The 144,179-nt window shown below is 39.1% G+C and overlaps 1 protein-coding gene and 3 non-coding genes across 7 annotated transcripts; all 4 read left to right on the forward strand.

The window, feature by feature from the left end:
• Nucleotides 1–18,403: 18,403 nt before the first annotated feature.
• LOC124551028 lies at nt 18,404–103,132 on the forward strand. 4 transcript variants are annotated; one of them, XM_047125877.1, is made up of 6 exons: nt 18,404–18,554; nt 35,841–36,073; nt 50,284–50,314; nt 53,357–53,748; nt 68,872–69,023; nt 102,841–103,132. In XM_047125877.1, coding segments are annotated over exons 3-5 (543 nt in total). In that variant the 5' UTR covers nt 18,404–18,554; nt 35,841–36,073; nt 50,284–50,313; the 3' UTR covers nt 69,022–69,023; nt 102,841–103,132. The 4 variants fall into 4 exon arrangements, with proteins under 4 accessions (XP_046981833.1, XP_046981836.1, XP_046981832.1 ...); XM_047125880.1 differs by lacking the exon at nt 50,284–50,314; XM_047125876.1 differs by lacking the exon at nt 35,841–36,073.
• A 17,787-nt stretch (nt 103,133–120,919) lies between these two features.
• LOC124551467 lies at nt 120,920–121,082 on the forward strand. Its single transcript, XR_006967839.1, has one exon. It is a non-coding gene; the product is annotated as a U1 spliceosomal RNA (small nuclear RNA).
• Nucleotides 121,083–132,613: 11,531 nt separating this feature from the next.
• On the forward strand, nt 132,614–132,776 carry LOC124551472. Its single transcript, XR_006967843.1, has one exon. It is a non-coding gene; the product is annotated as a U1 spliceosomal RNA (small nuclear RNA).
• Nucleotides 132,777–143,553: 10,777 nt separating this feature from the next.
• Nucleotides 143,554–143,716, forward strand: LOC124551466. The gene has a single exon (XR_006967838.1). It is a non-coding gene; the product is annotated as a U1 spliceosomal RNA (small nuclear RNA).
• The last annotated feature ends 463 nt before the right edge of the window (nt 143,717–144,179 follow it).

A 144,179-nucleotide genomic window follows, 5' to 3' on the forward strand; every position in this document is an offset into this window, starting at 1 on the left:
TAAACAATGGAAAATCCAAGATGGACTGCAACAATGTTATGAAAAGGAATGTTGCTACTCACCATATAGCAGAGATGCTTAGTTGCAGGTAGGCACAATAAAAAGACAGTCACAATATATAATATTGCCGACCGGAGTGTCCGAGCGGTTCTAGGCGCTTCAGTCTGGAACCGCAGGACCGCTATGGTCACGGGTTCAAATCCTGCCTCGGGCATGGATGTGTGTGATGTCCTTATTAGGCTAGTTAGGTTTAAGTAGTTCTAGGGGACTGATGACCTCAGATGTTTAGTCCCATAGTGCTCAGAGCCATTTGAATATATAATATTGATAATTAATAATTTATAATTTGCCATGAAAACCAGAATTTTGAGTGCAACATGTAATTAAAAACAAGACGACGTGCACTGATCATGAAAAATGGTGGTTAAGTATGACTTAACATATATTTGATGAAATTCATATTAAATGGTTTAGGTACTGAAACCAAATAGGAAATTTAAAAAAAGCACCTTATGGTCCTTAATGAGATTTGAACCAATGCCCCACAGAATATTCAATTTACTATCTTTGACGCTATCTATTACACTAACGCATACAATTTGTGTATTAAATTACATTCAGTAAGCTGTGTTTCTTTCGAACTTCAAAGCTGATTTTCTGTGTAATCTTGTGAAAAAACATTAAGAACAACTTGTTTCTCCCCATTACGTTTTTGAACAACTCTTGAGAAGAGAAAATTGATTCCATGCATGTGTTTCATTACAAAGTAGGAAGCAGTGTCATCCAATTTACCAGTATGTATTGACAGTGAGAAAATCGGAGCACAAGTAGTGTGTACATGATGTTGCTAAATAGTTAACGTAGCTAAAGTACGATTAAGAAGAATGTTGGTGGCTGTTAATACATCAAAATGTCTTACAAGTTTTGTACAGTGACATAGAAATACGATACCTATTACAGAAGTTGGACCTCTTTCAAGAACAGAACAACAGTAGTCTACACGATCTATGGCTGCTGACCAGCAGTTGCTTTTGTGTTTGTTTACGTCAAACTTCAGACAGATTTTCACTCTGCAGCGGAGTGTGCACTGATATGAAACTTCCTGGCAGATTGAAACTGTGTGCCGGACCGAGACCCAAACTCAGGATCTTTGCCTTTCGCGGGCAAGTGCTCTACCAACTGAGCTACCCAAGCACAACTCACGCCCCATCCTCACAGCTTTACTTCTGCCAGTACCTCGTCTCCTACCTTCCAAACTTTACAGAAGCTCTCCTGCAGGAGAGGTACTAGCAGAAGTAAAGCTATGAGGATGGGGCGTGAGTCGTACTTGGGGTAGCTCAGTTGGTAGAGCACTTGCCCGCGAAAGGCAAAGGTCCCGAGTTCGAGTCTCGGTCCGGCACACAGTTTTAAGCTGCCAGGAAGTTTTACATCAGACTTACTCTAATAATGAACACAGTACAGTACAGGAGAGTTGTCAGTACTATCTTTTTAATAACAACATATTTACATGAATGGTACACAGTGACATGTTTTTGAACAAGTCATGAGGAGAGGAAGTGGATTACCGAATAACAGAAATAGGGTGCTGTTTAAAAAAGATATACCATTGTCCATACCTTTGTAAAAAAGCAAACATAAAAATAATCAATGTTTGGCAACAAAATGTAATTGGATAGATAAAAAATCTTCTTACCAAGCGGCACCAGGAGAACATAGATATAAAAGTTATTTCTTATGCGTGTTTTCAGAGCCAGTGGCTCCTCCTCCTGGCGGAAGTGTTGAAGGGGAAGGAAGAGGGATGAAGGAAAAGGACTGGTGAGGTTTAAGAATAGGGGTAGAGTTCAGAAAAGTCACCCAGAACCCCAGGTCAGGGAGACTTACTGGACATTATGAGAAGTAAAAACGTCCCTTCTCACCCCATCCAATAAGTCTTCTCTGACCTGGTGTTCCAGGATCAAATACTTGGAAATCAGTTAATACATTGTACTTAAGTTACTGAATTTAATAATGCCGTAATGAAGGCTCTTGAAGATATCAGTATCTGCAGAAAAGAATTGGTGGTTGAAGTTGTTGAACATATACCTAACTCTGAGTTATCTGCATCATCGAGTTGATTGCTGCTGTTGCTGTAGAAAACAGAAAGTAGTTCAAATCCTGGTCTAACATGACAGTCCTAACTTGACAAAATGCTCACATTAATTTTTTTAGTTTCAATGTAATGTTTTGAAGTCATTCAAGCAGTGAAACAATCCGTAATACAGTTGAACTAAATTGGCACAGAGGTCACCTGGAAAGATTGAACAAAACTGGGATGCAACAGAGGACATGCAGTGGCCTTATATATGTTTTGCTGCGATGTCGGTGGTTATTAAAACAGACAATTAATGAAATACAATGAATTTTGACACATATTAGAATAGAAAATTAAATCACAATAAGCGGTACATGAATCTTGCTACGCAACAGTCTCATTCACAACTAAAATGATCGGATATGTAAATATAACAGTACATACAGTACTCCATTTTACTGGATTATGTGAAAGGTATCAAATATAATTTCTTCTTAGCATGTTTCCTAGCTTCAGTAAAAATGACCTTCATTTCAGTAATAACAATCTCTATAAAAACAGTCTGGAAGTTCGTTAAAGTAGTTAGTTTACATTATGTGCTGTTCTTCCCATTAATTACAATAATTACATTTCAGAGACAGGATAATGCTTTGCAGTTAAATAAGAAGACTCATATTTTAATTAAATTGTTTTTGTTTAATAACAGCAGATTTAAAATATGGAACATAGACTTATTGTATTCCGATTTTAGGTAAATAGTGACGTTTGAAACATTGCTACCAATTACAGTGTCTACTTGTTGAGGTGTAAGGAATACTTTGTACAGCTTTATTTCATCAAAACATTTCCCAAAGTGTAGTATTACTTACATTTCTCATATTTGGCTATGCTTAGGGTTGCAGTTACCATGTTATTAGCTTTTCGGTTAATTAATGTGAATGAGAGTCAGGTGTGACGAAACTTAAAAGAAAAGGAAAGGTCCTAGCTGTTACATTTCACTGTACATTGATCAAGATAAACAGGACACAGGATGATGACTGCTGCAGATAAACTCCGATGCATCCATATATCACCTACTCGTACAATATAACAACATTCCAGTTGTCTAAGGAGGCATACTTAGCTCCCTCTTTCTTAGCTATAAACCTAGTGCTGCTGCTGCTGCTGCTAGGATCACAGTGGGCTCTTTGATTAATGCATTGTACAGTAAGAAATGATAGGTTTCACTTTTATCACATGGTTGGAGTAATACCTGTGAGACTGCAGGATTGCAGTGTGGTGAATTATGTGTCGCTTGTGTTGTCCTGAAGACAACGGTTAGCTTGTAATACATGTAGTGAACAGCAGCTCATTAGCTGCATAATTGTTAACGTAGCATCTGACAGTGGGAAGTCTAGGTTGGAATATCAACAATATTGTGAAAGAACACACACACACACACACACACACACACACACACACACACACACACACACAAAAAAAACTGCTACCTCCCACAACTCCGGTCAGAGGCAGAGGCCATATGCTGCTTTTGTAGATGTGTGTGTGCATTTCTCTTCTCTGAAGAAGGCTTTGGTCAGAAGCTTATACAGGGTGTTTCAAAAATGACCGGTATATTTGAAACGGCAATAAAAACTAAACAAGCAGTTATAGAAATACACCGTTCGTTGCAATATGCTTGGGACAACAGTACATTTTCAGGCAGACAAACTTTCGAAATTACAGTAGTTACAATTTTCAACAACAGATGGCGCTGCGGTCTGGGAAACTCTATAGTACGATATTTTCCACACATCCACCATGCGTAGCAATAATATGGCGTAGTCTCTGAATGAAATTACCCGAAACCTTTGACAACGTGTCTGGCGGAATGGCTTCACATGCAGATGAGATGTACTGCTTCAGCTGTTCAATTGTTTCTGGATTCTGGCGGTACACCTGGTCTTCCAAGTGTCCCCACAGAAAGAAGTCACAGGGGTTCATGTCTGGCGAATAGGGAGGCCAATCCACGCCGCCTCCTGTATGTTTCGGATAGCCCAAAGCAATCACACGATCGTCGAAATATTCATTCAGGAAATTAAAGACGTCGGCTGTGCGATGTGGCCGGGCACCATCTTGCATAAACCACGAGGTGTTCGCAGTGTCGTCTAAGGCAGTTTGTACCGCCACAAATTCACGAAGAATGTCCAGATAGCGTGATGCAGTAATCATTTCGGATCTGAAAAATGGGCCAATGATTCCTTTGGAAGAAATGGCGGCCCAGACCAGTACTTTTTGAGGATGCAGGGACGATGGGACTGCAACATGGGGCTTTTCGGTTCCCCATATGCGCCAGTTCTGTTTATTGACGAAGCTGTCCAGGTAAAAATAAGCATCGTCAGTAAACCAAATGCTGCCCACATGCATATCGCTGTCATCAATCCTGTGCACTATATCGTTAGCGAATGTCTCTCGTGCAGCAATGGTAGCGGCGCTGAGGGGTTGCCGCGTTTGAATTTTGTATGGATAGAGGTGTAAACTCTGGCGCATGAGACGATACGTGGACGTTGGCGTCATTTGGACCGCAGCTGCAACACGGCAAACGGAAACCCGAGGCCGCTGTTGGATCACCTGCTGCACTAGCTGCGCGTTGCCCTCTGTGGTTGCCGTACGCGGTCGCCCTACCTTTCCAGCACGTTCATCCGTCATGTTCCCAGTCCGTTGAAATTTTTCAAACAGATCCTTTATTGTATCGCTTTTCGGTCCTTTGGTTACATTAAACCTCCGTTGAAAACTTTGTCTTGTTGCAAGACCACTGTGTTCTAGGCGGTGGAATTCCAACACCAGAAAAATCCTCTGTTCTAAGGAATAAACCATGTTGTCTACAGCACACTTGCACGTTGTGAACAGCACACGCTTACAGCAGAAAGACGACGTACAGAATGGCGCACCCACAGACTGCATTGTCTTCTATATCTTTCACATCACTTGCAGCGCCATCTGTTGTTGAAAATTGTAACTACTGTAATTTCGAAAGTTTGTCTGCCTGAAAATGTACTGTTGTCCCAAGCATATTGCAACAAACGGTGGATTTCTATCGCTGCTCGTTTAGATTTTATTGCCGTTTCAAATATACCGCTCATTTTTGAAACGCCCTGTATGTAACATTCATTTTATTGTACCTGTCTCCAACTCAGTGTATCATCTTTATAGTCTATACGTTTCATAATATTATTAAAGTAGGATCTGGAATTCTTATTAAGGTCATATTTATTCTGTATATTCCTCCACTGCAGTAACACAGTAGCATTTTCATTGCTTATTTACTATTAGGTAAGAACATCGTGTGTACCAATATTACTGATGAGCCATCATTTGTGGCAGTTACCTGACACAAATGTGCTGGTAATGGTGTAGCTTAGTCTCATACCTTGACAGAATACCAACATGTTTAGAAACATTTTCTACCTTGTGAGGAAAATCTGCAATGGTAAGCACATTGGAGAAAAAATTACTCACCCCCAGCGTCATGATGCTATGTGTAACAGCACCTGTAGCACTGATAGTGGAAGAGTGTCCATAAGTGTCCTCAGGTTCACCATACCCAGCTGGGGCCACCCATGGGTGATCCTGCTGACATGTTGATTGATACACTTCACTCGCTGATCCCAGGCATCTTCTATGGAATTAGCATCTCGTGATTTAGTGGGCCAGTTGAGGTACAACAGGAAACCAGATTGTTGCAAATCAGGTACACGTACTGAGGTGACAAGTCGTGGGATACCTCCTAATGTGTCAGACTTCCTTTTGAGTAGCATAGTTCAGCAACCGAGTGTACCAGGGGCTCAACCATTAGAAGTCATCTGTAGAAATACTGAGCCATGCTGCCTCTGTAGGCATCCATAATTGCGAAAGTGTTACCAGTGCAGGATGTGCAAAAACTAACGTCTCAGTTACATCCCATAAATATTCAATGGGGTTCATAGCAGGTGGTCTGGGCAGCTAAATCATTTGCTCAAATTGTCCAGAATGCTCTTCAAACCAGTCACGAACAGTTGTGGTCCGATGACATGGCGCAGTGTCATTCATAAAAATTGCATCATTGTTTGGCAACATGTCATCCATGAATGGCTGCAAGTGGTCTCCAAGCAGCAAACATCCAGAGGACCCAGTCCATTCCATGTAATCACAGTCCACACCATTGTGGAGCCACCACCAGCTTGCTCAGTGCCTTGTTGGCAACCTGGGTCCATGGCTTCATGGGGTCTGCACCACACTCAAACCCTACTATTAGATCTTACCAACTGAAATCTGTTAATTCCCATTGTGAAGCCATTATCATCTCGGAAACCTTTTCACATGAATCATCTGAGTACAAATGACAGCGCCACCAATGCACTGCCCTTATATACTTTGTGTACACGATACTACTACTGTTTGTATATATGCATATCACTATCCCATGCCTTTTGTCACATCAGTGTATGCTTGCAGCCTGGAGGACATGGTTGTTGTCATCTTGGAAGACAGGAGTACCCACAGCATTTGCAGAACAAGGGCATAGAAGGCAGGTCTACACTTGTTCTCAAAGAATGTTGAAATGAACATCCTTATTCCTTACACAGTAATCTAAATGAGTGTGTCCAAGTCAAAGTATGCAAATACTACTTAAACATCAAATAACCACCTGCTAGCTGAACTATAACCTCCACACACTATACGTTAAAGGCCTCATTGTGTCACTAGTGCACTCGATGTCTTTCATCTTTTGCAAAGAGGTGAACTGGTGTCTTGTCGGACCACACTACCCACCCCCACTCAGGTGCTGCTCAGTTTCTTTTGGTTTTGCCCTACTGAAGATGTGCAGCTGAATGTGAGACTGTGAGCTATGATTTTTAGTGAGATACCATTGTATGCTATGCCCTTCAGTGTTCACTTCGAAACTGGTTAAGATGGAAGATGTGTTCACTGACAGCAGCAATTCCAGTCAGTGTTGACCTTTTGAAGGCTGTTTGTAATGTTGTATGGCTGCAAGCAGCACATTATTCCTTGTAGACACATTGAACAGTCTGTGTTGATTTCTTTTACTCTTGAGGTAGCTTCATTCATCATGCTAAATCATTTGTCACATCAACCCATTTTATAGCACTGATGCCATACAACCATCAGGCCGATACGCACCGCTCCACTGACACGATTTGTGTCAGTATCAGAGAGTGACATGACTTCCTGGTACAAGTTTACCTATTCTACATTGGTTTAAAGTGACCATTGTGCTGTTTTAAGGGGGTGTTTAACATTTTTGAGCTCACCTTCTATAACTGCAGGCATCTGCAAATAACTATTGTACCTACATGTCCCAAAAAAAAAAAAAAAAAAAAAAAAAAAAAAAAAAAAAAAAAAAAAAAAAAAAAAAAAAAAACTGAGAATTTCATTGTAATAATCAGAAAACTATACATATGTCCTAATATCCTCTGTCACCATCAAAGTAGTCACCTCAGGCATGTATGCCATGATCCCATTGTGGTTCCCATTTTTGGAAGGACTCGTGGATGTCTGCAGGATGAAGGGTGTTCAGGACCCACTGCAATTCCACTTGGATGTCTTCCATCAAGTCAAAACATTTGCTGTTTCAATGCGATTTTCATGTTTGGGAACACGTAGAAGTCTCACAGGGCAACATCTGGCAAGTAGGGAGGGTGAGGGGTTGTTTCCGTATTGCTTTTGGCCAGGAATTCCTTCAGAACGAGCAAGGTCTGTGTGGGTGTGTTGTTAGGGTGCACGAACCAGTCTTCCTTTTTCCACAACTGTGGTCATTTATGCTGAACTTTTTCCCTGTTACCTCAAAACCTCCCAGTAAAACTGCCCACAGATTGTCTTACCAGTTGGAACAATTAGGCACAACTCCCTGAATGTCGAAAAAAATGATCAGCATTGATTTGATGTTCCTGTGAACTTGTCCAAGATGGAATTTTCCAATGTAATGAATGCTGCTTCATTTCAGGGTCATAGCCATAGACCCAAGATTTATCACCTGTTATGACTCTGGATAAGAAATTGGAACACTCTCAAACCCTTTGTTGCAGTTCATTGCATGTCACTCCTGTGATTTCATTGGTTGATGCTGACAAGGTTCATCGGTTGATGCTGACAAGGTAAGGGACAAACATGCAATTCATCTCATGTTCAGTTTGGCTAGAATTTGTTGACGTGTAACGTGTGACAGCCCAAGTCTGTTACAAACATCATGAATTGTCTGCCTTCAATCTTTGTAAATCATGTCATGCACTTTCATGATCATTTCCAGTGTTGTGCATGTTGACGTTCGACCAGATTAGCGCATCTGAGACTCTCACAAATAAAGCTTTCAGCCATTAAGGCCTTCGTCAGCAATAGATGACACACACACACACACACACACACACGAATGCAGTCTCAGGCAACTGAAACCACACTGCCACTGTGTGTGTGTGTGTGTGTGTGTGTGTGTGTGTGTGTGTTCTAATGTTGACGAAGGCCTTAATGGCCAAAAGCTTTATTTGTGATAATCTTTTTGTTGTGTGTATCTGCAACTCAGCATCTCCACTGTATGGTGAGTAGCGCCTTTCCTTTTCATAATATTGTTGTTCCCGTGAACCATGGACCTTGCCGTTGGTGGGGAGGCTTGCGTGCCTCAGCGATACAGATAGCCGTACCGTAGGTACAACTACAATGGAGGGGTATCTGCTGAGAGGCCAGACAAACGTGTGGTTCCTGAAGAGGGGCAGCAGCCTTTTCAGTAGTTGCAGGGGCAACAGTCTGGATGATTGACTGATCTGGCCTTGTAACACTAACCAAAACGGCCTTGCTGTGCTGGTACTGCGAACGGCTGAAAGCAAGGGGAAACGAAAGCCCTAATTTTTCCTAAGGGCATGCAGCTTTACCGTATGGTTAAATGATGATGGCGTCCTCTTGGGTAAAATATTCCGGATGTAAAGTAGTCACCCATTCGGATCTCCGGGTGGGGACTACTCAAGAGGATGTCGTTATCAGGAGAAAGAAAACTGGCGTTCTACGGATCGGAGCATGGAATGTCAGATCCCTTAATCGGGCAGGTAGGTTAGAAAATTTAAAAATTGAAATGGATAGGTTAAGGTTAGATATAGTGGGTGTTAGTGAAGTTCGGTGGGAGGAGGAACAAGACATCTGGTCAGGTGACTACAGGGTTATAAACACAAAATCAAATAGGGGTAATGCAGGAGTAGGTTTAATAATGAATAGGAATGTGGCTAAGCTACTACAAACAGCATTATTGTGGCCAAGATAGATACGAAGCCCACACCTAATACAGTAGTACAAGTTTATATGCCAACTAGCTCTGCAGATGACGAAGAAATTGAAGAAATGTATGATGAAATAAAAGAAATTATTCAGATAGTGAAGGGAGACGAAAATTTAATAGTCATGGGTGACTGATATTCAGCAGTAGGAAAAGGGAGAGAAGGAAACATAGTAGATGAATATGGATTGGGGGTAAGAAAGGAAAGAGGAAGCCACCTAGTAGAATTCTGCAAAGAGCATAACTTAATCATAGCTAACACTTGGTTCAAGAATCATAAAAGAAGGTTGTATACATGGAAGAAGCCTGGAGATACTGACAGGTTTCAGATAGATTATATAATGGTAAGACAGAGATTTAGGAACCAGGTTTTAAATTGTAAGACATTTCCTGGGGCAGATGTGGACGCTGACCACAATTTATTGGTTATGAACTGTAGATTAAAACTGAAGGAACTGCAAAAAAGTGAGAATTTAAGGAGATGGGACTTGGATAAACTGACTAAACCAGAGGTTGTTCAGATTTTCAGGGAGAGCATAAGGGAACAATTGACAGGAATGGGGGAAAGAAGCACAGTAGAAGTACAATGGGTAGCTTTGAGGGACTAAGTAGCGAAGGCAGCAGAGCATCAAGTAGGTAAAAAGACGAGGGCTAGTAGAAATTCTTGGGTAACAGAAGAAATATTGAATTTAATTGATGAAAGGAGAAAATATAAAAATGCAGTAAATGAAGCTGGTAAAAGGGAGTACAAACGTCTCAAAAATGAGATCGACAGGAAGTGCAAAACGGCTAAGCAGGGGTGGCTAGAGGACAAATGTAAGGATGTAGATGCATATCTCACTAGGGGTCAGATAGATACTGCCTACAGGAAAATTAGAGAGAGCTTTGGAGAAAAGAGAACCACTTGTATGAATAGCAAGAGCTCAGATGGAAACCCAGTTCTAAGCAAAGAAGGGAAAGTAAAAAGGTGGAAGGAGTGTATAGAGGGTCTATACAAGGGCAATGTACTTAAGGACAATATTATGGAAATGGAAGAGGATGCAGATGAAATGGGAGATATGATACTGTGTGAAGAGTTTGACAGAGCACTGAAAGACCTGAGTCGAAACAAGGCCCCAGGAGTAGACAACATTCCATTAGAACTACTGACAGCCTTGGTAGAGCGAGTTCTGACAAAACTCTACCATCTGGTGAGCAAAATGTATGAGACAGGCGAAATACCCTCAGACTTCAAGAAGAATATAATAATTCCAATCCCAACGAAAGCAGGTGTTGACAGATGTGAAAATTACCGAACTATCAGTTTAATAAATCACGGCTGCAAAATACTGACACGAATTCTTTACAGACAAATGGAAAAACCAGTAGAAGCCGACCTCAGGGAAGACCAGTTTGGATTCTGTTCTGCATTGTTTTCCGATAGAACAACTGGTAATGATGTAATGTTGGGAGTTGGTTTCTAAGACTCCGCCAACGCTGTTTTGAATAGGACATTTCCAATGATGTGCTTCACATATATTTGTGTTGTCGGGGGAAATTTTTCTCATTTCATTGGCGACGAATTCTCCATACATTCTCCACTCATCTATGTTGTTAACAGTTTTTAAAATCTGGTAAGCTTCCTCAGCTTGAGCATCACTCTTCATTTCCTGAGCTGTTCTTTTCTTGGGTTTAGTAATAATTAGTAACATCAACAAAAGCAAAATGAGGATAATGGAATGTAGTCGAATTAAGTCAGGTGATGCTGAGGGAATTAGATCAGGAAATGAGACACTTAAAGTAGTAAAGGAGTTTTGATATTTGGGGAGCAAAATAACTGATGATGGTCGCAGTAGAGAGGATATAAAATGTAGACTGGCAATGGCAAGTAAAGCATTTCTGAAGAAGAGAAATTGTTAACATCGAGTATAGATTTAAGTGTCAGGAAGTCGTTTCTGAAAGTATTTGTATGGAGTGTAGCCGTGTATGGAAGTGAAACATGGACGATAAATAGTTTGGACAAGAAGAGAATAGAAGCTTTCGAAATGTGGTGCTAGAGAAGAATGCTGAAGATTAGATGGGTAGATCACATAACTAATGAGGAGGTATTGAATAGGATTGGGGAGAAGAGAAGTTTGTGGCACAACTTGACTAGAAGAGGGGATTGGTTGGTAGGACATGTTCTGAGGCATCAAGGGATCACCAATTTAGTATTGGAGGGAAGTGTGGAGGGTAAAAATCGTAGAGGGAGACCAAGAGCTGAATACACTAAACAGATTCAGAAGGATGTAGGTTGCAGTAGGTACAGGGAGATGAAGAAGCTTTCCCAGGATAGAGTAGCATGGAGAGTTGCATCAAACCAGTCTCAGGACTGAAGACCACAACAAGAACAACAACAACAACATTCCATCCTGGATTTTCCTTTGTATCTTCCCTGTGTTGTACATGGAGCAAACCACTTTCAGTGGCATCATTTTCATGCATTCAGTGTTCTTGATTAGTTCTATCGTCAATGCCCATAGCTTTGCTCTTCTGTAGGTCTTCTAGAGCTTTCTCAGATTCTTCTTGCAGAATGTCATCTCTTTTGTCAGTTTCATTTGTTTCCTCTTCTTTACTTATTACATCCTCTGGTAAAGGTGTTCCATTATCAATTCCTTAATGCATTCTCTCCATCTCTTTACCACATCTTAACCAAACATCTTTTCCCCCTCTTTGTTTTCGACTGTACTAAAGATCACTTCTTTTGCATTTGTTAAAACATTTGCTTGCTGTTATAAATGTGACATATGTCTTTCCACTTCTCTGCACACTTACTCGAGAAAACTTTCTTTTGCTTTCATAGCTTCTTTATTGAAAAAGTTCTTGATGCACATTGTATGACTTAAAGTAGTGAGTTTTCTGGGTAGAGATGTACTTAACTAGCACAGGGGTCACCTTGATCACTAGAGCATGAATTTGCATGTAATATCAACATGCAATTATATACTTTTTTACATAATTAAAATGGCTAAAATATGTAAAAAAATATTTTATTAAATGTGAAATATGAAATTAAGTGGCCATATTTTTCTACACCCAATTTGATGCAGGGAGAAGATAAGTGGTATGATGCTGGCATCAGCCCCAGCACAATCGTAAAGCCTGCCGGTGGACAAAGCCAGTGCATCAGACAACTGAGCAGAGGAATGGCTCCCCGTAGTGTCACTGCATTCTTGCTCGGCCACGGGAGGAGAGTGACGAGAATGCGTCAGTGGTGTACGTAGTGCCCGAGGTCGACCACCGGTTAGTTGCTGAAAATGTACACCACGTGCTCGAGCTCTACGTGCTTAGTGAGGAGGCACCCGGACTGGGACAGGAGGAGTGTTGCCGACCTTTGAATCAATGTGCAAGCTGCCAGAAGGAAGGAGCTGGTGATGCTGAATAGTACTGTGGGCCTGGTCAAGAAGACGGAGCTTCTGTTCTAAAACAGCAGGCTTGTGAGACAGGAGGCATAGTTGAATATTGGATGGAAATTTAAGCAGCCAAAGTGTCCACAGGGCGTTGTCATGTAGCTCCTCAGGTGCAACTTGGGCACAGAGATGACATCACAGTTGAGATGCAGTCCGATCCTTGTGTAAAATGTAGTGAATTGCTTCACCGGTAGGGCATAACAAGCTCTCAATAATGTGGGACTGAGCTGTCACGTATCTACGTTGTGAAGGCAGATTCAGCAGCAGGTCATTAATGAGGTCTGACTCATCACGTAGATGGCTAATGAGGCAGAGTAAATGTGTATCGACACTCAGAATTCCGTGGACGTCCAACAAGTTATCGATCGAGGTGAACCACATTTTGGAGTTCCCTTTCTGCAGGTGAGGTAGCTTAGGAAAATGTGACAGGTACCTGTTGCGGCATTACAGGAAGAGGCTTGTGGCAGTGTGGCAAGAGTGGTGGTACTGCAGTCGCAGGCAGTGGTGCGTAATCTGGTGCCTGCATGGAGGGGCTAGGGGTGTCCGCCAAGGTAGATTGAGAGGTTAGAGTTCACATTTGTGGTTGGATGCAAGACACTATGCACACATGTATACAGAAGTTGCGTAGTTTGAATGATAGGATTGTCACTATCAAAAATCACTGTCTGTGCGCCCAAGTAGGAGGTTAGAGTTCACATTTGTGGTTGGATGCAAGACACTATGCACACATGTATACAGAAGTTGCGTAGTTTGAATGATAGGATTGTCACTATCAAAAATCACTGTCTGTGCGCCCAAGTAGGAGTCCGAGACACACAACTGTTGCCAGTCCATTGCACGGGTTTTGGTGAAATGGAAGATGTCACGGGTCACCAGTACGGCAGTTCCTATTCCCGCTGCTAATTGATGAAAAAAGGAAATCACCAAAGCAAAAGCGAATGTACAGAAAAAAAACTTTTAGCTAAGTTAGCGTAATACAGTAAGATGTGTAACGCACCCAGTGGCAGTTGAAGCCAGACTGAGGCAAAGATAATCATGCAGTCAATCACAGTAGTTCTTATTACAGTTGATATTTACATATTTGATGTTGGTGGTCACCACAAGTTTACTGAGCAGTAGTAAGATGGATATGGTGTGTCTATTCTAGAGTATAGTCCCAGGATATGAGTGCTGCATAATTAACTCTATTTGACCAGTCAAGATTAGGTCAGTTAGTCCTTATTCATGATTAAAAAAGTAAGTAAAATCTTTACAATGTGTTGATTAGAGTATTTAAGGGTACAATGATACTCCAAAGTGGAATGAAACACTTTGTTACTTTAATAGAGGCATAATGTGGAGACAACTGTACTGTGTGGTCACCAACTGTGTTAGAAGCTGATGACTGGCAGTGGGGGATAGACTGATAAATTAACAGTAATTAATGACATCTGTAGGCTGTTGTGATATACTCACTATGTTGAACATTCACGATACATTTAAATTGTATGCTAGAGCAGGACACTGACGTAAAAACACAAGTCATTATACACTGAAATGCCATGCATATTCAAATAGACAGATATGTAAATAGGCAGAATATGATATAGATAATTTTTACTTATGGACCGTCTGACAGCAACTGAATAAAACACAATTTTAGTGCCATACGCGTTTCGCCTTTATTTTCTGCAAGGCATCATCAGTGGCCTGGAATATGTACATATGATAGCTATTTTATTTACATTTTTGTCACTGTGCCTATAGGTTATAAACAGTTCTGGTGGTTGCTATTTCCTATTAAGTAGTAATGTTTTGAACTGTACTTACAGGTTGCATGGACAATTTCTTACATATTACGCTCCTGTTACATTTTTGGTGTTGTTCTTCTTCTTATGAACGCCAATTTGCGGTTATTTCCGCATTCCACAGGCACAGTGACAAAAATGTAAATAAAATAGCTATCATATGTACATATTCCAGGTCACTGATGATGCCTTGCAGAAAATAAAGGCGAAACGCGTATGGCACTAAAATTGTGCTTTAATCAGTTGCTGTCAGACGGCCCATAAGTAAAAATTATCAATATACCGTAATATTACACGCAACTGAGGAAGACAGGACTACAAAAGTTGAAGAGGCAGAATATGGCACTGTGATTGGCAACGCCTGTAGAAGACAACAAGTGTCTGTCGCAGTTGTTAGATTGGTTATTGCCGCTACAATGGTAGGTTATCAAGGTGTAAGTGAATTTGAACATGGTGTTATAGTCGGCACACGAGCAATGGGACACAGCATCTTCTTTCACGAGTATATTGTGAATATCAGGAATCTGGTAAACATCAAATCTCTGACATCATGTGGCTGGAAAAAGATCCTACAAGGATGGGACCAACAATGACTGAAGAGAATTGTTCAACTTTAGCTGAATTAAATCTGAGAAGGTATCTAGTGGGGATCTTTTGTGACCTTGCTAAAGCTTTCGACTGTGTAGATCGTAACACATTGCTAAAAAAGCTTCCACGCTATGGCACCAAAGACAAACCTTTGATGTGGCTAGAATCTTATCCACACAACAGGAAGCAAAGAGTTATCGCAACGGAGGTAGTTGTAACAGTAAACTCTGACTGGGAAAATGTAAAATACGGAGTCCCCCCAGGGCTCGATCATCTGGTCTACAAGTTACAATTAATGAAAGAGCAAAAGTAGTCTAGTTTGCAGATGATGCGAGCACTATGATCAAGGGTCCCAATTCCACAATGCAGGATACAGCCCTGACAGTGACTAATCAAGTACAAAAATGGTTCACAGCAATTAGCGTACCCCTAAATTTCTCAAAACCTAACATTATACAGTTTCAGACTGTAAATAAAAAAACTCCGAGTTCCTGAAATGGAGGTCAACTACCAAAAAGTTATGAAATCACACATACAAAATTCCTATGCATCCAGATAGACAGCCAGCTAAGACGGAAAGAGGAAATTGATCAACTGGTCAAGAAAGTTAGCACAGCACGTTTTGCCGTGGGAACTATTTCTCACCTTGTTGACAGAGAAATATTGCTGTTGTCATGTTTTACATATTTCCATTCTGTACTCTCCTATGTTATTATCTTCTGTGGAAATACTACAGGAGTTGAAAAAGTCTTAAGACTTCAAAAACAAGCAGTGAGTCTAATATGTGAAGTCTCTGAAGAACACCCTGAGGAGGTCTCCTTAAGACTATCAGGATATTTACTGTTACAAATCAGTATATGTACTCACTGATGATGCTGACAGCTAGCAACAAGGAATTATTCCAGAAAAACTGTGACATTCACAAACACAACACAATACAGGAAAAATTTCCACCAAGGCTCTGCAACTCTCTCAGAAGTCCATAGGGGAGTAACTGAGTCAGGAACAAAAATATGTAACAAGCTTCCTGTCAATATAAAAAAGAAAAATAATAACATACACATATTCAAAAGGAAACTAAAAACCATTCCTTAGAGAAAAAAACTTCCCATAAAATTAATGAATTCCTTGGCTAGTACAGTATCCAATTGAGTAAAAATAGAGGAAATCATTTAGATTGGAAAAAACCGTCCTTGAAAGAAAATCTTTATTTATGTCATGAGGATGAAATTGTGTATTTGTAACATCAATTATAATAAGAAAATGTAAATTTATTTATATCATAGGTTAAAATGTGTATTAGTGACACTGGAATTAAAATGTGTACTTCCATTCATTCTACTATTAAGCACTCACTTCCCCTTGTACCAGTAAAATGCAGGTTGTAATATTGTCTGCAACCGATCGTTCATAGAAAAGAAATATTTGTATGATATACAGAATGCTCACATAATTTTGTATTATTTCTCTTCACTTGTCCTATATTAGTAGTGAACCCTTTGTACAGTTCATAATCAACAACACCAAATAAAAAATCAAATCAAACCTCTATCCTATTCTCTAGAAATCCCTATGATCCCTTCTAATCCACCTCAGTCAGTTTATCTCATGGGGTAACAAATGGCCCTTTAGGATTAACTCCTTCACAACCCACGTGATAATTAAAGGATGTCCCACCCACACTTTCCATCTCTATGACTTGTATCTCACCATTTACAACCATCTCATCCGGCTAAATAACACACTAAAATACCTTGGACTACCTTCAACCTGCAACTAACATGAAAACCTCACCTACTAACCATCCAACAAAAAGTTCACTTAGACTATAACTACTAAGTGACTGAACATGGGGACTGCACCTCTCCACTGTCCTTTATACATACAAATACCTGATCTGCCCCATTCTTTGTTATGCAGTTATCGCATGGATATCTGTCCCTCCAAAGTTTTATAAGTCCCTTCAGATCCTCAAACCTTGTGCTTTCCGCCTTGCTTTCTGCATCCAGTTACCTTCCCCCACAAGGATCCTTTACCATCTCACTAAACTTACACCTCCCCTCGATGACACTGAACACCTCCAAATAACCTACACCATCCATTAACTTGAATCCTACACTCCCACTGTCCCCCCCCCCCCTCTCCTTTCCAATCATAATGGGTTGCTGTGACTCTACCTACTCATACCATCGGCCCTCCATCCCTCCATTGCAGACTCTTCATTTCCTCTCTTAAAGAAATTCCAATCGTCTCCCCCTCCTGAACCACGAACTCTGCCCCAACATACACTCATCCTACCATACCTCCCCCCCTCCCCCCCCCCCCCAAGGGCTCCTTCCTCATCATCTCCTCCTTTTCCTCATTTTTCCCTTTCCTGTTGCCCCCCCCCCCCCCTCCCACTCACCCCCTTTTCCTGTCAAATCCATAGATCCCAATATCACCTACCTCTTTCCTTGTCCCCCACAGCCACCCCTATCTCGTCACCGCATCACACCAGCCCTCATTGCCCATCACTACCACTTCCCAATCTTTCCCAGTGTCCATCTTTCTTTCCATATACAATTTGACGTCGCAGGGCAGGTCCTTTTTTCCATTTTAGTGAAAGTGTATGGTGCTCCGTTTTTAATGGTCAGTAAATCTCCTGTCGTGTCCAGTGTTTTTCGAGTTTTCTTAGTACACATCTTTATCACTGTTTTTCAATTCGTGACGACAGCATTATAAGACATGTATTCACCCGTTAACTTCATCTTTTAGAATAAATTCAGAGGTACCGTATGTTTTAGAAGGGCACCCCCACCCTTTTTCCCCCTTACATCGGGCTACCGTGTGAACAGCGGGCCCTTCCCTCCATCCTTGCCCCCACTCACATCCGCCGAGGGGTCATGAAACAACAATAATGAAAGAAAAAGGTTCCTAAGTAAACAGAAACTGTCATTTTTCTAAGCTCGGAATGATCCTATGAGGCAGAAGTTGTGTTCCATTGGTGTTAAAACATTTAATTTCGTGATGTTGGCGGAGAGACATAATACAAGAAACATGTACTTTGAAAGTTTACTCTATCTGAGAACACTGACATTTACAAATCATGTTTGCTATATTAACACATTAAAAATAGAAAAAGAAACAAATGATTACGTATTTTATTGGTGGCTTTAGTTCTAGATGTTCTCAAAAATGCAATGCTGTTGCGCTTGTTCATTTCGCAATGTTGGACAACCTGTCAGGCGTCAGAACCTTGGAGCCTGCGCATTGTTGAATGGTACAAGGTGGTGTAGAGTTAGTATGGTGTCGGTCATTAGAAAGAATATTTTTTGAAGTAACTGTGGTGTAAAAAAGGAGGCGGAACATCGTACTGCTTTTGCGAAGTGATTTGTGTGGCTGAGGTACGTTCTAAAAGTACCAAAACCTTTTCCGTGCTTGTGGTTATGGACTTAGTAACTGCAATCGATACCGTAGCCCGTTATTTGGATGCGTTCGTTGCCCTGTAGTAAGCACGAAGCGCGTAGGTCTGTTATATGTTTATAATTGCGATGGCGGGTGCTTATCGGTATATATAAGTCCGCGGTACCATGTAATGAATGGACTTGCAACAGCAGGGATAAGTTAGGTTTTTTGCAACTTTCTGTGGTTCAGGTAGAATGAATGTTCACACGATTGGTAAAAATTATTGGTTGAAGCTTATGAAAATTCAGTTTTCTGAAAAAACTGATCAGTCTAGTCAGTCAGGAGAGCAGCTTAATAACTTTGCAATAGGTAAACTATGAATACTGAGTAGCCTGTTAGTAACTGCTGAAAGTTTGAGCAACCGAGATCGACTTATGCAATGCTATTGTGTCCAGATAACTAGGGAAACATGCTTCAAGTGGACTTAATGTATTTGCTTCTTTAAAATTTTATAGACTGCCTGTTGTGTATTTAGATACGTATAGTCTTGAAATTTGTGAGAACTTGACTGAATTAACGGTGCAGTTCAGAATGTTTTGTGGTAGATTTATTCAAAAAGCTCAGTAATTACTTAAGTTTAGATTACAAGTTAGAATCGTTTTGTCGAATGAGGCAATTAAATCGTTTTATTTGCCTGAAGATAACATTGCCATTGCATTAGACATCGTCTGGAAAAACTTATTTCTTTACAGAATATTTTAGTACGGAATATAGCTTTACACATCTATATTACACAGCTTATAATGCACATCATTTAATTCACATTATAATTAAATTATTAAATCGTTTACGCTATTGCCTATGAATTCCTCAACATTGTAGGACTTTCATTTTAGCCATGATTCCATAACCCTTTTAAATTTGCGTGGCAATTCTCTAACACTTTGTTGTATCTGGTACAGAAACACCAAGCCGTTGTGTGTAAAATTATTTTTAGTCTTGGATAGGTTACTCCATGGAACATTTATCACGCTTCAGGTCCTGGCTTCATGTGCATGTGCATTCTCTTTGGCATAAACAAGAACTTGGGAGTACGTACAAATTGGGAACTATAAATATTTCCCCATTGTACTAGCCCATAGATAAATTGTTTTTTGACTGTCACAGCTTCTTAAAGTTTCTTATCAGGTACAGTTAGTGATGTGAGCTGGGTAAATACTCAGTTGGCAGTTCTTTTCTAAATGCGCATATGCCCGCGAATTTTCCCAAAGCAGTTTTAAATGCTTTTAATTTGGACATTTATAAAAGTGCTTTTGTAAATTTACCAATTAAAATAGAGGAATGGGACAATACTTCACATATTAAGTCAGTAAATGTTTACACTTGCCTTGATTACTAAGAACAAAATGAAAGAAGCGAGAGTCCTTTTCTACGAGCATTCCAACATGCTGTTAGTAGCGCTGACAGCTGCTTATCGTTTATGTCTTGCTTATTTTTACCAGTTCTACTATTCTCTCTCTCTCTCTCTCTCTCTCTCTCTCTCTCTCTCTCACTCACACACACACAAACACACACGTTGAACAGCTGTGTAGTGATAAGCCAGTATGAAAAACATTGTCAGAGGTAGGAGTTATAAAAAACTTGCATACTTTGTGTCTTTCATTCTATTCTATCATATGGGATCATATTCTGAAGCAACTTGTCAAACCGAGCAAAAGCTTTAGGGTGCAAAAGCGTGTGATAAGAATCATTTGTAGTGTAAATTGAAGAACATCTTGTAGAAGTCTGTTCAAGGAACTTAGTATTCTAACCACTGCTTCTCAGTATATTTATTCCTTACCGGTAATGAACTTTGTTGCAAGTAAGGGTCAATCCAAATGAGGTGGTCCAATAAAAATTATGTTGGTTGCTTGACCATTTCTAACTTTTTAGTTTTTTATATGTGACCACCCTATAATTGAGAAGTTCAAAACAGTTTTTAAAAAAAATTATCCTGCACCTTTACTGAATGGCTGCCATTTTCGTTTGTAAGCACATGACGTTTCAGTTGAGAGAAGTTAGCAAAAATATAATTATCTCTGCACTGGGTTAAGTTACAACATTGCAATTGACATGACTGTTTTTAGAAAAGTGCCCTCTACAACATTGTCTATTAAACAAAATACCCCAAATTAAAAAATAACCAGTCAATATGAAATCCAAAGTTTGGTATACAAATTTTCAAAAATCCACTTTTTAGGCCCAAAATTAACAAACAAGGAGTGATTTATGAGAGTCTATTTTTTCCTATAGTTAGATATCATACACTACTAGCCTCATATAGAGCAAGAACACTTACAAATGTTTCCTTAATTTTTATGAATTTTTGAAATTGGAAAATTCTCACTTTTTGTTAAGTTTGGGGTTAGTTATCTCAGGTGGGACTGAGCATAAAGATATGATTTTTGCACCGTTTGTACACCTATATGATGACAATGTAAAGTAAAAATTTCAACATTGGTATCTGAATGTGAACAAAGATATGAATTTTTGAAAATGAGGGAATAATTTACATTACTCTACAACTGATCTTATTGCTGTTGCCTATTCATGTGTGATATTGGCGGGATACAATCAGTTGTTATTGAAGTAAGGTAGCCTACTGAATTATCTACAAATTTTTGGAAACATCACTGAAATAAACATTTATATTATTCTGACATACTTAAAATAAATATTTGCAATTAACATCCTTAGAGATGCGACTTCCTAAACCTGGTGGTGAATGTTAAGAACACTTTATTTCTTCAGACAGCTTCTGTGATGTAGAATAACACCTCCCAGTTGCTGTAGTAAGTTCAAGAACCTGAAAGTTTCCTTAAAACATTTCTCATTGGTATCTAAACTTTGTCACTAGTAGATTTCTTGAATGGTTTTCTTGGGCCAGCAGGGTGGTAAAAATGCACAAAAACATCATTGTTTTCCAAACTTATTCTTTCAAACTCTGCAAGCCACCACCGTCCATACACACATGCCACTATGTCATTCGACATTAAAGACAGAGATGTAATTTTAATGACTCAATGATCCTGATAAATTTCGGTTTCTGGTGTTACGTAGCATCAAACTAAGTTTTCTGCAAGGAAATACGGAAGCGTCCGATCCCGCCCGTCTGCTTTGACCCACGACGTCACAAATATGGCGGAAACGACCATAAACCACGATTCCAATATGGCGCATATAAAGTCGTTACGTACACATTATGAGGACGAAAATACATCGAAAAACAAAACACACACACGTTCCACAAAAAGCCTAATGACGCTAACTGGACAAGCGCGGGAAATAGGGGGTTTTTGAGAGGGGACAAACTGAATATAAACAAATTTAGACACCCACTCCCATAGAAAACCACGCAAAACGACGAAAAAAACCGACATCACAAAACTCCCTGAGTACCACTTAACACAATATCATCTGGAATCGGACACTTCCCTTGACCTATATAGCTCAACAGCAGCTCCTGATCCTGTAAATTAGGACCTAACACTTCCCTTGACCTATATAGCTAAAAAACATCTCCCGATACCAATACCAACATTCACAGCCACACATTGGGATCGAACACTTCCCTTGACCTGTTATCCTTATGACATCTCCACATACAGCCATCCCTGATCCAAGACACCGGAACTTTAACTAAGCCTCATTTCTTCACGACATACTGAACACTTCATGACTTCATCCAAAAATTTGAATAGTTGAAGAAATTTTATTAGTGACAACGCACTGTCACCTGTCGTAGCCGACAACTGAAAACTGTTGACCCTGTCAGTCATATCCATACCTACCAAAGACATAAAAAAAGCAATTTACCAAAATTCACACACGATGCCACACTCGCAAACTAAACCAAAAACATCACCTAACACCCCACCAGAGAGCACCACCGATCGCATCAAAACGACACCTACAAACACGCCACTCTCACAAACTAAATTCCGCATCGTCGTGACGTCACACACAATAGCCTTAAGTCACGGGTCAAAGCCGACGGGTGGGATCGGATGCTTCGGTCGACCCTTCTGCCAAGGAATTTGTGGAAATGCCTTGTTCCTTTTATTGTTGTACAGTTTTCAAATCTGGTTTGAAGTGTTTTCAAATGCAGAACCACTTCTTCTATCTAGATCAGCAATATTATCCTTGCAAAAGACATACAAATAAATAAATAAAAAATTAAATTATATTGTCATTCAACTGATTACAGCTATAGACAGTGTGAGGATTACAAAAACACGAATAAAGCATCTTACATTAACAGCATTAGAGAAATTATGGTACTCTCTCTCCAACAGTTACTTCTATGTCAACAAACTATCACATTCATAAAATTCATTAATAAGGATTAATCAATAACCAAATGTACAATCTGTGCTTAAATAAGTCAAGTGTAGCTTCTACCCATTCTACAAGCAGTTTGTTGAACATTTTCATACCAATAACTTGATTGCTCTTCAATGTTTTCGATAATTTACAGTAAGGTGTGTCAATATGCCTATTATTTCTAGGGCACTGGGAGTGTAGATCCTGTCTAAGCTGGTATTCTGGTAAGTTATTTTTTGTGTATAAGAGAACAGTGTAAATGTATAAGTTTATTACAGTTAATATTTTTAAGTCAGTAAACAGTGACCTGCAGTGGACGTGATTTTCTGAGTTTGTAGTAATCCTAATAACTTTCTTTTGTAGTACCAAAATATCCTGAATGTGCTACTATTACCCCAAAATAAAAGAACATAGTATATGTTACTATGAAGAAAAGCAAAAAGGCTGTTCTTACATAACCCAAAGGTACACAATTTTTTTAAATTTCTTAAGAACTATACCACTCTAGACAACCTTGCACTAACATACGAATGTGTGGCTCCCAAGACAATTAACTATCAGTGACAATACCTAACACTACCTAGACAGTCTTCTACTGGCAAATCTCTGAAACTAAATACTGTTTGCCGAGTTTTACTCTCAGATTAGCTCAGAATCAGATTGCTGCTTGCGATAGTGTCGCTTTGGTCATAGTTTGAAGGGCATCAAAGTCTGAATCATTATTGAAAAAAGTAGTATCATCAGCATAGAGGATGGAGTGTGTATTTATATAAAAAGGCAAATCATTTATCATTAGAATGAATAACAAAGGTCCCAAAACTGAACCTTGTGGCACACTGCACTTAACGTCAGCTACCTGCAATCTCTCGTTCCCATTATGCACAATTTGTTTACGGTTATTAAGAAATGATTCAGATATGTTATCTACATTATTGTTAATGATGCCATAATGAACTAATTTGTTGAGAAGTTAACTATGCTCTACACAGTCGATGGCTTTGCTAAGGTCATAAAAAGTAGCCTGAGCAAAGTTCTTCCCCTCATAAGCCCTAAGCACCGTTTTCATCAAAGAGTCAGTAGTATGAACAGTAGATTTGGCCCTTCCTAAATCCAAATTGTGCAGCAAAAACCTGAGAAAAAGCTGGTGTCAGAGATACTGGGCGATAACTAGAATGGCAATTTTTCTCTCCCTTCTTATAAATGGGCACAACTCTTGATAATTTTAACACCTCTGGAAATACACCTTCATTTAAACATTTATTTACACAATAAGTGAGATGAAGTACTATACAACTGGCTGTTTTTTAACATATTACTAGAAAGATAATTTATATCTACACTATCAGAAGGCCTAAAATTATTTACAATACTTAAAACAATAGGCCTATCTGGTGTCACCTCTGAGAAAAAAAAAATTGTCTTTCAATGAACAACTTACGTTATTACATTGTTTTTAAATATCAGATGCAATTTCCTGAGGCCTAACAATAGTTCCACAAATTTCATTAACAGATTGCACACAAAAGTTATTAAACTCAGTTGGTGATATGGCTACAACCACTTTTTGTTTGCTTTTGGCCACTGAGTTTATTACATTACATGCTCTCTTACATTTATTTTTGGATGACTCAATACTAAAAAAGTTATGTTGTTTCTTAGCCTCATTGATTGCATGTTTATAATCCTTCCTTGCTCATAAGTATCTCAACTTAGCCTCATCTGTTTTGTGTAGTCTATAAAAATCTAAATACATTTTTAAAAAATTTCATATCGGCTAGTTCAAAAGTGTACCATGCATTCTTATGCCTATGCTTATTTGTGTAACTACATGTGTTGGGATTGACTTTATTTTTGTACCAAGGAAAGCTTGTCTCAAAAATAGTTAAGAAAGCCTGAAAAATCTATGAAAGATTATATTAGCAGAACAATGACTATTATTGCTAAACAAATCTTCCCAATCATAATTCTTGAGTGAAACCTTAAAATTTAAAATTTTGTCCTGTGTTATTGGTCTTGTTATGGCCACTTTAGGCTCTTCAAGCTCTGTAGACTTCATATTAAGTCATCTTATTTCTACCCAAACTGAATCATGATGTGAGAAGGCAAAAACAGCTACATCGGAACATATTAAATCTCTACTAACATTTGTAAGTATATTGTCAAGACAAGCAGTCTCTCTTGTAGGTTTGTAGTTAGTAAAACTAAAATTAAATTGTCTTAAGAGATTTTTAAATTCATTTACACTGTGTGTATCTTTTGTTATATCAAATGCAGCATGTCATGACCAATCATTATACTATACTTTCTCCACTGGGGTCCATGAAAAAAATTTAATAAACTCTCAAGTATCTCTAAAAAGATTAGTGGATCACCATTGGGTGACCTGTAAAGTGATACAATGACAATTTTTAAATTTTCAAGATATATACCTGTAGCTTCAAAGTGCAACTCAGTACAGATGAAGCCCAAATCTAATCTACTACTACTGTGTGTTAAAGTTTTCTTAACATAAATTGACACACCCTCATGAATATATTGTTCTCTGCTAAAACTATTAACTAACTGGAAATCATTTAATACATGAAAAGAAATTTCATTGTCTTTGCACCAGTGGTCACTCAAACACAATGAATCGAACATATTCTCATTTGTAAAATCATTTAAAACTACATGTTTTCCACTTATACCTTCAACATTGAGATAGCCTAGCTTAAATGAGAAAGTTGATGTATAAGTTTTATTACAAGGGCTATCCTTATTACTGCTGTTTTTCTCAAAACAATGACTAACTTCATACTGAACTGTGTGGCAAGGTGAAGAACTATGACATTCAAAATTCTTAATGCTATTTTAGTTCCGACCTTTCATATGTTCCCTGACCATATTCAAGGGCCTAGTACGTATATGTATGAAATCTTGCTTATCTTTAAACTGGTTGTCCATTGTGAATCTGGGCAAACCAACTAGGCCCTGGTCTTCCTTGTTACCTGTAAAAAAAGAATTTTCCTTAAAACTAAGTGGTATTGTCTCCAACCTATTAATTTGTGCTATGCCCAGCTTATCAGCTAGATTGATGATTTCATCACTCACATTTTTTCCATGTTTGTTCAGATGTATGGAATCTTTTACCCAAGTCAGTTACCTTTACAAAAGACACATTTCTAAAGTATGTACTAAGTTTCTTCATTAATCCGTGCCACTTCTACATTCACACACGACCAGAATGGGAGATCATGTCGAAACAGTACTGAGAAGAGGATAATTTTTCTGTTTTGTTGTTGGTGCAATTTTTTTCTTAGTGACAGAAAGACACCTTTTCCCTCATTTTTCGCTACATCGTTTGTTCCAGCAAGAAAAACTGTCATTTCAATAGAATCAGTTGCTGAAGAACTTGCCACATCATCTTCAAATTTGCACCAGTTTTACTGTGGCTGACACATGATGGCTCGAACTGTTTTCAATAATAACTTGTATTTTCCGTCTTTGGCTATCTGCATAGACATGTATTTCACAGGCCTAGGTACGCCTTTAGAGCTTGGTGACTTTGGGCGTTTCGTTTCATTACTTCCATTGGTATTTAATGTAAGAGTTTTACTGCGCTCTTTAATCACTTCACTTTCATTAGGCTAACTTGGGTTAGGCTGCTTAACTTGTGAGCCAACTTCAGCCTTTTTTTCTGTAACATTAAGATGTTCAGGAACACTAAATCTATTTTTCAAGGCCGGAAAATTTACATTATCTTTCCTCAGTGCAGGATTGCGCTTTTTTGTGATAGGAACAATGTCCCACTGTCTTTGTAAACTGCCCTTTGGCCTACATTGATTATTTAATTGTGAGGAACTAACCTTATCTTCAGAAAGTTTTTTGGTGATTTCCAAGTCAATCACTGCATATTCCTTTTTCACTTTCTCGTTTTCTTTAGCCAAAGCTAAGTTCTCTTCCATAACAGCAGATAAAATAACTTGTAGGGTATCATAGTCTGTGTTTACCTGACGTTTATTTTCCTCCAGCAGCGTCATATTGTCTTTACCCTCCACGCAAACTTTGCACCGCCATTCACTATTTTTGTCTGGAAGATCATCGTCTTTTAACTTTGAACATAAAAAATGTATCCAACAATCACACTCGTCGCATAGAATTACCGGTACATTTTTCACATTTGTAGCACACTTTTTTCACTTTATACACATCATAATTTAGCTTTTGTTGGAAGCTGACTCAGTTGTAAAAACACTACTTTCCACTTCTTGGTGTCCTGTACTGTGCGAATTTGGTCTGTGGTTGGTCTTTGTAGGCTGGCTCTACTTATTTCACATTTTGCTGTACCACCTCCTCCATCACATGCATTTTTACCATTGCAAGATGCAAGAAAGTGCCATTCAGCCTCCAACCCAAAGTCTACTTTGTGGTTGCACAGATTTGTAAATTCATTTTGTTCTTATACTGACTACCACTTCCATCTGAAAAGTATATCAGCTTCTCACCCTTGGGAAAATTTTCTTTTATGTAATTTATTATCTACTTTTGGAACACATGTACAGCCAAAGTGTTGTGCTCCAAGTATTCGCTTAGAATGCAAATTGAAGAACTGCCGCAAACTTGATCTTTCTCATATCAAGTGACCACTCACTTGACTAAAAGGTCTATTCCTAAAGACTGGAAAGTAGCACAGGTCACACAAATATTCAGGAAAGGAAATAGGAGTAACCCATTGAAGTACAGACCCATATCACAGACCTCAGTTTGCAGCAGGATTTGCTAGCATATACTGTACTCAAACATTATGAATCACCTTGAAGAAAATGACTTATTGCATCCTGAATCACAATTGTAAAATTTTCTGCAAAATCAGCTAGCACTATGCATTAAGTTTCATCAAGTTGTGCTTTTTTGTCCTTCAAAAACTTACTCTGGATTTTAGAAACATAGTGGTGACTTTTGAATTTTTGTAAGTTATCAATTAAAGATTCCAAATACTCTTCCTGAGATTTAAGCACTGTCATTTCTGCCCTGTGAGTTGTGACCCACTGTTTGAAGGTAATACCGCCGGGCATTTTCTTATCATATTTATTAAAACAATTCAATAACTGCCTCCTTACCAGGGCATTTATTACTCAAACTCATTATGCAGTCATAACTGTTAGTGTCACAGACCATTAAATCTAGTAACCCTTTGTAGTTCTAATATCACTGAGTTTTTCAATCGAAGTAATCAGTTTGACATTTTGATGATAATAAAAAACATACAGAGTGTGTCCCTGAGGATCCAGGCAAAATACACCACTTAGGGTGGAGGTCGCAAAATTTTGACCCTCCAATTATGCATTCAGGATGAGAATTTTTGAAAGCTACTTAAAGTTCATTTAAATTTGACAGCACTCGTCGTTTTTGCTTTGTTATTTTAACTCCATTTATAACAACTCTTTTGCTATCTTTGCAACCTGGGCACATTCTACTATCTTCATCATCTTCAAAAAACGCTGGATCTTTTTAATTGTTTCTTCACTTATACCTACTCCTTTCTTCTTTCCTAAAACTAGACAAATGCCTTCCTCTTTCTCTAATTTTCGTATTAACCAAACAATGAGAAATGTTGAATTCATGAACTATTTTTTCCTCTTGACCATGAGTCAGTGAGCAAAGTTAAAATTTTAACTTTTTCCTCTTTAGATGTCACTGAACATTTGATTTTTAATTTCTCTATTAAGCTCAAATATTCAGTGTCAGACGATGCTGGTGGTAGGTTTTCTTCTTCTTGAGATTAGATTAGATTAATACTTGTTCCATAGATCATGAATACGACACTTCGTAATGATGTGGAACGTGTCGGTTAATAAAAGATGTCTGTACAAGATATTACATTACACAAAATATTGCATGACACTAATGTTTAAGTTCCCCCCCCCCCCCCCCCCCCCTTAATTTATATCAAAAAATTCAGCCAATGAGTAGAAGGAGTTGTCATCTAGAAATTCTTTTAACTTACTTTTAAATGTTAGTTGGCTATCTGTCAGGCTTTTGATGCTGTTTGGTAGGTGACCAAAGACTTTTGTGGCAGCATAATTTACCCCTTTCTGTGTGAAAGTCAGATTTAACCCTGCATAGTGAAGATCATCCTTTCTCCTGGTGTTACAGCTATGCACGCTGCTATTACTTTTGAACTGGGCTGGATTATTAACAACAAATTTCATAAGTGAATATATATACTGTGAGGATCCCTAGATCCTTAAATAGATGTCTGCAGGATGACCGTGGGTGGGCCCCAGCAATTATTCTGATTACACGTTTTTGAGCAATGAATACTTTTCTACTCAACGATGAATTACCCCAGAATATGATGCCATACAAAATCAGTGAATGAAAGTAGGCATAGTAAGCTAATTTACTGAGATTCTTATCACCAAAATTTGCAATAACCCTAATAGCATACGTAGCTGAACTCGGACGTTTCAGCAGACCATCAATGTGTTGCTTCCAGTTTAACCTCTCATCAATGGACACACCTAAAAATTTTGAAAATTCTACCTTAGCTACAGACTTCTGTTCAAAGTCTATATTTATTACTGGAGTTGTGCCATTTACTGTACGGAACTGTATATACTGTGTTTTATCAAAATTTAAAGAGAGTCCGTTTGCTGAGAACCACTTAATGATTTTGTGAAAAACATCATTTACAATTACATCACTTAGTTCTTGGTTTTTGGATGTTATTACTATACTTGTATCATCAGCAAAAAGAACTAACTTTGCATCTTCATCAATGTGGAATGGTAAGTCATTAATGTATATCAAGAACAGTAAAGGACCTAAGACCGAACCCTGTGGGACCCCGTACTTGATAGCCCCCCAGTTTGAGGAAACAGCTGTTGTTTTAACATTACATGAACCACTTATTTCAACTTTCTGCATTCTTCCAGTTAAGTATGAATTAAACCATTTGTGCACTGCCCCCCTCAAACCATAATGATTTAGCTTATCTAAAAGAATTCCATGATTGACACAATCAAAGGCCTTTGAGAGATCACAAAAAATACCAATGGGTGATGTCCAGTTATTCAAAGCATTTAATATTTGATCAGTGAAAGCGTATATAGCATTTTCTGTTGAAAAGCCTTTCTGAAAACCAAACTGACATTTTGTTGGTACTTTATTTTTACAAATATGGGAGGCTACTCTTGAATACATTACTTTCTCAAAAATTTTTGATAGAGCTGTCAGAAGAGAGATTGGGCGGTAGTTGTTCACATCCTACGTATCCCCCTTTTTATGCAATGGTTTTACAATGGCATATTTCAGTCTATCGGGGAAAACACCCTGCTCCAAAGAGCTATTACATACGTGGCTGAGAATCCTACTTATCTGTGGGGAACAAGCTTTAAGTACCTTGCTGGAAATGCCATCCATTCCGTAAGAGCTTTTACTTTTCAGTGAGTTTATTATTTTACTGATTTCAGAGGGAGAGGTTGGTGGAATTACAGTTGTTTCAAACTGCACAGGTATGGCCTCTTCTATTAGTAGCCTTGCCTCTGCTAGTGAAGATCTAGATCCTATTTTCTCCACAACATTTAAAAAATGGTTATTGAAAATACTTTCAATTTCTGATTGTTTGTTAGTACACTTGTCATTCAGTTTTATGGCACTGAAGTCTTCCTGTGCTCTTGGTTGCCCTGTTTCCCTTTCAATAATATTCCAAATTGCTTTAATTTTATTATCAGAGTTACTGATCTCAGACATGATACACATGCTTCTGGACTTTTTAATAACTTTTCTTAGTACCGCACAATAGTTTTTATAATATTGAACAATTTCGGGGTCAGTACTCCCTCTTGCTGTTAGATACAGTTCTCTTTTACGGTTGCAAGATATTCTTATTCCTTTAGTTAGCCATGGTTTTTTATATGTTTTCTTGGAATTATGTTTAACTATTTTCTTGGGAAAACAATTTTCAAATACCCTTAAAAATGTATCGTGAAATAAGTTATATTTCAAGTTTGCATCAGGTTCCTTATACACTTCATCCCAGTCTAGTTGCTGTAGGCTTTCCCTAAAGTTTGCAATATTTATATTGTTAATTGAACGCACTGCTTTGAAAGTCTGATTTGATATACTGCATGGAGCTATGTCATGTACTGTAACTAAATAATGTTGGTATCTGTATTATTAAAGCATGATTCCAAGTCTTTTAATTTTGTCTGAAATTTGTTGTACCTTATTTTCAATAGCCATTTTTCTTTTTCTGCTACTTAATTTTATTATTTTCGAAGCAGGAGAAACATCTAACTTAGAACAAGCAAAATCCAATATTCTAACAGCTTCCTCATTAGGAATATAAATGTCATTAACAAGGTTACATGATTCTGGTTCTGGATTCACAACAAATATTTTTGAGCAACAGTTTGGACACAGGGAATTTCCAGGAATCACTTTATGTTTCACTTGGGAAGCTGTTTCACTCTCACATAACAAGGACAGCTTTCCGAAATTCCTTCAGGAAAGAAGACGAAGTAAATATTCTAGAATTTGAAATCAGAACAGCTGTTGGCATGAGTGGCATAAAAGTAGATATCTTAGGTGTATCGAAACAACTCAAATCACTTAAGAAAGGCAAGTCTTCCGGTCCAGATGGTATACCAATCAGGTTCCTCTCAGAGTATGCAGACACAATAGTGTCTTTCTTAACAATCATATACAACCACTCACTTGGCTAAAGGTCTGTTCCTAAAGACTGGAAAGTAGCACAGGTCACACAAATATTCGGGAAAGAAAATAGGAGTAACACCTTGAAGTACAGACCCATATCACTGACCTCAGTTTGCAGCACGATTTTCTAGCATATACTGTATTCAAACATTATGAATCACCTTGAAGAAAATGACTTATTGATACATAACCAACACGGATTCAGAAAATATCATTCTTGTGCAACACAGCTAGCTCTTTATTCTCATGAAGTAATGATTGCTGTCGAAAGGGGATCTCAGATCGATTCCATATTCCTAGATTTCAATAAGGCTTTTGATACCATTCTTCACAAGTGACTATTAATCAAATTGTGTGAATGCGGAGTATCGTCTTAGTTGTGTGACTGGATTCATGATTTCCTCTCAGAGAGGTCACAGTTCGTAGTGATAGACTGTAAATCATCGAGTAGAACAGAAATGATATCTGACATTCCGCAAGGTAGTGTCATAGGACCTCTGCTAATCCTGATTTATATAAATGGTCTAGGTGATAATCAGAGCAGTCCCCTTGGATTGTTTGCAGATGATGCTGTAATTTACCATCTAGTAAAATCATCAGACGATCAATTCCAATTACAAAATGATCTGGAGAGAATTTCTGTATGGTGCGAAAAGTGACGATTAGCACTAAACAAAGAAAAGTGAGAGGTCACCTACATGAGTACTAAAAGAAATCCGATAAATTTTGGGTATACGATAAATCACACAAATTTAAGGGCTGTCAGTTTGACTAAATAACTAGGAATTACAAATACGAGCAACTTAAATTGGAAAGACCACCTAGATGATATTGTGGGCAAGGCGAAACAAAGAATGCGCTTTGTTGGCAGAACTCTATGGTGCGACAAACCCACTAAAGAGACAGCCTACATTACGCTTGTCTGTCCTCTGGTGGAATATTGCTGCATGGTATGGGATCCTTACCAGGTAGGATTGGCGGAGAACATCGAAAAAGTGCAAGGACGGGCAGCTCTTTTCGTGTTATCGCGCAATATGGGTGAGAGTGTCACTGATATGATACGCGAGTTGGGGTGGCAGTCACTGAATCAGAGGCGGTTTTCTTTGTGGTGAGATCTATTTACGAAATTTCAGTCACCAACTTTCTCTTCTGAATGCGTAAATATTTTGTTGACACCCACCTACGTAGGGAGAAATGATCATCATAATAAAATAAGAGAAATCAGAGCATGAATGGAAAGATTTAGGTGTTCCTTTTTCCCAAGTGCCATTCGAGAGTGGATTGGTAGAGAGGTAGTATGAAAAAGGTTCGATAAACCCTCTGCCAGGCACTTCAGTGTGAATTGCAGAGTAACCATGTAGATGTAGGAGTAGACAAATGTTAAAGTTTTATTTCCCTCCAACCTTCAGTAATGGGCTTCTTATGAACTTTTAGTGGATCACAGCACTTTCTTCCAAAAATGTGGTTATACTTCAGAATATCTCTCTTCTCATGATACTCACACACTGATGTTACAGAAGAACTTACTCAAAATTTAAACAAAGTTTGTCTAACTTCATCAAAGTCATTGACATTTTTCAAGTTTTTTGAAACTGGACCGTAAAGTGTTTTGTGACACACTTAACTTGCTACCTGTCCAACAGAGCACTGTTCATCCATGTTATTGCATCCCGGTTAATCTCTCAAAAGTAATTACAGATTACACACTGAACAAAGCACATAACACATTCTACACTCTCGATGTACACCCACTGTAACAGAGGTTTCAGAATAGACTGACTACAACAATGCCACACCCAGGAATAATGTACTTCTTTATTGACAATAAACCTACCGTAGAACAAAAGCAAAAGCTCCTATTGTTTAATATTGCATTATTAAAAATAAATAAGCTAAATGTATGTTGGGTGATAGTGTTAACTAAATATGTCACAATTAAATTTTATTACAATGAAACAATAAACCATTTAAATAGGCCATCAGATCAGTTGTAGAGTAATGTGAATTATTTCTTAATTTTCAAAAATTCATATATTTGTTCAGTCAGATGTCAATGTTGAGACTTACAGTACGTTGCTATCATATAGGTGTACAAACTGTGCAAAAATCATATTTTTATGTTCAGTCCCACCTGAGATAGTTCACAAAAAATGAAAATTTTCAAATTTCAAAAATTCATAAAAAATTAAGGAAACATTTGTAAGTGTTTTTGGTTTATATGAGGCTAGTAGTGTAAGATATCTAACTATAGGAAAAAACAGACTCTCATAAATCACTCCTTGTTTGTTATTTTTGGTCCTAAAAAGTGGATTTTTGAAAATTTGTATACCAAACTTTGGATTTCATTTTGACTGGTTATTTTTGAATTTGGGGTAGTTTGTTTAATAGACAGTGCTGTAGAGGATACTTTTCTTAAAACAATCATGTCAATTGCAATGTCGTAACTTGTAACCCAGTGCAGAGATATTCAAATTTTCGCCAATGTCTCCAGACTGAAAAATCGTCGCGCACCTACACCTAAAAATGGCCGCCATTGAGTAAAGGTGCAAGATAAATTTTTTAAAACACTTTTTTATATGTCTCAAATATAGGTCAATCACATATAAAAAAATTGAAATATTTAAGAATGGTCAAACAACCATCACTGGACCACTTCATATGGTTTGACCTGTAATACATCTCTGTTTCCAACCAGTAGCTCAATCCATACTATCTATACTAGGAATAAGAGCAGTCTACATAAAGACCTAAAATTACTTACCTTGGTCCAAAAGGGGTCCAATATTCTGGAACACTTATTTTCAATAAATTGGCAGCAACCATTAAAACCTTGGTTTCAGATAAAGCACAGTTTAAACAGAGTTTGAAAGACTTTTTGATAGGCAACTCCTACTACTCCATAGATGAATATCTTAACAGAGACTGTTAAGCCAGCTTAAGTAAAAATATCTGTTAAGATTTCAGTTTTGACAACACTTGGTCACAACAGTGAAATTTATTAATAGTGCGTAACAGTGTTTCCTTCTGACAGTGTGTTAATTCTGTAAATATTAGGTGTTTCAGTTTACTGCATTGTATTAACCTATTTCGACTATCTCTTGACAAATGATCAGGGTAGTAAGTATTATATTCAAATGTTTTGTGGCATGTTCCACACCCATGAGAATCATCTCAGTTGTTGGGTGTATGGAAGGAAAACTGAATCTAATCTAATCTTTGGGTCATTGCTTTATAATCCATGTCATATCTCCTAATATTATTGAAGAATTATTACTGAGTGTATCAAACAGCTGGCATATCTTCCTTGATGATAAATGTATTCTTAAATGTTAAACTGTTTTAGTGAAAAAAAAAACAAAAATAAAATGGATTATTGTCAGATGCAGTGACTTTTGAAACAGACCATTGTTTTCTATTCTGTTCCTTTCTTTATCTACTTTCTTATGACTGCACTGCTGTGAAGGTATAATGAGAACACTAATATAAAAAACTAGTTGCAGTAATTCTGAGTAAATATTAGTGCTATTATTATTGCAAATAGGTAACAGATGAAATTTTGAGTGAACAGCTAGTAATTTCAGGTAATTTATGCAATTTTGTTGGTTGTTAAGTCAACTGCTGTTTTCCCCTCTCACTAATTCATTATTGTTTGAAATGATACCACTTCTTGGAAAGACATGGATTGCCAACAGTTATGTGCAAATACTCACTGCCACCTCTAACAACATTTACTGCCATACATAAGCACATCTCACACACACACACACATGTGTGTCTACATATTTTTATATTTTGTTGTTTTGTGTTCTATTACAAGTCCACTTTATCATGATGACCATTTGTTGGATCGCTCTACCCTGCGGAAGTCAAATCCTGGCTTCGCTTGTGGAGAAATGGATACAATCATTGTATCATATCCTGTGACAATTTACTCTAGCAGAGAAACTAAAATTTACTAATTTATTGATTTGCTTATTTTGCTCTATATATTCTCAAGGACGTCATGTTCTTGCACTTTTTTATTTAGCAATGTTGGAGAATGATGAGTGACAGAATCTTGTAATTTTGACCTCTGCATAGTGGAAAGGGCTTAAGAACTGTCTGTGCTCTCTTGTTATGTGGTTTAGAGTTAGAATATTAAGTATGTAGTTGTAGCAGTTAGTATCCCATTATTTGGAAATATCATTGTCAACTGATACTTGTATTCAATTATTGCATCACAGTTTAGGTATGGAGATGCCTTTAATGGCTTAGCAAACAAATCCTGGCATGAAAGTTTCGTACACATAGATTACACATAATAAGGGTGGAGGCCGTGGCTGGGGCTGGTGGAGTTTACATATCTGATGTTTTCCGTTTTACTGCCTCTTCCATTCTTGCTCAAAATGGAAGACAGCAGTTGAAGTAGCCGTGGGCTACACATTACTCTCTCTGCTGCAGCACACCGGTTATTCAGGTCAGTCTTTAGACTCTATAGATTGTTCTTGAACTGGTCCTTACAGCACTTCAGAGGAGCATTGCAGGGCCTTCTATATGTGCTCACTTCACTATTAAAAAAACTGTTGAGGAAATCTTCCATTTTTCATTGGCTGGACTGCTCAGTCTATCTGAGTTGGTGGCTCTGTACAACACATCTTTGCCTTCCCAATAACAGTAGTATTTGATGCAAAGTCATCCCATTTGATGTTGATAATGTATATTTCTGTTGGCTGAGCATTCTATTCTTAAGTCACGGCAATATATCATCCCAAGTTACGCAACCATAAACCAGAGTAGAAGCAGCTGCTGTTAAATACACCATCAGTTTGGTGCATACCGTGAGATCTTTATTCAGGTAGATACAATGTAGAAGGCATCCAAAAGCAAGATGTGCCGCATGAAGTAATTAACTGATGATATACTTCCTAGATAGAGGAAGAAATCTAATTATTCCACAGATGTTTTGGAAATGGTGATAACCAAATCCTGAAAGGCAGTTCCAGGAACTGACTATTTGAGTAACTTTGTTTTTTGGATATTGATGGTCAGGACAAACTGTTTATTTGCAGTACTTAAACAATTTACAGACAGTTGCAGCTCTGCGGGCATGTGACCTTGAGAAGCGTTGTTGTTTGCATACTGCAGAGTGAGACTTGTGAACTTTTAGGATGCTGTCTGTACTTATCAAATTTCCCTTTGTCAAATCTTTATGCAAGTTCCACTCCTGCAGTGTTAACAGAAAATGTCTCATAAAGCATGGCTGGTAGGTATAGAGCAATAAATATTGCATGAGGATGCATCCTTGTTTGAGCTCATTAGTAATAGGGAATTTGTCAGATGTTTCAATCTAGTATAGCAGTTGCCCAAACATATTATGAAAAGCTTGTATCAGTCAAAGAAAGTATTCAGGGCAAAAAAACATTGTAAGTTCTTCCACATAGCTTCCCTGCATGCTTTGTCAAAGGCCTTTTCTAGGTTATAGAACATAAATAATAAAGGTTATAAAAACAATGGTGAATGATCATATGTAAAGCTACTGTGCAGAGAAAGTATAGCATGGATATGTTGCATTTCTTGTTAACTCTGTGTGGTACAGCTAAAATACTCACACAAATGCAGTTCATTTTGAATGAATTACAGCTTCAAAATCATGAAATTTTGAGTTTCTGATATATTTTACAAGTCCAGCCAGAGTTTATTTGCAACTCATGAATACTTAGTGTACTACTGCAGAAAGTTTGAAGAACATGACTCCAGTGTTCAAATACATAAGGAGCTGAAATCTTCCTATTCTTTGCTTTTTTTAAAATATTAGTGATGAACCAATTGGATCCATTCCGTAGGTTACTCTAGGAAACAAAGTCACCTCGTGAAAACCGTGAAAATTTTATTGAATTAAATCTGCATTTATGCTCGATTTGAAATGTGTTTTACAATTATGATATAAACGCAAAAATACTGATACAAAGCTTTGTCAATACATATAAAAAAAATGTTGTCTCTGGGCTGCTACCACTAAATCTACTGTATGGGGCTAGTGTTAATGTTCTTATGACTTCTTGTAGTAGAGTACATATAATAATTGTGTTGTGTCATAGTGTGTGATAGATTTAAATATCTGTTTTTTGTGTCATTACAACACACATTTTGTTTTAACACACAGAGCAGTGCCTGTGGAATGTGTGAAGTGCAGACTATAAAAATTCAAAGTTAAAAAAAGGGTCCATACAGAAAACTTGCTTCTGCACTTAACAGTAGCAGCAGTGACGTGGAAAATAAATTGAGGTCTCGGCAAACACACTACTGACAAATTGTATCAGTTACACTTTCTGACACAACTGAATTTATTTAAGAGAACAGAGGAATTCATGAACATGGATGTAGATGGAGAATCGACAACAGCTGCAAATTCCCTTTATTTCATTATTACTGTTTTTGACTTCATTGTAGAAGATGTGTGATGTGTTGATATTGAAGAGGATTTGATATATATGTTAGTGTATTACAAGTATTCCAATACAAGAAAGTACAGGAATATTCTAAATGATGGACCCATTTTCAAAACGTCGTATTTATTCAAGTACAAATCCAAAATGATCAAGCTGTATACCAAAGAAAAGAGAAACTTACAAAGTTTTTTTTCATAATGCTTGATATCAATTTAATAATTTGTAATTAATTAGTTTTTAATAATTATTTAATAATTAGAAATGTGATGAATGTTATAAATGTTCAGTGTGGCCACCATTGGCTGCACAGAAAAATATCGCCACGGTAGCCAAACTCGTCCCTCACACGCCAAAGCATATCTGCTGTCACTGAGTGCAAGGCAACAGGGATCCAGTTCCGCAAATCGTTCAGAGTAATCAATAGAGGCAGGATGTAAACATCTTCCCTCACATAACCCGATAAGAAATAGTCGCAGGATGAGATATCAGGAGATCTTGGCGGACAGAAGTGCAGAGCCAGGTCCTCAAGTCCCCTGTGATTGATCCAGTGCTGAGGAAGGGAGTCATTCAAAAAAACCTCGTACATCACAGTGCCAGTGAGGTGGAGCACCATGCTGGAGGAAAATGAAGTCCAGGGAATCTTCCATAAGTCGAGGGAACAGCAATTGTTCCAACATGTCCAAGTAGGTGTCTGTTGACCTTAGTGGAATGTTGCTCGTCGCTAAAAATTACTTGCTGTAGAAATGAGTCGTCCTCCATCTTTGCTAGCACATAACCACAAAATGCGAGACGCTTCTCTTTGTCATTGGGGTTGAGACCTTGCTCAAGTTGTAGTCAGTAGGGCTTGTACAGCGAACGCCATCTCAGAACTTTCCACACAGTTGGATGGGGCACTCAATGTTTTCTATTGGCTGTGTAGGTAGACTTACTGGGACTGCAAACAAAACTTTCTTGAATTCGTCGGACATCACCATCTGACACGCGCGTTCGGCCTGTGCTCTTTCCTGTGCACACACTCCCAGACTGTTTAAATTGCTTTAACCAATGGCTAATGCTTTTGTGAGTTGGTGGTTGAAAACTGAATATTGGTACAAAATTCTCGTTGCACTGCAATTTGCGATTCACTTTTTGTGAACTCAAGAACGCAGAAAACCTACTGCTCTACAGTCACCATCTCACTCACAACTGAGAGTGAAACAGAATGACTCCCCTATTACCTTGCTAACTACCAGCCGCTTTGGAGAAACCATCACCGCCTGCCCACCGCCGCCCGCCCAAACTTTGAAACTTCCTCTTTTCATTGGTATAAAGCTGGTTTGTTTTGGATTTGTACTTGAATATGTAAAAATTTTTGAAAGTGAGTCCATCATATAGAATAACCCTGCTTACTTCAGTATCATTTCCATAACTGGATTGCCTTTGAATAATTCTTTGACCAAAACTTCACAAAATGCAAAGACTATTTGAGATATAGGTGGCTTCGAAATGTGGAATAAGTATATAAGGCTTTGAAAAGAATCTCTGTCTGCCAAAAATCAAAGGATAACAGCAAATACTATATGTGCAAAGTAAGTTGACACCTGGTGCTGTAACTGTAAATAGGGAATGCCTTTGTGTTCACTCCCATCAGCAGGTGCACTAAATATCTACTTAGTTTTTGTATATAGTACCTAATTCACAGGAATTGCTTTCTTGGGGAGTGAAATTACCAGCCAGTATGAAAAGCAATGCTTTCTTCCATGTTCTGCCTGCACAATGAACACCATTCTTGCCACGACTGGGGTTGCCAAGTCCAAAAATAGGAAAGGTGGACTCAGCATTATATGTAGGTGTACAATTTTCCCTAAAAGCTAGATTATCTGTTTTCACTGCAAATAGGATCAGTAGGATATTTAGCTGGAAAAAAAATAAATAAATAAAAAAAAATAAAAAAATAAAAAAAATAAATAAAAAAAATTGCCATTCAGTGCAAGAATGAAAGGAATGTTATAACATGAAATTATTCGTATGTCTATCGGATTGATTGATTGTAACAATGCTTGAATCAGAAACAGTTTTGGTCAGTAAACTGTCCAAAACAATGAGTTATTTTAGATGTCCTCAGCGTGATATCGCCTCAAAACAGCATGTTTACGTAGATCATTAATTACCACTGTATGTTTGCAATGTAAATGCTGTATTAGCTGTATAACGTGTAATGCTAAAATTTAATTTGTAGTACTGGTAACCAATTTGCAATCAATAACATACTAATATCATTTTTCACATGAAAAATGTGATGATTTCTTCTAAATCGAAAATCTTTCGTTAGGTGAAATGCACAAATTTTTAGTAGATGTTGGTGACTTCAATTTTTATTCCAAATGTTTGTTTATACATTCACCAAGCACACTATTTTAATTGCAGGAAGGCAATAACAGGTTGAAATTAGTTTTTGAATGTTTTAGTTTTAGGCAGAGTTTCAAAGCTACTGCTGTCGTGTGGAACATGCTTACAGCACAGTCTAATAATGCTTAGATCTTGTTATGCTCTTTACATCTTGTGAATAGTTGGTGCCATTCACAATCATTACATGGAAGTAGATATGCCAGTGGTGCTCTTCAGTTTGTATTATTGTGTGTTTTCACTTTCAAGGCCAGTTCGACAATACTTTTCCACACAAGGGACATTACGTTTGCACCACCCACATCTCCCTTTTTCTCAGACATTAGTTTTCTTTACTTAGGCTCTTGGTAATACCTTCAAAACTGATCTAAATCTAGTGATAGTAGAAATAAGTTGGGTTGTTTTTTCTTTTAAAACAAATAGGGGAGGGGGGAGACTACTTTCTTCCTTAATAATGAATTACACCAAAATATGATTCCATGTGAAAGCAGTGAATAAAAATAGGCATTGTAATTTAGTTAATTTATATGTTAGTAACCAAAGTCTGCAATAACCCTTATAGTATATTGTCTTTCATAGTCTATCTGTTACATTGATATTCTACTGGACACAAATAATCAGTAAGTGAAATAAAATCAAGCAGAAGTTTTATAAAAAATCCGGTTACAAGTTAAAACATTTTGAAATGGAACTTATTGGAAACTAATACAAATCTCCATTTCACATTCTGTGGTAAAAGCCCTTCTGTTTCAAAATACAAGATGGTGGTTGACTGACAAAGTAAGGCTGAACTTCCAACATGTTATAAATAGTTTTAAAACAATGGAAAATCGAGGATGGAATAAAGACAGTATAATGAAAAGGATAGATTGTTGCTCACCATATAGTGGAGATGAGTCACAGACAGGGAAAAGAAAAATACTGCTAAAAAAGTGAGCTGTCAACCAAAGGCCTTCCTTCTGAATTATGCGACATACACTGATCAACCGAACATTATGACCACCTATCTAATAGCCATTATGTCCACCTTCGGCACAGATAACAGTGGCGACACATTGTGGCACGGAAGCAGTGAGGCCTTGGTATGTCGCTGGAGGGAGTTGGCACAACATCTGCACACACAACTTACGTAATTCCCGTACTTTGGGGGGGGGGGGGGGGGGGGGCAATGAGCTCTGACGCCATGTTCAATCACATTCCAGATGTGTTAGATTGGATTCAGATAAGGTGACTTGTGGGGCCAGCACATCAATTGGAACTCACTACTGTGTTCATTGAACTGCTCCATGACACTCTTGGCCTTGTGACGTCTTGCTTTGTTGTTGTTGAAAAATGCCATTGTCGTCGGGAAAGATGATAGTCATGAAGGGGTATATGTGGTCTGGAACCAGTGTACAATACTGCTCGGTCATCATGGTACCTTGCACGAGCTCCACTGGACCCATGGATACCGATGTGAATGTTCCCTAGAGCATAATGGAGCCGCTGCCAGCTTGTCTCTGTCCTGCAGTATAGGTGTCAAGAAGCAGTTGCCCTGGAAGATTACAGATTAGCTCCTTCCCATCAGCATGATGAAGAAGGTATCTGGATTCATCAAACCATACAGCACTCCATTGCTGTGTCAATGCCCAGTGCCAATGGTCACTTGCCCATTTCAGTCATATTTGCCAATGTCATTTGTTAACATTGGTTCATGCATGAGTCATTGGCAGCAGAGGTCTATTTTTAGGAGTATTTGGTGCACTGTGTGTTCAGACACCCTCGTACACTGCCCAGCATTAAAGTCTGATGTTGGTCTCACCATAATTTTCCACCTGTCCTGTTTTACCCGTCTGCCTGGCATACGTCATCAGAGAACCGGAAATGCTTCAGGAACTCGGGTGGGAGTCTCTAGAGGAAAGGAGGCGTTCTTTTCGTGAATCGCTGCTGAGGAAATTTAGAGAACCAGCATTTGAGGCTGACTGCAGTACAATTTTACTGCCACCAACTCGCATTTCGCGGAAAGGCCACAAAGATAAGATAAGAGAGATTAGGGCTCGTACAGAGGCATATAGGCAATCATTTTTCCCTCATTCTGTTTGGGAGTGGAACAGGAAGAGAAGATGCTAGTTGTGGTACGAGGTACCCTCCGCCACGCACCCTATGGTGGATTGAGGAGTATGTATGCAGATGTAGATGTAGAACCGTAATTGGGGGTGGCCACCCAACTTCACAGTTTCTGGACATGGTTTCACCTTGGTTTTGCCATGCCACTCCTTGAGCAATCCATGAGTCGTGCAGTTTCCAAAATGCTCATGCCGAGCCTCTAGGACATTACAGTGTGTCATCGGTCAAACTCGGGTAGACTGCGCTCTCCATATGGCCTGTATGCTCACTTATACTACATGCGCCATGTGTGTGTCTGACTAGCAGTCATTATGAAACGCCCCGCTTAACCCTCAGGACAGGACAGATAGAGTAAATTGTGGAAAGGCACCAAAATAAGGGCTGTCAGTTACATTCGAACATACAACTTTATTATTTGATCAAACATTACAAGAGCCCAATATTTTTTTTTTTTTTTAATACACAGCTTTAATCTTTGGGACTTAATTACCGGCTGAAAGCCACTTTAATTTAAAAACGACTGAAGGCCAATAACTTAGAACGCAAGTAATCAGAAATTTAAAAGGCAAGCCTTATCTTAAAACAGTTATTTAGTTAGGCTGAAGTAAACAAATTAAATTCAAATCGGCTGAAGGCTGAAGACTTCAAAATTAAAAAAAAAAAAATTTTTTTTTTTAATGCCAAAGGGCTTATGTGAAACAGCACTTTAAACTAGGCTGAAGGCCTTAAGAATAAAACAACTCTAATTTAAAACACAAAACTAGCTAGAAGCCATACAAGTACCGACAACAAGAACAAATTAAAAGAAATAAGGCAGTTCACACAAGGGTGCCCAGATGTTTGAGGGTCGGCCTACAATTCAAACACTAGTGTTCACTTAGGTGAGACAAGCATTCACGATCTGACAACAACCCGACAGACCGACAGTAAGCGGACCCACCGACAAGATAGCTTCCATTTCACCCGAGCAGGGCACAACATGGAGTTGAACGGAACAACATAGAAGATATTGGTGCCCACAACCAATCATACACGGAGCTGTCAAACTACACACCATGCTCAGCAACAACACTGAGGAAACCACACTGCCTGAAATTTACGTCAACGGCCAGGGCAGGTAATCGGAACATTAATGGCCACAAGGCAGAAGATTCCACTTGTGCACTTCAATTCAAATAACCAAATACAGTGAAACTGCACCAGAAGGTGGCTAGAATTTTGCAACTTGAAAACCATGTTGTTGCTCGCGGGAATATCCCAACAACCAAGAACGAGCTCCGAACAACACATTGTGAGCAGTCTTGACTTGCTGGTAAGTTAAATCAAAACTAAACTTTCGTGTCCAGAGTCGGTGACCCCCGGACCTCGTAGCAATGGGAACATTGCCACACACACAGGCACCGCGTAGAGACCGCCAGCGGGCCCCAGCCAAACTACGCCCCGCCGAGAATTCCTCGCTGCTCCTCGCCAACCGACCAACTTGACAGAGCCAGTACGCTGACAACATTTGACTTGTCAGTCAAAATCGCACAAACTATACACAGTTTCACGAACACTTGCACAAAGAACTAGACAATGCAACGGCAGTGCCTGTACAATAACAGGGACGAATCACGAGTCGGCACATTCAGCCAACCCATAAGTGAACGCCGGCCAAATGCACGTCGTCTGGCAAGACAATCAACTGACGACCAACCAAAGTCGTCCTCACTCCAATCATGTGTGTTGACAACCGTCATGCGAGTCATGGAGGTCCAGACCTCAACTGCTGCAGCTCCCAACTGATCTTGTGCCACATGCCAACTGAAACACTAGCAGTCCAGCAAAGAAAATACGGCAGGGCCTACACTGATAAGCGCTGCGGCTGCCGCTCACAGGCAGGCAAGGCAGCAACTCAGTGACACCAGTAATTGAAAATTAACATAACGAGGTGGCAGTATGGTAAAAACAAGATGTAAAATAAGTGTGTCGTGTGTGTGTGTGTGTGTGTGTGTGTGTGTGTGTATGTGTGTGTGTGTGTGTGTGTTTGAGAGAGACAGGGAGAGACAGAGAGAGAGAGAGAGAGAGAGAGAGAGAGAGAGAGAGAGAGCTGTGTTCTGTGAATTTGTGTGTGTATGAGGGGCATTTGAAAAGTCAGTACAAAAATAAAAACTACTTACATGTTTGGGGTAAACCTTTATTTTTTATTTTTTGACATGGTCTCCTTTTAGACTTACACACTTCATCCAGTGCTGTTCTAATTTGTTTTTCCCTTCTGAATAATAGGAATTGTGTCTGCAAAATAGCTATTAGTTGCTGCAGTCACCTCCTCCTTTGAATAAAATCTTTGTCCCACCAGCCATTTCTTCAAATTGGGGAACAAATAGTAGTCCGAGGGAGCCAAGTCTGGAGAACAGGGGGATGTGAAACGAGTTGGAATCCTATTTCTATTAATTTTGCGACCACAACTGCTGAGGTGTGTGCTGTTGCATTGTCGTGACGGAAAAGGACTTTTTTTGTGGTTCAATTGCCGCTGTTTTTCTTGCAGCTCGGTTTTCAAATGGTCCAATAAGAATGAATAATATGCACCTGTAATAGTTCTACCTTTTTCCAGATTGTTGACGAGGATTATCCCTTGCGAATCCCAAAAGACATCACCATAACCTTTCAGTCACCATAACCTTTCCGGCCGAAGGAATGGTCTTCACCTTTTTTGGTGCAGATTCTCCCTTGGTAACCCATTGTTTAGATTGTTGTTAGGTCTCAGGAGTATATTAATGTATCCATGTTTCATCCACAGTGACGAAACGACACTTAAAGTCCTGTGGATTCTTCCTGAGCAGCAGCAAACCATCCTTGCAACACTTCACACGATTCCATTTTTGGTCAAGCATGAGCAATCGCGGAAGCCCTCTTGTGACTAGCTTTCTCACATCCAAATGTTTACGCAAAATATTATGTACCCGTTCATTTGAGATGCCCACAGTACTAGCAATCTCACGCTCCTTAACCCCTATGTCATCCATCACCATATCGTGGATTTTATCAATGATGTCCGGAGTTGTAACCTTCACAGGGCGTCCAGAACGTTTAGCACCACTTGTGCCCATATGGCCATTCTGAAAATTTTGAAACCACTTATAAACTGTTCAAATTGAAGGTGCAGAGTCACCGTAAAGTTTATCAAGCTCCTCTTTAGTCTCCTGAGGCATTTTGCCCTTCGTAAAGTAATATTTATTTACCACACGAAATTCTTTTTTCGTCCATTTTTTGACAATCACTCGACTTCCTTGATTCACACAAATGCCAAACACAAAGAAATAGACCAATATGGCTGAAACTTGGTGTGCATTCTTTCTAAAGATGCTACTAACTAAATATGACCTCGATACGTGCCGGTGGTGCCATCTCTTTGGCTTTGCATGGAATTTTCAAATGCCCCTTGTATGTTGTCTAATTCAGAAGAAGGCATTTTGGTTGAAAGCTTACTTGTTTAGAAGTATTTTTGTTGTGCATGTCTGTGCCTCAGCATCTCCACTACATAGTGAGTAACAGTCTATCCTTTTCATTATAAACAGTTGTAAAATACACACCATTTTACTGACCATATAATTCTTTACCTGGAGAATCAGCTATATATTCCAAATAGAGGTAATATATCATACAGCACTTGTAAGTGTGCAGGACGCAAAATATTGACAAATGCTGTGGAAAACACACCCACATAACTAACAACAAAAAGCCGTAAAAAATGCCCATTGTTGTCTGTAGTTTGCATTCTTTCATTTGATTTTGAAATCGGCCTGTAGACTGAGTACTGACCATGAAATATTGTCTTCCTAGGTACTCTATCCTCTAGGTACAACATCACTTCATACACAATCCTCTGAAAAAGTAAATAAATATCTTTATCTTATTTCAATGTTAAATATTAAAATAAGGAACAATTTCCATCTAAATCGAGATCTTTAAAAACATACAGAGAAAGCAGGGAGAACTCACCTTTTGTATTATTCTAGCTATATATTTTATCTACTGAATTGAGTGGAAGTAATGAGTATAAAGAGTGTTATCTAATATTTGGGGAACCTCTGGGGAATGGACAGAGGACTTAAAAAAAACTCTTCAGGTGTACATTTGGCTGATTTTATGTTTTATATTTTATATTTTCTTTGTTACAGACAGTTTTTTGTTGTTACATTTTTGCTTTGTTTGTGGCTTTTTGTTTTTAAATTTCCTGTGTGGTTCTGCACGTACTTTTTCTGTACAAATGTCGTCTTGTGATGGCTAAATCAATAGCTCAAAATGTCTTCTCTTAGCTTTAATACAAGCTTCTAAACATTGATTCATGGACTGTCTTAATCGCTCCGATGTTCCAGGTATCTGCTGTCTCTGCTAAAATACTTCACGTACAAGCTTAACATTCGCAGTAGGTCCTGAATACTCTAAATCTTTTAATTTAACCCAACTAGACAGAAAAAAAGAAAACACGTAACAACAAAAAAATTGTCTGTAACTAAGAAAATAAAAATAAAAGAAGCTCTTCCAGGTTATCACATCCAAAACACAAGGTAGGAGTACATCACTTGTCACTCAGTATTATCCTGGTCTTGAAAATATTAATCAGCTACTTCAACAACGCCATGACTTCCTAAAGTCGTGCCCTGAAATAGGGTCCATTGTGTCTGACACCTAGACGACACCTAGAATAGCTTTCATCGCCCTTCCAAATCTCCGCAATATCCTCGTCAGACCCTATGCCCCTTCAGCGCTCATCTCCCTACTCTATGTCTCGTATTACTGTGACCAGCCCTTCTGCAAGACTTGCCCTGTGTCCTCCTGCGCCACCGTTAGTTAGGATGAATGGGCATTGACAGAGAGTGTATCCCAGCAACACACAATATCCTGTTGCTGAGCATGCTATATGACATGACAGTAATGACCTCGGTGCCTATTTCATCACATGTACCATATGGATTCTTCCCCCAGACACCAGTTCCTCAGAACTGTGTTGGTGGGAACTGGCACTGCAACACACCCTTGGTTGTTGCCACCCACCTGGCCTTAATTTACATTAATTTCTTCAGTCTCGGCATTTCTTCATAGTATCTATTCCTTTCTTCACACTGTTTCAGTTTTCTACATTTTTCATTTTATGATCTGTCTATATTGCGCCATTTCCCTCCCACCTCTATCACATACAATGCACTTAGCTTTTCATGCTTATTAACTTCTGCATAATGTTTTAGCAGTAATCTCTCTCTTGCATGTAACCCTGTCTTACACCTTTTAAACTTTCGTGTTTTCAAATCTTGTCCGATGCAGTCCCCAACAATCGGTCTTTCCTTCTTATCCCTTCCAGTAAGTCTCCACTGACTCAGGGTTGTGGGTGACTTTTCTGAACTCTACTCATTTTCCTAAACCTCACCTATCCTTTTCCTTCACCCCTCTTCCTTCCCCTTCAATCCATCTGCCATAAGGAGCAGCTACTGGCTACAAAAGGTCGCATTCGTAATACCTTTTATATTTGTGTTCTCCTGCTGCAGCTTAGTGAGTAACTTTTTTATCTAACCAATACATTATATTAAGAAAATAAAAAAAGTGACCATATGTATAACTGAACTTTTTTGCTTCTTTTTAAGTCCTGTGTCCATTCCCCAGGAGTTTCCCCCTTATTAGTCAACACCCCAAGTTAACACACTGTATAAAATTTCTGATATCTTTCTGTTTAATATTGGAACTTTGTAATTCTAGAAATTACAAATTATAGTTGGGATAGGAATATGAAAAACATCATCCAATTTTATATTGACAAGTTAAAAATGAGGTACTGTTGTGTGTTACAAGAGACGAAATAACTCACCGGTTAGTAGATAAATTCTTGAAAATTTACAATGGAGGTAGTTGTGAATTGATTAACATGGTCAATTTTTTTTATTGAAGTAAAAAGGAAAACACAAATTAGTGTCTCATATGGAAGAGGAAGATTCTACTAATAAAGTCACCTGTGGATGACATGTGGAACACAAACTGCAGCTTGTAATGTGGTGAAGTAAAAAGAACTGTATTTATTTATTTGTTGTGGGTGAAATTTGAGCTCAATTAAATGGGGACTAAATGAAAAAGTTTACATTTTGAATACATGTAAATTAACGAGGACAATATTTGATACTGAAGTCAGTTGTGGCTCATAACCTCACATTTGCAGTTATCTCATAAACAGCTCGTTTGTTGACATGTGTGTACTGGAATCTTTTCTGTATTTTAAAGTACTTTCACCCATGTCAGATTTGGTACTGCAATGACATAATTATTAATGGAGGCATGCCTGGAGAAATCCCCATTAATGATAGAATTGTAGAGAAGAAAACTGTCACATTATTGTTCTATGGGAAAGAGGAACAGAAAGATCTCACTATTCCATAATATAAAGTTGATGAGATGAAGAACACAAATTATTGTCAGTAGTTCAGAAATCAATGTTAGTGGTTGCAGAATCAACTCATTTCAAATCTTCCAGATTGATGACTTATTGTGCTTTACAGTGCTCCCAATAGCACATATCTAGAAAGCAAATTAAAACATATCATTATAACTGAGAAAGAGGATCTGTTTCAAGTACATCAGAGTAATGGAAATTTGATGGCCACAACCATCACTAGTATTACTTTCCAAGGTTTCATTCTTCTTCTGGCTCTCTATCAAGGCCACCTCACATCCCTTCCAAACACACTTCCATGGCAGCAAGTGATATCAATGAGTGATTGTCAAATAAGTCTCTCTTTGTATCTGCATAAATAAAGGCCAGTTTCTTGCATGTTCTCTGCAAATATGAGCTTGTTCTTCATCTCCAAAGCTCTTGTCATCAACACTATGTTAAACTGTAATCTTTGTCTCCTTGTTTTCATGCATAGGATGGTGTATGTTGTGGAGAGTATCACTGAGAGTGATTGATTACAATCCATGGCAAAAGAATGAATGTCCCTTGCCTGTTTCTCCTGCCCACACTAACCCTGCAGCTTACAACTTCAGTACAGTATCTGCTATATGTAAGTGTGCTGCTTCTCCATCGTGTGTCATAGTCAAACAATGGAAAATCCAGGATGAAATAATGATAATTTTATGAAAAGGATAGATTGCTACTCGACGTAACCATATAGCAGAGATGTTGAGTTGCAGACAGGACAACAAAAAGACAGCCAAACAAGTGAGCTTTAGGCTAGAAAGGCATTCATCCGAATTAACCCCCCCCCCCCCCCCCCACACACACACCCTCTGGCTGCTGAGGTCAGACTCTGAGCAGCAGGTACAATCGTAGGTACAGTGCGGGGGTAAGGAGGACGATGGTGTCAGTGGGGGGAGGGACGGTAAAGTGCTTCTTGTGGGAGTATAGGGACGAGATGAGGAGAGAGGGTAGGCTGGTTGGAGGGGGGGGGGTGCAGTAGAAAAGCAGAGAAGTAAAAAAGGAGTGTGGGCGCATTGGTGGAATAGAGGGCTACGTAGTGCTGGAGTGGGATCAGGGCATGGGATAGGTGGGAGTAGGACAATGACTAACAAAGGTTGAGGCCAGGAAAGTTGCTGGTACGTAGGATATATTGCAGGGAGAGTTCGACCATCTTTTTGTTGTGCCTATATGCAACTCAGTGTGTCCGTCATAGTCACTTAAATCCATTGGTATTGCCTTGCAGTGTGTTCTAAAAGTGATCTAGTTAAACATATATTTAATGCTTTAATTGCGTTACTGAATGTGATATTGCTTTTGTTCCAGGTAAAAGTTGTATAGCTGCTGTTGATCACCAGTAAGTATCATTTGTTAATTATTTTTTCCAGAAATCTGTTTAAAGTGTTGGGATTTCTGTCTGCACCACATTGAGTATATTTACCAATCCATTACAGACATTACAAAAAATATTACTAACTATAGTCTACCAGCCTCATCTGTGATCATGTGAGCAAAGCTAAGCATAGTTTACTGTTACCAAGGTGGAAATAAACTCAAAGCAGAATTTTGCAGTAGGGGATCAAACCATACTGCAAACTGCACAAAGGCAGTAAAGAGAGATGAAAACATATAAGCAAAAAGCATACTTCTTAAATAACGAGACACTGACCTGCCAAGACATTATACCCACCTTTTTACTTTTGATATAAACCAGTCCAGGCAATAGCAGTATCACCTGGCATGGAATGACTGTTAGTCACACATGCATGGTGCATGTAGAATTAGTGAATGTGCTGTCTGTGCATAGAATGGAGAAGGCACATGATCTGTCAGAGTTTGATTGAGGGCAGACTGTGATGGCCCATAGGCTTGACATGAGCATTTCAAAAATTGGTTGGCTTGGTGGGTGTTTGTGGAGTGCTGTGGTGAGTATCTTCAACACATGGCAAAACCAAGGTGAAACAATGTCCAGATTTGGTGGCCACCCTTCATTGCAGAAGTAGGACATCATAGGCTGGGATAACCAGTAAAACAGGACAGGCAATGAACTGTGTCAAAACTAACATCAGACTTTAAAGCTGGGGAGAGTACTGGTGTGTCCGAACACACAGTGCACCAAATTCTCCTGATGATGGGCCTCTGCAGCCCGTGACTCATGCACGAGCCAGTGTTAACACCACAACACTGGAAATTAAGACTGTAATGGGCACGGCACTGTGCCAGAACATTGCATGGTCTGATGAGTCCTTATACCTTCTTCATCATGCTGATGGGAGGGCACAAATTCGTTGTCTTCCAGGTGAGCAGCTCCTTGATACCTGTACTGTTGGGCAGAGACAAGCTGGCAGTGGCTCCATGTCCTTGGAGTCTTTCGCGATGGCATACATGAATAAAACGTTCTCAGTTTTCAAGCCATATCAATTCGAATAAAATCCTCGAGCTTTCGATGACCAACTCCACCATCGTCGGGGGTTCACTGACTGCCGGGGCTGCTACAGTTTCTCGCTTATATAGGCACAATGACATCATCAGCAGCCAATCAGATGGACCCAGTGTGGCGGGTAAGTCGACCCGGGCAGCTAGCAGACCTATTGCCCATGGCAGCACTGGTGACATCAGGTGGCGCCAGGGGCAGGCACCACATTCGAAACTGCCGCATCGTGCATCTATCTTTGCTTTCTTTCGATGTCCAGAGCCCGACCCCATGCCCTGCTGAGTGTGTACCCCAGGTCTCTATTGAAATTATTGTTGTTTAAACGAATCTCGGCCGCTTCCTTTACAACAGAGTCCCAATATGTAGATGCACAAGCCACCACTTGGTGTATTTTCGAACTTTCTAGGCAATGCTCCGCTATGGCAGACTTGTCAAGCTCCCTTTGTTTTATATGACGCTTGTGCTCAGCACAATGCTCCGCAACCGTGCAAATTGTTTGTCCGATATACATGCTGCCACATGGGGGCAGGCGTTGGACATCGAAAGAAAGCAAAGACAGATGCATGATGCGGGAGCAGCAGTTTCAAATGTGGCGCCTGCCCCTGGCGCCACCTGATGTCACCGGTGCTGCCACGGGCAATAGGTCCGCTAGCTGCCTGGGTCGACTTATCCGTGCCACATTGGGTGTATCTGATTGGCTGCTGATGATGTCATCATGCCTATATAAACAAGAAACCATAGCTGCCCTGGCAGTCAGTGAACTCCTGACAATAATGGCGGAGTTGTTCATCGAAAGCTTGACGATTTTACTCGAATGGAAACGGATTGAAAACCGAGAATGTTTTATTGTGGCAGTGGCTCCATTATGCTCTGAGGAACATTCACATTAACATGCATGGGTCTAGTGAAGCTCGTGTAAGGCACCATGGCGGCCAAGGAGTATCGTACACTGGCTGCAGACTACATACACCGCTTCATGATGGTCATTTTTCCTGACAGCGGTGTCATTTTTCAACGAGATAATGCACCAGGTCACAAGGCTTGGAGTGTGATGGAGCAGTTCAAGAAACACAGTGGCAAGTGACTGATGTACTGATCCCACAACTCACCAGATATGAACACGATCAAACACATCTGAGATATGATTGAATATGGCATCAGAGCTCATCACCTCCCACCCCAGAATTTAAGGTAATAACGTGACTTGTGTGTGCAGGTGTTGTGCCAGCTCCCTTCAGTGACCTACAAGGCCTCATTGCTTCCATGTTGCCACTGTTATCTGTGCCAAAAGTGGACATATCCACTATTAGGTAGGTGGTCATTATGTTCTGGCTGATCCGTTTAAGAACGATGTGGTGAAGCTGCCATCAGCCTGCAAGTAGTTTTGAATGCTGCAGTGCTTTACTGGGCAGGGGCCTAGTGAAGGTGATGTACCCTTGCCCAGTTCTGATCTCTGAGCTGACTTATCGTGCCAATTACAGGGGAACCTTGAGTTTAGTAAGAACTCTGAGCCATAGTGCATCACTAGAGAATGACCTAGTTGTGAATTAAGGCCACATGTATCAGCGAGAGCTTCTAGGTGTACAAAGTCTGTTACTTTCCGTATATAAATGGCAAATTTTTGGATAGAAGTATTCTTCAAATTTTCACATTTTGTACAGCACGAAGCTCTCGCTATCACTACAGGTTGAAGTCGGGCTGCTTTTTGTGTGTGTGTGTGTGTGTGTGTGTGTGTGTGTGTGTGTGTGTGTGTGAGAGAGAGAGAGAGAGAGAGAGAGAGAGAGAGAGAGAGAGAGAGAGAGAGAGAATGTGGTGGAACTTTCTTTCCTTGTCTCTTTGTGGAACCTTTATGTACCTTAGTGTAATCAGTTCATTGAGGGTATTGGCCTGTTTCTAGCTTCAGGTCATCAGAAAAGAAGACCTTTGCATTCCTCTATTCCTGTTATTTGATTTTCTCTCTTCCAGTGTCAGACTCAAAGCCAGAGCAAAGTTGCCCTGACGCAGACGAGCTGATGCTGGCCGGGTATACGAGAGTGGAGAGTATGAGGTCCCACTTAGACACACGAATGCAAACGATAGACACCTCGCTTGCCACAACATCTACAAAGCTGCAAGACATAAAGGCATGGCTCATCAGGGAGAACAAGGAGCAGCGGAAGAAGGCAGCCCAGATTAACAGGGAGCTGCAAAACTTGCAGGAAAATTTCATGTGGGCTGATGAGTCACTGTCAACAGATGACTCCAGACTGCAGAACGAGATTACCCTGCTGACCAGAGAGAAGAAGGAGTTGCTGAAGAGGATGGGCGTTTTCATGATCGTGAAAAAAGAGCTGCTGAAGATGCTGGCCCTCCACAAGGTACGCACCCAGATGCCAGGCAGTGCCATGTCCATAGTCTCACGACGTTAGGTCACCTGTACTTTTTGAAAAGTCTTGAACAGTTCTGACTAATTTTTTGATGAATTTTGTATTATACTGTTTGCAACGGAAGAAGTGAAAGTAATCACCCACTGCATAGCTGCGACAGTGAGAGGTCAACTGGCACGTATATCTGCAGCTGCACAATTACTCAGCAATTCACACATAGGTGTTTGCAGTGGGGTCATAAAACCATTTTCAGATTACTTCTTTGCTGTTCCACACTCAAAAATGGACACACAAACTCTTCCACGTGAGCAATGGTTTCGCTTATTTTATGACGTTAATGATTTTGTGTATGCAGATGAGAATGGACAAAATATTTTGGCATTTGAAATATGAAGTTGTAGATTAAAATGTTATGAAAATATCTCACTACAATTAAAGAAGATGCCCCCCCCCTTTTTTTTTGCCACCCCAACTTGCTTATCATATCCATCACTCTCTGTCACTTATTTCGTGATAATATGAAATGAGCTGCCATTCTTTAACTTTTTCAGTGCCCTCTGTCAGTCCTATCAGGTAATGATCCGACACTGTGAAGAAGTACTGCATAAGATGTTGGACAGGGGAAGTGTCTGTAAACAGTGTCTTCAGTAGATTTGTTGCATTTTCTGGGTGTTTGCGAAAACGTAATTTTCTCTGTGATGGTTACAATTTAAGCTTTTTATTGAAATCCCTAGAAATTTTGATGAATTGACAGCTTTTAAATTTGTAATTTGTCTAGCAACCAAAGTTCAATGGCATGGTTTTAATACTAATCATTTTGTAAATTTTTTTGTTTTTAAAATTCAGTTTTAATCACACCACGTATGTTACAAGAACATAGTTGACCTGGTTGACATCACAGCAGCTGAGAAGAGTGCTCCACCTACCATCTTCGAAGGATGCCATGGGTCTGATGATGGTCATGTGATATGACCGAAACTGGTCACCTATGTTCTTGTAACATACGAGGTGTGATTAAGACTGAATTTTAAAAACAAAAAAATTAAAAAAAAAATTAATCACTGTTCCAAAAATGTTTATTAAAATCGTTTAATCATTTTGTAATTGGTTTTGATCTTCTGATCACTTTACTAGACTGAAATGACAGCATCATCTGCAAGCAGTCTTAAGATAGCTGCTCAGATTGTCATAATTTTTGTATCCTTAAGAACAGCAGGTGGCCTATAACACTTCCTGAGATCACCTCTGTTTCATTCAGTGACTCCCCATCAACTACTATAAACTATGACCTTTGACAAGAAGACAATACTCAATAGACATGCAATCTGATTAGACGTCACTAGTGAAGAATGGTGTCAAAAGTCTTTCGGAAATCTCGATAATGAAATCAATATGAAATATCCTCCTTTAAGCACTCATTGCTTTGCAGAGATAAAGTGTTTCACAAGAATGATATTTTCTGAATCACTGCTGTCTGTGTGTCAGTAGCTTGTTTTCTTTGAAGTATTTGGTAGTGTTGGAACACAGTGCATGTTTCGGAATTTTATTACAATTTAATGGCAGTGATATGGGCCTAAAATTCAGTGGATTGAATCTGTTTCCTTTCTTGTGTGTTGATGCGACATGTGCAGCATCCGCTCCTTAGATACAAATCTTTTGTCAGGCAAATGGGTGTATATGATCGCTAAAAATGGAGCTATATCATAAGTATACTCTGATAGGAACTTAGCTGGTGTACAATCTAGGCCAGAAGACTTGCCTTTATTGATTTAAGCTGCTTCTCTACCCTGAGGAGCGTGCGCGCGCGCACACACACACACAAAGTGTAAGTGTACAGAGGCAGAAAAAGGCATGGCTCTGTACACTGATCCATTGGTCTGTTAGCGAGGAAAATTAGCAGACTTATCTGGTTTCTGTACGTGTTGACCTCTCAGTGTATCCTTCCAGTTTTATGTTATATACGAAACTGAGCTAATTCATTGTGGTTTGATGCAGTTCTCCACGCTACTCTATCATGTGCAAGCTTCTTCATCTCCCAGTACCTACTGCAACCTACATCCTTTTGAATCTGCTTAGGGTATTCATCTCTTGGTCTCCCTCTACTATTTTTACCCTCCACGCTGCCCTCCAATACTAAATTGGTGATCCCTTGATTCCTCAGAACATGTCCTACCAACCGATCCCTTCTTCTAGTCAAGTTGTGCCACAAACTTCCCTTCTCCCCAATCCTATTCAATACCTCCTCATTAGTTATGTGATCTACCCATCTAATCTTTAGCATTCTTCTGTAGCACCACATTTTGAAAGCTTCTATTCTCTTCTCGTCCAAAATATTTATCATCCATGTTTCTCTTCCATACATGGCCACACTCCATACAAATACTTTCAGAAATGACTTCCTGACACTTAACTCTATATTCGATGTTAACAAATTTCTCTTCTTCAGAAACTCTTTCCTTGCGATTGCCAGTCTACATTTTATATCCTCTCTACTTCGACCATCATAAGTTATTTTGCTCCCCAAATAGCAAAACTCCTTTACTACGTTAAGTGTCTAATTTCCTAACCTATTTCCCTCAGCATCACCAGACTTCATTCGACTACATTCCATTATCCTCGTTTTGCTTCTGTTGATGTCCATCCTATATCCTCCTTTCAAGACACTGTCCATTCCGTTCAACTGCTCTTCCAAGTGCTTTGCTGTCTCTGACAGAATTACAATGTCATCGGCAAACCTCAAAGCTTGTATTACTTCTCCGTGGATTTTTATACCTACTCTGAAATTTTCTTTTGTTTCCTTCACTGCTTGCTCAATATAAAGATTGAATAACATCGGGGATAGGCTACAACCCTGTCTCACTCCCTTCCCAACCACTGCTTCCCTTTCATGTCCCTCGACTCTTATAACTGCCCTCTGGTTTCTGTACAAATTGTAAATAGCCTTTCGCTCCCTGTATTTTACCCCTGCCACCTTCAGAATTTGAAAGAGAGTATTCCAGTCAACATTTTCAAATGCTTTCTCTAAGTCTACAAATGCTAGAAACGTAGGTTTGCCTTTCCTTAATCTAGCTTCCAAGATAAGTCGTAGGGTCAGTATTGCCTCACGTGTTCCAATATTTCTACGGAATCCAAACTGATCTTTCCCGAGGTTGGCTTCTACTAGTTTTTCCATTCGTCTGTAAAGAATCCGTGTTAGTATTTTGCAACTGTGGCTTATTAAACTGATAGTTCGGTAATTTTCACATCTGTCAACACCTGCTTTCTTTGGGATTGGAATTATTATATTCTTCTTCAAGTCTGAGGGTATTTTGCCTGTCTCATACATCTTGCTCATCAGATAGTAGAGTTCTGTCAGGACTGGCTCTCCCAAGGCTGTCAGTAGTTCTCATGGAATGTTGTCTACTCCCGGGGCCTTGTTTCGACTCAGACCTTTCAGCACTTTGTCAAACTCTTCACGCAGTATCATATCTCCCATTACATCTTCATCTACATCCTCTTCCATTTCCATAATATAGTCCTCAAGTACATCGCCCTTGTATAAACCCTCTATATACTCCTTCCACCTTTCTGCCTTCCCTTCTTTGCTTGGAACTGGGTTGCCATCTGAGCTCTTGATATTCATACAAGTGGTTCTCTTTTTTCCAACGGTCTCTTTAATTTTCCTGTAGGCAGTATCTATCTTACCCCTAGTGAGATAAGCCTCTACATCCTTATATTTGTCCTCTAGCCATCCCGGCTTGGCCATTTTGCACTTCCTGTCAATCTCATTTTTGAGACGTTTGTATTCCTTTTTGCCTGCTTCATTTACTGCATTTTTGTATTTTCGCCTTTCATCACTTAAATTCAATATTTCTTCTGTTACCCAAGGATTTCTACTAGCCCTTGTCTTTTTACCTTCTTGGTCCTCTGCTACCTTCACTATTTCATCTCTCAAAGCTACCTATTCTTCTTCTACCATATTTCTTTCCCCCATTCCTGTCGATTGTTCCCTAATGCTCTCCCTGAATCTCCCTACAACCTCTGGTTCTTTCAGTTTATCTAGGTCCCATCTTCTTAAATTCCCACCTTTTTGCAGTTTCTTCAGTTTTAATCTACAGTTCATAACCAATAGATTGTGGTCAGAGTCCACATCTGCCCCTGGAAATGTCTTACAATTTAAAACCTGGTTCCTAAATCTCTGTCATACCATTACATAATCTATCTGAAACCTGTCAGTATCTCCAGGCTTCTTGCATGTATACAGCCTTCTTTTATGATTCTTGAGCTAATTCGTTTGATTCACATTTTAAAATATTTATGTAAGTGCTAAAAGTCAATCATTGGCCAGAATTAAGGTTGTTTAGTAGCTTCATTCTTGTTGTACTCAGTGTGGGGTATGTAGAGGATGAGCACAAAGTGAAAGATGACTTCGTTGTATGCTTTTTTTGTTCACTTGAGGGTGATTTCATCTCGAATCATACAAGTCATGTCAACTCATGCTCATGAATTTCTGTGTAAAAAAAAAAAAAAAAAAAGTGTATTAGACCTCTATATCATAAGTGTTAAGAAATAAAGTATTTTCATTTTATCTTAATTTTTGTAAATGGCACAGCCCTTTGAAAAATGTATATTTTGTAAATAACTCTTAAAACAGCAGAGAAGAAAAAAGACCTAGTAGATGTTTTGCATTATAGCTCCCTCTTAGTATGTTGAAATTTAGTTCGACACCCACAAAGTTACAGGCTTCCTTTAACTTACAAATTGAAGACAAAAAAATAGTAGTGATTTACCACCAGGAGGAGGTCCTTACTCATTGGTCTGAAGATGACCACAGTTGTGGTCGAAACCGTGCCACCAGAATAAATAATTTGTTATCAAGACTGTTTTTGATACTAGTAAAAAAAAATTAAGTTAATTTTTCTACTTTTTCTAATTTGGAAAGTCACAGAACGCTTTCTTTTCTGTCTTATTACCAGATAGTGCTGTTGTAATTATAAACAGTCTCTTCTCTGCTCCAGCTATCTGTATTATGTCAATATTTATCTCTAAAAATGTAAAAAAAATTGCATTTTTGTGTGTTTTTATGAATTATTTACTCAAAAATTACCATCCAAAAATTTCTGAGAATCACACAAAATATTGTTTGGTTAATATGTTACTGATCAGTGCAAACATAGTATGTAATATTTTTCTGTGTAAAGTGCTAAAAATTTTTCAATATTCTGCATATTTCGCATCACCGAATTTCTAGTATAAAATATGCATGTTGCCAACACTGTTTCCTGTGCCATTCTGTTTATAGCAAATGAGTGAGAACTTGCACGTATACCATTCAGCGTCGAGTTTTGTGTTTGGTTTGACTTTTTGTTAGGTACCATGTTAGTGAGAAAATATAGAAGTGAAAGAGTGAGGTATGTGGACCATGAAAAGATACACAAAAAGGTAGTGTTTAAGAAAGGTGAAAAACCCTTCACAGAGGTATTGCAGAAATACCTTGGTCCTCAAGTAACTATATTAGCATCACATCCATTTTGCAGGAATTGTTACACTCACTACAAGAAGAAATTTATTGAGAACTCACCTGAACAATCACCATGTCCCGAAGATGAAACTGAGGAAAGCATTGCAGATGTTTGTATTCCTGGATGTGAAGTTGTTGCTCATTGAATGTTAGCATTTCTGCTGTAGCCCCTACTGTATCCCCCCCTTAAATGTCCAGGAAAGGTAAGAAGCACAAGAAGAAAACAGTTCGTAAAAGAAAAGTGGAAGAAATTGAAACAAGTTTTGGTAATTTCCAAGAATGATTGCCTATTGAAGCCGCGGGGTCCAAACAGTATATATCGAAAGTGCAATTGTAAATCAATCATGCGACTCTGGTGGCGGGTGTTACGAGTATGTTTACGGTGGTCACTACAGCAACGACCAAAGAAGAGCATTACAAAAATACTTGTAATTACAAAGGAGGTGACTTACCTTACTCGTCGTCGGTGTTGTTGTCATGCGAAAGTTCATGTGATGTATGTGCTATGGGGACAATTCCGTTTTCTCTATAGCCTGGGTAAACTCTGCCAACATCACGCAGGAATATGGGTAGTGTGTTTCACATGCGTTAACTTTTCCTTGCAAATACAAGTTGTGGAAATAGAGATACTGAAACAAGTATAGTTCATCTGTGTGTCCTGGATGCCTTTCTCTTTTAGTGGGAGGCTTCACAGATTTCTATAGCTGCTCGATGTTCTGCATGTGCACACTGGGGTCATCCAAAGAGATGAACTCTACAGAGTTGTTGACAAACTCGCGGTCAAATCCTTCTGCTTTGAGTGTCTTGTAGGACTGAAACCCATCTGTAATGACTTTACTACCAGGCAGTATAAAATGCTTTATCAGATGCACTAAAGTGACCTTGTCTCTGGACAACACTCTGCCGACAAAACACTTCCGGGACTCTCTTTCTATACCACCGACTCTTTCTATACCACCAAATACCCAAATATGATCGATTTCACTCTTTGAAGGTTGTCCTCTCTGGTTCTTCCTTCTAGCTATGTGAGATTCGTCCACTTCAACAACTTTACTTGCTCCACCAATTGGTACACTGTCGTTGGTCACTATCACATAACACACTTCTCTGCAAAAACCCGAAATAGTCTCACACGGTATTAGCAGATAAGTCAGTTTCCGATGCTGTTGCTTGCAAGGTGTAGTCTCGAATCCAGCAAGATAGAAGGATTACACTGGTCTGGATGGATAATTTGGAAGAGTGAAACCATGTATTCTTCCTGATACTCGTTCGTTTTCCACACTGTTCACAATGAAATTGTAACAGTATTTCAGCTTCGAAACTCTTCTTATGAAGAAGTCCCTCTTTTCCTCATCTGGTAGTACTCCATATTTGTGACAAAAAGTCAAACGCTGGATAAGCATGGAATTAGATTTTTCCATGTGAGAGAATCCGCTGAAGAAACGTCAAGAACATCAGACCTCCCATGCACTTCTGACATAAATCGTCTGGGTTTCCCTAGCAACTCACAAATAATTCACGGAGGTATGTAATTTAGAGGAACTAAGGGAATGATGGAAACAGATAAAAATGACGATCACTAATAATTGATTATAACGCCCGCCTTTAGAGTCACATGACCGATTTACAATTGCACATTCGATATGTATCGTTTGGAGCCCACGACTTCAATAGGCAATCATTCTTGGAAATTACCCAAATTTTACACAAGCAACATTTTCAAAACTTTGTGAAATGTGTAATGTAGATGCACTTGATGCAGAACCTGAAGATAGCGATGTGTTCACGAAATGGGATGTATGGTTTCAAAACCAAATAGTGCTATCTCAGCAGCCACCTCTACTGAAAAGGTACAGTTACTGACACTGATACCAGGTAGCTATCCTAAGCAACAGATACAGAAATACATACCCACTTCCTCACATTATTTGATTTCATAAAATAAAGAATGAGAAATATGAATGCCCAGATTATTACTGTGGGCACCCATTGCAAGATGAAATGCAGAGACCACAGTATACATCAAAGGACTTCATAGTTGGTCACTTCATTTCTTGTGTGTATGGCAATCAGTGGTGGGTAGGACAGATAATAAGTGTCTCACATGTTGTTGTTGTTGTTGTTGTGGTCTTCAGTCCTGAGACTGGTTTGATGCAGCTCTCCATGCTACTCTATCCTGTGCAAGCTTTTTCATCTCCCAGTACCTACTGCAACCTTCTGAATCTGCTTAGTGTATTCATCTCTTGGTCTCCCTCTACGAGTTTTACCCTCCACGCTGCCCTCCAATACTAAATTGGTGATCCCTTGATGCCTCAGAACATGTCCTACCAACCGATCCCTTCTTCTGGTCAAGTTGTGCCACAAACTTCTCTTCTCCCCAATCCTATTCAATACTTCCTCATTAGTTATGTGATCTACCCATCTAATCTTCAGCATTCTTCTGTAGCACCACATTTCGAAAGCTTCTATTCTCTTCTTGTCCAAACTATTTATCGTCCATGTTTCACTTCTATACATGGCTACACTCCATACGAATACTTTCAGAAATGACTTCCTGACACTTAAATCAATACTGGATGTTAACAAATTTCTCTTCTTCAGAAACGCTTTCCTTGCCATTGTCAGCCTACATTTTATATCCTCTCTACTTTGACCATCATCAGTTATTTTGCTCCCCAAATAGCAAAACTCCTTTACTACTTTAAGTGCCTCATTTCCTAATCTAATTCCCTCAGCATCACCCAACTTAATAAGCTGCAAGATCTAACAGTGTCCTTTATGACACATCATGATCCTGCTAATGCTTTCAAATGGCCATCATCAAAAGATGGGTTTGCCATTCCCATTTCCCAAGTACTGCTCTTGTTGGATCATCCTTGTCCGTGTGCAAATTCAGCTCTGCTATACAAGTGCAATGAGAACCAGATAAAAAAAAAAAATCTGTTTAGCGGTGGAGTGTTGATTGTTACATTGTAGGTAATTTTAATTTGTAGAAAGTCATGAAGAAGAAAAATAATGAGGGAAGATGGTAATAAGTTGTGAATGATACCACAAAAAGAAAAACAGTTGTAAATAATCTACATCTCATTAATTTTGAACAAAATTATGAATTGTTTTCCCACTCAGTTATAATGTTGTAAAGTAATTATTTTGATTCATAAATACCAGTTTTTCATGACATTTACTTAAAATCAGCAATTAATTTAAACATTTAAATAAAGTGTCCATGATTTTTTTGACCTTGAGAGTGGAGCTAGGTCTACCTAAAAAAAATTCTCAGATTTTGTACAGACAAGTATTGCCCACTCTGATTGTACATTCCCTAAGTACAGTGACAAACCAACATACCGTGAAATTTTCAGAACATTTGGGATGGAGGTTTTGGAGAAAATAATTTCTAAGAAACCAAAAAATTTCAGATTCTGTCATCTTTATGTACAAATATTTTGACAGGTTAAGAATACCATGCATTAATGTCATAGCCGACAGTTAGTAGTCCTTCCACGTTATCATTTCTCAAGACTGTTAACACCATGTGATTATTTGTATTTTCAAAGTATAGTTCTGAAATTTGCAAAAAGCTACGAATTTTCATAGTTTATTTTTCGAAAATGAAAAAAAGCTCAGAAGTGTGTATGTATCAATCATGTCTCATAGTATTGGAAACAATATTGTGGGGAGGAAAGTTGCCACTCACCATACAACAGAGATGCTCAGTCGCAGATCGGCACAACAAAAATACTCTCACAATTAAAGCTTTCTGCCATTGGCCAAAATATAGGACAAAAAAGAGTGGGGGGGGGGGGGGGGGGGGCGGGCAAATACACTATCAGATTGTGTACAGCTTAAGGCAATACAATAGACTGTACTGAAAAGTATTACTGACATTCATGTGCATTTGCGCTTTAAATATGAAGAGGCATATCTGTTTTGTAAAGCATGTATTAATACACTGGAGCCATAGTGGCATCATCAAATGCTAAACACAAAATCAGTGCCAGCATCATATCATCAAATATACATAAATAATAGTATATGGAAGAGTCATCTTGTCCGCAGCACTACTGTTCCACACAAACTGCCGTACAGTGGCCACAGAGTGTTTGTGTTGCAACTTCGCCAGATATCGCTACTGTAGGCGTACACATATTGTTCAATGATTAACTTTATGATGTAAAATAGAGGCAGCTACAATCAATAAAGTCTGTAATGGGCTTACAAAATGTGAGAGGCGTTACAGTAATAAAAAGCAATTGAATAAAACACAACAAAAGTTAGATTATTAAAAAGGAGAAGGGTAAGAGACAGTAATTGACATACACTCAAGTGGCGTTATTATTATTATAGAAAATGAGATAAATAATAAAACCTTTCTGTGTACACAGAATAATATACAACCATTCCGTAAATGATGTCACGTGCTCTTACTTCAGTCTAAAGAAATATATTGAAAACAGCAGGCACACTAGCACTACACACAGAAAATAGAACCAGTAAAGAAAGAATGAAAGCCATTCCTATGAAATTTAACAGCAAAAAGTCCCTGCAAATAGAAAAATGTTTTAGGAAATTGGATGTTAGATGTTACTTTCAGCTTAACAACACCCAAAACCGCGAGTAAAACATAAACTGAAAAGGGCGTATGACGAATTTTATGGCCCTGGAGTACACAGGAGTGTTTGCAATAACTGTGACAAATATATCGGTCAAACAGGACGCTCTTTTAACATAAGGTTTAAAGAACATTCACAGCCACGGAACAAAACTGCTTTGGTGGCACAGCATTTATCTGAAACTGGTCATTGTATAGGCTAAGTCGAGACTAGTATATGTATTCTCCACAGGGTGAAAAAAGGCCATGCTCTTAATTTGTTAGAAGAGCTTGAATTTACAAAGAGGAAAAAACAAGAGCCAACAAAAGTGCTTAATTGGCAGAACAATTTCATGCCCAATGCCTACGTTGCTTTGTTTTCAATGTCCTACTTTAATTACTGAACATCTCTGTTTTATATATCTTGCTGATAGTTTTACCTAGTATATAGTACCTTACACATTCACTTCGTTTTCTTGCGTTGTGCACGTAACTCTAGTGTTTTCTTGTTCCTTCTCTGTTTATATAATATACTTCATTAACTAGATAATCTAGCTCACGCACTGGTACAGGCATTTACCATTGTTTTCTTGGAATGGTGTGCCGCGGGGTACGAGGGGCTCTCTGGCAGTCACGTTCCTCTAACTTCTCACTTATGCGGCATTCTAGCATTAGTGCTAATGGATGGTCCTGATTAAGAACTCAGTCTGTTTTCATTCATTGGGTTTCTTTAGCTGTTTGTTTTGTAATTTTTATATTATTCTGTGTACTTCGAAACCTGTTTATTATTTATCTCATTTTCTGTAATAATAATAATAATAATAATAACGCCACTTGAGTGTACGTCAGTTACTGTCTCTTAACTTTTTCCTGTTTAATAAACTAACTTTTGTTGTGTTTTTTTTTAATTGCTTTTTATTACTGTAATGCCTCTTATATTTTGTAATCCCATTGCAGACTTAATTGATTGTATCCCCATTTATTTTACAGTGTACAATTAATCATTGAAGAATATGTGTACGCCTACAGAAGCGACATCTGGCGAAGTTACAACCCAAACACTTTGTGGTTTCTGTACGGCAGTTTGTGTTGAACATTATTTCTGTTGACAAGGTGACTCTTGTATATACTAATATTTATGTATATTTGACGATGCTGGTGCTGATTTTGTGTTTAGCATTTGATGATGCCACTATGGCTCCAGTATATTAGGACATGTTTTTATAAAACAGGTATGCTTCTTCATATTTAAAGTGCACAAATTCACGTGTATGTCAGTAATACTTTTCTGCTAGTGTATTTGTTTGTTTTTTTTTCCCTATATTTTCCTGCACATTTGAAGATGGTCATTATTGGCTGAAACTGATAGTCTGATGACAAAACATTTGTGACCATAGACCTGAAGTGAGGGAAATGTATCACTTTTGGTTTCTTTATTACGATTTTTCAATTTTCTCTTTCGTTATGACGTTTTCACAAATACTCTCATTTAGAGAGGTCTGTAGTGTTTTAACGAATTGTCAGAAAATCAAAATATTGTAGTTTTGGGCAGATATAATGTGGAACTTTTTACAGCAAACTTTGAAATAGTGATGTGACACATTCACTGTTGACTTGTATGATTTGACATGAAATTGCCCTAGAGACAAATAAGTGTTTGAGTGAAAAGCAGATAGGATTTAGGTAGCATGTCGATTATGTTGCGGGAAGTTGAGAGGGTGGAGGCAGGTTTGAGAACTTTCGACAGTCAGTGATGTAGTTCATTTTATCTGACGAATAATACCTTACGAACTGGCCTGTCCCAATTTTCATCATACATTTAATACTTTTCCAGTCATGTTTCCTAAGCCTCCGTGACAAAGGTTGGAAAAAGAAAAAAAAAGTACCTTTGAACATTAGCTTTTAACAGAGTCTCTAGTAGCTTTGAATGCATTTTGTGTCTTGAATGTGTTAAATCACTGGTTCGAGTGTCACTAGCAACAACTTTCTTATTTAAATTCTGTTTGTGTCAAATTGCAGTGTTCATTAACAAATATATAATCATAATTTTTAATAAAAATCTCATTTTTTTGTTCAGTTACTAATCACATGAAAATAAATTACAATATAATTGACATGTGAAACATCTGATTATTAAATGAAAAAAATGTGCATTAGTAATATGATTCAGTGAATAGAAATAAAAAAATGGTATACAATCAAACCTCGATAGAACAATACTCATGTGATTCTGAAAATGGTATTGTTGTAGCAGGATTATTGTAATGATGAGCTTTTGTTAATAGTGACTACTACAGAACTGTACCTTAAAGGTAAGTTTATACGGTACTGTAGTACTTTTCTGATGATAAATAACATTAAAACAATGAAACCCAATTTGTGCACTCCATTTATTAGTAGAGTATCTCACTCTGGTGTACAGAAGAAGTCACTTATTTTTCTTTTTTCAATTCCCTTGTGAATGTTATCTTTATCTCCTCTAATGAAATATGTTCCCCTGAAATACTGGGAATTGAAGATACTACTTACTGAATATTTTTCAACTGGCCTATTAGCTCCACCAGAGGAGAAGGATTCGCAATTATCACATCACTGATCACTGTCATCATCAGAATCTTCGACAGGTGAATTGCCCATTACCTCTTCAGTGATAGTCATTGGCATATGCTTCAAACACCAATGCCTCATTATCTGCTGACATGTATTAAACTACTGATCCATCTATGGTTTTACCAGTTACTGCTGAATATATCTCGAGCACTTTGAACATCATCTGGCAGTTTTTCATCCACCATAACATTCTCACTGTCATCTCCACTTTGGGAATTCCTTGCTTTTTTCTGCAGTTTACAATCACATTTGGCTCTACACTGTTGCAGGAACTAGCAGTCGTGTCATGAGCCTGTTTCACATTAAAACTTCATTGATTGTCCAATTTTCTTTCAGTGTTTGTGATCATGTATTGGACAAGATGTGAAGGTACTTTGTTTTGAAGTTCTTAATTATCCTCATCTCAAGTGGCTTAAGGATTGAAGTACAGTTCAGGGGGAAGTAGCATAGCTCTACAGTCTTCAACACTGATATGCTGTTACACTCACAATTATCCACCAACAATGCTGTTTTCTTAGTTTTACTTGCAGTCTCTTTATCAAGCGAAAGTATCCACTCACTAAAGTGAGCAGATGTCAACCATGCTTTTCAATTTGCCTTGAAATTGACTGCAGTAAATGAAATCGTATTTAGAGTAACGAAAAATACAAAATTAATCTTGTAGAGTACTGTACTGTATGTCCTCTTTATGCATATTCATAACATTACAGCTGAAGGTACTGAATCAACTTATAAATTAAAGGAGGATAAAATAAAATGTATGTACTCTTGCCTGGTAAGCTTCTTAATTTTTTTTAAGCATCAGGGATTTGTTGATCATCCTATCACCAATTGTGTAAACTTAGGTGTCCTTGACACATTGCTGCAGAGAAGAAATGTTAGATGCACTTTATACTGCTTTCATCCTTTATATTTTTCTTCTCCCAAGGCCGTTGTCTTCTCTAACATCAGCTGTTAAACAATCCCGTCTCATCTGCATTGTACATGTTTTTGGGACTGTATGTGTCCAACAGTTTACACTTGGTGTTTTCCCGCCAACCTTGTGCGTGACCTAAAGCGCCGATTTTTCTTCATCTGAAATCACTTTAAAAATGATGGCATGTGTCTTAAAATCTCTGCAGCTCTCTGTTACATACCTTAAAATTAGAACCACCAAGAAACTTGGCAAATCTAAGGCTTTTGACATATCAACATTAATTGGTATGTTCTGCACATCCACCTTATTAAACCACCACAGTGTAGCACCATCCACATCATTATCAGCAGCTGTCTCCATTCTTTTTCTTGAATGGTTAAACATGTGACCTACAAAACTTTTCAGTTCCTTTTTGTATCTTAAGGAGTGTAGCTAACATTGATTGTGCAAGTCCACACTTCCTTGCTACACCTACCAGTTTCATTCCATTATCAATGTCTTTTAAAACCTCCATTTTTTGTCTGTAACCTTAACTGTTTTTGAGTTCCAGCCATTGTCCAAATCGTATTAGTCAAGTTCAAACCATATTTACATCAACTTGGAAACATTCACAGATTGCAAAAATCATAGAAATAATATATGAGCCCAATACAACACTTCTGACTGCAACTCAAGCTTAGTAACATATAGACTAGTAACATATAGCTAACATATAGCTCTATGAGTTTTTCTATTTGCTGCTCAGCAAAGCTAGCCTGCGGCTATATGCAGTTCACTACCTGCTCACCATGAGCACAATATATAGCGAATCTTCTGAAAACACACTGCTCAAGATCAAGAGGTTTAACAAACAATATATACCATTGTAGTGAGATTCTTAGAAGCAGAAAATAGTAATATCTTCGAAACATGTCTTCGTTATAACAGGGTGTTGCTAAAATTGCTCCATTATTGTAATGAAGGATAATTAACTTAGAAAATATAGGTAATCAGACTGGATCTTATAAAATTATCACTGCGCAGGTTTATTGTTGCATTGATAATTGTTGTACTTAGGTTTGACTGTGTTTTTTTATTTGATGTTACACATTGTTGTACATAGTTTTAATTTATTGAGACCACTCGAATTTTACAAAAAGGAATTAAAACTGGAACTTCACAAATATGAGATTTATATAATGTGCACTCAGCCTACAGAGACTTTTTAATGACCAAAATGTTTTATACTCAACAGCACTCAGATATCTTTGAACCTCGGAAGGAGGTTTCCTTAAGACTTGTCATACAGTTCTAGGAAACTGATGTGCTGGCACTGACGCTAGTGTTAGTTTATGCAGCAAATAGGATGGGCAGTTCCCAAGGTCACATTCTGAGACTGTTTTTTAAGCATAAAAATCCATAAACAAAAATGATGGCAGATTTAAGGAAAAAAAGTTTCGTAAAAAAAAAAATAATAACCTACATTTCCTCCTTATGTAATTTGTCTTTTGCCAACAGAAGACTATGAAGAAGAGGACTTTGGTGATGGAACTCATGGAGTCAGCAGACAACCATTGGTCGCGTGTACGTAAGTCCCTATTACACCATAGGCGTGAGAACTGCAAACAGAATGATGAAAACCTTGTCCCTGACACAGACACAGATTGAGAGTAAGTATCCCAAATATTCTTTATATGAAGACCACCTTTCCAGTGCGACCTCTAGATGGCACTATTGATATGTGACTTTCTGTTGTTTTAAAATTTGTCATTTATTATTGTCAGACCAATGGCACTTTGCAAAATTTAAGAAATTAAGAGGCAGAGTTGTCAGCCAGTGCTTAACATCAGGACATGAAATGTGTAGCACTGCCGGTAGATATAAATACAAGTGAGAGAAATGCAATTTACTAGTACAAGTCAATTTCCCACTTGTACCACAGGTAGCAAAGCATATGTTGCTGGAAGCGACAGCATGTGTGTGAAAGAGTAGTGATACAGCATGCGCTAACAGAACTTCCTTATGTCACGCCTTCGTAGTTACAGTTGAAAATGAGGCTCACACCGTGTGTGAAGTGCGGTTGGTGATAAAGCTTTGAATGCATAGGTCATAGCACTAACTGAGATTCATTGTCAGCTATGACAGGCCTGTGGGCCTAATCTCATGTGCAAGCAGGTGATGTCACTGATGCAGATGTGGCATTCTTTGTTACACAAATTTTGTGCCATGTTCCTTGTTGCACAAAATTGTCATGGAGCATGTGTCGCTCTGGAAATAGTCTGCCACTGAAGCAACTGACTCTAGAATGCAAAACAAAATGAATAGGGGCAACTTTGACTTTCCTGCAGTGGTACCTAGATGACAGTAATAAATTTCTGGACCAGATTGTTACAGATGGTGAGACTTGGGTTGCACACAGTACCCCAGAAAGTGAGTAGCAGTCAGTGCATTGGCATCACAGTGGCTCTCTCTGCATGCTGTTTAATCATGCCTCCTACAGCCCAAACCTCACTCCCAGTGGTAGCCATTTGTTTTGGAAACTCAAAATATTCTTATCTGGTCGGTTCAGTGTTTTCAAATTGACAGGCAGGCAGAAGTGGTTATCACATAATGGTTCCGATCACAAATGACAAACTCCTCTGACACAGGAATACAAAAGTTGGTCCCACAGTATGACAGATGTCTCGATACGGCAGTGAATATGTTTAAAAATAGCACAACACTTTCTCTGTTTCTTCCTATGAACCTTTCAATTAAAGTCTGTGTTGTTTCTGTTCATAACCACAGTGAAACTTACTTGATGAATGTGTCTTATATGTGTGTCTATGGGCAGTGCTACAAATTGCACGTCTTGGGGTAAGACTGGTTGTAAGCTTACTGACCTGTGTTTGCTAGGCCTCAGTAACTGTGTAGGTTAGCTTTGTATCTTGTCACAGTTATTGACACCTTGGAAAGACTTCGATCATCAACTTTTTTGAATGAATTGATGCAGATCACATGCCACTGGCCAGTAACCTCACTTTTAACAAGTCTTAGCAGTGGCATCATACATATGAACGATTTCATCACCATATTTGGTAACAAAGTCACGTAGTAGATGTTAACACGAATAAGTTGTATTATGTTCACACAAATAGTTTCTCTGATGTTTGCTAATTAATAAATAATTAATCACAGGATGGATCATGAAATAATAATACATTGGGTTGGAATCATTTAAGCATCCAGTTATAATAAATAGTGTCACTAAGATGTTGAAGAAATGATTCAAACCGTGAATCGATATCTTAAGACGGCATATACGAGTTCACAATTTAGCCATTAGGTGCTGACTGATTGAAAAAAAGTTCACAAAGTTTTTAACTCATAATTTAAGAGACTACATGATGATAAGGAAATTAGTGACTCCCACAGAACTGAAGGAAGCATTGTCCTGTACATCTACTCCCAGAAGTACATATGAATGAAGTTAAAAATTTGTTGTTAAATTTTACTTTATAACAGGAGAATTAGCAAAATTAGTGGGCTAGAAAGTACGGGTAGCAGGTCTTTGAGTTGGTTGGGTGTTGGGGAAAATGACACGATTGTAGGCACTGTTTTGTGAAACTGCTTTTGTGTTTCCATGGGGGATTGACGAAGACCAACAAAAATTAGTAAATTATTGAATTTTGTAAATCGAATAATTGGTAAACTAACAAGCTTTGTGTGTGAACATGTACATTTTTTGTAATCAACTACAAAACTATGAGACTAAACTTTGGAAATAATCATGTGTTAAGAATGGAATATTCTGGAAGATGAAAACTTTAATTATGAATAACTTTTTGTATATGATAAAATTATTTAATTGGATAGACAAAAAATCTGCTCACCAAGCAGTGGCAGAAAACACACACACACACACACACACACACACACACACACACAAAGACTGTTGTGACTGGCAAGCTTTCAGGGCCAGTGGCTACTCCTTCAGGCAGAAGAGTTGAAGGGGAAGGAAGAAGAGTGAAGTGGTCCAGGAAAAGGGGCAAATTTCAGAAAAGTCACCCAGAACCATCGGTAAGGGGAGACTTAGGTATGGGATGAAAAGGAAACACTGCTTATTGTCGCCAACAATCAGTGTTTTCTTGTCATCCTATTGTCGCCAACAATCAGTCTTTCCTTGTCATCCCCTATGGTAATTCTCCCCTGACCCACTGTTCTGGGTGACTTTCTCAAAATGTACCGCTTTTCCTAGACCTCTCCAGTCCCTTTTCCTTCACCCTTCTTCCTTCTCCTTCAACTCTTCTGCCTGAAGAAGGAGCCAATGACTCAGAAAGCTTGCCATTCACAACAAGCTTTTATCTGTGTGTTCTGGCACTGCTTGGTGAGTAGATTTTTTATCTATCCAATTAGACAATTTTATCAGTAATTGATTGCTTCCATTTTCATGTATGATGTTTTTGGAAGTAGTAAAATGTTTGCTAAGAAGAGAGGGCTGAGGGCTTTGACTTCAGGTGTGTCATTTTTTCAGCACCACCGATTAATTTGGGGAAAATTTTATCTCTACATGTCTGTGAGAATTCTCAAATCATTGATATTTATTCACAAAGAAATATATCTAGGTGTAAGCTTAACTGGTTTACCCAGATATATTTTTTGTGAATAAATATCAATGATTTGAGAATTCTCACTAACATGTAGGGATAAAATTTGGTGCTGACAAAAATGACACATCTGAAGTCAAAGCCTTCATTCCTCTCTTCTTAGCAAACATTTTACTATTTCCAAAAACATCATATATGAAAATGAAAGCAATCAATTACTGATAAAATTGTTTAATTGGATGGATAAAAAAATCTACTCATCAATACAATACACATCATTAATTGTGGAATTACCTCGTGAACAATAAAACTTTAAAAGCCTTTGCTGGATTAAGAAAATAACTAATATGTATAATACTTGTAATATGATATTAACAACTAGATCAAATCAATGAAAAAAATGTAGTGCTGTTAAGAATTTTATAAGAACTAGTGGACTAATCCACCTTGCTCAGTTACATGGCTAGTAATTCTGTCTCATAATTTATCAGTTTTCTCAGTTAAATTTTCATATCATACTATTTGCAGCTGAGAAAGAGATCATCGGTAGCTTAATTTAAAAAAAAAAAAAAAAAAAAAAAAAAAAGAAAAGTGTGTTGCTAAAGGTGGAATTTATTATAAATTTTTTATTGGAAGATTTTATGATTTTCACAAAGATCTATCTTGACAAAAATGCTTCTTAATCACCGGGGTCAGCTTCTGGTTGTCAATCAACCTCAGGAAAAACTGTCTCCAATTGTTTTGCAGGAATTTATCATGACATCCTTCAGTCAGAGGCGAATTTAGTGGGAATTGGCCAGAATTGGTTATTGTTCCAAAAAGATACTGAGCACATGACTGAAGAATGTCGGCATGTGACTTAACATGAAACAGAGCCACCCTCGGCCCTGTTGAAGGCTCTAGTACAGTCGATTGTGGGTGAATGTTTAGCTGTGAAACAGTTCGCTTTCCAGTGCCTCCTGCACAATTCGAAAGAAGTTCAAAATTGAGCCCATGCCAATTAGTGTTAGATAATACTGAAGAATTGCATAGCCCTCACATAACATTGAGGGGGGACAAAACTTGCTCGCATTCGTGCGAGCAGAAGACAAAGCAATAGTTAACTGTTTGTGTGTTCACAATTTAACAGACATTAAGAAATGTTTTTCATGAGGGAAGCACTGCCAACAATATGATCCTTTTTGCTTTTGTTTTCCAGTGCAGGTGTCGCGATCATTGCATTAGAGAAGCTAAGAACAGTTAATGCTGAATGGTATCAATCAAATCAGGAAAAACAGCTGAAAAGTCATGTCAGTCTTCATCATAACATGCAAAAAAATTGATCACTCGGAGAAAAATAATAAGTTACTGTCTTGTTGCCCATATTCACCTAACTCACTGCCTAAATGCGTAACGCCTTTTTTTTTTTTTTTTTTTTTTTTTTTTTTTGAAACAAAAAGTGTGTGTCAGCTATTTTTGTCCCCTGAGAAAGTTGTTGAATCCTTCTAAATGCATTCTACCTGAGTGTAAGCAGTGTTTCAAGAATTGTTTTGAATATGTTCAAAATTATATAAATTTTATAGTCAGATATTTTGAGAAGCAATTTCTTCTTCTTCTTCTCTTCCTCCTCCTCTCTCTCTCTCTCTCTCTCTCTCTCTCTCTCTCTCTCCCTCTCTCTCTCCCTCTCTCTTCCTCCTCCTCACCCCTGTATGTTAGTATAACATAAATGAAACGTTTCTCTTTCATCTTAAAACCAACTGCAGTGAAGAAAACAAAACAGCACACTGTTGTGTATTCAGTTTTTGTTTAAAATTTTATGTAACGAGAAAGAATGTGTGGAATAGATAATTTGTCTAATGGTTTAAGTGCCCTGATATCTAAGTTGAAACTGTCAGTGAGAAAAAAATGAAACCACACATTTTCACAGCTCTGCATTTTCATTCTTGCAGTCTGTTTTTGCATAAAATCTGTACATTGTTGTTTGAAAAATCTGTAGCTTATTTCTGTCTGAATTTCAAGCTTTCGCAACCCAAGGTTGCTTCATCAGGAAAGAGGGAAGGAGAGGGGAAAGAGGGAAGGAGAGGGGAAAGACGAAAGGATGTGGGTTTTGAGGGAGACAGTAACGAGTCATTCCAATCCTAGGAGCGGAAAGACTTACCTTAGGGGGGGGAAAAGGACAGGTATACACTCTCGCGCGCACACACGCGCACGCGCGCGCGCGCACGCACACACACACACACACACACACACACACACACACACACACACACACACACACACATATATCCATCCACACATATACAGATACAGGCCTGATGAAGCAACCTTGGGTGCGAAAGCTTGAAATTTGTGTGTGTTTTTGTGTGTTTATTGTCTCTATCAACATACCAACGCTTTCGTTTGGTAAGTTACAGCATCTTTGTTTTTAGATATATTTTTCCTCCCTCTATTATGTTCATATATTAATGTAATGTTAATATAATATGCCCATCAGAAAGTGTATCAGACTATCAAGCAAAAATTTGAACTAAAGACATTTCAGAGATTTTTGATAACAATGATTACCCTTATGTATAATCTGCAATGGTGAATTGTGGTATTTGCTGTGGGGTAGACTGAGAATTATGAATTTCAAAAAAAGAAAGAAATCTTACAAACTTGTAAAATAGAAACACTGCAAAAGCAACTTGGTTACATAACTCTAATAAAATTGTTGTAAATAAAAGCATAAAAATGTTAAACAGAAACACATTAATAGAAATAGCATACACAGTAATTCACAGTTACATCTTTTTATAAATTAGTTCTATCACTCTGGGCAGAAACATTGGTAACACGACAAATTAACTCCTGCTGTCTGTTTGATGATTTCAGACTCCCCTTTCTTATAACCAAAATCACCAAGTTCGTCAAACAAGATACTTGTGTGCTGGAAAATCGAATTGTACAGCTGCAGCAGAAAATGAAAAGTTTGATCATTCAGTATACTATTCAGCCGAATTGCTTGATGTAAGGCAGGCTGTTCCAGGTCGTCGGCTCCGTTGTGAGCCGCGGAGCACTCCCTGCTCCAGGGAGCCGTGTTGCTTGCTGTGACCATTCAAATGGGCCGGCACGTGGCACGGCTGGCTGAGGCAGGCGGCAAGGCAAGCGTTCTGATGTGCCAGCTGCGTCTTACAAGATCGACAACGTCATACTTTAGCTGCTAAGACGTGGTGACATGCTACACCAGGAAATACGATGTTCAGGAAATAAATAAAGACTGCAAGCCCAGCATGTGCGGTGCTTTCGTCAAGCGCTAGTGAAAATGCAACAAAGCTCTGCACCTATTTCGTGAGCTGTGTCTCTAAATCCACTGCCATGTCCAGGATTCGACGAGACATTGTTTGCTTTGACAAGCAAACCCCTTCAATTGCCTGCACCTCCCTTGGAAACAAACATTCTACAACTGCTACCATTGACGATTTTACGAGTGGTCCCACCGAAAACGGCTTGCCACTTGTCGCAATGATGTGAGCGACCCTGTAGCTTGCTTGAATTGCAGATTCAGTAGTGTTTTCTCCGCTCTCGTTCACCTGAAAATTATAAACGCATTACAGAACACGAATTATGTTGCTTGTTTTGATACCCTCCGTATTACGAAACCGTTTTTAAACTTATGTCTCCTGGTATGTCATTCTTAAGCCTGGCTACCAGTTCTCTGCATGCACTGCCTTCTAACTGATCGTAGTGCGCTGCGTGAAGACGAGTATAATGTCGTTGTATATTGTACCTCTTCGCAGAATTAAATACTTTATGACATACAAGACACTGCAGACGACCATCCCTCACAGTGAATAGAAAGGTATTCCCCAATAGAGGTACAGGGCTCCCGCGGCTAGTCATAGCTGTCATTGAACACGGATTATTGCGTCAGTTGCGGCTGCATGCAGCCAGGGGGCAGTGAGTACGCTTTCCACCTCCACGCCGGCTCCGAGCTGCGGCAGTGAGCGCTCCGGAGCGCTCCGGCTCCATGGAGCTCGGTTGGAACAGCCTGATGTAAGGAATTATCATCCCACTCATCATTGTTTATCACATCATTGAATGCTGCTCTAAGTTCTGTGTAGTGAAGATTAATGATTTGTAAAGCACTTGAATGAAAATTCCACTTTGTTCCACAAGCACTTTGAAGGCTAAAGCCACTTTCCTTCAGAATTTCACTTATTTTACTGGAACAACAAAAAATGTGTGAAATCCTGATAGATTTGCCACAAAAATTTGTACTTCAGTAATGCTTTTACAAGCACAGATGAGGACTAGGTTCAACTGATGTGCATAGCAGAGGATAAACAGAGCATGAGGATATGCTTGTTTCACAATTGAATGGACACCATAATTGTTCCCTGCCACTGTACTGCAGCCGTTATATGTTTGCGATACTAATTCGTTTTTATCAGTATTCCAACTACATAGCATTTGCAACAAAACAGTGATTATGCCTTGCACTCCGGCCTTTGTATATGTCATAAGATCTTATGAATCACTCTTATATTTCTCCTGATTCGTTACCTGAAAAAGGAATAATTACACATATTTGACTCCTAGTTGACACCTATGTTGTTTTGTAAGCATATATGTATGTTAAAGGTTTAACTTCACTTGAAATTTGTTCCTTAACAACATCCATAATACAAGCTATTAATTCATTCTGTATGTCAGAGGAAGTGCCTTTAAATATTCCATCGGATGCAAAATGATCTTTTACTTGTGGTTCTTCTTCTGCCAAGAAATCCAAAAGTTCTAAATAATTTCCTTTACTTACTGACACCTCAGATTCCTAATCACCTCGAAAGACTAACTCGTACTGTGCTAAAATGCCTGATAGTCAAAATAAGTCTCTTCATTATACTTTTGTTATGAGCAACCTTTTTGTTATGTTTCAAAGCTTCCAGGCGTGTTGCTTCTGAAAGAGCATGGTCAATTTTTACTGTACCTAACTGATTGTATTTAACAGTTGCTGTGATATATGAAAGTAACATTCAAGCTTTTTAACTTTTGAAAGGAAATTTTGAAGTCATTCTCCACCCCACTTACACCATTCAAAACCATCATTACCCATTCCAAATAGTACACAGTAAAAACAAAAAGTTTGTTCCGTATGTCATTGACAGCTTAACCACGGTTATAAATTTTTTATTGCAGAGTCAGATTCTACATAAAAAACTATGTACCGGGTGATCAAAAAGTCAGTATAAATTTGAAAACTGAATAAATCACGGAATAATATAGATAGAGAGGTACAAATTGACACACATGTTTGGAATGACATGGGGTTTTATTAGAGCAAAAAAAAAAAAAAAAAAACAAAACAAAAAAATTACAAAACTTCAAAAAATGCCCGACAGATGGCGCTTCATCTGATCAGAATAGCAATAATTAGCATAACAAAGTAAGACAAAGCAAAGATGATGATCTTTACAGGAAATGCTCAATATGTCCACCATCATTCCTCAACAATAGCTGTAGTCGAGGAATTATGTCATGAACAGCACTGTAAAGCATGTCCGGAGTTATGGTGAGGCATTGGCGTCGGATGTTGTCTTTCAGCTTCCCTAGAGATGTCGGTCGATCACAATACACTTGCGACTTCAGGTAACCCCAAAGCCAATAATCGCTCTGACTGAGGTCTGGGGACCTGGGAGTCCAAGTATGACGAAAGTGGCGGCTGAGCAGACGATCATCACCAAATGACACTCGCAAGAGATCTTTCACGCGTCTAGCAATACACTTTTTTTTTTTTTTCCCCCTCCTCATAAAACCCCATGTCATTCCAAGCATGTGTGTCAATTTGTACCTCTCTACCTACATTATTCGGTGGTTTATTAAGTTTTCAAATTTATACTTACTTTTTGATCACTCAGTACATTTTGTCTTAAACATTTGTTTTGATTCTTGGTAGTTGGCACTGTAATTCAAGAAAATCCATGTTCTCATTTTTGCATGGAAAATGGTTACGGATAAATAAAAAATACTTATTTACTTCATAAATTTTGATTCGCTAAAACTGAAACTCTCGCTCTCCTTTCGGCAGATCCGGATAAGTTTTGTTTGTTTCGTGGCCATGAGGCCACACAACTTTTAATTATCAAACAAATCGTATGACTAGCTAACTAAACAATCAAACATCCTACTTACTATTGACTATTAACTAACAAGTAAACAAAATAAAAGACTAACTGAGGAAAAGACTTGCCCACTTGCTAACTAAAGGTGAACGTATTCCCGTTTAAGATTTGGTGGTCCTGAAAAGGAACGATTGGTTTCGATTTATTGTTGATTATTTGCAAATACTTGCAAGTAAATGAATTTTGGGGTGCTTGTTTCCAGTGAGGACCCTCGCCCCCCCTCTTTTGGCCTGCTTGTTGTTCAAAGTGATGACCTCCAACATCGATGCATTTATTGACTTGTGCTGTAAATCCCCGCACACATCTTGATAACATGTCTGGTGTAATTGCAGTGCAAGCATATCTTATTCTTTGCATCATGTTTTCGTGAGTGGTAGGCGTTTCCTGGTAAACAATATCTTTCAGATAACCCCATAAGAAAAAATCTGGCGAGGTAAGGTCAGGCGATCTGGCTGGCCAAGTCACAGGACCTGCCCCGCCGATTCAGCGACCATGGTAAAGTCGATCTAGTGCATCACGTGCTGCTCTTGAATAATGTGTTGGACAGCCATCATGTTGAAACCACATGTTTTGTCAAAGTTCGATGCTCAGGTCTGCAAGTAGAACTGGCAGTAGGTTTCGATATTTGTTGCCATTCAAATTACCGTCGATAAAATGTGGACTGATCAGTTTATCGGCAATTATACCAAACCAAACATTAACTCACCAAGGTTGCTGATGGTTGATTTCTCGAATCCAGTGTGGGTCCTGTTCACTCCAGTAATGCACGTTATAGCAGTTAACTTTGCTGCGGTTTGTTCATGTTGCCTCATCGGAGAAAAGTACTCTGGCAAAAAAGTTTTGGTTTGTTTGCATCCGCTGAACTGCCCAATGACAAAACGTTAGACGGTTTTGGAAGTCATCGCTGTGTAGTTCCTGATGCATGGATACATGGTATGGATGAAATTTGTGGAGCTTCAGGGTTTTCCAAACACTCATGTGTGAAATTCCTGATTGCCTTGATATTTCTCTTGTGCTCGCATGTGGATTATGAGCCACAGCATCTAGGACTGGCACGTGATTGTTTTCTCCACAAATAGTAGCTGCACGGGTGCTTTTTTTTCTGGTTCACACTACCTTCCGCAGTAAATTGTCTAATAACTCAAACAAAAGAGGACTGTGATCGTACTTGTCCAGAAAGATACTGTGCATAAAGCGCAACTGCATCGTCAAAATTTCTCCCACTTTCTCCATAAATGTACACCATCTCAATTTTTTCTTCCGCAGAAAGATAATTCATAATGACATATGCCACCTATTAATCTCAAGAGAGGAAAGATAAGTGGTGTCGAGAAAGGCAGGGTTAGAATTTCTATGAGTGAGAAGTGGCCCGCTCGGCGTAATTCCACCTAGCAATACTAACTCCATGTCAAACACGACTGGTAGTGAGCAAAAGCTGAGAATGCAGTCACGCAAGGTAATCAAACATAAGTCGCCCAAAAGACAATTGTTATAAATGATGTACTGCTGTCTGAATACTCAGATGGGTAAAAGATACAGTGCATTTAGTGTGTTAAGACATACAATTTCTAAAGCCCAGTCTTTTTACGAGAAAGCGCGAATTTCTCGTCCCTGCGCTACGTATCGGCGGCACTCCGAAACATTACGTCGCTCATCAGCAAGGGCTGGATAAGAGCATTGATTATCGATCAGGGCTGAGTGGGATATTAATTATCATACATAATTCTAAAAATGAAAACAACCTAACAGCCACACTATATTTAAGCCAATAAATTTATGAGTGTCGTTTTCTACATTTTTACACCCAAAACTAAAAGACTCAAATTAAGCAAGCACCCCAGTTGTGAGACTTCTCGACAAACGAGAGTGTTTACTCCGAATCTAATAAAAAATTAGTTTCGTGAGTAAGTTTTTATAGTTAATGAGTTTACTCGTTAGTAAGTAGGATGTTTGGTTGATTTGTTAGCTAGTCATATGATTTGTTTGATAATTAAAAGTTGTGGGGGCTCATGACCATGAAACAAACAAAACTTATCCGAATCTGCCAAAAAAGTTAATATTTGGGTCAACATTTGTAAAACTCTAATTCCTCTCTCTCAAACCCCACCCTATGAGGAGAGAGGGAGAGTTTCAGTTTTAGCAAATTAAAATTTACAAAATTAATAAGTATTTTCTATTTATCTGTAATCATTTTCCACACAAAAATGAGAACATGGATTTTCTTGAATTACTGTGCTAACCACTAAGTATCAAAACAAATGTTTAAGACAAAATGTACGTAGTTTTTTTATGTAGAATCTGATTCTGCCATAAAAAATGGGGGTTCCCATTTGAAATTTGAAATTTGCCTCTCACCCCACCGCCAGGGGGCTGGGGTGGTGGGCTATTTTAGCACAAGCAGATGTCCCCCTCGAAAATAATCAACTTTTGATTCTACACATTTTTTCGTATGAAGCTTATTTTTCAGGTTATTCTGAATTGTCAACCTCAAATTTACGCCCTGTATAAAGATGGGAAATGGTGGTGGTGATTAGAGTCAACTGGTTTTGTAATTCTTCACTTTCAGATGATGACAGCAATGACATTAACAAATCTTAAGGCTGGTTAGAACGGAAAAGAAAATTTTTTCACATTTTCTGATTTTTATCTCACTATAAAATTTGAAGTTTTCCAAATAAAATGATATATATCACTTATAAACTTACATGGGAAGTGTTTTATTTTATTTTTAAATATAATCTACACCAGTTGAAAATGTTATAATTTTTAAATGCGTTAATTCAAGATCTAATAAAATCAGTAATTTTTAATATAGAAGGCTGTGGATTGTTGTGTTACAAAGTTCATGTCCAAAAGAGGACAGGCACCAGGTTGAGGAAGTTGAAACAAAGTTTGAGAGACAAGAAACTTTCTGGTGGTAAAACCATAAGAGGCAGGCTGACGGACAAAATGATTGATGAACTACAGCGGTATGGTGGGATGGCCATTAGAAATACTGAGGATTTGTTGAAAATGAAGCAGGCAGTATGTGCTACCTTCTTCCACTGACTGCCAACTGATGAAAAACCAGTACACCACCTTTGCCCTCCTGGACCTGATTAATGGTGCAGTTACCACAGTGCCCAGTACTCAAACAGTTCATACAGCCATTAACAATCCATCCCACCAGCAGTCATGGATATCATATAACCTATTTACAGAGACCTAGCAAATCCTGAATTACTGAAGAAGTATCTGCATGGTCAGACTCAAAATCTCAATGAGTCGTTCAATAATCTTATATGGACTCGCTTACCAAAAAATGTTTTTGTTGGAACGAAGACACTAAAGTGGGGGTTAGTGATGCTGTTACTGCTTTTAATGATAGCAACATTGATAGGGTGAAAGTGCTACAGCATATGGGAATTAATCCTGGAGCAAACTGCATCAGAGAACTTGAATGGATGGATAAGATCCGCAATGATGAAGCAGAGTATGCAGCACAGTTGGCTTTAAGGAGTCCAGAAAGAAGAAAAAACTTTGAAAAAGATCAAGAGGATGATGTACAGTAAGGTGCAGGGTGCTTCTGAGTGACTAAAAATAGAAAAAAAAAACATTAAGCATATATTAAGTGAGTTACAGTCTTTTGAAACTTTAGAAGCCATTCCTGAAAATTTACATTTTCTGTTGCATTTTGTCCTAAATCTCAGAAACCACTTCGAGTAGAGTATTCAAATTTCTAGGGAGTAATAACATATATATCCTGAGTCTACTGAACTAAAAGAAGAACATAATCTTATGTATAATTAAAAGTATTTTGATATCAATATAATGGAAGGAAACATTCCACGTGGGAAAAATTATATATAAAAACAAAGATGAGGTGACTTACCGAACAAAAGCGCTGGCAGGTCGATAGACACACAAACAAACACAAACATACACACAAAATTCAAGGTTTCGCAACAAACTGTTGCCTCATCAGGAAAGAGGGAAGGAGAGGGGAAGACGAAAGGAAGTGGGTTTTAAGGGAGAGGGTAAGGAGTCATTCCAATCCCGGGAGCGGAAAGACTTACCTTAGGGGGAAAAAAGGACAGGTATACACTCGCACACACGCACATATCCATCCACACATACAGACACAAGCAGACATATTTAAAGACCTAGAAATAATGGCGTTAAAACCGGTGGGAAGCGGCTAAAAATGATCAGTGATGTGGGAAAAACGGAAATGGAAATAAAGCGAAAGTTATTAGAACTGGCCGAAATGGTTGTTTAAAAGGTGAAAGGAGCTGTTTGTGAACTAGAAACGGTGGATATTATAGCGGCGGTAGTGCTGAAAGCGGCAAAAAAAATTTTTTTTTTTTGGTTATGGTTTGGAAGTGGGTTAGGTATTATTGAGTATATATACAGGCGGGATAAAATAGTATAGCAGATTACGGTAAAAAGGAGAAGGTGAATACAAAGTGAAACTACTGGCAAAAACAGAAAGAGGAAAATAAGACGACAGAAAAGATTTCGAAATGCAACAGTGACAATAACAAACGTAATTGTTGGATTCAAATTAATGATATCAATATAATGGAAGGAAACATTCCACGTGGGAAAAATTATATATAAAAACAAAGATGAGGTGACTTACCGAACAAAAGCGCTGGCAGGTCGATAGACACACAAACAAACACAAACATACACACAAAATTCAAGCTTTCGCAACAAACTGTTGCCTCATCAGGAAAGAGGGAAGGAGAGGGGAAGACGAAAGGAAGTGGGTTTTAAGGGAGAGGGTAAGGAGTCATTCCAATCCCGGGAGCGGAAAGACTTACCTTATGGGGAAAAAAGGACAAGTATACACTCGCACACACGCACATATCCATCCACACATACAGACACAAGCAGACATATTTAAAGATCTTAAAATATGTCTGCTTGTTTCTGTATGTGTGGATGGATATGTGCGTGTGTGCGAGTGTATACCTGTCCTTTTTTCCCCCTAAGGTAAGTCTTTCCGCTCCCGGGATTGGAATGACTCCTTACCCTCTCCCTTAAAACCCACTTCCTTTCGTCTTCCCCTCTCCTTCCCTCTTTCCTGATGAGGCAACAGTTTGTTGCGAAAGCTTGAATTTTGTGTGTATGTTTGTGTTTGTTTGTGTGTCTATCGACCTGCCAGCGCTTTTGTTCGGTAAGTCACCTCATCTTTGTTTTTATATATAATTAAAAGTATTTTGGATAACATACAAAAAAGTACACAAAATTTTAACTGTATAATTAAAATATTGTATTTCCGAAAGCAGTGGCTGAATTGAAATTATTGTAGTTCAGTACACTTGAAACATACAATTTAATGTCCTGTAAAAGTTTCTAGTCAATGGCTACAGTGGTTCCTGAAATACAGGGAAGCCAAGTCACTAAATTTAACATTGTCGGGATAGGTCGTTCCAACTACCCTTAACACTTAAATCTTTTCAGGCTGGATTTTAATCCCACTCTTGAACCTTTTTTCTTTATTATTTCCATCATTGATTATTTGTCTATAGATTGAAATGTAAAGAGTAGGGCTACATCCCTGTCTTACACCATTTACAATCTCAGCACTTCTTTTTTTCATTTTCATTTTTGTTGTTCCTCTTGATTCTTGTAAATCTATACTACTTTGTGAGTATGACGACAAGTTGTAGTCTAAAGTTATTATGAAAAATCTTGACAGGTTCTTGGCCAATTTACTTCCAGTTTTTACACGATGCTCTAACAAATGCTCCAAGATACATAGGCTACATATTTTTCAATATATAAAGTGTATAAACATACAAGCATACAACATACATGGTGAAGTGTCCATTAAGGCTCCAAGACTGAGCCTACCCAAAGAATTCCACTATAATTCATCCAAACTGAATTTAATCTTATCTCATAACATACCTTCGTTTTCTAATATTTTACATTTGAATTCTGTACACGCACCCACCAGTATAAGGCATCATTGCTCTAGCTTGGAAACAAATAGCAACTCTGAATTACATGCTTGTTACGAGCATGTGCAATAAGCCTGTTTCTTTTGCATGGTGGTCTGGGGTTTTTACAATGGGGATACAGTTTTTAAAAGCTAGCGTCTGATTTGTTTCCATTTGTCGCCAGCAGGTGGGTACACTCCTAAGTGTACTGACAAGTCATTCAGCAGTTCCCTAACAGACAGTGCTATTTTGCATCTGCCACGTTAGCAGCAAGCTGGGCTTAATTTAAGTGTTTTAAGAAAATGAAAAGAATAAAAAGATTCATAATTCACAGAAAATAAATGCTAATGCGTCACTGGAAGTTGTTGCAAGTTGACAGGAAACAGCCAATGTATTTTCATTGTTCCTCAGATTAAAATTTAGTAGTCTCATTTATTTCAAATGTTGATAGTTCCATAGTTTGTCTTATGTTTTCATATCAGTAGTACTAGACGTCCTTACGGTGAAGCCTGGAACATGAATTTTGTAGTAAAAATATAGTAAGTAGTGGTAGTAAGTAACTGATTACTGAAGTATATTTTAGAGCGTCATATCACATGTGAGATGAGTATTTAAATCATCTTGTAACACATGGTATTGCTGACTACCTCAAACTGTCATGGACGCATTTATATCGTCAGAAGATCCACTGAAATTTTGAACTGAAAAACCTGCATTCTTCTCATCTTCCTCTGGAACACAAACTCCTGGTTTGTCAACTTAAAATTTACACTCTGTATATCACTTTCTAGGAATGCCATGTATATGCGAATAAGCTGCATCATTAAGTAATCTGCACATCCTAATTTTATAGGAGGAGAGAATTGCCTTTAATTTGTGTTTCATTTACAAGAAAATGATTCTAGAATAATGGTTCTATTCATCGTCACTTTCATTGCCATCACAAAGGGAAGAATCATTATTGTCATCTCCCTCTTCCCAGCATCATTGTCATTTCTCGTCAATGAATTCGTGATGCCCCATTTTTTTGGAAGATTTTCCCACAAGTGGTAGCAGAATGGAATCTCATGTACATTTCACCCACTAACAGATCTGGGGCAACTGCATTTACTTGATTTCCCCACTCGGCATGAACTTGGGGTTTCCATCGGCCATCCTGTTTGAGAGCAGCTTTCAATGGCCAATTTATACTCACATCTAGTAATTGCGTTTGATCCACATTACCAAGTTGCAATAATGTATAGGAATGGCCATGGTGCAAATTTATTACGTAGCGATGTAAATTCACTACTTTTCATTGTAATTACCTGGAAGCCATTGAGAGACTGTAGTTCTTCTCTGGAAGTGTAATCCATTCCAACTGAAAATCGTTGATAGCCAACTCCGGCGAGCCTTGAAACTGGTGATGCCTAGTTCTTTGACTGAAGCCAGTGCTTTGAGTTGGCACATTTTACTAGTCATCGTACCATCCATATTGTTGCTTCTCATCTACATAATCACAGAGCCTTTTTTTGACATCTGGCTGCCTTGCTTTTTACCCACAAAATGCCCAGTGTTTACTGTTAGTTTTCTGAAGCCATGTCCTCTTTCTTTCGCCAGTCATGAATACAACCCTCACTCACATTGTACTTTCTTCCCATTTTTTCTGTGCTTCTTCAATAATTTTAAGTTTCTCTTTAGCTGTGTGTAAGTGATAATGAGGACTTGTAGCCATAATTAACAAGTTAACACTTAATACTTCACATCCAACATGCTACTGATGTGTCACTGACTGATGCCGCAGCAATGCTATAGTATAAAGAGAGCTATTGTTGCAGGTGGAGTAGTACCAGCTGTATTACAATTAGTCTGCGTACACCAGTTTTTCATCCTTAAATTCAGGAAAAATATGTTTGGATTATTTGCATATACACAGTTCTTGAATTTGTCAGTATTATGTTGTTAAGAAAATGGTCTATAAAAACTCAGTTCCATTGTGTTAAGACCATTACAGAGATCAATTAACACTTTCACTGCTTTATTATTGTTGTTGTTGTTGTTGTTGTTGTTGTGGTCTTCAGTCCTGAGACTGGTTTGATGCAGCTCTCCATGCTACTCTATCCTGTGCAAGCTTCTTCATCTCCCAGTACCTACTGCAACCTACATCCTTCTGAATCTGCTTGGTGTATTCATCTCTTGGTCTCCCTCTACGATTTTTACCCTCCACATTGCCCTCCAATACTAAATTGGTGATCCCTTGATGCCTCAGAACATGTCCTACCAACCGATCCCTTCTTCTAGTCAAGCTGTGCCACAAACTTCTCTTCTCCCCAATCCTATTCAACACCTCCTCATTAGTCATGTGATCTACCCATCTAATCTTCAGCATTCTTCTGTAGCACCACATTTCGAAAGCTTCTATTCTCTTCTTGTCTAAACTATTTATCGTCCACATTTCACTTCCATACATGGCTACACTCCATACAAATACTTTCAGAAACGACTGCTTGACACTTAAATCTATACTCGATGTTAACAAATTCCTCTTCTTCAGAAACACTTTCCTTCCCATTGCCAGTCTACATTTTATATCCCCTCTACTTCAACCATCATCAGTTATTTTCAGAATGAGATTTTCACTCTGCAGCGGAGTGTGCGCTGATATGAAACTTTCTGGCAGATTAAAACTGTGTGCCGGACCGAGACTCGAACTCGGGACGTTTGCCTTTCACAGGCAAGTGCAAGGTTCGCAGGAGAGCTTCTGCAAAGTTTGGAAGGTAGGAGGCGAGGTACTGGGAGAAGTAAACGGGGCGTGAGTCGTGCTTGGGTAGCTCAGTTGGTGGAGCACTTGCCCGCGAAACGCAAATGTCCAGAGTTGGAGTCTCGGTTCGGCACACAGTTTTAATCTGCCAGAAAGTTTCATCAGTTATTTTGCTCCCCAAATAGCAAAACTCCTTTACTACTTTAAGTGCCTCATTTCCTAATCTAATACCCTCAGCATCACCCGACTTAATTCAACTACATTCCTTTAACCTTGTTTTGCTTTTGTTGATGTTCATGTTATATCCTCCTTTCAAGACACTATCCATTCCGTTCAACTGGTCTTCCAAGTCCTTTGCTGTCTCTGAGAGAATTACAATGTCATCGGCGAACCTCCAAGTGTTTATTTCTGCTCCATGAATTTTAATACCTACTCCGAATTGTTCTTTTGTTTCCTTCACAGCTTGCTCAATATACAGATTGAATAACATCGGGAGAGGCTACAACCCTGTCTCACTCCCTTCCCAACCACTGCTTCCCTTTCATGCCCCTCAACTCTTACAACTGCCCTCTGGTTTCTGTACAAATTGTAAATAGCCTTTCGCTCCCTATATTTTACCCCTGCCACCTTCAGAATTTGAAAGAGTATTCCACTCAACATTGTCAAAAGCTTCCTCTAAGTGTACAAATGCTAGGAACGTAGATTTGCCTTTCCTTAATCTAGCTTCTAAGATAAGTCGTAGGGTCAGTATTGCCTCACGTGTTCCAATATTTCTACGGAACCCAAACTGATCTTCCCCGAGGTCGGCTTCCACCAGTTTTTCCATTCGTCTGTAAAGAATTCGTGTTAGTATTTTGCAGCCATGACTTACTAAACTGATAGTTCAGTAATGTTCACATCTGTCAATACCTGCTTTCTTTGGGATTGGAATTATTATATTCTTCTTGATTTCTGAGGGTATTTCGCCTGTCTCATACATCTTGCTCACCAGATGGGAGAGTTTCGTCAGGACTGGCTTTCCCAAGGCCGTCAGTAGTTCTAATGGAATGTTGTCTATTCCCGGGGCCTTGTTTCGTCTCAGATCTTTCAGTGCTCTGTCAAACTCTTCACGCAGTATCATATCTCCCATTTCATCTTCGTCTACATCCTCTTCCATTTCCATAATATTGTCCTCAAGTACATCTTGACACTCTATATACTCGTTCCATCTTTCTGCTTTCCCTTCTTTGCTTAGAACTGGGTTTCCATCTGAGCTCTTGATATTCATACAAGTGGTTCTCTTTTCTCCAAAGGTCTCTTTAATTTTCCTGTAGGCAGTATCCATCTTACACATAGTGAGATAAGCCTCAACATCCTTACATTTATCCTTCAGCCATCCCTGCTTAGCCATTTTGCTCTTCCTGTCGATCTCATTTTTGAGACGTTTGTATTCCTTTTCGCTGCTTCATATACTACATGTTTATATTTTCTCCTTTCATCAATTAAATTCAATATTTCTTCTGTTACCCAAGGATTTCTACTAGCCCTCGTCTTTTACCTACTTGATCCTCTGCTGCCTTCACTACTTCATCTCTCAAAGCTACCCATTCTTCTTCTACTGTATTTCTTTCCCCCATTCCTGTCAATTGTTCCCTTATGCTCTCCCTGAAACTCTGTACAACCTCTGGTTTAGTCAGTTTATCCAGGTCCCATCTCCTTAAATTCTCACCTTTTTGCAGTTTCTTCAGTTTTAATCTACAGTTCATAACCAATAGATTGTGGTCAGAGTCCACATCTGCCCCTGGAAATGTCTTACAATTTAAAACCTGTTTCCTAAATATCTGTCTCACCATTATATAATCTATCTGAAATCAGTCAGTATCTCCAGGCTTCTTCCATGTATACAACCTTCTTTTATGATTCTTGAACCAAATGTTTGCTATGATTAAGTTGTGCTCTGTGCAAAATTCTACCAGGCGGCTTCCTCTTTCATTTCTTACCCCCAATCCATATTCACCTACTACGTTTCCTTCTCTCCCTTTTCCTACTATCGAATTCCAGTCACCCATGACTATTAAATTTTTGTCTCCCTTCACTATCTGAATAATTTCTTTTATTTCATCATACATTTCTTCAATTTCTTCGTCATCTGCAGAGCTATTTGGCATATAAACTTGTACTACTGTAGTAGGCGTGGGCTTCGTGTATATCTTGGCCACAATAATGCGTTCACTATGCTGTTTGTATTAGCTTACCCGCATTCCAATTTTTTTATTCATTATTAAACCTACTCCTACATTACCCCTATTTGAATTTGTATTTATAACCTTGTATTCGCCTGACCAAAAGTCTTGTTCCTCCTGAAACCGAACTTCACTAATTCCCACTATATCTAACTTCAACATATCCATTTCCCTTTTTAAATTTTCTAACCTACCTGCCCGATTAAGGGATCTGACATTCCACGCTCCAATCCGTAGAACGCCAGTTTTCTTTCTCCTGATAACGACATCCTCTTGAGTAGTCCCCGCCCGGAGATCCGAATGGGGGACTATTTTACCTCCGGAATATTTTACCCAAGAGGACACCATCATCATTTAATCATACAGTAAAGCTGCATGCCCTCGGGAAAGATTACGGCTGTAGTTTCCCCTTGCTTTCAGCCGTTCGCAGTACCAGCACAGCAGGGCCGTTTTGGTTATTGTTACAAGGCCAGATCAGTCAATCATCCAGACTGTTGCCCTTGCAACTACTGAAAAGGCTGCTGCCCCTCTTCAGGAACCACACGTTTGTCTGGCCTCTCAACAGATACCCCTCCGTTATGGTTGCACCTACGGTGCGGCTATCTGTATCGCTGAGGCACGCAAGCCTCCCCGCCAATGGCAAGGTCCATGGTTCATGGGGGCACTGCTTTATTAAAACCAATAAATACAATGTTTTATCTTATGTGTAGTCAGCCAGAGGCACATTCTTACCCTGTGCTCTTTTCAGCTCATAATTTTTGTTGTAGTTCACAAAAATCTAGTGGTAAAAGATTAACTGGCTCATACTATGTAGCATTGTCGGACAGTTTGATTACTGATTTGAAATAGACACAAATTTATTGTAAACTTACATAGTTGTCTTCCCATGCGAAAAATGCATTATCTCTGCTTGAGGACAGACGTAGGGCAAAATGCATTCTTGTACCTAAACATACATACCTCCAAAAACATTACAGCTAAAATAGTAATACTTGAGTGTTATGTACAACATAATGACTGATATTCTGTGCATCAGCACACAATTTATAAGGATTTGAATTTTTAATTACCATTGTTTTTACAATGTAGCTTTTCTGATAAACCAATCAAACAAGAAAACTGTAATTACGCGGTTTACTTTTGCATAAGATGCTACTAAAACACGTGGACAGATTTTTGTTTAAGATCAAAGTTGCGTTGAAATTAATGTTTCAGTTTTGTGGTACCTCTTTATTTTTTTCAAATTTCTAGAGAACTTTTCGAACTTTTCTCGGGGAAAAGATGATGGAAAAGTGCTGCACCTTCACTAATATTCTCCTTAGATGATCTATGTGACTTTGTCGAAAATTGTTGTTCACACTCAGGAGTAGCATCTATAACACTGTTATTTAAATTTCCTGTACCTTTTATACATGAAATTCAATGGACAGAGCAATCTGAGTTATAACGGGAGCGAGGGACGGGGGTTAGTTTCCATGTGACCAACATTTATGTTTTGTGATTTTGCTGTTTCCTCTTTGTTTACACTTCTCACGTCAAACAAAAACAAAATAGATTTCTGTGGCTGGAAGCTATCAAGTTAATTAATATACATTCACATAATTACAGAACACTAAAATATGTTATTAGTTTCAGTTTTCTGATGTTATTTTATTTTCATGTTACTGGCAATCAAATATTAATCGTCTTGCAGGACGTTGAAGTTACTTTTGTTGGTTTGTTAAAAAAAATTTGGCTTCTATCAATCTTTTCCACAGAGGCAGCCGATGTATTTGAAACGGAAGTGTTTCATTCCACACTATTGGCTAATTTCAACTGTTCACTGAATTTCAAGTGCACATTTTCGTCTTCTGGCATGTATGGTATAATGCCTTAATAAAGAACCAAACATGAGATAATAGAGTACAGATCCTCCAAAAAAATTGGCACACCAAAAACCACACGGAAAATCTTAATACCATATAGGGGCCTACTTCAGTGTGAATCTGGACATACAAATATGCACTTTAAGGCAAATTAAGCATTTTAGTGTGATTATGAAATTCTGATGTGTTTGGAGTATTTTGATGTCCAGTTTTTTAAAGACTTAATGTAAGATCTTTTAATGCTATGTGCGTATGATGTTGTGGTCTTCAGTCCTGAGACTGGTTTGATGCAGCTCTCCATGCTACTCTATCCTGTGCAAGCTTCTTCATCTCCCAGTACCTACTGCAACCTACATCCTTCTGATTCTGCGTAGTGTATTCATCTTTTGGTCTCCCTCTACGATTTTTACCCTCCACGCTGCCCTCCAATACTAAATTGGTGATCCCTCGATGTCTCAGAACATGTCATACCAACCGATCCCTTCTTCTAGTCAAGTTGGCCACAAGCTCATCTTCTCCCCAAATCTATTCAATACCTCCTCATTAGTTATGTGATCTACCCATCTAATCTTCAGCATTCTTCTGTAGCACCACATTTCGAAAGCTTCTATTCTCTTCTTGTCCAAACTATTTATTGTCCATGTTTCACTTCCATACATGGCTACACTCCATATGAATACTTTCAGAAATGACTTCCTGACACTTAAATACTCGATGTTAACAAATTTCTCTTCTTCAGAAACGCTTTCCTTGCCGTTGCCAGTCTACATTTTATATCCCCTCTACTTCGACCATCATCAGTTATTTTGCTCCCCAAATAGCAAAACTCCTTTACTACTTTAAGTGTCTCGAACATGCGTAAATCTTCACTTGAAGACGACGAAGCATGCAAATTTGTTCAGTAGTATTGAATACAATGTTTAGTTTCAAATCTGTTCAGGAGAATTTTTATAGGTACGCCTTCCATGAAGCTCAATGTATTTCGATCACAAGACGTGTTTCAACACTTGTCTGGTACCTCCTCCAGTCTTGATGTTGTTTCTGAATTTGCATTGTTTACATCTTAAAACCACAGAACACATTCTTCAGTAAATTATAGACTGGTAGCACACTGTGTTTTATTACTGTAACTTCCCACAATGCTTTATATTGACTCCTGGAGTAGAATATAAACTGCCAGTTATACAGTTTCTTGGCTGCATATAATTATTTTTGTTATTTTTTTATACCAGTTGAAGAAGTTATTAAAAACTTATTGTCTGTAGTTTTGGCATATTCAAACATTTGATTTTAATTTATATTTTTGCAAGAAATTTGTATTCCTTCTTGCCAGCTTTTTGCAGTGCTATGTGGATGTAAACCTGATTGGAAATGCTAGACAATAGTGTTGCAGAGTAAGGAAAAAAGTGTTAAAAGATGCCACATAGCAAAATGTTAGGGCACTTTGAGTTATAGAATATAGTTTGGAAATGTATGTTATGGCAAGGACCGCTTTCTTATTTTGCATTCATTATCAGAATGGGATATTGCCCTCAGCACAATAACTCTGTACGTCCACCCCGAACAACGTGCTGCAGTGCTGCACATGGTCATGTGATGCCCCACTACACATGAAATTCCAAAAAGAAATGTGACGAAAGAGCAAACACAAAGCCCGAGCTTCCCACCTCATCGTAATTGCACATGCGCAGTAAGGCCTGTTTTATGACGCTTTCTGGCAACTGTTCAAATGAACATTTTTCTAACAAGTTGTGGGAAAATACTATGAATGGTGGTTTGAGAAGGTTACTTTCAATCTAAATTCCCTTTTACCCACAATGAATTATTTTATGTGAGAGAATGCGTGATGAATTTCTTAAATTGCAGAGCATATTAACACTTTGAGGCCCAGCCACTTAGAAAAATTTCAGATCCAAAAACATCAGCCATTCGTGTAATTTTTAGAAATTTTACTGGCACATTTGTGTGATGTATCTTAAACTGTAAAACATGCAAAAAAAGACCTACATTATATGTAAAAGATACCATTAACTTCTCCTGTTTGTGTGTTCACGCTGCTTAACAGTGATGTTGCTATTGGATGACTACGTTACATGTCTTATGCTCTGAATGTGTGCTGTCACAGACTGGTGAGATCATGAGCTATTAGTGGCTGAAAAAAGCGTATTGCAATCTTGATTTCAGTGCTTTGGAAGATAATCTGCTGTATTTGGTGGAAAAACATATTTATACTTTCAGAATAAGAGAATACGCAGTGTACATGTTACTGCCCACCAAAGATCTGTTGATAATTTCCAACAATCAGTGCACATCAAAGTTGCAGGCCCACTGTGAGTGATACATATCCAACGTTCGACTGTGTCAAGTCTGGAAGTGGGAAATACAGATATTCTGTGATAACCTGACAGTGGAATGTCTGCTGAGAGCAGTAAAATGTTATGTGATAAAGTGATATGTCTCTGGTGAGGCTAGTGTAATGAATGTATAGGATTCTCTTATGTGGAAGGAGACGATTCCGCCATTCAGCGATAAAACGTAATGTTCGGAATTGTGTTGTTAGCGTGGATTGGAGGAATTTTTGCAGAGGCAGAGGTATATTTACTGCAACTAGCATGTGTGTGAAGAAAATTTTAAATTTGAATGGATATCCAGTAACTGTACGTAACTAAGGTTGTGGACTTAGTGATTCCAATCACTTGAATATTTTCATCACTTGTGCTGCAAGATTATTGAAAAGTAACTTTTTGCTACAAATAGGCAGTGAAATTACTCTCGAACTCAGGCTTGACACAAAGTGAAATGAGTCCATTTTTTGCATGCAGTTATGGGTCATTGGCAGCCCTCCGGACAAATGGCAGAGATATGTGCAGTCCAACTCTCGATAATTTCTGATGAGATCCAGGATTTGCAAGCTGCCTAAATACAACCTCTGTTTTATTTATCATAGACAGAGATTTAGGAACCAGGTTTTAAATTGTAAGACATTTCCAGATGCAGATGTGGACTCTGACCACAATCTATTCGTTACAAACTGTAGATTAAAACTGAAGAAACTGCAAAAAGGTGGGAATTTAAGGAGATGGGATGTGGATAAACTGACAGAACCAGAGGTTGTAGAGTGTTTCAGGGAGAGCATTAGGGAACGATTGACAGGAATGGGGGAAAGAAATACAGTAGAAGAAGAATGGGTAGCTCTGAGGTATGAAATAGTGAAGGCAGCAGAAGATCAAGTAGGTAAAAAGACGAAGGCTAGTAGAAATCCTTGTGTAACAAAAGATATACTGAATTTAATCGATGAAAGGAGAAAATATAAAACTGCAGTAAAAGAAGCAGGCAAGAAGGAATACAAACACCTCAAACATGAGATCGACAAGCAGTGCAAAATGGCTAAGCAGGGATGGCTAGAGGACAAATGTAATAATGTAGAGGCATATCTCACTAGGGGTAAGGAAGATAACTGCCTGCAGGAAAATTAGAGAGACCTTTGGAGAAAAGAGAACCACTTGTATGAATATCAAGAGCTCAGATGGAAACCCAGTTCTAAACAAAGAAGGCAAAGCAGAAAGGTGGAAAGAGTATATAGAGGGTCTATAAAAGGGCGATGTACTTGAGGACAATATTTTGGAAATGGAAGAGGATGAGAATGAAGATGAAATGGGAGATATGATACTGCATGAAGAGTTTGACAGAGCACTGAAAGACCTAAGTTGAAACAAGGCCCCGGGAGTAGACAACATTCCATTAGAACTACTGCCAGCCTTGGGAGAGCCAGTCCTGGCAAAACTCTACCATCTGGTGAGCAAGATGTATGAGACAGGCGAAATATCCTCAGACATCAAGAAGAATATAATAATTCCAATCCCAAAGAAAGCAGTTGTTGACAGGTGTGAAAATCACCGAACTATCAGTTTAATAAGTCACGGCTGCGAAATGATAACGCAAATTCTTTACAGACGAATGGAAAAACTGGTAGAAGCCGACCTCGGGGAAGATCAGTTTGGGTTCCGTAGAAATATTGGAACACGTGAGGCAATACTGACCCTACGACTTATCTTAGAAGATAGGGTAAGGAAAGGCAAACCTACGTTCCTAGCATTTGTAGATTTAGAGAAAGCTTTTGACAATGTTGGCTGGAACACTCTCTTTCAAATTCTGAAGGTGGCAGGGGCAAAATACAGGGAGCGAAAGGCTATTTACAATTTGTACAGAAACCAGAGGGCAGTTATGAGAGTCGAGGGACATGAAAGGGAAGCAGTGGTTGGGAAGGGAGTGGAGACAGGGTTGTAGCCTCTCCCCGATGTTATTCAATCTGTATATTGAGCAAGCAGTAAAGGAAACAAAAGAAAAATTTGGAGTAGGTACCAAAATCCATGGAGAAAGAATAAAAACTTTGAGGTTCGCCGATGACATTGTAAGTCTGTCAGAGACAGCAAGTAACTTGGAAGAGCAGTTGAACGGAATGGATAGTGTCTTGAAAGGAGGATACCTGTATAAGATGAACATCAACAAAAGCAAAACGAGGATAATGGAATGTAGTCGAATTAAGTCGGATGATGCTGAGGGAATTAGATTAGGAAATGAGACACTTAATGTAGTAAATGAGTTTTGCTATTTGGGGAGCAAAATAACTGATGATGGCTGAAGTAGAGAGGATATAAAATGTAGACTGGCAATGGCAATGAAAGTGTTTCTGAAAGTATTTGTGTGGAGTGTCACCATGTATGGAAGTGAAACATCGATAAATAGTTTGGACAAGAACAGAATAGATGCTTTCGAAATGTGGTGCTACAGAAGAATGGTAAAGATTAGATGGGTAGATCACATAACTAATGAGGAGGTATTGAATAGAATTGGGGAGAAGAGAAATTTGTGGCACAACTTGACTAGGAGAAGGGATTGGTTGGTAGGACATGTTCCGAGGTATCAAGGGATCACCAATTTAGTATTGGAGGGCAGTGTGGAAGGTAAAGATCATAGAAGGAAGCCAAGAGATGAATACACTAAGCAGATTCAGAAGTATTTGGGTTCCTGTAGGTACTGGGAGATGAAGAAGCTTGCACAGGATAGAACAACAAGGAGAGCTGCATCAAACCAGTCTCGGGACTGAAGACCACCACCACCACAACAACAACAACAACAGACAAAGATTCAACATGCCGAGAGGCCTGTTACTGAACATCATGATGTACTTCGAGAACCAGTGACTGCATGGGTGTAACACCTCCCTTTCATTAAAGGAAATTGGACAAGGAAGTTATTGGTAGACGAAGATGGCAACATGTGTGAAGTTTATCGGCCATCATGACAAATGTTTTTGACAAACAACATCTAATATACAGGGTGGTCCATTGATGGTGACCGGGCCAAATATCTCACAAAATAAGCATCAAACAAAAAAACTACAAAGAACGAAACTCATCTAGCTTGAATGGGGAAACCAGATGGTGCTATGGTTGGTCCGCTAGATGGCGCTGGCATAGGTCAAACAGATATCAACTGTGTTTTTTTAAATAGGAACGCCCATTGTTTATAACATATACGTGTAGTACGTAAAGAAATATGAACGTTTTAGTTGGACCACTTTTTTCGCTTTGTGGTAGATAGCGCTGTAATATTCATAAACGTTTAAGTATGCGGACGGTATTTGCTTCATGTTACATTACCCGTGTTAAAATGGACCTTTTACCAATTGTGGAAAAGTCTATATCATGTTGATGTATGGCTACTGTGATCAAAATGCCCAAAGGGCGTGTGCTACGTATGTTGCTCGGTATCCTGGACGACATCATCCGAGTGTCCGGACAGTTTGTCGGATAGTTAAGTTATTTAAGGAAACAGGAAGTGTTCAGCTACATGTGAAACGTCAGCCACAACGTGCAACAAATGATGATGCTCAGGTAATTGTTTTAGCTGCTGTTGCAGCTAATTCACACATCAGTAGCAGACAAATTGCGAAAGAATCGGGATTCACAGAAACGTTGGTGTTGAGAACGCTACATCTACATCGATTGCACCCGTACCATATTTCTATGCACCAGGAATTGCATGGCGGCAACTTTGAATATCGTGTACAGTTCTGCCACTGGGCACAAGAGAAATTACGGGACGATGACAGATTTTTTTCACGCGTTCTACCTAGCGACGAAGCGTCATTCACCAACAGCGGTAACGTAAAATGGCATAATATGCACTATTGGACAACGGGAAATCCACAATGGCTGCGAGTAGTGGAACATCTGAGACCTAGGCGGGTTAATGTATCATGCGGCATTAAGGGAGGAAGGATAATTGGCCCTCATTTAATCGATGGCAATCTAAATGGTGCTGATTTCCTACGTAATGGTCTACCAATGTTACTACAAGATGTTTCACTGCATGACAGAATGGCTATGTACTTCTAACATGATGGATGTCCAGCACATAGCTCGCGTACAGTTGAAGCAGTATTGAATAGCATATTTCATGACAGGTGTATTGGTCGTCGAAGCACCATACTCTGGCCCGCACATTCACCAGATCTGACGTCCCCGGATATCTTTCTGTGGGGAAAGTTGAGGGATATGTGCTATCGTGATCTACTGACAACACCTGACAACATGCATCAGCGTATTGTCAATGCATGTGCAAACATTACGGAAGGCGAACTTCTCGCTGTTGAGCGGAATGTCATTACACGTATTACCAAATGCATTGAGGTTGGCAGACATCATTTTGAGCATTTATTGCATTAATGTGGTATTTTTAGGTAATCATGCTGTAACAGCATGCATTCTCAGAAATGATAAGTTCACAAAGGCACATGTACCACATTGGAACAACCAAAATAAAATGTTCAAACGTACCTATGTTCTGAAACTTCCTGGCAGATTAAAACTGTGTGCCCGACCGAGACTCGAACTCGGGACCTTTGCCTTTCGTGGGCAAGTGCTCTACCATCTGAGCTACCGAAGCACGACTCACGCCCGGTCCTCACAGCTTTACTTCTGCCAGTATCTCGTATCCTACCTTCCAAACTTTACAGAAGCTCTCCTGGTTCGCAGGAGAGCTTCTGTGAAGTATGGAAGGTAGGATACGAGATACTGGCAGAAGTAAAGCTGTGAGGACCGGGCGTGAGTCGTGCTTCGGTAGCTCAGATGGTAGAGCACTTGCCCGCGAAAGGCAAAGAACGAAACTTGTCTAGCTTGAAGGGGGAAGCCAGATTGCGCTATGGTTGGTCCACTAGATGGCGCTGCCATAGGTCAAACAGATATCAACTGTGTTTTTTAAAAATAGGAACCCCATTTTTACTACATATCTGTGTAGCACTTAAAGAAATATGAATGTTTTAGTTGGACCACTTTTTTAGCTTTGTGATAGATGGTGCTGTAATAGTCACAAACATATGGCTTACAATTTTAGACGAACAGTTGGTAACAGGTAGTTTTTTTTTTTAATTAAAATACAGAACATAGGTACCAGAATGAGATTTTCACTCTGCAGCGGAGTGTGCACTGATATGAAACTTCCTGGCAGATTAAAACTGTGTGCTGGACCGAGACTCTAACTCGGGACCTTTGCCTTTCGCGGGCAAGTGCTCTACCATCTGAGCTACCAAAGCATGACTCACGCCCGGTCCTCGCAGCTTTACTTCTGCCAGTATCTCGTCTCCTACCTTCCAAACTTTACAGAAGCTCTCCTGCGAACCAGGTACCTATGTTCTGTACTTCAATTAAAAAAAAACTACCTGTTACCAACTGTTCGTATAAAATTGTAAGCCATATGTTTGTGACTATTACAGCACCATCTATCACAAAGCTAAAAAAGTGGTCCAACTAAAACATTCATATTTCTTTACGTACTACACAGATATGTAATAAAAAATGGGGGTTCCTATTTTTAAAAAACGCAGTTGATATCTGTTTGACCTATGGCAGCGCCATCTAGTGGACCAACCATAGCGCAATCTGGCTTCCCCCTTCAAGCTAGACAAGTTTCGTTCTTTGTAGTTTTTTCGTTTGACGCTTATTTCGTGAGATATTTGGCCCGGTCACGATCAATGGACCACCCTGTATAAAAGTCAACGTTTGTTAGTTCGTATTTTACGTGCTGGCATACTGTTCGTGGAATGGCGATAAAACTTTGTCATATAAAGGGGTAGCTGGTTACCAAAAATCTCGAAAAGTTCTTGACCGGTTTACTTCAAATTTATACACAATACTCTAAGAGACATGCAGAGGGATGTAGGCAGATTGGCTATATATTTTTGTAATATACGTGATACATACGTATATTGTAATATATAAAGGGGGAAGCATTGTTACCACAAAACTCTAAAAGCTATTGACTGATTTGCTTCCTATTTTCACATGGTACTCTTATGAAAATTTGACTGGCATAGGCCATATATTAAGGCTACAGGCAACAGTGCAATTAAGCTACTGTGTGCTTGTGCACGGGTGCATTCCAGGAGGACACTGTAAATTTAAAAATAAATTTAAAAACAAGAAAACAATTAAACAAAATCAAAGTTTTCCATCAGCCCCCACGTTTTGAAGTATCAGCGTTTTTATGCCTGCTCTAGTTACTCTGAATGTTGCTCCAGAACAGTAGTGTCCTCAGACAAACAGTTTTCTAATGGAAAGCAAAAACAGATTTTTCCACCAGACCCAACTTTTTGAAAATCAGATTTTTTATGAGTTGCTGTGGTTACTCTGAATGTGTCTTCAGAACAACGATGTCAACCTAATAGTAGTCTAGAATTGGCAACCAAAACAATTTTTTCTTGCAGTAAACCACTCTTATTGAAAAGGTGGTGTTTTAAAGTCTGTTTTGAGTTGTTCTACATATTCCGAACAATGCTCCAGAATGAATATGCTGGAAAACAAATAAACAAATAGTATTGAAATAGAAATTATAACCATCTTTTCATCAGCTACCCTTTCCACATACCACCCCCCCCCCCCCCCCCCCCCTCTACCCTTTCTGTGTGTGTGTAGTTGTTCAGAATGTACCTTCAGATCAACAGTGCCAACAAGTAAATAGTATTCAAGTGATAACTATAACTATTTTCTTATTAGCCTCCTTTCTCGGAATAAATATGGCTTTTATGTTTGTTCTGACATGCTGTAGTTCTCAACATTGCTCCAGAAAAACAATTAAAATATTAATAATAATAATAATAACAGATAATAATAATAAAAACAGATGCCTATAAATATCTAGGATACAGACAAAAAATAGTTATAGATAATACAAATATTAAAGAAGAACTAAAAGAAAAATATAGACAAAGACTAACAAAAATACTGAAAACAGAATTGACAGCAAGAAACAAGACAAAAGCTATAAATACCTATGCTATACTAATATTGATCTACTCATTTGGAGTAGTGAAATGGAGTAACACAGACCTAGAAGCACTCAATACACTTACACGATCACAATGCCACAAATATAGAATACATCACATACATTCAGCAACAGAAAGATTCACATTAAGCAGAAAGGAACGAGGAAGGGGATTTATCAACATAAAAAACCTATACTATGGACAGGTAGACAATTTAAGAAAATTCTTTCTAGAACAAGCAGAAACTAGCAAAATAAACAAAGTAATCACTCATATAAATACATCGGCTACACCACTACAATTTCATAACCACTTCTACAACCCTTTAGATCACATAACATCAACAGATATGAAGAAAGTAAACACTACATGGCAAGCACCCGTATCATCTAACACAGCCACACAGACGCATCCAGCACATGGCTAAGAAAAGGAAATATATATGGTGAGACGGAAGGATTCATGATTGCAATACAGGATCAAACAATAAACACCAGATATTACAGCAAGCATATTATTAAAGATCCCAATACCACAACAGATAAATGCAGACTTTGCAAACAACAAATAGAAACAGTAGATCACATCACTAGTGGATGTACAATACCAGCAAATACAGAATACCCCAGAAGACACGACAATGTAGCAAAAATAATACATCAACAACTTGCCATACAACGTAAACTAATAAAACAACACATTCCGACATACAAGTATGCACCACAAAATGTACTGGAGAATGATGAATACAAATTATACTGGAACAGAACCATTATAACAGATAAAACACCACCACATAACAAACCTGACATCATACTGACAAATAGAAAGAAGAAATTAACACAACTAATCGAAATATCCAATTCGATACAACAAATATACAGAAGAAAACAGGAGAAAAAATTGAGGAAGTCAACGACATGTGGCATCAGGATAAAGTTGACATTATACCAATTATACTATCAACTACAGGAGTCATACCACACAATATCCACCAGTACATCAATGCAATACAGCTACATCCAAACTTATATATTCAACTACAGAAATCCGTAATTATTGATACATGTTCAATTACCCGAAAGTTCCTAAATGCAATATAACATATACCGTACAGTTAAAAGGAAGTCATGCATGATCAAGGTCCATGTCACTTTCCATTTTTGACCAGACATAACGTCTGAGAAAAGAAAGAAATAATAGTGATGATGATGATGATGATGATGATGATGATGATGATGATATGGAAACGAAATCAAAATTTGCTTTGAGATGTAGCCCCCCCCTCCCAGTAAAGGTTTATTTTAATCTGTATTATTCCAAAATAGTATTTTAAAGCATTACAGACATTGGCAATCAGTGACAGCATTTCTTTCAACTTATCATTTTCAAAAGGGAAATTCTTGTAAGAAAGTCCTCAGCAGATTTATCTGAGCTTACAAGTATGTGTAGCTTGTTTCCTTTGGATTTCATGCTAGTTAATGCTGACTGGACTCATCACTAGATTTTGGAGAGTTCCTTGCGGCTTACAACTGCTCCAAAACTAAGCAGTCAACCAGCTTACGAGCCGCAGTATCCATGATGCTGTGAAGACAAAGAAACATAGAGGTCTCTTCAAGATACACTTTAATAGAACTTTGATACTTACTTCAGCCACAACAAGAGTTTGGTAAAAAGCACACGAATTTCGAAGTTATTAATTCTTTCTGGCAGCTGTTATTACGGCTTAGTAGTAATTGGTGCCAATAAGTAACATGCGAACTATTGTATGTGCAATTGTACTGATAGGTAGGAGATTGTGTGTTGATGTATAAATTAGAAAACTGTTGATAGACCATGATTTGTGTGTCTTTGAATTGTAATTAATCTATATGAATTATTAATGTAATAGAGGTGTAGGAAAATAGTGCATGATGTTTCATGACTTTCATTACCGGAAAAATGCATTTTCACTGCAGAAAAAGTGTATTTTCACCCAGGAAAAAAAATTTTTAACTAGAAAAAATCCGTTTTCTTTTCCCGCCTTGTCTGCATATACACCCAATTTTCAGCTACCTTTTCCTTTAGATTTCCCCACCCCCACCTTTATGAGTTTTTGGCCCCTGGTCTGAACGAATATTGCATTGGGCAAGAAAATTTTTGTCAGATGAAGGTGTTATTGATATTGAAAATGGCCTTAACTTTTTTTTAGGACAGAAAACAAAAATTAAATACCAGTGCACCAAACATCACAACATATTTTCGTTAGCCTTTGGCTAACCGAACCCAGTTCCCTCCGAGCAGCCATAGCGTACGGATCTCCGTGCCGGCACGTTCACAGGAGCTCAGTCCGTCAGTTCACCTGATGATGGCGACATGTATGATCGCCGAAATATTGTGCCCGTTGGACACTATAGACCGGCAGCATACCCGTGGATATTTTGATTATCAAATACGCTGGGAGAAACTCAAGAATCACATCAATGTTAATGTAGTTTGTAAGATTAATTGTAGTTGAGTGATATGATTACAGTTTTAGGTGTTACTCAAGGTAAGGGTAAGTATTGTATTTCTTTTGCAGCAAACATTCAGTTGCAAAAGGCACATAATATTTATTCTTATTTACAAAATAAATACACAAATATTGCTAAGATTTGGATGTAATAACTCCACATTTTTCCTGTGTTTCTGTTTCAGGCTGGAATGCATGCAACATAAAAGAATCATTACATCATACCAAAAAATTATTTCAAAAATGCTAGAAAAATGAGGATGAATCTTAGTGCCAGCTTTACATATACACTTGGTTCTAATTTTGTATTGCTTGCTTATTGTGTATGATTGGCATTTGAACTGTAATTTCATTTTTATGTTTTAATGGTGAATATGCTTTTTTGCTGCTATGGAAAATGAGATAATTTCCTGTAGAGAGTAAAAGTGCTGTAGTTGGTCAAAAAAAGTATATTAAAAATATGATAGGAACACAATATTTTTAGAGCAGTGTTACTTATTTTAGTGTTCATATGTTACAAATTACTCGTTCACTACCCAGAAATGAAGACAGCTATCCTGTGTATCACAAAATGTTTTATAAGCTTGTGACTGGTGGTAGGGGATAGACTGATAAATCAAGTGCAAATGATATCAGTACGTTATTGTGATGTATTTTGGGACTGTTGATATTTTTAAAAATATCGAAAATTCCATATATCAATATTTTAAAAAATATATCAGTATCTGCTCTTGATATATTGAAAAAAGTATTGATATATCAATAGAAAAAAATGTTGACATACTGGCCTATAAAAAGTTGGCTGCACATGGTAAATGTATCTATGGTTTTAGAACTATATATTTAAGTATTGATTTATTACTAGATATTCTACACATCAACAAGCTAGCGGCTTGCCTATCTGCCTCAGAGTAAGAATTGGACCTAGCAGTTGTAGTTTCAAAATTGCGTGGTGAAGCTAAATGTTGCATTTTCTGTTGGTAGTGCTGAGCGCCAATTACGTCAGGATTTCTCCTCGCCCATCCCTGTCAACTGCAAAGACCAATCCTGTCATTCAGATTTTCAACAACTGTCTTTGAAGAATGCCAATGTGAAGAAATAGCACACTAGTTGCATTAAAAATTGTTTTTTAACACAACTGGTGTACTATTTCTTCAAATCAGAAATTTTGTTACTCCATTCCCATCGCCACCTCCAGTGGAATCTCCTTTTGTGCCGTCTATACTTGCTTCACACATTCAAAGAGAGAGATTGGACATGATGAGCCCAAAAAGTAGTAAGACTCCTTCACACAGTGAAAGTAAAATTATGTTCTACAATAATTTCAAAAGAACAATTTCAAATATTTACTGAAAATTGTGATAAAAAATATTACATAATAATATCGGCACTCGATATTGCCATTTTAATATTGATATATCAGGTGACAAATATCGCTGATGTTGGTACCAGTATATATCTTTGGGGGGGGGGGAGGGGGGAATTGATGTATTGGTATTTTATCAACAGCGTTAATGTATTTAATATTTGGAACATTGATGACATATTTAAATTTTATGCTAAACCAAGACTCGGACTTGAATCTGTACCTTTCAGTGAAATTTCTCTTTCCAGTCTATTCTTTACAGCCCAATATAAAACTTAAACTAACTACTGCTTACTTCTAATGTAACTGGATGTAATGTAATCTACTCATCAATCGGCGGCAGGAGAATACTTGTGTAAAAAAAAGGTATTACATATACAAGTATTTGGAGCCAAGTGGCTCTTTGTTCTTTCAGAGGGGTTGAAGGAGAAGGAAGAGGGGAAAAGGACTGGTGAGTTTCAGGAAAAGTAGTAGTGTTTGGAAAAGTCACTCAGAGCCCTGGGGCGGGGGAGACTTACCGGAAGGGATGAGGGGGAAAGACTGATTGGCAAAAAAGAAGACAGGTCAGTAGAAAACTGAAAAGGAGTGAAGAAAGTGAAGAAATGCTGAGATGGAAGAAATTGATGTAAATTATGGCCATGTGGGTGGCAACAACCATCGCCATATTGTAGTGCAAGTTCCCACATGTGGAGTTCTGAGAAACTGGTGCCTGAGGGAAGAATCCAGATGATGTGTGTGATAAAATAAGCACTGGGATCACAGCTGTCGTATTTTAGAATATTCTGTACAACAAGACATTGTGTGTTGCCAGTATAAACCCTCTTCCTATGCCCGTTCATCCTGACTGATAATTTGGAAGTAGTCATGTCGATGTAAAATGCCGAACAGTGTTTACATAACAGCTGGTATATGACATGTCGTTTCACAGGTGTGATCTCCCTTTGTTGGTATGTGTTTTGCCAGTTACAGGGCTGCAGAAGTGGTGGTAGGAGGGTGCATAGGGCAGGTCTTGTGGAAAAGCCGGTTACAGGGGCAGAAGCCATAATAGGGTAAGGAGAGTAGTGCAGAAGGAGCATGAGGTCTGACAAGTATTTGCGGAGATTTTGAAGGGTGATGACAAGCTGTTCTAGGTGTGGTGGGCAAAATCTCAGACAGAACGACTTCATTTCAGGGCATGATTTTAGGAAGTGATGGCGTTACCACTTGTCCAGTGCAGTCCCCAACATTCAGTCTTTCCTTCTCATCCAGTCTGGTAAGTTGCCCCTGACTCAGGGTTCTGGGACAACTCTACCTCTTTTTCTAAACCTCATCTATCCTTCTCCTTCAACCCTCAATGTAGCTGATGTCTTCACCATACATACAAACTTGGGATAAAAAAACAGTGAAATTCAAATAAATTTGTTTTCTTCAGTCATATTTGCCAACACAACACGAAAATGGAGTATGAGAAATCGATAATTTTAGTCAAAGGAGGAGTTTGTTGGCATCCTGAGGGTAAAAAATATAATTGGGATATCATTTGGAATCCTGTGGATGAAAATCGCAGGTTTTTTGCAAACCACAAGTAGGTAAAATCTGTATTGAAAACTTTAGGTATAAATTAGAACCTCAGAAAAGTTGTTAAAGTGAGAAGGATGATGTCTCATGCTTCAAGCTACTGTGGTGGATCTTTTCTCTTTTTTGTGTAAAGTGGACATTAACTGCCTACAAATTATTATTACTGCTTACTGGTGTTTATATGCCAGTAAGATATCAATCGTATCACATGAAATGGTTTGCAGATGTCATGTACATTTGTACTCTTTTCAGTGCTTTGGGGGTTCAGAGGTTTTTGTTCTAAACTCCGTTTGTGTTTCATATGTATGCTGAATGACAGTCTATGAAGGTTAATTTATATATGTATCTGCACAACTTCAAATAAATGCAGCAAAATATAGTTTGTAATCTTTTTTTCAAGGTCACTACAAATCATCTTATGTAACAGAAAATTTCTACTTTCATCTCTTATATTCGTGAAACTTGTCTGGTAGTTCCAGTAGCTGAGACAGTGTGTACAGTACTTTACATGTTCTTTTCAAGACAGATATAGCTCATTCACATGCATTTGGCACCTTTCTGATAGCAAAAGCATCATTGTAGCACTCATCTCCAAGCACAGATTAGTAGTTGTACTCACCTTACCCGTGAAGGTTAAAACCAAACCTACTTCATACATAGAATAGATTCAATCCTAACCTAAACATGGACCCCCGAAAAACTGACAATGGATACCGGAAGCACTGTCACTAAGATGTAGGCTGATGTTATCAGCTGACCTCTGGCGACAGCATCTGACGACCGTTGTCGGTACCACTGTGAAGGCAGCCTAAGATTGCCACCAAGAAAGAATAAGAGTGGGATGAGTAATACTATCCCATCTCACCTATGCAGGTACATTGCCCTTATAAGTGGAAAAGACTGGTAAGAGAATGAATTTACAAAATTACAGACCAATATCCCTAACACGGTTTGTTGCAGAATTGTTGATCATATTCTATGTTTGTATATCTAAAAACAAAGACGATGTGACTTACCAAATGAAAGTGCTGGCAGGTCGACAGACACACAAACAAACACAAACATACACACAAAATTCAAGCTTTCGCAACAAACTGTTGCCTCATCAGGAAAGAAGGAAGGAGAGGGAAAGACGAAAGGATGTGGGTTTTAAGGGAGAGGGTAAGGAGTCATTCCAATCCCGGGAGCGGAAAGACTTACCTTAGGGGGAAAAAAGGACGGGTATACACCCGCACACACACACATATCCATCCACACATATACAGACACAAGCAGACATATTTAAAGACCAATATGTCTGCTTGTGTCTGTATATCTGTGGATGGATATGTGTGTGTGTGCGCGAGTGTATACCCGTCCTTTTTTCCCCCTAAGGTAAGTCTTTCTGCTCCCAGGATTGGAATGACTCCTTACCCTCTCCCTTAAAACCCACATCCTTTCGTATTTCCCTCTCCTTCTTTCTTTCCTGATGAGGCAACAGTTTGTTGCGAAAGCTTGAATTTTGTGTGTATGTTTGTGTTTGTTTGTGTGTCTGTCGACCTGCCAGCACTTTCATTTGGTAAGTCACATCATCTTTGTTTTTAGATATATTTTTCCTACGTGGAATGTTTCCCTCTGTTATAACCATATTCTATGTTTGAATATATTAAATTTCCTGTAGAGGGAAAAATGTTCCATCCACAAGTCAACATCGATTTAGAAAGGTCACTAGTGCAAAACTGAACTTGTCTTTTTTCCAAACCATGGATGAAGTGAACAGGTAGATTCCATTTTCTTATATTTCCAGAAAGTCATTGACACAGAGCTATGCTGCAGACTGTTGATGAAGGTGTGAGCAAACGGAATATGTTCTTAGAGATGTGAGTGGCTCAAAGGGTTTTTGAGTAATAGAACCCAGTAAGCAGTCCTGGATGATGAGTGTTCATGAGAGACAGATGTATTCACACAAGAGCCCCACAGGAGTGCAATAGGACCATTCTTGTTCTTTATAAACAATCTGACAGGTAAGGTGAGCAACAGACTGCCAGTTTTCACTGACAAAAAACTTGTCTTTGGGGTAACTGCAGGAGTATATAGGATGACTGGGGTAGAATTTCTTTTTGGTGTGATGAATGACATCTTGCTCTAAATGTGGAAAAATTTAAGGTAATGAAGGTAAGTAAGAATAACAATATGGTAATATTTGAATATGGTGTTAATTCTGTGTTGCTCAATACTGTTCAATCGATTACATCTCCAGGAGTAGCAGTGCAAAGTGATGTGAAATGGTACAAGCTTGTGAGGTAAGTTATAGGGAAGGTGGTGGTATACTTTAATTTAGTGGTTGGATTCTAGGAGAGTGTAGATCACTCGTGTGACCCATTCTGTGATGCTTGAGTGTTTGGGATCCCCACCAGCTCAGGTTGAAACAGCCACCAAAGCAGTTCGGAAACATGCTGCTAGATTTGTTATTGATAGATTCGATCAGCAACTTTATTTTACGGAATTGCTCCATAAGCTCAAATGGGATTCCTTGGAGGGAAGATGATTCTCTCTCTCTCTCTCTCTCTCTCTCCGCCCCCCCCCTCTCCCCCCACCCACCCCCACCCCCAAATGCTAATTAGGTATTTGCAAAGAGCGTTAAATGATTCTAATGCCACCAACATATGTATTCCATAACGACTACGAAAAAGATATAAAAGAAATGAGTATTTTTGTATCCCTTCATTTGCGAGTGGAACAGGACAGAGTGGCTAACTGTGGTATAACATACCCTGTACCCTGCACCATATGGTGGCCTGTGGAGTATGTATGTAGTTGTAGAAAAGGGGATACAATCTCATCAATTTAAAAAGAAAAATTGTTATTGGAGCTAAAAATCGGGGTGGGGATACAAGGTGTCTACAGGTCACGAAAGTCATGGAAAAGCGATGAAAATGAATAGGTGGTCCTGAAAGTAATGAAAAGGTAATGAAATTGAGTGGATGGTCTTGAACTTCGTTTTGTGTGTCAGTTAGGTGCAGTTCTACAAGAGAGTAGCAAGATAGAACTACCTCCAAAAATGTATCCAGCAGTCCATTTAATAAAAAATTTGCCAGGACTCTTAAAGGCCTTCTTATGTGTAGGGGACTAGCATGTCCATCTGTGCAAGCCACGTTAGTGAAGCCTCTGTTGCTGCGGTTTACAACTCTGACAGACAGGTGCACATGTTGCTTCTTTGAGGTACTTAAGTTACATGTAGTGTCTACACCTAGTGGAAATGACATATAAATTGTAGTTCCGTGGATGATAAATCCTGCCAACTCGTGTGTTGCTGGAGGATTATCACTTACAACTGTTTCCTTAATCCTGTCCCCTCCCACTTTCGTTTAAATCTCTTTAATCCGTATCTTTTTTGGAAAGACATTTCCTTAAAGATTTTTAATAATTACTATAAAACTATTGTAATTTTAATCTCATTTAAAGGGTGTAGAGGTTGATCAGAGTAAAATCGATCTCTCACTAGTCAAAATGTTTCCCCCACCGTTTTAGTGCTACTCACAGACTATATCTTCATATCTGTCAAATATTTTGTGCAAATGTGACTTTGACATTAGTTTCAGTGGCGTTTTGTGTGTAAAAACAGATGAATGAGGAAAGAGGCATTCAGAATTGGTTAATTCACTACTTTCAAGGCAACAAAACAGGATGTCCTTTGCTGTAGCACAGTCACAAGTTTCTTCTGAACAGAATTTGAATGGCAGTAATGAATTACCATCATTTGCTGCTGCTACAACCTCTAGAACTTCAGTTGAAGAGTGTTCCAAAACAAACTCATTTGAACATTTTTAGTTACAGGTAGAATTGTAAAATCTGAAATTGTATGGGCTATAAATAAATCCATGTCTCATTCTTCAGTAAGAAGTTCTAGGAAAACACCAGACACATTCCAAATTGTGTTCTGACAGCATGAGTAAAAAAAAAAAAAAGTTACACAAGTAAAGTTGTCAGTATAAATTACTCATGGACTTGACCCTCCCTCATTTCCAGATTCTCATCTTAATTCTTTTGTGTGTTATATAATGAGAGTTTAAACAAACTTGTCTAAAAGTGACAGATGGCTTTGTTGGTTCATTTCTGAAATGAACAAAATTAGTTGTATCTAGAAGATATTTAGCATCTAAATATTTGAATTGTGCTGCATCTACTGATTTACAGTAAAATTTCCTGGAGGGTCAGAATGCTTTGAATTTGTCACCTAAGAATATAATGCAAATTTCAATGGCTGGGCAAATGTGAACTTGAAGATGTTGCATGATTTGCAAGCATTTCTAATCAGTGAAGAATATAATCAACCACAAACATTTTATTGTGGAATTTACTCATTTCATATAGTAAATGGAGGTTTGAAAACTGCTCATAATAAAAGTGGTTGGAATGTTCATGAATTTCTTTGGGTGATTTGGTACTTCATGAAGGATTTTCCTTCAAAGGGGACAACTCTCTTATATTTCAGTGGGTTTCCCAAGTTTTCCTCTCATGTTTTGTTCTATAGGATAGGTTGGAAAAATTGAAGTTATGGAGAGAGCACTTGAACTTGTTCTGCATTTGAAGAAGTGTGTTAATGACGTATGTAAAAAGACCAACTGAAAGTAGAAAATTTGAAAAAATTAAACATCACTTAGAAGACAAATTCTTTGCAGAAAACATGAGTTTCTTATGTCATTATCAATTGAACTTCAGCAGTTTTTTACTGAGTATCAGTCAAATGACACTCTATTCCCCTTTGTGTACAAAGATTTCTTCAGTTTAATATAGCATTGCTTGGTTCATAAAGAAAACTGTTACAGAAATAGCAACAAATTCTAGCAAATGTTACCAAAGCATGTAATCATAAAACAAGTCATGATAGTGTTTTGAATGAAGACCAGAAAAACGTTTTCCACCAGAATATCCAGCTCATAAGAAATAAAGTGAAACAACAAGAAGTGGAACTACAGACTATTGACAGCTCACTGTTTACATAACGGAACATTGGTGTAGGGGATCTGAAATCACACATGTAGCTCTAAGCTCATATAATCTAGCATGCCATTATAGTATAACCACTATGAGAGATGGTGAATCACATATATACATGGTGAGCACAAAGTCTTGCCCGGATTATAACAATTTATTACAGAATAGCAATTTTGACATAATAATTTACATTTGATGCTTTTACACTTTTACATAGGTTTGTGTTACTAGTTTTTTTAAGACCACTTACGTTAGTAAACCTCAACAGTAGCTCAGAGAATGTCGAGGGGGAATGATAAAATTATAAAAAATGCAGAAAACAGAACAAAAGTAGCCTGGAAAGTCATCAAACAAGAGACACACAGAAAAAAAGACCAAACAGGTAAACATAGAATTATAGCACAATGGTACCACAATAAAATTGCGAACCAATATTTCAACAACATAGCCACCAAGCTACAGCGCAAATTTGACAAAATAGAGCAGGTACAATCACTGAACTATGTTCCAAACACAATGACGCTGTGACCCACCACTTCAGAAAAAATAAACAATGTTGTTCGGAACCTAAAAAATAAAACATCAGCAGCTATAGGTGAAGTACCTGTGTGCTTGCTGAAGGACTGTATTGACAGTATCAAAGACCCTTTAGCACAAATCATAAATGAATCATTCACCATATGTTGTTTCACGGAGGCACTAAAGCATGCAAAGGTCCTGTCCCTACATAAGGAAGGGGACCCCAAAAATATAGAAAATTATAGGCCCATCTCTTTACTGTCATTATTTTCAAAAGTAATGGAAGCCATAATGAAAATTAGATTCATGATGTCCTAACAAAGTACAGTTTCCGTGTAAAGAACAGTTTGGGTTCAGGCTTGGTAAAAGCACACAATCAGCTATATCTCATTTTACAGATATTGTTCCGGAAGCGCTAGGTAAAGGAGATCATGTAACTGGCATCTTCCTTGACTTCAGCAAAGCCTTTGATACAGTAGACTGCACAGTTCTGTTAAATAACCTCGAGGCTCTATGTATAAGAGGTGTAGCAAATAGTGGTTTCATACATACCTAAAAAACAAGAGTGCAACAGGTAGAGATCCCTCAAACTAACTCTAGTCATGCCATAAAACATCTTTCTGACCCAGAATACTTAGTATTGGAGTCTCCTAAGGAAGTGTGCTTTGCCCAACACTCTCCTTGATATGTATCCAAAAATAAATCGTTAAAAGTGAAAGATGAACTCAGACTGTGTATCACAAACAAAATTTCTATGCTTGCTTGTAACAACTAAAATGGAATGCGCATGTTACTGCCCTTGGGAAACGAATAGCTTCATCATGCTTTGCACTTAAGAGTAATAAGTTCTGAACGTAGTAGCTCATGCACCAGAACACATATTTTGCATATGTTTATTCTGTGATGATTTGTGGAATAATGGTCTGGGGTAAAAATGAGCAGAATGGTCTGGGGTACAAATGAGCAGAACAGACAATCAGTCTTTAAGCTACAAAAATGGGCTGTATGAATTACAACAAAAAGTAGCAAGAGACTCATTGCACTGAGTTGTTTGAATATATGGAAAACTTGACTGCTGCATGTTAATACATGTTGAAAACAGTGATCCATATTTAAAAAATCCATTGATCAGCACTCAACAAACAGATCTCTACACCAACATGGACCCAGATCCAACCACCACTTACATCTCAATAGAAAAAACAAAAAGACCCAAAACAATGTGCTATATAATGGAATTAAATTGTGCAGTAAACTAACACAAGAGATCGAAGACAAAAGTGAAACATATGCCTTCAGGAATACCCTAAAAATTTATCTGTTAGAAAAGTGTTTATATACTGTAAAGGATTACCTAGAATGAAGTGTAAATTTGTTGACAATTATGCTAATGGAACTTCCAGGCATGTTAAAACTGTGTGCTGGGCTGAGACTTGAACTTGGGACCTTTGCCTTTCATAGCCAAGTCCTCTGCCATCTGAGCTACCCAAGCATTAGGATTCTGTGCGGTTTCAATTACAAGAGCTGAGAATACGCACAACAGTATCTCAGTACATTTTCTCTCTCATGTGTTTCTTGTGTAAAAACTATTCCCATTTTGAAATGAACAGCATGTATCATAACTATGACACTAGAGTAAAAATGATCTAGATCTTGAACAAAAGAATCTAAGTGTGGTGCAAAAAGGAGTACACTACTCTTGCATAAAAATATTTAATGCTCTCGCTCAGGCAATACAAATGTCAGTTACTGATCGACCTACTTTCAACTTAAACAGTATCTTCTAAGTAAAACCATTTACTCACTGGACGAATTTATGTATGAGAATTGATTTTGATCTATTGTAAGTCTGTTCAATGTAATTTGTAACTTTTTACAAAAAATAATTCTTGTAAACATTTTTCTGTGTAATATATTATTCATTGCACAACCTATTATTATAAACAAATTTCTAAAATCTATGTAAATGACACGTTCTACACCCAAGCGATTTATCGCTAATGGGTCTACAGAACACGAATGAAATAAATTAAATTTACAGATGATTAAAGACCAAGTAAAAAAGGCGTGTGTAATGTCGCTTCTGAAGATAATTTGAATAAAAATTGGAGGTGTGTTGCCCAGAGCGTCAGGTATTAGATAAAAAGTGTCCGATCATATTTCTGTAAACAATTGAATACCTTAGGGAATAATAATCCAAAAATTTATGAAGTGTGAGTATGAAAACTGTGGACGAATGTGTTATGGCGATTTAAAAGCATAACTGAGGAGCCTAACATCTGAACAAAAGAAGTTGTGGGTTATGTGTAGCTATGTATTCGTCATCCGTTGATCCAGTGTGCAACAGGAATGAATGGACATGAAACGAGTCGTAATTATACATGAGAACAGTACTTTATATGTGTTAATAGACACAAATTGTAGTATTGTACACGAACAAAATATGCTCATAATTACAAGCTTTGGCATTTCCTACAGTGAAAAGAGGTACAAAACAATCAAACAATAAATTACAATTATTCCACATTACAAGTTACAAATTTGATCGAATCGAAATACTTCGTTTGAAATTAGGAATAGATAATTCAAAGGAGTATATAAGTCGCTAGTTACTAGCTAACAAAATTTTATTGCCAGTCTCAACGCTGCAGAAAAACTAAAATCTCGTCGTGACCTTCTGAAATCTGAGACAAAACGTTGTCATCACTTTGTCTTTATCGTACCTCTGTTGTTCATATAATTTTTTTATTACGGTCGCTCTTGCATTTTTTCCGTCGCCTTTTTATCACAATAAACGCAACGCAGACTCGCAAGCAACAGATAAGAGTTTCGTCGTAGACTGCTTACGCAATGACGCAACGTGTGGATAGAAGAACGCCCAAGCGTACTTGCATTCTTTCCAACAACTTCATTCCCGTGCGTCTGCTATTGCGCATGACGAAAGAGGCATCGTGCGAACATAGCTTAATGGCATCAAAGCTAAAACAATTTAATTACGGTAGTCGTGTAGCAAGACAAAACTGAAAGAAAAGACATGAAATTGATAAGTAGCATTGTGAGTCATTTGAGCGTAAACGATCGGAAATTATTGTTCGGATTGAGAACATCAAAATGCAAGAATTGTGTCAGAATGCAACTGGTACGATACTACTACATATTTATAGCCTGACAATAATCACTGTTTCTAATTAAAGAACAGAAACTGACAATTTTTGAAGTCCCGGAATGGCCCTATGAGAAAGAATTAATACCCCTGCGCTTGTTTATTTCTCTCAATGTTGGACGCCCTGACAGACCGCACAACCTTGAAGAACAAAAAAGCAACTCTACGTATTGTTGAGTTGGGCAAGGTGGTGGAGAGTAAAAATGGGACCGATCAGAAAGGAGTTGCGTTTTGGTTTAACAGTGATGTGAAGATCGAGGAGTAACATCGTACTGCTTTTGCTTAGTGATCTGTGCGGCTAAGGTACAGTCTGAAAATACTATACAAATTTTCTTATTTCTAGTCATTTAGGTTGTAGTTAGAGCAATCAGTAGCTCGTTATTTAAATGCATTCATCGTCCTTAAGAAAGCACGAAGCGTGGTAGTTGGTTCGCTATATGTTTATAATTGTTTTGGTCAGTGATTATATGTAAATCTACGGTACCTTGCTGTGAAGGAAATTATGATTGCATGTAGAAGTCGCGTTTGTTGTTAACTTAGCCGGCTGGGGTGGCCGAGCGGTTCTAGGCGCTACAGTCTGTAACCGCGCGATCGCTACGGTCGCAGGTTCGAATCCTGCCTCGGGCATGGATATGTGTGATGTCCTTAGGTTAGTTAGGTTTAAGTAGTTAGATTACCTCAACAGTTAAGTCCGATAGTGGTCAGAGCCATTTGAACCATTTGTTGTAACTTAGTGTGGTACAGGTAAAGTGAATGGTCATATGATTGCAGTTGATTTGAAATAAATTGTGGGTTGAGTTTGAACCTTGTGAACATTTGGGTTTCCGAAATAATTTACTAGTTGAGCCAGTCAAGATTTTGTGTTGCAACTCGTAAATGATGCAATGAGAGCAGCTTAATTACTTGGCCTTACGTAATGTAAACCATGCATACTGAATAGCATTTCAGTAACAGTAACTACTGGAAGTCGGGGTAGCCGAATTCCACTTACGCTATGTGTCCAAATAAGTACGGATATATGCTCTCTTTAAAATATTACTGACTGGCAGTTGAGCTATTTTTGTAGGATGTCAAAAGAAAACCGTAAGTCTCAGCTTGAAATCAGTGAAAATTTGACTGATCAGCAGTGCAGTGCAGGAAGCTGTGTGCTATTTTTCTCTGTAACTACGTAAATTGAGATTGGAAGTGTTTTTTTTTTTTTTTAAGTCTTGGTTGTGATGACGACCCTATATACAACTATGAACATACACTGAAGATAATAAAATAAATGAAACATTATACATCATAAGAATTGTAGCAGTCATCCATGTTTGTTGCGTAACAAGTACACAGATAACAAGAAATGCTTGGACACCTACTAACAAATTTTTTTTTAGTTCCTGCAATAACAATATATTATTATTATTTATATTATTATTGTTGTTTTAAAGCATGTTATATAATTTGTTTAACTCAGTGAAACCTTGAAAACGCTGTACTGATCAGTTTGCTGATGGAAACGCTCATATAAGCCACCCTGCTTAGATTCCCATGAATAGCATTTCAGGTAAACACATCGTCAAAACTTATTTGCCCAAAATACTGCCATGCAGTTGTTTTAAACAGCTATAACAGTAACAAACTTTACAACTTCATGAGTTATACATTATAAAATGGAAGTGTGCGCTCACAGTTACCTTTCATTAGCTCTACGACCTTGAACGTGGATCTGCAGGCTAGTGCTAATGCGCAATAGCATAAATGGAGGGAATGCTGTATTTCTTGCTCTCTCTACATCATTCTGCTTTTTTTAAAGTGGAATTCTTGTCGTGCTTTTCCTCAGCTTACTGTGATTTGCGTCATTTCCCACAATACTGTATTCTCCGAAAGCTAGCTGAAAATTTTAAAGATGTATATAAAAAGACTAGTCGCTTTTAGTAAATTATGGATTGAGAGGGATGCAGTTCTGGGGTTGTCTTTTACCCCTTTCTGTCTTTTGGTGGACGAGTGAGACGTAATAAGAGAGGATACCAAACCAGCTCAATAACACTCGTTACAAAGTTGAATGATCTGTGGTGACTATTTCCTTTGTAGATACCAAGAATATCTTGCTTTTCCTCCACATTATCAATTTACGTAGTACAAGTGCCGTAGTTAATAATCATCATACTAATTCCTTTGCAGATACCAAGAATATCTTGCTTTTTCTCCACATTATCAATTTACGTAGTACAAGTGCCGTAGTTAATAAGCATCATACGTTTTCTTAACCTCTCGTTCATTAAAAAGCAAAGAAAAATGAACTTAGCAATAAGAAACTTGTGCCAGACATTTGTTCAGTTCATATTTCGAGTTTTCTTCGTACTAGAAGCTACAATATTTAGTAGACACTTTGGATAAAATTTATTTATTCATTTCTAAGACCCCTAGCAAGTGCTGATACAACATTTGATAAATTCTATAACAGTGAAGTGTGCGGTGTTTGCTACAGTGCAGAGTGATACAGGTACGAAGCTTTCATTGCAACGTGTAAGAAATGTTCGTACCAGCTGAACAGAATACAACACAGCATGGAGCTTACGAGAGAGAGAGAGAATGAACGAACCACGTATTGCCCGGGAGGGGGAGAGCGACAACGAGCGAATGCGCTGTATGTGCGATATGGGCGACATCTGCCGTGGGCACGAACAGTTTGTTGACCCAGTTCGTTTGAACTCGGCACTACCAGATTACTGTTTTTGTCAGATGGAGCCGACTGTCCGTTCGGAACACGATAGAGTAGTACCGTAGGAAGACCAGTGCACTTCTCCCTCGTTTCACGTAGTTTTTGTGGTGGGATAGATCACACGTAATGTGACCATTGATACGCACTCGATTCGTATAATGCGTAGTATAAGAGATAAAGTATCGGATCTTTGCAAGTGAAGGCAATACCTGCAGCCTCCCCCACCCCACCTACTCCCAAAAATGTAAAGCCCGACCTCCTCCTACCACTCCTGAACTCACCGTCCCTGTCCGTCCCCTGGACGCCCCCACCCCTCCTGGCAATTCCCTTCGTCCCCCCCCCACTGCTGAGGACATCATCAGGTTCCTCACCATTGTCCTCCAAAACGTCCATCCCTTTCAGCGCCCCCACACCTTACAACAGATCTCCCTCGCCGCCCGTTCCATATTCCACCTTAAAATGTACGCCACCTTTTCCAATAACCAGGCCCATTTCACCTTCTCCCGCCTTGACACCCTCGTCTAAGTCCTTCCAATGGCGCGACAGCATCGTATCCTTTTCAACAATATCCGCTCCCTTCCCGCCAACAAGAACCTCTTCCTGCACACCCTTGCTACCCACCGTGTGGATGCCTTCCTCCTTAATGAAACCTTCCTCCAACCCCACCACTCCATCCACACCTCCCCCTATCTCCTCCACCGCTCCGATAATCCCCTCCCAGTTGCGCGTGGCGGAGTTGCCATTGGCCACCACCGCCAGATCCCCGTTCGGCTCCAGCCTCTCCTTCCCGACCCCACCGAACACCTGATCCTTAGTCTCTTCTTCCCCGGCCTTACCATTACCTGTGCCACCATCTATGTCCGCCCCAACGCCCCTCTTCCTTTCGACTTCCTCTCCCACATCGACCGTACCTTCTCCTCCTATGTGATCGCCGCCGACCTCAACATCCATAGTCGCTCCGCTGCCCAGTTACGGCGGTGGCATCGGTTCCTCTCCTCCCTTCAAGGCGACCTCATCCCCATCCCCCAGCACACCCGTCCCGAATCCAACTCCACTCCCGATGTTATCCTCTCCTCCCCCAACCTCCTTGGTCGCATTACGGTGGATGTCCTGGAGCCTATTGGTAGCGACCATCTCCCTGTCCTCCTCACCGTGTCAGACGGCCGTCGCCCCCGCCCCGACCCTCGTCATGACCCTCCCCCTAAGTACATCCATGACTATTCCCGTGCCAACTGGAATGCCTACCGGGATACCCTCTCCACTCAGGTCGATAGCCACCCTCTCGCCTACCGCCGTCCCGATGATGTCACCCATGCCGCCTCCTTTCTCCAGCAGACCTTGTCTGAGGCCGTGGAGGCCCACGTCCCTACTGTTGCCGTCCACCCCCACCGTCCTACCTTACCACCACAGGCCGTCCTCCTCCTCCGTGAATCCCGTCGTCTCTACCGTGCCTTCCTCCGCACGCGTGACCCGGACACCCTACGACGCCACCGGCAACTACAGCGACACATTCGAAATTTGCTCGCGGCCAAGAAACGCCGGGACTGGCGACAGACATGCACCCGTTTAAATGCTACCCTCCCTATAAACTCGTCCAAGTTCTGGACCGCCTTCCGTCGCCTTACCGGAACTAAACCCTCCCCCTACTATCCTCTTCTCCACGATGATCACCCCTTCCCTGACGCCCTTAGTAAGGCCAATCACTTTGCCTCCTACCTGTCCGATGTGTTTTCCATCCCTGATGATCCCCGGTTCGATTACTCCCTCTTCCCAGATATCCGCGATCGAACTGACACCTCTGTCCCTCCCCTCGCTCCTGGTTTCCAGTACTTGGACAACTTTCCACACACGGACCTTAATGCCCCCATCACCACACAGGATCTCATCGATACACTCCGCACCAAACGCAACACCGCTCCTGGTCACGATCGTGTTACCTACCGTCACCTTCGTGAAGCTCCTGTCTCTTTTCTCTCCACCCTGGCCAGGCTCTACAATGTAGTACTGTCCACCGGTTACTACCCCGACCTGTGGAAAACCTCCCGTATCCTCATGTTCCTCAAACCTGGCAAACCGCCGTCCGCCGTCTCCTCCTACCGTCCCATCAGCCTTACCTCGGTCTTCAGCAAGGTCCTGGAATCTATCCTCACCCGCCGCATCCACCAGCATCTCCGCCAGCACCGCCTCCTCCCCGTTACCCAGTGTGGCTTTCGGCCGTCCTTCTCTTCCGACGATCTTCTCCTTCACCTCACTCATCTCCTTTCCGAACAGCTCAATTCCCGTCGCTCCGCAATCTTCCTCTCTCTTGACCTCGAACGCGCATATGACCGCGTATGGCATTCCGGTCTCCTCTTCAAGCTCCAAACCTTCGCCCTTCCCATTAACTACGTTCGTCTGATCGGTTCCTTTCTCTCCCGCCGTCCTTCCTATGTCACCATCCATAACACCGATTCCTACACCTTTTTCCCCTCCGCCGGTGTGCCCCAAGGCTCCGTCCTATCCCCCCTTCTGTACTTGTTGTACACGGCGGACATGCCGCCGCCGTCACCCCCTGTCCACCTTCTCCAGTTTGCCGATGACACCGCCTTCCTTGGCCTTGCCCCCACCCTGCGACGCTCCCAACGCCTTCTCCAATCCCATCTTGACCGGTTCACCGCTTGGTGCAACCAGTGGTTGCTCAAGGTCAATCCTTCCAAAACCCAGGCGATCATTGTAGGCAACACCACTCCCTCCTTCCGCCTCCTTGATTTCTATCTCACCGTTTATGGCCGTCCCATCGCTCTCACCCCCACCCTTAAGTACCTTGGCGTCACCCTCGACCGTCGCCTCTCCTGGACTCCCCATCTCCAGACAATCCAAGCCAAGGCACGTTCCCGACTCCGTCTCCTCAAGCTCCTTTCCGGCCGAACGTGGGGTTTGGACCCCTCCACCATCCTCCACACCTATAAGTCCCTCATCCGCCCTATCCTCTGTTACGCCCATCCAGCCTGGATCTCCGCCCCCCCTTCCTTTTATAAATCCCTCCAAATCCTTGAACGCCATGCTCTCCGCCTTGCCTATCGCATCCGTCTCCCTTCCCCCACGCGGATCCTGTATGACCTTATCCCCTTCCCCCACCTCCTCCTCTTCCTCGAAAGGCTACGAATCCTCTACACCTCCCGTAAACTCGATCCTCCTCACCCGCTCGTCTCCCCGATCCTCTCCCACCCCCGCCCGCTGCCGCGCCTGTACTCCCATGTCCCACCCGGTCTCCATCTCTCCACCCTCCTTACCCTCTCCCAAGGTGGTTTCCGCCAGCTCCCTCTCCCTGATGATGTCCTCGTCCCCTCCATCTACCCCTCCTATCAACTTTGACCCTGCCCCCCCTCCCTCCTGGTGTCCTTTCCCTGCGGCACCCTCCCTCCTTTCTCTTCCCTTCCCTTCTCTCTCCTTTTCCCCCATCCCCTCCCTCCACCCCTCTTCTTCCGGGCTTCCCCTCCCCCTTCCTCTCTCCCCCCTCTTTCCCCAGCCCGTGGCGTCCCTGCTCTCCCCTCTCGCTTTCCCTCTCCCCCTCCTCCTCCTCCTCCTCCTCCTCCTCCTCCTCTCTTGGCAGGTCCCCGGACTCGCACACGCATCGTGAACTTTCGCGCGCCGGAGATCATCGCCCTCGGATTAGTGTCTGTGCCGTCGTGTCTGTGCCTCAGTGTTTTTCGCCGTCCACGCTCCTTCGTTCACGTGTGTCATCTACCTCGTCAGTGTTTGTGCCCAGTGCCGACGGTTTTTCTTGTTTGTTTCGTCAAGTGTGAACGGCTTCATGTTTTTTAACTATTGTATCTCCTGTTTTTTAACCGCCATTCTGTTACTTGTCTGTCTCCCTTTCTTTTTTCTTGTACTGCTTATGGCTGAAGAGCGGAGTACACTGTTCCGCTGCCAGCCCACCTTGTATGGGGTGTCCAAATTACAATAAAGAAAAAAAAAAAAAAAAAAACAAGTGAAGGCATACTTACCTGGCACAGGGGATACCGTGATCATAAAGGCGGTTCCTCCAGGACGAGGCTCTTCCATTGCACTTCGGTTGGGCTGACCCCTGCGATTACCCCTAATGTGGGTAACTCGGGTGCATAATTTTTGGTAGTCGGGACTGCGTTCGCGCAGACCCGGTCTAATCATATTCGAAACTTCATTTGCGGTAGTTGCTATTTCTTCGCGTTTCCTTAAATTTCAGACATATGTTATGATACCACATTTTCCTTCATCTTTTTAATTCAGTTTGGACTTCGTTTGTGATAACGATGCATTCATTTCACGTATTTATAAATTCCTTTAGGCGTTTGTTAACGTTAGGTATTTCCTCAAGCAGGGTCGATGCCATTTTGAGTGATCTGTGTTTTAAGGGGGTAGATACAGTTACTGCATTGCAAATGAGGAGTGTTTTGTTGTCTCTCTCCCTCCCCCAGGATACAAGAGAATACTATGATTTATTTATTTATTTTATTTTAGTTTTTTAGAGGTAGAGATGCTCTGGCAACAATATAAACAGATATCACAATTATCGATGAAAATTTAACAAATGCAAATGTGCATGTTATCACGGTTTTCGGTAAAGAACAATAAGTATTCAATATCTTGCATTTATTTTAATTTAGAATTTAGGTATATTACACATTTTAAACGCCCCGCTCCCATGAACCATGGACCTTGCCGTTGGTGGGGAGGCTTGCGTGCCTCAGCGATACAGATAGCCGTACCGTAGGTGCAACCACAATGGAGGGGTATCTGTTGAGAGGCCAGACAAACGTGTGGTTCCTGAAGAGGGGCAGCAGCCTTTTCAGTAGTTGCAAGGGCAACAGTCTGGATGATTGACTGATCTGGCCTTGTAACAATAACCAAAACGGCCTTGCTGTGCTGGTACTGCGAACGGCTGAAAGCAAGGGGATACTACAGCCGTAATTTTTCCCGAGGACATGCAGCTTGGGTAAAATATTCCGGAGGTAAAATAGTACCCCATTCAGATCTCCGGGCGGGGACTACTCAAGAGGATGTCGTTATCAGGAGAAAGAAAACTGGCGTTCTACGGATCGGAGCGTCAAATGTCAGATCCCTTAATCGGGCAGGTAGGTTAGAAAATTTAAAAAGGGAAATGGATAGGTTGAAGTTAGATATAGTGAGAATTAGTGAAGTTCGGTGGCAGGAGGAACAAGATTTCTGGTCAGGTGACTACAGGGTTATAAACACAAAATCAAATAGGGGTAATGAAGGAGTAGATTTAATAATGAATAGGAAAATAGGAATGTGGGTAAGCTACTACAAACAGCATAGTGAACGCATTATTGTAGCCAAGATAGATACGAAGCCCACACCTACTACAGTAGTACAAGTTTATATGCCAACTGGCTCTGCAGATAACAAAGAAATTGAAGAAATGTATGATGAAATAAAAGAAATTATTCAGATTGTGAAGGGAGACGAAAATTTAATAGGCATGGGTGACTGGAATTCGAGTGTAGGAAAAGGGAGAGAAGGAAACATAGTAGGTGAATATGGATTGTTGCTAAGAAATGAAAGAGGAAGCCACCTGGTAGAATTTTGCACAGAGCACAACATAATCATAACTAACACTTGGTTTAAGAATCATGAAAGAAGGTTGTATACATGGAAGAACCCTGGAGATACTAAAAGGTATCAGCTAGATTATATAATGGTAAGACAGAGATTTAGGAACCAGGTTTTAAATTGTAAGACATTTCCTGGGGCAGATGTGGACTCTGACCACAATCTATTGGTTATGACCTGTAGATTAAAACTGAAGAAACTGCAAAAAGGTGGGAATTTAAGGAGATGGGACCTGGATAAACTGAAAGAACCAGAGGTTGTACAGAGTTTCAGGGAGAGCATAAGGGAACAATTGACAGGAATGGGGGAAAGAAATACAGTAGAAGAAGAATGGGTAGCTTTGAGGGATGAAGTAGCGAAAGCAGCAGAGGATCAAGTAGGTAAAAGACGAGGGCTAGTAGAAATCCTTGGGTAACAGAAGAAATATTGAATTTAATTGATGAAAGGAGAAAATATAAAAATGCAGTAAATGAAGCAGGCAAAAAGGAATACAAACGTCTCAAAAATGAGATCGGCAGGAAGTGCAAAATGGCTAAGCAGGGATGGCTAGAGGACAAATGTAAGGATGTAGAGGCTTATCTCACTAGGGGTAAGATAGATACTGCCTACAGGAAAATTAAAGAGACCTTTGGATAGAAGAGAACCACTTGTATGAATATCAAGAGCTCAGATGGAAACCCAGTTCTAAGCAAATAAGGGAAAGCAGAAAGGTGGAAGGAGTATATAGAGGGTCTATACAAGGGCGATGTACATGAGGACGATATTATGGAAATGGAAGAGGATGTAGATAAAGATGAAATGGGAGATATGATACTGCGTGAAGAGTTTGACAGAACACCGAAAGACCTGAGTCGAAACAAGGCCCCCAGAGTAGACAACATTCCATTGGAACTACTGATGGCCTTGGGAGAGCGAGTCCTGACAAAACTCTACCATCTGGTGAGCAAGATGTATGAAACAGGCGAAGTACCCTCAGACTTCAGGAAGAATATACTAATTCCAATCCCAAAGAAAGCATGTGTTGACAGATGTGAAAATTACCGAACTATCAGTTTAATAAGTCACAGCTGCAAAATACTAACATGAATTCTTTACAGACGAATGGAAAAACTAGTAGAAGCCAACCTCGGGGAAGATCATTTTGGATTCTGTAGAAACACTGGAACACGTGAGGCAATACTGACCTTACGACTTATCTTAGAAGAAAGATTAAGAAAAGGCAAACCTACGTTTCTAGCATTTGTAGACTTAGAGAAAGCTTTTGACAATGTTGACTGAAATACTCTCTTTCAAATTCTAAAGGTGGTAAGGGTAAAATACAGGGAGCGAAAGGCTATTTACAACTTGTACAGAAACCAGATGGCAGTTATAAGAGTCGAGGGACATGAAAGGGAAGCAGTGGTTGGGAAGGGAGTAAGACAGGGTTGCAGCCTCTCCCCGATGTTGTTCAATCTGTATATTGAGCAAGCAGTAAAGGAAACAAAAGAAAAATTCGGAATAGGTATTAAAATTCATGGAGAAGAAATAAAAACTTTGAGGTTCGCCGATGACATTGTAATTCTGTCAGAGACAGCAAAGAACTTGGAAGAGCAGTTGAATGGAATGGACAGTGTCTTGAAAGGAGGATATAAGATGAACATCAACAAAAGCAAAACAAGGATAATTGAATGTAGTCTAATTAAGTCGGGTGATGCTGAGGGAATTAGATTAGGGAATGAGGCACTTAAAGTAGTAAAGGAGTTTTGCTATTTGGGGAGCAAAATAATTGATGATGGTCGAAGTAGAGAGGATATAAAATGTAGGCTGGCAATGGCAAGGAAAGCGTTTCTGAAGAAGAGAAATTTGTTAACATCCAGTATTGATTTAAGTGTCAGGAAGTCATTTCTGAAAGTATTCATATGGAGTGTAGCCATGTATGGAAGTGAAACATGGACGATAAATAGTTTGGACAAGAAGAGAATAGAAGCTTTCGAAATGTGGTGCTACAGAAGAATGCTGAAGATTAGATGGGTAGATCACATAACTAATGAGGAAGTATTGAATAGGATTGGGGAGAAGAGAAGTTTGTGGCACAACTTGATCAGAAGAAGGGATCGGTTGGTAGGACATGTTCTGAGGCATCAAGGGATCACCAATTTAGTATTGGAGGGCAGCGTGGAGGGTAAAAATCGTAGAGGGAGACCAAGAGATGAATACACTAAGCAGATTCAGAAGGATGTAGATTGCTGTAGGTACTGGGAGATGAAAAAGCTTGCACAGGATAGAGTAGCATGGAGAGCTGCATCAAACCAGTCTCAGGACTGAAGACCACAACAACAACAACACAGTTATAACATTATCTAGAATCATCAAAGTTGTCATTGTGTAAATGTTTTTATTAAAAAGTAATAAATAAATAGCTTTTCGTTCAAAATATACAACCATAAAAAAATCATAAATCATTCATTTTTCTTCGCATCATGGTAGAGTGAGTGTTCACTGAAAATTAGAAGATAATATGAGCATTACATGAACCAAGAAAATCTACTTTGAATTTGAAAATCTTTTTACTGTACCTTAATATAAGTTTTTTTAACTAAAACTGCCCAGATGAATAAAACACTTCTTGCTCCTCTTCTTTCCTAGCTTCATTTTGTAACTGAGCCTCTTCCTTGCTTTTCTTAATTCCTTCATGGACCGTTTTGCCTTTTTTTGGGAACTGCTTATTCTCTGCATGTCTTCATTCCTAAAATATATTATCATGTTGTGGCCCACAGGTACTTCCAGTCTCTCAAAAACCTTTAATCTGCCATCCATATCATCATTGAAAGTAACCACAGCATCATAAGTCCCAAATTGTCCTATTCTCCTTCCATAAAAGCCAGTCTTTGGGCAAACTTTCCAAATTTTTGAGTTGAATGGCTCATTGGGATTTTGAGTGAATCCACCCACATACCTTTTTAACAATTTTGGATTACAAAGACCTTGAAAGATGGGCTTAATTGCTTCCATTACTGCAACTGGAAGGTTGTTTAAATGCTTATACATTTTCAAATATTTTCATTTAAAGAATCTGGCATGAACACCAGCTGTCAGCTCCTTTTGGGCAAAGTGAGTGCATTGGATTGTCATCTGTAGAAGATTTGTGAAACCAAACAGCCCATACAGCCTGTTTCATATTGTCAACAGATGAGCTATTAGCTCTGATTCATTGCCATAATAGCTGGTTAATGTTGCTATGGCACTATCAGTCAAGTGGCCTTTGCCTGCAATTTTCCATCTGACAGTTTTGTTGCTTTACAGTCTGCTTTCAACTTTCTTAATCTTGTACCCATTCTCTTCTGTATGTGACCAACACATTCATACTTTACCACAGGGGTATCTGGACCATATGGTTGCATTTCAGAAATTGATTTAAAAGTTTTCGCATCACCATGTCCAATGAATTTACAATATTTTACACTATGCTTTTTTTCAGGTCGCATGAAAATTGATTTCATCCCTTCTGCTTCCATACTGCCAGATGTTCCTGAATGATTAATGCTGCATTTACCTTCATGCTTCTCCATCCATTCAGCATATTCTACAGTGTTCTTTTTATTTTTCAAAAACTGATAAGATTTACAACTCAGAGACAGTACCTCTGTGTCAAGAACTTTACCACATTTTACCCCGATAACTGTCGACACTCCATGTTGTGAAGTGTATCCCCTTGTTAGCCATGAACCGTCACAACTAACAGCAGTTTCATTACTCTTCTCCAAAGCTTTTTCTTCATCAGCAGTTTGTCACATTGACCCTTCTGCTACAGACACAAGACAGCCCACAAGTCTGTCAACAATCAGGTTGTATGTTGTTTGTTTTATTGGAGGAGGAAAGTCCATCATTCCACAAAACAAGCTGATTCCTGACAAACCTTGTCCTAAGCACCTCATAGTGTAAACAATTTGTTGATTGCATACGCTCTTTTCTTCTGTCCAATGATGGCACCGTTTCGGAATGCACCAGTGTTTCCCCATTTACCGCACATTATTGAGACTTTGCAGCCTAAACCTAAAAAAGGGGGATTTAGTTTCACTTGTTGACAACACACAATGTAGGCCTCTCTCTATTTCTTTAAACATTAGATCAATATTAAAAATTGCATTTCCAATCTTCTCTGGAGATTACGAAGGCCTACAGTTGCTTTTCACTTTCTCATTAGGAGCACTTGCTGTGTTACTGTGATTACCAGGGTTACTGTATGTATTTCCATGAAAATACGCACTTTTTGTTTTCCTATTTGGCAGTGAAAAAGAATTATGTCAGAAATCACTCTGTAGAAAATACTTGATATCGATCCACACATACAATAATGCAAAACAAAAACAGTCGACTATCATTCCTTTGGCCCAAAGCAAAGTTAAATATCACTTAACAAGTATGAGAAATTTAGAGTGCCATCCTATGTCACAGAAGTATGAGAAAGTTGTGTCGAAGATAAAATTAGAAGTCACAATTAAGTCAGTTACCAACAAACAGCTGAGGTGGGCATGGAATTACCAAATGTCACCCACACATCTCTATACATATTAATCAATAACTCTGCAGCCATTCAAGATATTTTGATGGAATTTTCACATATGTAAAGGTAAAGTCATGAATATTATGGGTCTATTTTTGAAAATTGTGATTTTTTTTTTGGCCATGATTAATGTATCTACCCCCTTAAATGTTCTTGAGCCAGCATTTCTTACGCCCCAAGATTTCTGGTCCTAGTAGGATACTGATGTGTGTGAAGGAGCTATAACACATTTTCAGTTAGAAAACGACATTAAAGACGCATGACACATGCCATTTCATCCAGCTCCAGTGTTCGCTTTGATTTCTCTTGAATGGCAATCTTTCTCATTCTTCACATGCCTCTAAATGGAGAAGCTGGTTAGTATCAGTGAAGGTACATTTTCATTAAAAAAGTATTTCTCAGTGTAAAAACGTTTCTTGCTGTTGACTCATTCAGCAATTGTACACTTGGTAAAATATGAGTAAATTATTTGAGCCTAGAGCAGGCGAAAGAGGCAGACGACGAAAGTTCGAATACGAATGGAAGCAGTTTCGCTATTGTGATTTCTTTGTTGATTGGTGTTGTCAGATAGGACCCACCTAGCGTGCCAGACCTGGTCGTTCTTTGCTCAACTTCTGCTTGAATTTGTTTTATAATGGAACACAATAGGGCCTAGTTCAGTGTCCATTTGTCCGAGGAATCTTACGACAACTACACTGTAGGAATCCCCAAAATACAGCATGCAACACGTTTCCACTTAATGCAGCTGCCTTAGATTTCTTCTGGTGTACTCTGATTTGGACATTGTTGTTTTTTTGCTAAAAGTAAGAAGTGTAACGATAGGTAAATGTTTGTCTCACAAATTTGCGTATAAAGTCACGAGTTGTGTGCATAAACATTGCTTCGAAATGTTCTGCCGCATTCCTTTTCGGCAAAAGCCACTCAATATTCATGACCTACAGGAATTTCCCCCATTCAGTTTTTTCCGAGAAGAATGCAGTGCATTCGCCCAGCTGAACTGCCTATATGTCAGCATCCTCGCTTTCTCTGATCTTCCATAATCATTCAGTGAACTTCCCACAGTCTGGGGCATGCCTAACTTCTCATTGCGTGTGTGCATGTTTTAATTCATCAATTCGAAGATAAATATAGTCTTCAGTGCAATACCAGAAACCACACGAATGTATTCCAGTTTGTTTTCATCTGTTCAGCTGTCGAACCCTTCAAATTCACATAAATAAAAAATAATAATTCTTGCGCGTTTTAGCAACAACTCATTGTTACTACTTACGGCGTGATACCAAAATAATTGTACTTTGCATGTATATATTCGAAACGTTAGACGCAGTCGTTACAAGACTCATGCCTTCCCCAGCACTGGCGTGATCATTAGCTTCCCACCCTTTCACACACAGATCTCTAAACCTACACTCGCACATTCCTAGCGACGAAATTGAGCCTCTCCCTGGGCCAAAATAACGGCAAGGAAAATTACCTAAGTATAAAATTTTCCATCGCATTACCTCACACTGCCTGGCAGTATCATCAGATAAGTATAAGAGTGCACTAGAAACATAGCTTCAGTGTAATGCAGTGCAAATTTGTGTGAAATTAATAATTAAAAATATTTTGCATATGCAATAAATTCGTTTTCAATTGTTATGTAAATAGATTTGTTGTGTTAATGTAATTATGGTACAGATATGTGTGATTACGTTACAAAACATAACTAGACTGCATACTTAAACTAGGATAATTGTATGAAAATGCTGGTGGGTCAATAAATATTCTATTCTAATTGAGCTGCAATTTATTATCGAAGTTGAAAATCAACAGTCTTCTAAAAATCAGTTAATGTCTATAAAACATAAAATTCATCTTAATTATCAGTTATTATTTCCGGTGCTTCTGCAGCAGGTGGGTACAATACCTTTAATACAGCCTTAGCTCTCTGTCAATGAAATGTTATAAGTCTTGAACACTGTTTATCTTCTTTTCATTTACCATCACAGAAAGAAAATCATCAGGGTGAAATTATTGGAGTGTTTGTATGTCAGATACACATAAAAGTCTGAAAGGAATTTAGCATTGTGTGTAATCTCCTGAAGCAAGAGATGTTAGTGTGTGAGCTCCTGAAGCAAGTGATGTTCAGTCTGGTTTGTACTGTAGTTGTTCATATCCCTGAATTTAGAATGGATCATTTAGACAAAGGGGCCTGGCAAAAGAACTTGCTCATTAATCCACTCCAGTCTGTGAATATCTCAGCATCAAAGCATACACTGAGTGGTGATTGGCATAAAATGATTGCCTGGAGGTATGGCTTAGCTGTAGGGATAATGATTTGCTTCTTTCAAGCTGATTTCACTATGCCAGAATTTCTATCACAATTGGAAAAAGTGTTCCACATACTGGGAAGAGAAGAGGTATAGTGATATTCTTTATATGTGAGAGGTATAAGCAAAAAGCAGCAATGCAATGGCCTTATTCTTGTTTTGCACACGTACAGCATCAGAAAGAAATAAATCAACTGGTAACATTCAGCTTTGGTACTGGAAAATTTTTGGCATAATTGAATTCTGTGACAATAGGCCTCTCACTATCTTGAGCTTTCTCTAAAATTTCCGTTTTTTCGTTTCAGAGTATTGGTGAAACTTTTTCTTGTGAAGTAAATATTCAACACTGTAGCTATCAGTAGGAATACTTGCAAGTTTTGTTTCATATCATGTACAGTAGTCACCTACATCACTTTTATGGTTTCGGATTGAGACTGGACATTTCTACTTAAACAATTTGAAGTACGTGCTATATTTCACAGTATGGTAAGAGGTTTCCCTGACTGACCCTTAAAATTCCTCAGTGTCCCATAAAGTGTTTTAACATATAAATCTGGATAGCAAAAATACTAGTAGTTAGATTTAATTTGCCAGTAACCATTTTTTGTGAAGTATACACAGCAAGTGATTAATCACCAGTTCCCAAACATTTTGACTTAACTTAGATGACCTGTTAGTATGAGTACCTCTTCTCTCCACAAAAGATTTATTTAGAACAACTTTCTCCTGACTACTGTGCACTCTCATAATACTGGACCTAAGTAATGTTAATAAAAATTTCTGACAATCTTTGACTTCTGTCCCTTGCAGACATAACCCACAAGCCCAGGTAGGTCAGAGTCCTTGCAGCATTTAGAGCAATAGTTTTTGATTCATTAAATATCATAAATTAGTTTGCATTGTATCTTGAATTTTTTTAGGCTCATTTAACCAAACATTATCGAATAACTCTTCTTGGTAATTTTCATTTAAATGCTCTCGCATGTATCGTAACAATCCTTCTGCCAACAGCCCTGCATGCATTCTGACATTTTAGCTCGTATTGCATCATTTGAAGCAGTAACATATTGTTTGCCCGTATATAGCAAAGCATTAAATTTAAAATTAAAAGCTACTGTAGATTACACAACGTCGGTACGCAGCAGTAATCAACTCAAAGAGTTAATTGATTGAAACAGAAATTGCTGGCATTACAGATGAAAGTATGGCAGATGAATTAAACAAATGAGTGTAAAAATTACACGTATGCCCATGTGCCATTTTTGCAGCCACAACCTCAACTACAGATTGTCTACCATAACTCTGAGAAGTTGTATTTCACACGTTCTGCTTCACAGCTGTTTTTTGGCAAGGAAATCTATCATGAGCAGGTTGCTTGAAATATGGGGCCAAATATCACAAAGACACCAGCAGAAAACAAATTTAGTACAGTAACGGAAAACAACTTTGGTAAACAAACAAAACATCATCAACCTTTTACACTTCCTGAATGTTTGTATAGAAATAAATCTGCAATACGTTATTTTAACTTTTCAAATATATGGAAATTTCTGAAGGGGTTATCTTTGTAATTGACATTACCGAATTAGAATACACTCCTTCAGCAACTTTTGCCATTGGCGTTTAATTGTGAACAGTAAAAAGCTGACACAGTAGAAGCTAGAGTTTATGAAGCACACATGCTGACAGAGGAACCGAAAACAAACGTTTCAAATTGTTTTTTTAAGTCACGTCACACACAAGTCAAAGAAGACGGATGGAATGGGACGCTTCCATTGACCCAAAACGAGTTGTTTCAGTTTCATTTCTTCTCCTATTTTCATTCTGGGTACCCATGTGATTTTTCAATGTGAATGTGTAAACCACTTGTGACAATTACTGCTAGCAGTTTCACTTGAAGTAATTCAACTTTTAAAACTGTTAATCTCTTCCTGAAACAAAATTAAACCAATCCGCCAGTAATATTTACCAGCAGAAAGACTGCTTAGAGCTTGTAGCTAGTTAAGTAATGAGTCTTAGCTCGTGTTGTGATCTCCCCAAACAATTTCTTTAATTTTCTGTTGTGACAAAATACATCGAGAACAGTTTCGTCTGCAAGAGGTGCACAAAAGGTCATAAAATGTTGTAGCTCATCAAAAATGAAGCTTCATTTGGAGTGATCTTGTCTTCAGAATCAGTGTGTGCAGCTGAGAAAAATTTACGATTTCACACTTCATTGGATCACTGTTTATGTTTTTCCTCTTTCTCACATTGTGTAGTTTAGGCATACTACTTTACTACTCAAAATTCTCTTGCAGAAATAAACCCATTAATGAAAGGCAGTGGCTCAGTGGCTAAAAGATGTGACAATCAAACCTTTGTGATACCTGCCCCACAGACAATGTATGTTCTAATTAATAACTTAAAGTAGGGAGGACTTCTGCCTTTACCATTTTATAGTTTTGTTTTTGCGGAAACACATTTCAGCACGTTAAGTGCTGTCTTCGGTGAGATTTTATGTCTTTTTCTTTATGAAGAACTGTGACATGTTAACTTCTTGTGTTGGTTACAAGAATTTTTGACTCGAAATTATTTAAACTTGCAAAGGAGCAATTGTTGTGTGTCTTCTTTTATTTTTATTTTTTTAGCATTAATTTACATAAGGTACACAGTTAAGACAAATGTCACCGAGCTGAGGCTTGAACTTATATGTTATTCACTTACACAATGCTTAAAGGATGCTAAATATCGAACTGTTAGTTGTATATGCTGGTAGCTTTATATGTCCCATGTATTCTACAGATTGACATTTGCAAAATATTGTGCTCTTGCTTCTCGTGTTTGTGACATCTTAAAACACCTACTCCATTTGCTGTTGTTAATTCCTGCTCTTACACATGGATTTGTTATAATTAATCAGTAAAGCAACGGGTTATGCAGCCGCAACACGTGCTGTGATTCAGCCTCATGTTTACTGTTCGGTGGGGATGCGTAAGATCCACTATTTGAGTGACATCTACTGCCAGCACTCAGAGTTTGTTAGTCCAATTAGACTGAAGTTGGCACTCCCAGAATACTGTATCTGTCAAATGTAGGCAGACTGCATGTTCGAGTATGCAGTAGCTCAATACCATGGGATGGCCAATTTCGTTCTCTTCCGCTTCAGGTAGTGTGTATGGTGGGACAGATCGCTTCGTATGATGCGCACAGTACGAAATAAAGTAGCAAGTTTTTCCAGCCAAAGGCATACTTATCTGGCACAGGGGATAGCATGATCATGAAGGCGGTTCCTCCATGACGAGGCTCTTCCATTGCACTTCGGTTGGGCTGACACCTGCTATTACCCATAATGTGGGTAACTCGGGTGTATAATTTTTGGTAGTCGGGACTGCGTTCTAGCAGACCCGATGTAACTATAATGCAGATACAGTACACATTACATATACGTTCCAAATTCACGAAAGCGGTCAGTAATGTTACAATATGTTTTCCACTACATTTCATTAGAATTTTTCTTAATGTTAGAGGAGAAGCAGGCACAATTTTCTTATCAAAACGCAGCAATTGTTGCTTTTGAACCTATTTTATTGGAAAAACAGTTGAATTTGCAGCCGTTTGTGGTATTATATGCATTCGTTTTTGTACTTTCATCATGGGTTTGGATCCTGACAGTCAGCTGTGTAATTCTCACACAGTTTAATTTCATAGGATTGTACGTAGTTGATATCGGTTCTTGTGAGCACACATTTTCGATAGCTTTAATTCATTAAAAATTTTACGAACCCAGCCAGGGTCGCGTTTTTGTTGGGGGTTGAGAGGAGAGCAAGTATGAGTGATCCTGCAAAACTATGGGGTGTTAACCTTCACACGGTATCACCTCTGGAAGAAACACGTATGCGGTCTCCTTTTTGCCCCAAAGTGATTCTAGCAACTATATGGCAATAAAATGTAAAATATTTCCACAAAAATAATGACTTATTGTGAGACCCAAGCACGTTGTAATTACAAACCAATTGCTGCATGCTGTAATTAAGTTGCAAACTTGTAAAAAAATTATCAGTGGAAATGTTCCTAGCACTGATCAACTAGATTAAATATCACAAGTTTCCCTTTATTTATTTACCTTCAGGCAGCAGATTTCTCTGTATACAGTTGTGGTTATATGAGATAGTTGGTCTCACAATCTACAGCAGTGCACCACACTTTTATTATGTACTGTCCAGGTTTTGGAGGAATGTGCACATTGAATGGGCACCGTCGCCTGGAAGTACACAGGCACCCATCAACTGTAATATAAGGCCCAGGGATATAAGAGAAAGTGCATGCCTCAATATTTCAAACACAATCTGTAGATATTCAGCTCTTGATCCAGAAACTGCTTTTCTTTCTTCCCGTGTAAGTTTTCATCAAACCAGAGGCACATCAGGATATCACGAAACCTTGAAAAATCGTAGTGGGTTGAAAAATGGGTAAGCTATACTCACATGGTCAAAATTCGCCCAAGGGTTTTCCATGTGCCTTGTTTAAACCAACTATTATTAATAGACCAAAGAATGCCTGTAGCTCTGTTGAGTCGAGTTCAGTCCAGCATTCAAGATACGGATGTAGAACTTTGCTGTCACTGCTTGAATATTTGGTATGCATTACTATTACACCCTCCGTGTGACTGGTGATAAGATACCTCTATCTTCACTTGTCTGTATTTTTGGTCTAAGGTGACTTGGAAAATGTGCGGTTTCACCTATTATACTCATGGAAGCCTGCTTGCACACACCAGGTGGGACTACTTCATATGTTATCTGTCTGTGTCTAGACAGAAGAGTAGGTACATTATCTTCCTGAATTCATATTCATTTATATCCACCATATCTAAGACGTGTATATCTTCCTGTCACATCAGCATCAGTCGCATACCCACTTCCAAAAATTGCTTCATTATCACTATCACTACCTGCTAAAACCAGCTCAAGCCTGTAGTCCCTTTCAAATTGTATATCATGATCCTTTGTGAATATAGTATAATACCACACCAGTGTTTGTTTTTTTATTTGGTCCTGTTGATTACATATTGTACAACCAGTGTACAAGTAATATAGGACAAGTCAATTGATACATACAGTAGTACATGAACATTTATGCATCACATTGCACAGACATTTGTTTATTTACCAAGAACAGTTTAGGTGACTGTTTAAAATAGCAGAATAAGTGATGGTGCATATTTTTATGCTACTGACATATATAAACAGGTAAATTTGCTACATGGTCATGGTTTGGATTAAATACAAATTTTGGCTGCATTCGTTAAGAAGAGGTTGAATGCTCAAGAGTGTGGGATACATGGGAGTTCACATTTTCTCGTAATGACATAGATAAATGTACATTTTATCACCACAATTTCAGTTGAACTAAAAGTAAAAGCATCACGCTTTATCTTTAAGGGAGTGCTTTTCTTAGGTACTTTCCCCCACTCTTATACTTTATAACTCTTAAGTATCCATTCATTTTATAGAAAGTTTGTTTGATGAGGAATAATTTTAGTTTCCTTTTGAAAACTTGTACATTGTTTATTTCCTTTTTTATATTCATAGGGAACTTATTGAAGACCTTTGTACCTGACTCGGTAACTCCCCAGTGTACTTTAGTGAGAGTTGCAGAGCCTTGGTGGAAGTTTTTCACCTGTCTTGTGTCATGGATCTGGATGTCACAATTTTTCTGAAACAATTCCCTGTTGTTGGCTACAAATAGCATCAGTGCGTATATATACTGACCTGTGATGGTAATTATCCTGAGAGATTTGAAGAGACCTCTACAAGATGCCCCATTTGGCACCCCACATATTAGTCGCACTTAAACGTCTCAGTTTTTTGCTCGCCGTGCAATCCAAGTGCCTTCTGAACTTCCTCTCTCACTATCTGACGAAGAACACTTGTGAAATCAGTTGCTGCCTCCACCACAGACATCGATACGACATTTGGACGCCGTTCAAACTTCTTGCGTGTAATTCTGTTTTGATGCATCGTCTCGGTATACTGGGACCATTTTATGAAGTCGCCTGCTGTCGAAACGTCCTTCAGGAGTAGGGCTTGATACATGTCCTCAGCAACACCCTTCATGAGGTGTGCAACCTTATCCTCCTCCTTCATTCAGCTCCAAGACGTCTTGAATGTAGGATGCTGTAGTTCGTCCTGGACGCTGTGCCCTGCACTTTAATTCATCTTCAGTCTTGCATTTCTGTCGTTGTGTGTCACCGAATTACTTATGGAGTTCCACCTGGAATATTTCCCAGTTTGTGAACTTCTCCTTGTTGTTCTCATATCGTTGCTTGGCAGCACCCTCCAAGTAGAAAAATACGTTAGCCAAACATACGGTATCATCCCATTTGATAAATTTGGCTATACGCTCGTATACTTTCAGCCACTTGTTTGCATCTTGGCCATCGTCACCAGAGAACCCGGAAGGATGCGATCCGTTGAATATTGCTCGATCTCGGGTTTCTCGCCACGTAAACGGCGGCTCTGTCGCTGCCTGATGGGAGCCGCTGTGTCGTCGATAATGTGCGCTACGCTGTCACCAGTTCCAATACCCAGCGTCTCCACCAGAATAATGTGACGTAGAAGAAGGTGTCATTAGATGAATGACTTCACTTAACGAAGGTTTACTCAGCACTTGCTCATACAAGAACGCGGAGCGAACTGCCTCCGGCCAGAACACATACAGTATATATACAGCTACAGAACATTCCAGTACAATGAGTCTTGACATTTGTGGACGCTTCTAGAATGTACTCGAACCGAATATAGAAATTAAAATGGTACGGTCCATGTGAGTTCTGAACTCACGACCCTCCATTCCACAGTTTAGTATGATAACCACTACACCACACTACTACTCAGCTTCCTCTGCGACAATATTAATGGTTAATATTACATGGTTCCAACACGCCTGCAGATCTTACGCAACGTAGAAAGTGCTAAATATCATAAGCAGTGCTCCGTAAAACACACACACACACACACACACACACACACACACAGCGGACCTTCACAGAGCAATACTGGTGAACACCTCCATTACAGCAGAACTAACTGGCATTGTCAACTGCAAATAACTAGCAACTAACCGGCAACGGAGTCGTATTGCACACTAAACGCAAACAACTCCAACCAAACCTGTTACACCGTGCTATCGATTTTTGGCCAATCGATCACTCGTGTATAGGTACGGACGTTGCAGCTGGCACAGGAGACTCCCAGGTGCCCAGCCCAGCAGTACCCCTTCTCAATAGCACTGTCACTCTTCAGGTTGATGACCTAAACTATGACAACGGTACACGAAATTCACAACCACCTCAACCTTGCAAGAACTGTAGCCGGTAGCAAAAAACCGCTACTGCTCTTACTCCCGCCCAGTCTCTCGCAGAGTTTTTTTTCTCTTGGCGCTTGCCTTGGTACTTTTTCACTTTTTTCCACATTTTCCCTTTAAACCGCTACCCTTCGTTCGCTCTCTGACCGCTTCTATCTCCTCGATGTGCCGTATTAGTGGGTAATCCTGTCCGTACGTACAGACATCACAGTCCCACATACCGCGGACTCCTCGGTTGTAACTAACCAAACGGAGGTGACGGTAGAACTTTGGTGATGGGACACCACGTCGATATGGTTGTGGAGAGGATCCTCAAGTAAGCCGCCGCTGTGACAGGCAGGAACGCGGCTTGCGAAGTCCCTACCACGGGCTGAAGGCTGTGGTTTTGCAGCAGTAGACACCCAGAGTTGGCGGCAGCTTGTAGACACTTAACTGAATTCACCAAAACATCATCAGTTTAATTGAACTGGTCTTCCATCGGTATCCTTAATGTAGGTGGAAAGGCCTAATTCTGGGAATGAGCTTGAGGGCGGACGTTTTATAGCAAGCCCCCCCCCCCCCCCCCCCAAATCCAGCCTATCCCTCCTCTCCCAGACCTATCTCTCCACACACACACACACACACACACACACACACACGTGTGCGCTCTCGGCTGCTGTAGTGCTTAACGTCAAGGTTTCAGAGCGTTCCTTTATGCGTTCTCTGTGTTTCACACTGATCTCAAAGGGCTGAATCAGTGACACCGTTGCAAATTCGGCACCGCGCACCAGTTAGCTGTCCCCGTTGGGTCCTAAACAAAAATTTATTCTTTTGAAGTTCTCCCGAAGAATGCCAGTGCCTTTGAGTAATCAACGGCACCCGCCTAATCCGCAATTCGGTGTGCGTTCTGCTTGGCATCCACTCCTAGTCGCATCGGGAAAAATCTGTCGAGCTTAAAATACACTAGTCGCACGAAAGACATGAAACCATCTTAATGTCACGCGTCAGGTGAATAATTATGAAACAGCCCATTTTTAGTACTAAAATAAGCTTGTACTTTCTTCACTTATTTTGTCACGAAACCCACAGCTGTTCTCGTGTCACCAGCTGTCGACGGCACTCGGTAATTACATTGTTTCATTGAAGAAATCGTAGTCGTTTGATTATAGCAGTAGATATGGAAGCTTCGCATATTGATCGTATGGCAAAACACTCTCGTCTTTGCTTGCTATCATTTGACAAAATCTTGTTTCGATATCACAAACCATTTATGAGATACGAGGAGTTTGTGAATAATTTATTCTAGATTTTTTACTGACGCACTAGGTCGTCACAGAGCGCTTTAAATACATTAAATTTTCTCGAAATTGGAAATAGACGGCGATATCATTACAAGTTTAAAGAATAATTCAATATATGTCATCTACACTTAATACGCAGTAGCATGTAATCTATCACGCACCATACACAAATTCATTGTGATACCTATTCTTCACTACAGACTAAGAATTTCTTGCAGTAGTTTACAAACTATCGAAATATCACAATAACTATGACCATTAACGAAATGATAACCGGTTCAGAGTTTATTACCGAATAGTTTGTTTAAAAACGCAACTACGCTTCCCTCCACTCGCTTCATACTGAACTGTAAAAAGTCGCAACTTATTTTAAACGCACTATAGTTTAAAATTTTTAGCGATTCCAGCAGTTTATCATTCCATCTCAGTAGACTGCAGCTTTATTTCTGTGACAGCATGACGGTTTTAGCGGTCAGCGGAAAACTAAATATTCGCCATCAAGTGCAAGAACGAAAGAGATGAGTTAACATGCACTGCTCGAACGTTCATTAAATTAATTCTGCCTACTTGAATCACTAGCCATCTTGACCGGTAACAGTATTGCCTAGAGAAACGTCTCTCCCGCTTTAAAATATACGCGATTTTAATATATTACAACATAAACGATGAAATTTTCACAGATCTCAGCACAACGTGGCACGTTTATTTACCAGAAGCTGTTCGTACCGTAAACTTCAGCACGATGTTAAAAGAATCAACCATAAAATTTGTATTCATAGTATTTAATTTGTAACCAGTAATACGCTGCTATCATTTCTCTCGTGAAAATATACTATGTGATCAAAAGTATCCGGACACCCCCCAAAACATACATTTTTCATATTAGGTACATTGTACTGCCACCTACTGCAAGGTACTCCATATCAGCGACCTCAGTAGTCATTAGACATCGTAAGAGAGCAGAATGGGGCGCGTGGAACTGACGGACTCCCAACATGGTCAGGTGATTGGGTGTAACTTGTGTCATACCTCTGTACGCGAGGTTTCCACACTCCTAAACATCCCTAGGTACACTGTTTCCGATGTGATTGTGAAGTGGAAACGTGAAGGGACACGTGCAGTACAAAAGCGTACAGGTCGACCTCTTTTGTTGACTGACAGAGACCGCCGACTGTTGAAAAGGGTCGTAATGTGTAACAAGCAGACATCTATCCAGACCATCACACAGGAATTCCAGACTGAATTCAGGATCTCCTGCAAGTACTATGACATTTAGGCGGGAGGTGAAAAAAAAAAAAAAAAAAAAAAAAAAACTTGGATTTCATGGTCGAGTTGCAACTTCACTCGGGCTTGTATACAACCTTTTACCATGACTCGTCTGCAAAAGGGGTTCGGTTGTGCACAGTTGCATTCGCGCCCTATATCGAGTAAATAGCCAGCCTAAGTACAGCAGTGAATGAATTCAGGTATTCGTCTAGATCACGATCGTTCACAAATGATTTACACCGACAACATTTTAGAATGAAAACGTTTTTTATTTTTCTAAATCACATCCGCAAAACAAACTGATGGCCACGTGATACTATGTCGGCGGCTCTTAGCCGCACCGACCTTACCGCACCTATGGACCACGATCAAAAGACCCCGACCTCTGTCCCCTATCCTCTGTCCTGTGTCAGATCACGTGACACTACATTAGTCAAATATATTATTTCTCAACATGGCCTTCATGCATTTGCAATGTTACAGTATTAAAATGCGTAAAACTAAATACCTTATATTATTTTGTAGACATAGACAATTATCAGATTATTTACATATTTAAGGGCACTCCACTTTTTGGCAGTTTCACCCCTCTTCTTTTGTTTAATCACGTCTTTGCCTAAAAGGTGAGGCATACAAAATACTCATTTTGCTCTACATAGATCGAAAACTGAACAGTACCTTCACAATAAAAGACAATAACTAATTATGAAGAGGTTCTCAGACATCCTTACAACTTAATTTTTATATAAAACATGTTTTTTAATGTCCAAAATATTATCCCTGCTACTATGCTTTAAATTTGAGGTTTGGACTATGTTGAAGAGCTCTTATGTTTATGGAGTACTCCTACTTCAGTGAACAGATACCCAGCAAATCCAATGATTAGCAAGACAAGCACACCTTACATTATTAACATATGTACCAAGTTATTCACCGAGACATAGGCAATTATGTAACTAAGTAATTCAATGTGAAACTGTTATATGCTGCCTCCTCTCTTTATCAAGAAGGTGACTCCATAAATATATTGACTTGTGCTTGCTACATCCCACTGTTCTTCCACAGTAAACATTACCACATCCAGCAAATTAGTTATACTATTACAGTATCCCTTGTAACCTCACAGAGCGGCTCCTCACAAGCCACACATCACGCCGGTAAATGCCAAACGACGCCTCGCTTGGTGTAAGGAGCGTAAACATTGGACGATTGAACAGTGGAAAAACTTTGTTGAATGACGAATCACGGTACACAATGTGGCAATCCGATGGCAGGGTGTGGGTGTGGCGAATGCCCAGCGAACGTCATCTGCCAGCATGTGTAGTGCCAACAGTAAAATCCGGAGGCGGTGGTGTTGTGGTATGGTCGTGTTATTCAGGGATGGGGCTTGCACCCCTTGTTGTTTTGCGTGGCACTATCACAGCACAGGCCTACACTGATGTTCTAAGCACCCTCTTGCTTCCCACTGTTGAAGAGCAATTCGGGAATGGCGATTGGATCTTTCAGCGCGATCGAGCACCTGTTCATAATGCACGGCCTGTGGCGGAGTGGTTACGCGACAGTAACATCCCTGTAATGGACTGGCTTGCACAGAGTCCTGACCTGGACCCTATAGAACACCTTTGGGATATTTTGGAACGCCGATTTCGTGTCAGGCCTCGCCGACCGACATCCATACTTCTCAGTGCCGCACTCCGTGGAGAATAGGCTACCATTCCCCAAGAAATCTTCCAGCACCTGATTGAACGTATGCCTGCGAGAGTGGAAGTTGTCATCAGGGCTAAGGGTGGACCAACACCATATTGATTTCCAGCATTACCGGTGGCGGGCGCCACGAATTTGTAAGTCATTCTCAGACAGGTGTCTGGATACTTTTGATCACATATTATGTATGGCGCCTTTTCCAAACAGAAAATATCTCGGAACTTTTCGACGTTTTCTCGAAAATTTTTATTAATGCGTATACTCAAAATATCATTCTAATCCTAGAAGAGTAATGGTGTAAAGAGTTTTCGTGTGTTGCAGCTTTAGACAGAACCAGTGAACCATCGATTTGTTAAAGAAGCGAGCTGTCGGGCTCTCACGTGTAAAACAATTTCAAACATCTGATTACCTTACAGATGAGTCAGTGTTAACGATATTACTTTAAGCGTGTAGGCGAAAAAAGTTTGGAAAATATTTGAAATTACGTTTAAAGTTTGTTAGAAGTCGCTACATGCCCCGTCTGTGGTACGCATTTCAGTATTTGAGATGCCGTATCTCGTGAACTGTAATATAATTTTGTAGGTAAATTTAGTGGTGTATGCGGATACTGCCTGTAAAATGTGTTGCGAATAGAGTTAGTAGTAAAGACGTAATAAATGAAAACTTCATGCCCAATTCTTAAGTTTAACTGCAAGAACAGCCAAAATGTAGTAAGCGATAAACTGCTTTCCTTCCATCATTTTGTGGGGTGTGTCAGGGAGAAAAGTTACATAACAGTGTGAAATTATGTTCAAAGTTCTGTGGAAGTCACGAAGTATTATCATCCTCCAATAGTGGATGATATAGTTGGGGTAATTGGTGCGTAGCGAGCTTCGCTGCCCTAAGACATACTTTCGTGTGTTGCAGTTTTAGGCAGAACCAGTGAACCATCGATTTGTTAAAGAAGCGAGCTGTCGGGCTCTCACGTGTAAAACAATTTCAAACGTCTGATTACTTTGCAGAGGAATCAGTGTTAACCATATGACTTTAAGCGTGTAGTATGTATAGTGTGCCATCATTTTTAAAATTTTAAATTCGGTCAATAATTAAATAAAATATTGAAAATGAAATTTTTGTTGCCCCTGAAAGTTTTTCCATAGGTAATCTGCAACTGGACATTGTGATCCGTAAACTACTAAACTGGTTAGTCAGTGATTAGCGATATAGATGTATTGTTTATTGAAATAGTTATGTATTTTGCATTTAGTAAGTTGAATGTTTCAAGAAAAATCTGTGCTGTGAAATTGTAGTAGCCCAGAACAATCTGTGTCAGTAAACTTTCTTATCATTTAAGATACGGGTTCTTCGAACTTGGTTACTATAGTTTATTTATATAAAATCGGTAAAAGTATTTATATATGCGTTTATGCCATTGGTCTACTGCTTTTGGCATGAAAATAATTTTTGTGTTCAAATTAACTCATTTGCCTTCATTTGTTCTCCCAAAGCTTCTCCTCCCATACCGTTTTCAGAGCTCAGCAGTGTGTTAATCGCACTGGAAGCTAAGTCGCTTTTACCCAAGAACTATTTCTGCAAGTAGCCCGTCAGCAAAGCCTTAAGTTTGCATTTGCGAGTTTTGTATGAAATATGTATCAGTGAAATCTATTGTTAACAAAGTAACATCCCCGAGAATTAATGGAATAGTACATCAGAAGATTTCAACGAAGATGTACTGAGTATAAAGAAAAGAATAAATTATTTTTGCCCATCTTCACAGCGGAAGTTTCGTGTGGCACAAACGTTTCGTACATACTTACCAGACGTTACGAAAAATTTAGGTGTGGGGGGGGGGGGGGGGGGGGGATATTTTCATGTTTTGTGTTCTATTTTATCGTACCTTCGAAATTCATCGTGATGGTGTGGCAGAATTTACAGTTGTCTGAACATAACGCAGTAGTTTTGCAAACGAAATGATGTTCAGACTAATTTATCTTACATTTTATACCTGCTGCATCTTCCCTTTTCTCATGCTACAACAGCAAATTGTGCTGTATTTCCTGTTGTGCAGAGTTGTACAGGTTTTACAGATGCGACACTTCCATTACAAGTTCACGCTAGAATGTTTCAGAAATTTTAGCAACAACTGAACGAACAGTCTACGCCAGGACGTAGAGCTTTCAGCTTACGAATGAGAGAGATCGAAATACGTGTTCCGTGCGTCGAGGAAAACGAGCGCTAGGCCAGAGAGAGAGAGAGAGATCGAAGTACGTATGTCTCAGCGTCGAGGAAAAGTAGGGGGAGACTTAACAGCGCATGCGCTGGCTGTGCGTTAAGGGTGACATCTAGCGCCGCCACACAGAGTTTGGCCCAATTCGACTCAACTTGGCGGTCCCACATTTCTATTTTTGTACGATGGAGCCGACTGTCTGGAACACCACAGAGTAGTTTCTTGTTAATGCGAATGCAGTTCTCTCTCGTTTCATGTTGTGTATGTCGTGGGGTAGACCATATGTAATGTAAACATCGATACGCACTCGATTCGTATAATGCGTAGTGTATGAGATAAAGTACCGGCTTTCTGACAGTGTAGGCATACTTACCTGGCACAGGGGACACCGTGATCATGAAGGCGGTTCCTCCAGGACGAGGCTCTTCCATTGCACTTCGGTTGGGCTGAACCCTGCGATTACCCCTAATGTGGGTAACTCGGGTGCATAATTTTTGGTAGTCGGGACTGCGTTCGCGCAGACCCGGTCTAATTCAGATTAAGCATGGTTTTAGAGTGTGTTTGTGTGTGTGTACGTTAGATGGTTCAAAATTGATTTTAGGTGGAAAATAGTACTCCAACGAAAGTAATGGGGTCTACTTCGTGCTTGCAATTTTAAATTCATACCATTTTGAACGTAGAGACAAACCTTAGCACGTACGCCGTAGGTGACATCTTCGTGCTTGAAGCAGGATGCTTACGAAAAAGGCATGACCGACTTATTTTTGTTTTCCTGTTGCAGTACTGGCTTTGCTCTCATGACTGGGTAACACATACACACTGACTTAGTGTATTAAAAATTGAAAACGAAATGTTGCCATCTCTACGTACTGTACACTAGATCAAGATTTCAATGATTTTATTCCATTGGACAAAGCGTTTGTGTTGTATTCTGAAAATTACTCATGTATAGGGTGATCACAAACTTTGATATATTTTTCAAAGGATTGTT

The sequence above is a fragment of the Schistocerca americana genome, chromosome 9, assembly GCF_021461395.2.
Source record: "Schistocerca americana isolate TAMUIC-IGC-003095 chromosome 9, iqSchAmer2.1, whole genome shotgun sequence".
In the NCBI taxonomy this organism is placed as follows: domain Eukaryota; kingdom Metazoa; phylum Arthropoda; class Insecta; order Orthoptera; family Acrididae; genus Schistocerca; species Schistocerca americana.

What these genes read in the sequence shown, in the direction of transcription:
- LOC124551028 (XM_047125877.1), top strand. An exon ending in AGATGCTGGCCCTCCACAAG is followed by an intron (nt 53,749 to 68,871) that starts GTACGCACCCAG and finishes TTTTGCCAACAG; the next exon opens with AAGACTATGAAGAAGAGGAC.